This window comes from Aquarana catesbeiana, linkage group LG01 (assembly GCF_042186555.1).
Source record: "Aquarana catesbeiana isolate 2022-GZ linkage group LG01, ASM4218655v1, whole genome shotgun sequence".
In the NCBI taxonomy this organism is placed as follows: domain Eukaryota; kingdom Metazoa; phylum Chordata; class Amphibia; order Anura; family Ranidae; genus Aquarana; species Aquarana catesbeiana.
Window position 1 is genome coordinate 115,417,592 of NC_133324.1, and position 144,179 is coordinate 115,561,770.

The 144,179-nt window shown below is 43.9% G+C and overlaps 1 protein-coding gene and 1 long non-coding RNA gene across 4 annotated transcripts; one reads left to right on the forward strand and one right to left on the reverse strand.

The window, feature by feature from the left end:
- Positions 1-35,159: 35,159 nt before the first annotated feature.
- On the reverse strand, positions 35,160-94,529 carry ELOVL7 (ELOVL fatty acid elongase 7). Of its 3 annotated transcripts, XM_073623151.1 has the most exons (9): positions 94,407-94,510; positions 64,933-65,214; positions 62,368-62,444; positions 57,733-57,923; positions 50,753-50,833; positions 40,563-40,619; positions 38,775-38,880; positions 38,166-38,302; positions 35,160-35,871 (listed from the first exon to the last, which is right to left on the reverse strand). In XM_073623151.1, exons 2-9 carry the CDS (start codon positions 65,025-65,027, stop codon positions 35,644-35,646), a joined length of 972 nt encoding a protein of 323 aa, XP_073479252.1. In that variant the 5' UTR covers positions 65,028-65,214; positions 94,407-94,510; the 3' UTR covers positions 35,160-35,643. The 3 variants fall into 3 exon arrangements, with proteins under 3 accessions (XP_073479252.1, XP_073479257.1, XP_073479265.1); XM_073623156.1 differs by lacking the exon at positions 64,933-65,214 and having other exon boundaries at positions 94,407-94,529; XM_073623164.1 differs by lacking the exon at positions 64,933-65,214 and having other exon boundaries at positions 94,303-94,438.
- A 45,339-nt stretch (positions 94,530-139,868) lies between these two features.
- On the forward strand, positions 139,869-141,239 carry LOC141108471 (uncharacterized). The gene is made up of 3 exons (XR_012236105.1): positions 139,869-140,039; positions 140,611-140,749; positions 140,834-141,239. It is a non-coding gene; the product is annotated as an uncharacterized lncRNA (long non-coding RNA).
- The last annotated feature ends 2,940 nt before the right edge of the window (positions 141,240-144,179 follow it).

Genomic DNA, 144,179 nt, shown 5'->3' on the forward strand with positions numbered 1-144,179 from the left:
TCAAGCCAGTGTTCCCAGACTTTGAGGAATTTTTGTTGTGAGTCAGTGAGGAGAAAGTTTCTTGTTGACATGCAGCACATTCATACATGTTTTAGGCACTTGCAAGACCACATAGGTTTCTTCAAACTATTGCCAACCTCCCGCAAATTTTTCTACTGATAGAACAAGGAAAATTTACTGACAGAGCATATTTTTACTGACAACCTGAAAAAATTGACAGAACTCCTATTAGAAACTAAAACAATCAATATATTAACAGTATAAACACAATCTGTAAGCACAGACAATACAGGTAGTTGGCCTGGTTTACATTTAAAAAGTCAACACAGCATGACAAATTATCAGCCACCCTGCTGGGATACATTTGAAAAACAAGTTCTTTTATGCATTCCAAAGAGAGCAATGGGTATGACCAGATCACGTTTAATAGCGGGAGTGGCCTAAAAGAGGATGATTAAACAGAACCACTTCCTGACCACCTACCTCTAAATGAAAATAGCAGCTGCTTGGGTGAGTACACATTGCCATGGCCTTGATGCTTAGCTTCATAGTGTGGCAATTTTAACTCGACATGTCAAGTTTCACAGGGTGCATCTCCTGTCAAACTTGCCCATTGAGCTCAATGAGCTCAATTTCAGGGGTGCACTGCATACAGAGTGCAGGGTTAAGAGATGCGCTGTATACAGAGTGCAAGGTTCAGGAGTGCGCTATCCCCCGCCTTGACAGTACCCAATTGAGAACTGCAGCTGCAGAAGAGCAGACTAGCTTACTCAGGTGGAGAGTGTAGTGTAGCACATGAGGCCGTGGCCACAGGCTTCACAAGCTATTGCCTCCAGACAAGCACCAGGTTCCAACTACATATCTATGCAGATCCCCCTGCTGGGCAGGGGGGATACCTTGGGCTGGAGGCTCAGGATGGGATAGGCTCAGGATAGCTGGCCTAGAAGGATCCCACCACAGGAGGCAGATAGAGGAGAACCTTAAGGAGAGGCGGCCAGACAGAGAAAACACAAACAGTGAGTAGAGTTCAGCACTGAGTAGGGACACCACAAGGGGAGAGTCTGTCAGTTGTAACAGTGCTCTCTAAAGACAGCAGTGGGCTTAGTCTTCATCCTTGCCCTGGGAATCTCCATGAAAGTGTGCCAGTCAGGCAGGATTGGGGCAGAAAGTCAGTCGGGAGAGCAGGGAGGAAGATCAGCCAGGCGGGGCTGGTGGCAGCCAGGTGGGCTAGCATTTTCTGCAATCAAGTGGAACTGGAATCAGTGACCACAGAGAAGCACAAGGGGGAATGTCATGCTGTTTGCTCACTGCACTATTTTGTCAACTGGGAGTTCCTGCCTGCAATGGCCTTTACTGAGCTAATACAAAACTGTTAGTCTCCCTAAGAGTGAGCAGCAGGTGCCATGCTGAGACAACCAAGTTTGTGCAAGAGGAAGGAAAAGTGGACTTCTTTTAAAAAGGGAGCAATTGTTCCTTTGTGCATAGTTCTGGACATTTTTCAAGTTGGCTATCCCATGAATTCCCTACCCCATTTATAATGGAAATTTGTATGTTCTATATATAATTGTATTCTATTTTGTATGTATCGCACACTGCCCTCACTGTGCCCACGGCACTAATAATGTTTTCAGTACATGTTTGCATTCTTTCGAGTCCTGATTAGAATTAGCCTGCCTATGTAACGCCCCTTGTTACCATAAGTGTACAATTGTAATATTAATGTGATACCTACGTAATCATGTGTATAAAAACCTTCAATTGCGTCAAGAACCAGAACAGTTATTTGGAAAGATGCTGAGCGTATCTTTTGTGTCTGTTCCCTACTGCAGTAGTTATTATTAATTTGGAACCACTAATCAATATGAGGATAGGAGTTGCTTATCTATAAAATGTCCAGCTCACATCCAAGTTATCAACCCCTAATAAAACACCCAAACAAGCCAAGGACTATTTTCTGTGTTGGAAAGCATGAAGGAAATGCTGTGTGCCTGGATGTGTAGCAGTGGGTAATCCTAACTCAGCAGCTCCTACGTGGGGTGTGCTATACAGAGAGACAGCAGGCAAAACACAGTTGAGATCACTCCGTAGCTGCTCCTTTCTATCATCTGCTCCTTTCTATTTAAAAAATAATCCCAACTGGCTCCAATGGCTGCCTGGATAAGTGGCTGCTGGTGCTGCATCAAGCTGTAAATGGGATTCTTTCTTGCACTTGCCAAGCCAACACTAACCTGTCTGGGGGAAAAGACACATTTTTACTGACATAAAATTTCTCTAAGGACATTTACTGACAGTGTAAAAATCACCGATTTTTACAGACTGTCAGTAAATTTACTGATGGCTGGGAACCTTGATAGGGAGGTGTAGAAATGCTATTCTAGGGTTTTTCTGGATTGTGACATGGAGCAAAATTTGGATGAGACTAAAAACTTTGTAACAAAAGGATATCAATTTTGAGAAGATCACCATGTGTGGAACACAAGCTTCCCAATGTTTTTGATGGATGTTTCAAATAAATGTGTTACAGCACGTCATGGAAAAAAGTTCAGGTATGTTTTTTTTTTTCATTTGTCAAAGTGTGTTGAGCGGCCCATAGAAGTCAATGGGAGCACATGAAAATATACACTATATACAGTATATGTCTTTATGTACTATAATCACAGACCCTTCCCTGGCAACAGGCCAGGTTGCTCTTGACCTAGTTACATTTGGAAAATTACAGGCTTTTCTCTCACCTCCATAGATGCTGAGCACATATTTCATAAAAGCGTACAATGAAAATGTGCATAAGCGCATGAAAGTTTCCTAGTCTTCAGAACGTCTTTATAAATACACAGGAAACCAAAGAGGATTAATTTATAATTGAGTGGTTTTTAGGTTGCTTGGCCTAGCTACATTTGGAAAAGGGCAAGCTCTTTTCAAACCTTGCTAGATGATGAGCATATAATTAGTGAAAAGCACATGAAAATACATGACAATGTGTGTTAAAAGTGTTAGCTGAGAACTGAAATCATGCACTGGAAGCTTCTTGTTTGCAGCAATAGCTTTGCTTTTATGGAGGATTACAGAACATGTCTTACAGCATGAGAAACCTGAAACAGGGTAGGAGCCGAGGGGCGGAGCCAAGCAGAGCAGACATGCCCGCCTGAAGCTCTGCTCTCTGAGAGAACGATAAAGCCGAATAACGGCAATTTGTGTTCACAGTCCACTGATATCAACTTAAAGGCATATACTGTCACACAGGCTGCTCCATATGATTCTGAAGTACACTGTGAGTATTTGGAAGATTCACCTCAGAACAAAATTACCTCACCAGTTACACTGAAACAAATAGAAAAAATGCTTCAAAAACATTGAAAAGCACCGCTGACCATATTACTACTAACCTTACTAAGGAAATAAGAGAGCTGGGTCTGCGCTTATCCACACTTGAAACCAGTGTAGATGACTTAGAAATTAACAATGTAGAATGCTATAATGAAATTGACAACCTTAAAGAGGAAAATGCAACATTACAGACAAGATGCTCTAATTTGCGTATTAGAGGTATTCTTGAAACTGTAATTGACTTACAAGCTACAATGATAGCACTTTTTCAGGAACTACAACCAGCCATCCCTATAGACCATCTGGAAATGGACAGGGTTCATAGAGCCCTAACACCTAAAAAATCTGATGGTCAGCCCTGCGATATCATTGCAAAGTTTCATTTCTAGAGAACAAAAGAACAAACTACTATCTGCAGCAAGGAATAAAGAAACTCTTAACTTCCAAGGACATGACTACCAGCTTTTTGCAGACTTGTCCCAACTTACAATAAATAAAATAAGGGCCTTAAAACCCTTACTACAAGTATTACAACGCAATCAAATTACATATATCACATATCATATTAAAGGGTATTAAAGAACCGTAAGGGCGATATCTGATTCTAACAGGATATTTGCATGATACTGCCATAACATATTATGCCCCCAACAAAAGTCCTACTTCTTTCCTCTCTCACCTTTTACAGGTATTCAAATTAAATAAAATAGGAACGTTACTTTTATGTGGAGATTCCAATCTAACTCTCTTTCCCTTTCTATACAAATCACCTATATCTCAATCAAATGTCCCTAATAGTCCTTAATAATAATCCTTTTCACAACTTATTACAAAACATAATTTAGTAGACTCCTGGCGTGAACTGAATCCAACTAAAATACAATTTACCCGTTATTCACATCCCCATCGCTCATTCTCACGAATAGACCACATATTCCTAACTACAGGTATGGTGCCTGAAATCCTAACATCCAAAATTTTACCAATCCCATGGTCGGATCATAGTGCAATACTTACCACTATAGCCTCTACCATTCCAAAAGCACATGATCCGACTTGGCTTTTTAGAGATTACCTACTTAAAAACCCAACACATAAACTTAATATTGAACTTGCACTGAAAGAATACATTGTAGACAACTATACCCCTGATATATCCTTGCTCACTCTGTGGGAAGCTCACAAACCAGTGTTACATGGAATATACAGAATCAGCAGATAAAACTATCAATTGATCATGCCACAATTTTTACATGAAAGCTAATAAACCACAAATTCTATTAGCCCGCATTCTCAAATATCACAACTCTCCCATTAAACCTATTCGCCTCAAAATATCTAAAGATATATACTCCAATAACCGAAGGAAAATACTTCAAAATTTTAAAACACATTTAAACACTTTATAGTCTTCTTACACTGAGCTGGATACATCCAAAGCAGATGAGTTATTTTCCTACATTTCCCTCCCCCCATTATCCACAACACAGAGCTACTAGAGAAACCTGTATTGGTTGAAGAGGTGTCCAGTGCTATCAAAACACCTTATGGTTAATACTCAAAAATCTACAGCACTGAACATGTCGTTAACCACTGCAGAAGAATTAATTGTACAAGCATCATTACCCTTTAAATGGGCTACACATAGCATTCATTATCTGGGTATCCAGCTCACTGCCAGCCACTTGGATTTATTTTCCGCCAACTATCCTTCTTTACTAAAATTAACTACAAACTTGCTTTTAAAATGGTCATCTATACCGATTTCATGGGTTGGGAAAATAAATATAATAAAGATGGCTATACTTCCTAAATTCCTGTACCTTTTCAGAGTTCTTCCAGTACACATCACGGTCTATTTCCTTAGAATAATACAACAAAAATTTATAAAATCTACTTGGGGGAAACTCAAACCACGAATATGTGGAGAAAACGTATTCCTTCCCAAAATCCATGTACTAGGGTTTCCAAACATTTCATTATATTATAAAGCCACTCAACTAGCACAATTCATAAAATATCACTCCAAAACTGAGATTCCCCTGTGGGTTACCATCGAAGCAATAGATTGTGACCCTCTCTCCATACACAATATTTTATGGTTACGTCCCATAGATCGTAAAACTTTAAAAAACCCAATCACTAAACATTCTCTAGCTATCTGGGATAGACTCAAAATCTTTCATGGTCTGCAATCCAAACATAATCCACTTCTATCTTTTCTCAAAAAAACAGCTTTCTATCCAGCATGGACTTATCCCAGATATTTTTGGGCTTGGTCCAAAGCAGGTATAACATGTTTACATCACATGAAATAAATACCTAAATACAACAATCCGTCCCTTCCCAGACTTATGCAAGGCTCCCCCAATCAGAAATATTTTGTTACCTTCAAATTAAGAACTTTTGTATTCCTTTCCTAAGCATTGACGACTCTGTAGATGATTTTACTAAGTTTGAAAATATATGCATGAAAGACTCTCCTGCCAGAGGTCTCATATCAACAATATACACCACATTGCTTCTTAAATCAGATGTTAAATTACCATCTTATGTGGTGAAATGGGAAAAAGATCTTGATCGAACTATAGATAAAACAGAATGGTCTGCAATCTGGTCCAATATCAAATCTTTTTCTCCTAATGTAATAGATATTGAAACCACCTATAAGGTACTCTCATGCTGGTATTTGGTTCCTGCTACAAAAGCTAAATTCACACCTGATTACTCAGTTCTCTGCTTTTGCAGCTGTTCAGAACAAGGAACATATATATACACATGTGGTGGAATTGTTCTATTATAAAAAGATTCTGGAAAAAGGTTTTTTTACCCGCTTCATAAATGTTTGAAACAACAGTAATACCAGATCGAGAAATTGCCCTTTTAAATATAAAACCTGATTACATGACTCGTAAACAATTCAAGCTATTCATACAACTTATGACGGCCGCAAAACACACAATAACTAAAGCATGGAAAACTCCCTTACTAAACACAACATATTATTATTATTATTATTATTATTATTATTATTATTATTATACAGGATTTATATAGCACCAACAGCTTACATAGCACTTTACAACTTGAGGGTAGACAGTACAAATACAATACACTTTAATACAGTAGGAACCAGAGGACCCTGCTCCTTAGAGCTTACAATCTAAGCACATAGCAGAAACCAAGCACAGAATGAATAGGTCGTTGTATGCAAAAATGGAAGCCCTAGATAAAGAAAATCTTAAAGGATATGAAGGTCTATGGAAACCATGGATCACACACTGTTTACCTATAAACTTTGACCACCAGGTACTCCCGTCATGGTAACTAACATTTTTATAAGCAACAATGATAAAACTATAAGAATAGATTATGCCTTCAGAACACCCCATGCCCTCTGCCCCCCCCCCCCATTCCTTACCCTTATTTTCTTTCTTTCTTTTTTCTTCTCTTCCTTATTTCTCTCTTATTATCATTTCATAAGGTACCTAACAGCAACAGGTCAACAGGTGATATGGAATATATTTAAAATATCACACTCAGTAGTTTGATGCCTATACTTTATTCAAATATTTAACACACATAAGAACTCAGACACAAATAGACCTAATTGTCTTTCATTAACTGATAATGATCCTCTAAATATTAATGTAAGCTAATATTGAAACAGTCTCAAAATTCTGTATCATTTTGATAAATAGAGAACTTATCTAACATTAATTTTACAATCTGTGTGTTATATTAATACAATGCCATAACCTGCTTCTTTATTTTACATGTAACTACCTAAATACCTTTAATGGATACATTATACTTGTTACCATATGTTGATCTTTCAATAAAAACCTTTGAATGAGAGAAACATGAAACAGGAACTAACCACAAACAAGTGCACTGAACTTAGATAGACGATACATCCCGTTATATCATAGAATATAAGAACTATACACTATAATACCACAGTGCCACCTGCTGCACAGATAGGTAAAATGCATACAGTATATAGTTCACAGTACTTTACATTACAAGCTGTTGTCCTTCCAACACCCCTTCTCAACAGCATGTGCTTTGTCAAATTATATTCAGCTTCTTCTGGAAATAACTATGACTTTCCTTTAACAAATGCTCGGTGAGTGCATCAGCATTTATCTCCTCTAATGGGCAGTATTGAATGTCACTAACACCTTGCTCTTGATTCTCCCTTAATAGGTAACACTTGGCGTTGATGTGTTTGGTCCTAGGAGTGACCCTTTCTGATTGCATAAGCTTTATACTTCCCTGGTTGTCTTCAAAAATGGGAATTGGTTTTGACATGTTTATCCCAATGTCCACAAAAAGCTGATGAATCCATATCGCTTCTTGACATGCATGTGCTGCTGCAATGTACTCTGCTTCAGTTGAAGATAGAGCGACAGTTGCTTGTTTTTGAGTAGACCAACTTATGGTTCCTTCCCCATATTGGAAGATGAATCCACTTGTGGATTTGTGGTCTGTGCAGTCCCCTGCCCAATCAGCATCCACATATCCGACCAGTTTTGGATTGGATTTTGCTGGTAACAGTAAATGCATCTGAATTGTTCCTTTGAGGTACTGCATCACCCTTTATTGTGTTCCAGTCACGCTGACAGGGAGCTGAGACTTTCCTGCATAGTATATCCACTGCTGCGGCTATGTCTGGTCTTGTCACAATGGCAACATATAGCAGCTTACTGATTGCTCTGCGATACACGTCATTGTTGGGTAGCAAGTTTTCTGTTTCATTGCTCTTTTGTTAACCTGGCTTCCTTTGCATCTTGCATATGCAATTGTTCCAGGATTTCTGAGATTTTCTGAGATTGGTTGAGAAGATAACTTCCAACTTCTTCTCTCTCTGTTTGGATTCCCAGATAGTAGCTAATGTTCCCTAGCTTTCTGATTTCAAAATTTACTTTCAGCTTGTGAACTATCTGATTGTAATCCCCTTCTTGGTCAAAACAAGTTATAATGTCATCACCATAGATAAGGATGTATATCCATCTGTCTTCTTAAATCTTGGTGTATAGACAGGGGTCTGCTTTACTTCTTGAGAAGTCATCTCTGGTAAGTACTTTGTTCACTTTCTCAATCCACATCCTTGCAGATTGCTTAAAGCAGAGTTCCACCCGTTTTTCAGTCTATTAAAAGTCAGCAGCTACAAAAAGTATAGCTGCTGACTTTTAATAAACAGACGCTTACCTGTCCCAAGGTCCAGCGATGCGGGCGCCCGGAGCCTCGCTTCTCTCCCCCTCCTCTCTACCGCGCCGTCATAGCGACTGTGGGCACCTGGCCGTGACAGCTTACGGCTTCATGTCTGGGCACGCACTGTGCATGCGCGAGTCGCGCTGCGCTCTGCTATTAGTGACGTGTCCCAAAAGGTTGCTGGTAGGAAGGGGCCGCCTAGGGCTAGAGGTTGAATCGCCTAGGTGGCCAAAAAGAGGAAGAAGGAAGTTGGACAGGTAGTCCCACTAAAAAGAAGGTATCCACTCCCCCCCCAAAAAAAATGACATGCCAAATGTGGCATGTAAGGGGGTGAGGAGTGCTTAAAGCGGAAGTTCAACTTTTGGGTGGAACTCTGCTTTAAGACCGTAAATGCTCTTCTGAAGTTTAAACACAAGGTTATTTCCTTGCTCCAACCCTGGTGGTTGCTCCATGTAGAGATCTTCCTTAATGTCTCCATATAAGAAAGCAGTTTCAACGTCTAGGTGTTTGACATGCGTGCCCTTCCATGCTGCGACGCTAAGAAGCGCTCTGATGGTGGAGTGTTTTACGACAGGAGCGAATGTTTCATCGGAATCTTCACAGAATTTCTGGGAGTAACCCCTGGCAACTCGTCTGGCTTTGTATTTGTGGATATTCCCTTCTGCGTCTGACTTTACGTTGAAAGTCCACTTACTTCCTACAGTTTTATGTTAGCTTTAGTATGACAGCTTGCAGGGTGGTATCCCCTTTGTAGTCCAATTGGATCTTTTGACTTCAAGCAGTTCAGCAGGATCTGGTGGGGAACTTGGTTTTGGCATTGTGAGTTCCACCTCTTGTTCTGACTCGTGCATAGGTTTACTTTGGTTGACCTTTTCTTCTGGTTTGCTAGACATATTCTCTTCATAGCTTTCAGGGATTGGGATTTCTCAAATAGAAATGCATCGAAATGTGCTTCAACTGAGACATTAGGATGGTGCCTGGGGATGGGCTTTAAAGTAACATTAAACCTTTGTTTTTTTTATTAAAATGCTCTGTGCAATGGTTCCAGACACCTCCTCTTCAGCAAGTGCCCCCATAAAAAGCCCCTATCCATGGGGGCACCCATATGGGCTCACTCCCAAGCCGCCCTGTCTGCATCTATTGACATAGACCGGGCAACTTAGCCCACCCCCACGCTCTCTCCTCACAGCATTTGAATGACAGACATTGGCTCCTGCTGCTATCAATCTGCCCCACTTTGAATGACAAATGCGTGGGCATGCAATGCTGTACTCAAACAAAATTTTTATAATTGTTTGGCGACAGAGATTTATTTTGGTGGTATTTATTCACCACTGGATTTTTTTTTTTTGCTAAAAAAAAACAAAAAAATGTTTTCCTAGCTTCTGTTATAAAATGCTATAAATAAGTAATTTTTTTTCCTTCCCTGATGTGCACTGAGAAAGCTGCACTGATGGACACTGATAGGCTGCACTGATGGACACTGATATGCAGCACTGATAAGCTGCACTGATGAGACGCCACTGATGGCCACTTATGAGAGGGCACTGATGGGCACTGATGAGGTGGCACTGATGAGGAGGCAGCATATATATATACTCTGCAGCATCCAGTCAGTGTAGTCTAGAGATCTACATTCTACAGTGCATTCCCTGGGGTACTATTTCTAATCTACTTCAGGCAGTGTATTTGATATATATATATATAGACAGACAGTCTATATATATATATATATATATATATATATATATATATACACACTCTGCAGCATCCAGTGTAACGTATATCTACAGTGCATTCCGTGGTGTACTGTTTCTACTACTTTTCTGGAAGTGTACACAGCACACAATACAGTGCAACTGTAGTTCAATTGCTACTATTTTTCTGGCGGTGTACACAACACACAAAACAGTGCAACCGTAGTGCAGTTGCTACTACTTTTCTGGTGGTGTACACAGCACACAATACAGTGCAACTGTAGTGCAGTTGCTACTACTTTTCTGGTGGTGTACACAGCACACAAAACAGTGCAACCGTAGTGCAGTTGCTCCTACTTTTCAGGTGTTTCAGGTGGTGTACACAGCACACAACACAGTGCAACTGTAGTGCAGTTGCTACTACTTTTCTGGTGGTGTACACAGCACACAAAATAGTGCAACCTTAGTGCAGTTGCTCCTACTTTTCTGGTGGTGTACACAGCACACAATATAGTGCAACCGTAGTGCAGTTGCTACTACTTTTCTGGTGGTGTACACAGCACACGAAACAGTGCAATCGTAGTGCAGTTGCTACTACTTTTCTGGTGGTGTACACAGCACACAAAACAGTGCAACCGTAGTGCAGTTGCTCCTACTTTTCTGGTGGTGTACACAGCACACAAAACAGTGCAACTGTAGTGCAGTTGCTACTACTTTTCTGGTGATGTACACAGCATACAAAATAGTGCAACCGTAGTGCAGCTGCTACTACTTTTCTGGTGGTGTACACAGCACACAATATAGTGCAATCGTAGTGCAGTTGCTCCTACTTTTCTGGTGGTGTACACATTACTTAATACACTGCAGCCGTAGTGCAGTTGCTCCTACTTTTCTGGTGGTGTACACAGCACACAAAACAGTGCAACCGTAGTGCAGTTGCTCCTACTTTTCTGGTGGTGTACACAGCACACAAAACAGTGCAACCGTAGTGCAGTTGCTACTACTTTTCTGGTGGTGTACACAGCATACAAAACAGTGCAACCATAGTGCAGTTGCTACTACTTTTCTGGTGGTGTAAACAGCACACAAAACAGTGCAACCATAGTGCAGTTGCTCCTACTTTTCTGGTGGTGTACACATTACTTAATACACTGCAGCCATAGTGCAGTTGCTCCTACTTTTCTGGTGGTGTACACAGCACACAAAACAATGCAACCGTAGTGCAGTTGCTCCTACTTTTCTGGTGGTGTACACAGCACACAATACAGTGCAATGGTAGTGCAGTTGCTACTACTTTTCTGGTGGTGTACACAGCACACAATACAGTGCAACCGTAGTGCAGTTGCTATTAATTTTCTGGTGGTGTACACAGCACACAATACAGTGCAGTGTGGTGTTGTCAAGCAAAATATACATCATGTCCGGAAGGCCACCAAGGAGAGGCAGACGCTCACGGGACACTAAAAGAGGGCAAGCAGGCTCTGTGTCTACAGTCAACAGTGCTGGTCGCGGACATGGTGCATCCTCTGCAGGTGGCCGTGGGGCATGCTTGTCCTTCTTTCCTGCTGCTGGCCATGTTATTGAGACAGAACATGCAGAAGAGTTGGTGGAGTGGATAACAAAGCTGTCCTCATCCTCCTCATCCTCTGTCACCCTGGCTTAGAGTAGTTTGCCTTCCAATGCAGCTGCCAAAGTGGCCTATTCCACCGGCTCCTTGTACACAGTCACTCCTTCCGTAGCCCCACCATCATGCAAGGAGGAGTCCCCTGAACTGCAGTGATTAGAAGACTCTGATGTTGGTTCCCAGGTTAAGGAAGGGAGTAACATGAGCCTAGAGAGAGGGGGTGCCCAAGAAGGACTAGAAACTGGCAGTCATGTTCCCCCAGCCACAGCATACTGCCAAGTTTGCTCCAGTGACGAGGAGGGAGGGGATGAAGAGGTCACTGACTCTACTTGGGTGCCTGATAGAAGAGAGGAGGAGGCACAAATCCAACGAGGCAGGATGTCCTCTAGGGGGCAGCTTAAGGGCAGCTATCCTACTGCATCACACCGCAGAGCTCCGCAGGTGCAGGGCGCTGCTGACTCCCTGCTGATTTTGAAAAGTTCCTTGGTGTGGGCCTTTTTTGACACGTGTGCAGTACATCGCACCATTGCTGTTTGCAACCTATGTCTGAAAGCGTGGCCATAACAGCAGCTGCTTGGGCACCACATGCTTGACCAGATATGTGACGACCTCCCATGCAGTCCGATGGCAACAGCACTTGAATGACCCACATCAAAGAAAAAGGTGGACTTCTCCTTGCTCCTCATCTGGGATCTCCAACCCCAATATACCTCCAGTCCTCTCAAAAACTGCACTGAGAAGGTGAATGAAGGTATAGCAATATGTGTCCCAAGTACTTGCAGCCAATCTGCTATCAGTACACCTCCATCTGATTTTAGCAGGCAAATTTCCCTACCCCAGTTGCTAAACTGTAAAAAGAAATTCGGTCTCAGTCATTCACATGCTCAGCGTCTGAATGCTAGCTTGGCCAAATTGCTAGCACTGCAGTTGCTGCCTTTTCAGCTGGTAGACTCTGCCCCCTTCTGTGAATTTGTGGAATGTGATGTACCTCAGTGGCAGGTTCCAAAACACCATTTCTTTTCATGGAAGGCCATTCCGACTGTCTACCGGCATGTGGAAGGCAATGTTTTGGCCTCTTAGGACAGGGCGGTCAGCAGTAAGGTGCATATTACCGCTGACTCATGGTCCAGCAGGCATGGGCAGGGACGTTACCTTTCCTTCACAGTCCACTGGGTAACTCTGCTGGTAGCTGGGAAGGATGCAGGACAGGGTTCAGTATTGTTGGAGCTTGTTCAAAATGCTAGTGGTCATTCTGCCACAACTCTCTCCTCCACTCCCTCCTCTTCTTCTTCCTCTATGGCCTCTTCTTCTGATTTCTCCTCTGAACCAGCGGTGCTCCGTAAGCGGTCAAGGGCCTACGCAAGCACTCAGGCAAAAAGATGCCATGCGGTGCTTGAGTTGGTCTGCTTAGGGGACAGGAGCCACGCTGAGGCAGAGATTCTGTCAGCTTTGCAGGGGCAGGCACAGAGGTGGTTGACGCCACACCAGCTTCAGCCAGGAATGGTTTTATGCGACAATGGCACCAACCTTCTCTCCGCCCTCCGACAGGGACAACTGACCCATGTCCCATGTTTGGCACGCGTCCTGCATTTGGCGGTGCAGCTGTTCTTGAGCAGATACCTAGGCTTACAGGATCTCCTAAGGTTTTAATGAGCAGTTTTAAATTACTTTTTTTCCTTTAGAAATGTCATTTTGCTGTGGTATTGTTCTAAACACGGGAAAACTGCGCCACTTTACAGGCATACTATAGACAGCCCCCAGGCACGATATTTAGAGGAATATTCTTAAAATCACTGCTCTCAAAAAAATGGCCGTTTTTAAAACTTTTTTTTGCATTGATACATGTCCCCTGGGGCAGGACCCGGGTCCCCAAACACTTTTTAGGGCAAAAACTTGCATACAAGCCTTTAAAATGAGCACTTTTGATTTTTCATATTCGTGTCCCATAGATTTTAACGATGTTCGCATATTTGAACAAACTTTTTGGCATGTTCTGATGTTCTGGTGCGAACCGAACCGGGGGGGGGGGGGGGGTTCGGCTAATTACTGCTAGGCACTGATTGGCCCGGATTATCTGTCCAGCTCTCCTCTGTGAGGACATGTCGCTGATCGGCTCTCCTCTCCTCACATGCTGTTAGTGTGAAGAGAGGAATGCCAATAACCGGAATTTCCTTGTTTTGATTGGACACAGCTGATTACATGGGTAAAGGGCCTTGTCACGGGCTCTTTATCGTGATCAGTGATGTGCCCTGTCCTAGCATTAGAGGAGAGAGTAAGACGATGTCGTCCCAGAACAAAAGAGCCACCTTGCGCCTATTATTTTACAATACGGCAAGCAGAAGGTGGTTACATTTATTGACTCCATTATAGTTTTCCAAAATGAAGAAATATTGCTGAAATCTCCTAGATTTTCAGGGAAATAAAGAAAATTGATTCTGCTCATCCCTAGTGTAGCCCTGGTCTGAAGCACACTCTGGACTACAGTTGCATAGACCAGGCTATCACTGACATTGTTACACATGCTGCAGCCCTATACACACAATCAGTGCTGCAGCTGTACTCCCTCTCCTTGCCTGTGTTTCGTCAGATTAGGCGACCCATCAGAATTGGTAACGTTCCGTCGCCGCCATCCTGCTACACTCTGCACTCCTCCACAGTAACGATACACCAAGAAGGGGGCAAGAGAACATCTTGTTATACCCACCGGAGTTTTGCATTTCACAGTTTTTTTTAACAGGAAATTGAGCATATATGGTGAAATATGGGATTTTGAAATCCATCGGACTGTTTACATGTTGAATTATAAAAGCAGCAGTGTTCTGTCACATTAGCAAACCTGTGAGATCAGCAGGTTTGCCCGGCTTTTAAAATTCAACATCTAAACAGTCCGTCCAATTTCTAAATACTGCATTTTACCTTATAAGCTCCATTTACTGTTAAAAATAAATGTGAAATGCAAGACTCTGGTGGGTGTAACAAGATGTCCGCTTGTCGGTGTATCGCTACTGTGGAGGAGTGCGGGGTGTAGCAAGATGGCAGTGACGTAACGCCTAATCTGATGAAACACCTGCCAGTGAGGAGAGAAGAGAAGAGTGAGAAACAATACACTGAACATTTACAGGGTTGTATGCAGCCACAGAGAGAGCCAGGGAAAAGCCTCCTGGGAGGAGCAAGGAATTATGGGGAACATAGTCCCCCAAAAGACAAAGCCTGTGCTGCAGTTTTGCTCTTGAAGTACAGATCCCAGTATTACCAGAGCTCTGCAGAGGAGGAAAAGAAAGGACTGCTCTATTGGGCTCAAAGCAGTCATTGGGAGGATATAGTGAGGCCCGGAAAGGAGGGGAGGTGGAGCTGTACAAAAGGTGGAGGCGGGGACTTCCGGGAACAGTTGGTGAGGGAGACAGAAGGAGTTTTCCCACCCACCCTCCCTTTTATTTTGTCTTTGAAGTGGTGGGGGACTCATACTTGGTATGGGCCCCTCTGGGGTATTCCAGTGGAATGGTGTCTGCTTGAATACGGTATTGGTTGCACTGCGGAAAAAGGGGTTGTCTCCGAGCTGATGATACAGCTGGAGGCCTGGTATGGTAAAAGGTCGTGGTGGAAAAGTGTAGTGGTGGAAAATGTTAAGTTTGGGGTGCTGTCAAAGACCAACAGGCGGTGTGTTTAAAAGTTGTCGTTACAAAGGTTATTTGGAAATAATTAAATAATTAAATATTTTGGTTAATAAAAAGGCTGATATGGCCATTTATACTCCAAACTCTTGTCTGGTCTTATCATTGGATGGTGGTATGGGAGTGTGGGGAGTTTGTGGGGTTTTAAGGGTGGTAAGAAAAGTTGGAGATATCTTGATTACTATCTTGACTACACTGGTCATGTGGAATACACGTTGTGTATTGCTGCTTGGTACACTGCTTAGGCTCTTACATACAGGTTTGTGGGACTCCACTCATACAGGTTTGTGGGACTCCACCCTGACTTATGTTTAAACCAGTGAGTTTGTAATTTGGTCAGGGCTATTAAGAGTTCAGGGCAGCACCACTCTCTGATGCCCCCCCCCCCCGGATCTAGAAAGTTGGGAACATTCTGTAAACTGGAGTGCAGAGGTTAGGAGGGTTGTTCTGCACATTTGGGGGCCCTTAGCCAATCCCCAGGAGATGGGCCTGGCAGGGGCCTAAGTTAGCACTTAAATAGGAATGGGTCATGCTGGGAGGAGAGTCAGGTGAAAGATGGAGATGCAGTACTGAGGAGGGTGTCTGTGGCCCTTGAGGCAAACCCCTAGTCTGGGGGGGGGGGGTTCTCTACCTCTGGCCAGAGCTCAGGTGCTGGCCTGAGAGGATCCTGACAACAGACAAAGCGTGGAAGGAGTCTTCCCTGAGAGGCAGCGGGAGCAAGAAGGACAGTGTCAGTTCTACAACATGGTGCAGGGACCTACAAGAGGAGAGACTGCCATATGTAGCTGGTCTCCCTGGAAGATAGGGGTGTGCTTAAATCTTCCCTTCCTTGCCCTGGGAGATCTCTAGAAAGTCCCTTGAGTAGACTGGTGAAGAAGCAGCCAGGTGGGCTGGTGAAGAGGTGGCCAGGTGGGATAGCATTCCCTGCAATGGTAGAGCTGGGACCAGTATCTATAGGAGAGTTGGAGGTGCTCCAGGATGCAGTTCACAACACATTGTCCTATTTTCTAAAGGGACCGAGAATTCCTAACCTGTAAGGGGCTGTTGCTGATCTAACAGAGACTGTTAGTTACTAAAAAGAAATCAGTTGGAATTTTACAGAGGAATCAATTAGAGCTGTATATAGGGAGGATGCTGTCCCTGGCTTTGTTACTGTCAAGTTGGGCATCCCATAATTCCGATCGCCATCCAAGTTATTAACCCCCTAAAAAAAACCCACAAAGCTCAAGAACTTGTCAATCTGTTCAGGTGAAAGCTGAAGCTGTTGTGTGCCTGTCTGTGTCATTTGCAACCCCTACGGAGCAGGTGCTACATATGGATTGTCTTGGAGTGCTCACCAGTGTTGCCAATCAGTGCCCATCAGTGCCTCATCATCAGTGTCACCTATCAGTGCCACCTACCAGTGTCACTCATCAGTGCCACCTCTCAGTGCTGCCTATCAGAGCCCATCAGTGCCACCTATCAGTGCAGCCTCACCAGTGCCTCCTCATTAGTGCCCACCAGAGCTGCCTATCAGTGCCCAGCCAGTGCCACCTCATCAGCGCCCATCAGTGCAGCTTCTTTATTGCCACCTATCAGTGCCCATCAGGGCAGCCTATCGGTGCCCATCAGTGCAGCCTCATCAGTGGAGGAGAAAAATGACCCGTTTGCAAAATTTCATAACAAACTATGAAAAATGTTTTTTTTTTAAAGTTTTCGGTCTTTTTTAGTTTAAAAAAAAAAATAATAAAAAAACCCAGTGGTGATTAAATACCACCAAAAGTAAGCTCTACTTGTGTGAACAAAATGATAAAAATGTAATTTGGGTACAGTGTTGCATGACAGCGCAATTGTCATTCAAAGTGCGACAGCACTGAAAGCTGAAAATTGGCCTGGGCAGGAAGGGGTACAGTAAGCAAGTGGTTAAATGTTTGAAAAAGTATTTTAAAATAAATAAAGCGGGCTAGTTTAAACCGTATATGTCTTAATGGTAAGATTTTGCTCTTTATTTCTTATGGAAATTGTGGTTTTGATACAAATAAAATGCACTTAATAATTTGGAATTGGTACAGGGATTTGGACCCCCTTAGTTTTGCACACATTCCTTCCTCAATCCCTTAATAAAGTTGTAGTAAAGGATCTGTGGAAATACCACCAAGGTCATTGTGGTTAATGCAGTAAGAATTAGACCTGGAAACCTTTTCCCATCCAGGTCATAGCAGTAAAGATTAATCTAGGCAGCAATCACATTGCCATATTGAGGTCAGAAAGGTTATCTCGTTCTGATTCCTCCAAGACACAACAGTTACCTCTGCCAAGCAAAGACTATTTCTGTTCTGCTGAGTAAATACATTTAGAAAGTTTAACTTTTGTGGCGTGCTATACATTTAATAAGATGAAATTCACTTATTTCCAGATATCGGCATGGGTTACACTAAACCAGAGAAGAAAAGATTTGATTTGAATTTCTGTGCATGGCTTCATGCACATGGTCATAATAAAATCTTCACTGGACCCTTCTGCCAGGAGCTGGCAGGAAAATCAAGCATTAAAAAAGGCTTCCAAGAATCAGTTACCACAATTACCGTATTTATCGGCGTATAACATGCACCGGCGTATAACACGCACCTCAATTTAGGAGGGAATTTTAAGGAAAAAAAACTTTTAGGAGGGAAGTTGAAGGGAAAAAAACTTACATTTAAATGCCCATCATTGCAGCCTTCTCAGTGCAGCCATGTCAGTGCAGCCTTGCCAGTGCAGCCTTGTCAGTGCAGCCTTGTCAGTGCAGCCTTGCTAGTGCAGCCATGTCAGTGCAGCCATGTCAGTGCAGCCATGTCAGTGCAGCCATGTCAGTGCAGCCATGTCAGTGCAGCCTTGTCAGTGCAGCCTTGTCAGTGCAGCCTTGCTAGTGCAGCCATGTCAGTGCAGCCTTCCCCAGTGTCCACTCCAGCCTTGCCCCAGTGCAGTCTTGCTGAAGCCTCTGAGCTTCAAAATCGCCGACCGCGATTTGAAAATGGCGCCGCCGGCGCCGAAATACACAGAGCCGGTCCTCGGCTCTTCTCGGCGGCTCTCGTTTACTTTCGGTTCCACTCGGACGGTGAGCGGAGCTATCCGAAACTAGCCGAGTATACTCGGCTAGGTTCGGGCGGCGCTCGAGTGAAACTGAAAGCCGCCGAGAAGAGCCGAGGACCGGCACTGTGTATTTCGGCGCCGGCGGCGCCATTTTCAAATCGCGGTCAGCGATTTTTTCGTTCTGGATCGCAGGGGATCGGCGTATAACACGCACCCGCGATTTTCCCCTGATTTTAAGGGGAAAAAAGTGCGTGTTATACGCCGATAAATACGGTATCTTCTTTATCTAAAATGGTTACTAGGAAAATGTTAGGACTTATTCAGAGTGAGGCCTAGCCATGTGCTAATGGTAACAGGAAGCTAAAATTGGACAGTAAGAGGAAAGCAAGTGATCTCAAGTAGTGTGCTGGAGGAGATATGAAGTAGCAGAGACCGTCAATTTGGATTCAACTACCTTTAATCTACTAAGAAAGATTTATAATTTGGGCATCCTATGTCCCTTTTCCCCATCCAAGTTTAATCCCCTAATAAAAACAACAAAAACAAGCAAGAGACTTCATTGTCTGGAGAAAGTGTGCTAGAAATGGAAGTCTGACCAAGCAGGGTTATGTGTGGATGTTGAAACACACAGCGACCCCACGGGGGCACCACTACAGATGGTACATGTGCAGGAGCATTAGCTGCAGAGGAATGAGCATTAGCTGCATCAGAATGAATGTTAGCTGTATTCATTTCCTGACAAGCATGTTAAGTCAATGAATGATTTTATTTTTTGCCACAAGTTTTTGGAAAATGGCCAAAAAAAGAAAAAAAAAGATTTGTTTACACAAAGTTGTCACTTTAAAGCGGAGTTCCACCCATTTTTTCGTTTATTCAGGGGGCGAGGAGTGCTTAAAGTGGAAGTTCCACTTTTGGGTGGAACTCCGTTTTAAATAGATTTTCACACATGCCATTTGTATATGTGAAATGACACCACAAAACATACATCCACAAAAGATCTGGAGTTGGTTCTCAAAGATGTTTGGAACAACCTACCTGCCGAGTTCCTTCAAAATCTGTGTGCGAGTGTATCTAGAAGAATAAAAGAATTGATTCTGGTTTGAAAGCAAATGGTGGTCGTACCAAATACTGATTTGGATTTCTCTTTTGTTTATTTACTTTACATTTTATTAATTGATAAAGAAATAAACTATTAAAATATAACTAAATATAACTAAAGGTAAACATTTTTTTTAGTTTTGGATAGAGTGGAGAGGAATTAGAACGCCTGTCAGTTTTTATTGCTGTCTGTGCTCCTGTTAGGGAGATTAATTCTCTCTATTTGTCTTGTATATCATTATCATTGAAAGTGGAAGAAAATCCCAATTTTTGGACTGTCCCCAGAAAAGTAATAGAGGGGAACCTTCCAACGGGGACAATAGTTCTGGTGACCTATGCGCCCCAAGGAATTCTCTTAAAGCGGAGTTCCAATGACATATAGCATTTTTTTTTTAAACCCATCTATTATCATCACATTATTGTAATGGTGCACTCACTATTCTTAATAATTGCATCCTTATAGTTATAATTTTATTTTAAAACTAACCTTATATTTATTTTTGTTGTGCGGTCCCGTCTTGCTTGTTGGCAGGCGAAGCCCTCAAGGATAATCTTCCGGAATACGGTGCTGCTGAATAACCAGCATGCACCGCCTGATCTCGCGCATGCACATGCACATTCGGCACACCTCGCAGCGCAGGAAACTTCTCTGGTTGTTTTGCTGATCTTGCGATGATGAGCGGCGGCGATCCCCACTGACTCCTGGGAATAATGACACAAATCTCCCGGGAGACAGCGCGCCGCCGGATATTACGTACATATCCACAGGTAGGAGAAGGCGGAAGAGAAAAGAAAAACCTTTAAAACCTGGTAAGATTACAAAAAAAAGTGCCCATTGCAGAAACTATGGACAATATCAAACATAATGAGAAGAAGACTAAAAAGTGGGTGGAACTTCGCTTTAATTTGCAGGGATTTCCTTTCTCTTTATGTCTGGCTATGGGACAGGAATTGTAGGAAAATCTCCACTATTAGACACAGATGGCGGAAAAAAATCTGACAGGGGTTAAAACCCTCCCTTGCTCTATCCAACATGGGAAAACAATTTTGCCTTTAGTTTTACTTTAACACTTCAATTTCTGAAAGCAATCTTAATTTACAGCATTTTTTATGCACAGTACTGTATATGTGTTTAAATGTGTAAAATTCCAGTTCTATATCCCCCTGCACTTTTTGCATCTATTTATAGTCATATACATGCAGTTACATGGGTACGTAGATGCAGATTTTTCAATTTTTGGTTACAGATTGGAATGCACCTATGTTTTTGTCCTTATTGAAAACAATACACCTGCATTTGAAATACATTTTTTTACAGGCATGTGCATGTACCCTTAAAGTGTTTTTAAACTCATACAAACATGTATTATATTGCAGATTAGTAGTTCTTGGTGTGGTCGCTGCATTTGAGTTCTTTTTTTCAAGCTTCTTTTCCTTTATTTTTACCTGGTAATCCTGCAAATGACACAATTGAGGGAACCATGGTTGCTTACCTCCCAACTTTTTGATATGGGAATGAGGGACACCTATCAGCAAAAGTATGCAGGCATAGGACACACCCCCCTTGCCACGCCCCCTTAAAGGAGAATTGTACAAAAAAAACAAGATTGGTTAAACCCACAAGTGCTTTTTTTAGCACTACTATTCCTTTATATTGGCTTTTGGAATTTACAAATGCAGCAATTTAGAAATCAGATGAAAGGTTTAGCGCTGGAAAACATTTTTTGATAGAGAAAAAGTGCATTTTATATACATCTATATAGATCAGACCAAAATGAGGGACAAATGAGGAGGAATGAGGGACAGAGGGACATTGTTCCAAATCAGGGACAGTTGGGAGCTATGTGGTTGTCACCCCCGGCTGCTCTCTTATATGGAATACAAATATGTCCGTATCTCCTAATCTCTATTACATGGGTTATTGGTAATCAATCAATGACAATAGGTCAATGTCAGTTTTTGCACCAATTTATTTTAACCATATTCAATAAAGTTGATTTTTTAAGTCCATGGTGTTCCTTTATAAGGTTTCTTGGTGATCTCTAATGCCCATTTTTTTCATGTTCATGCATGACCTTAAGGAAGCACACCTGTCAGTTTAGCTGGGGGCCTCAGCATAGGAATACGGTTCTGATTTTGAACTACCCTGTGCACTATTATTGGTCTGCCTGGGTCTCTTTTTATACATGTGTTTGAGTTTACTTGTTCTCCCTGTGCTTGGATGGGTTTCTTCTGGATACTCCAATGTACTTCCACACTCCAAAGACATGATGGTAGGTAGATTGGCTCCTGTCTAAATGTGCCCTATCATGTGTATGTGCTCATGACTAATAGGATCTATAGACTGTAAGCTCTTTGAGGGCAGGGACTGATGTGAGTCCACACTGTATAACTGTCACCACTATATACACCCACTGGCCACTTTATTCGGTACACCTTGCTAGTACTGGGTTGGACCCCTTTTGCCTTCAGAACTGCCTTAATTCTTCATGGCATAGAATCAAAAAGGTGTTGGAAACATCCCTCAGAGATTCTTGTCCATAGTGACATGATAGCAGCACACAATTGCTGCAGATTTGTCGGCTGCACATCCATGATGCGAATCTCCCATTCCACCACATCCCAAAGGTGCTCTATTGGATGAGATCTGGTGACTGTGGAGGTCATTGGAGTACAGTGACCTCATTGTTGTATTCAAGAAACCAGTGGTGAGATTTGAGCTTTATGACATGGTGCATTATCCTACTGGAAGGAGCCATCAGAAGATGGATACACTGTAGTCATAAAGGGATGGACATGGTCAGCAACAATACTCAGGTAGGCCGTGGCATTTAAACAATGTTCAATTGGTACTAAGGGGCCCAAAGTGTGCCAAGAAAATATTCCCCACACCATTACACCACCAGCCTGAACCATTGATACAAGGTAGGATGGATCCATGCTTTCATGTTGTTTACGCCAAATTCTGACCCTACCATCTGAATGTCACAGCTGAAATCGGGGCCCATCAGACCAGGCAATGTTTTTCTGGTCTTCTTTTGTCCAATTTTGGTGAGCCTGTGCAAATTGTAGCCTCAGTTTCCTGTTCTTAGCTGACACGAGTGGCACCCAGTGTGACCTTCTGCTGCTGTAGCCCATCTGCTTCAAGGTTCGATGTGTTGTGCATTCAGAGATGGTATTCTGCATACCTTGGTTGTAATGAGTGGTTATTTGAGTTATTGTTGCCTTTCTATCATCTTGAACCAGTCTGCCCATTCTCCTCTGACCTCTGATATCAACAAGACATTGTCATCCACACAACTGCCGCTCACTGGGTATTTTCTCTTTTTCGGACCATTCTCTGTAAACCCTAGAGATGGTTGTGTGTGAAAATCCCAGTAGATCAGCAGTTTTTGAAATAATCAGAACAGCCCGTCTGTCACCAACCACCATGCCACGTTCAAAGTCACTTAAATCCCCTTTCTTTCCCGTTCTGATGCTCGGTTTGAAGTTCAGCAAGTTGTCTTCACTACGTCTAGATGCCTAAATGCATTGAGTTGCTGCCATGTGATTGGCTGATTAGCAATTTGTGTTACCAAGCAATTCAACAGGTGTACCTAATAAAGTGACCGGTGAGTGTAAATAATAATAACAATCCACGTCTGTAAGGAAATCATTATATAATTTCACGTTCCATTGCTGTTCCAGTAATGCCCCGTACACACGGTCGGACTTTGTTCAGACATTCCGACAACAAAATCCTAGGATTTTTTCCGACGGATGTTGGCTCAAACTTGTCTTGCATACACACGGTCACACAAAGTTGTCGGAAAATCCGATCGTTCTGAACGCGGTGACGTAAAACATGTACGTCGGGACTATAAACGGGGCAGTGGCCAATAGCTTTCATCTCTTTATTTATTCTGAGCATGCGTGGCACTTTGTCCGTCGGATTTGTGTACACACGATCGGAATTTCCGACAACGGATTTTGTTGTCGGAAAATTTTATCTCCTGCTCTCCAACTTTGTGTGTCGGAAAATCCGATGGAAAATGTCCGATGGAGCCTACACACGGTCGGAATTTCCGACAACACGCTCCGATCAGACATTTTCCATCGAAAAATCCGACCGTGTGTACGGGGCATAACAGATGAACATAGAACATATAGATGGTGGTAGGGGGCCAGACAAGTGTCTCTGAAGGCTGCACAAAAGGCTACTTTCACACTGAGGCGCTTTACAGGCGCTACAGCGCTAAAAGTAGTGCCTGTATAGTGCCTGTAAAGCGCCTCTCCTGTGTCTCGGGTTTTCACACTGGAGCGGTGCGCTTGCAAGATGGTACAAAAAGTCCTGCAAGCCGCATCTTTGCAGCGCTGTAGGAGTCGTGTAATCGTCACTCCTAAAGCGCCCCTCTCCATTTAAAACTGCGCTGCAGCGGCGCTATGCCGGCGGTTTTAACCCTTTTCGGCCACTACCACTAGCGGGGGTTAAAACTGCCCCGCTAAAACGACGGTAAAGCGGCGCTAAATATAGCGCCGCTTTACCGCTGGCGCCCATGACGCCCCGGTCTGAAAGTAGTCTTAAGGGGAGATAATAGACACCTGGAAAACGCATCTGCACTTGTGAACAGCATATGGCACAAGATGAGGTGACTAGCACATACACCACACATTCACTTCTACAGTCTACATTTATTTGTAAAGTGTTTGATTAAGAAGTCTGAAAGAGAGGCCCACACCTAAAATGAATTGTAGTCACCAATGTTATAGCAGAAAAAGTAGCTGCAATGATCAACAGAGGCCACAAGATGTCGCACTAAGACAGCAGACTGAGAAGATTCCACCAGCTCATTATGAAAGCAACATTTTTGTAGAGACAAATCTTGAGGCTTGCTGGTTGCTGACCTTTCCAACTGAAAATGCCTTTGTGCTGATCTTCTGGTATTAATAATTTAAAACAGTAATACATCCAAAAGCAAACATTTAATATATTGCAGTTTACCAATTCTTAGATGTGATGGCTGTGTTGGTTTTCTTTTAGGCTTTCTTTCTTCTATTTTCATCGAGTCTGTTTTTCAAAAGTCGCAGCTCTTCAGCAGAATGTATCAGTTTACATGGATGGGACAAACCACTTAACAATGGCAGAGGTGATTAAAATAATCAGCTTTTATTTATTTATTCAAAATCTCAAAAGGAAAAAAACTGTTTGCTATAACTGATTATAAAGTTGGAGCTGGAGTTTGGCTTCAATTTCTTAAGGTATCTAAATCGGCTAATAAAATTATGATGAAGTATGATACTGGCCAGATGACCAGATAAAAAGAAAGGTGAAAAAAGCAGAAGAAAAGGAAACCATTGCAGCCACCACATCTAATGATTGGTAAGCTGCAATATAATACATTTTTGGTTTTAGGTTTAATAACGCTTTGTCACTGACCTGGAACTAGTGAGCAATCCTGGAACCTCAGACATTCATTCAATAAGTAGAGCTAGGTAACTAGGCCAGACGTGTGCTCAAGTGGAAGGCCTGGTCCCCCTTGTGCCTAGAACAGATAATACCATGTCGGTGGTCGCAGGGTACTGCCCAGTTTTATTTGGCTGGAGGTCTACCATTACAACTACCAATACCAATACTTTTGTTAGCTACTGTTTTTGGACCACAGGAGTATACAACTAATGCCCGCTATCAGCTGAAGAGTGAAAGTTGCTACATGGCCAATCCAATATTGCCGGGATCCACCCTGGCTGCCTAGTTGACAGCTGGCTTTCTGTGTGCGGCTAAGACCCAAAGCCAAGGGCTGCCGCTGTTGATCCCTTTTTTATAGAATGCATAGAGCAGATGTAGCATTAAAAGAGAAGTAAGGCCAAAGCTTTTTAACCCTACATCTACTGTGGGTCATGGGAGTGCACTCAGTTCTGCAATCCTGTGACCCGTTTTCAGAGCTGCTGTCTGCTGATGTCACTCAGCCCGTCCAGACTCTGTAGGGTTCCTGCCTTTAACCACTTGTCTACCTTCTTCCTTGCCCAGGCCAATTTTCAGCTTTCAGTGCTGTCGCATTTTGAATAACAATTGCACAGTTATACAACACTGTACCCAAACAAAATTTTTATCATTTTTTTTCACACAAATAGAGCTTTCTTTTGGTGGTATTTAATCACCACTGGGGTTTTTATTTTTTGCTAAATACGCAAATAAAGATAGATTTTGAAAAACAAACAAAACTTTTTTCATAGTTTGTTAAAAAATTTGCAAACAGGTAATTTCTCTCCTTCGTTGATGTGCGCTGATGAGGCTGCACTGATGGGCACTGAAAGGGTGCACTGATGAGGCAGCACTAATGGGCATTGATAGGCTGCGCCGATGGGCACTGATGAGGCGGCACTGATGAGGCAGCATTGATGGGCACTGATGAGGCTGGATTGATATGCAGCACTGATGGGCACTGGTAGGCGCAACTGATAGGTGACACTGATGGGCACTGATTGGCAGCACCGGTGGGACTGCACTGATAATCAGTGCCCTGATTATCAGTGTACATGTCCCTTTTTAGAGAAGCCATTTATCGGCTCTCTTCTCCTCACGCTGTCAGCATAAGGAAAGGAGTGCTAATAACCGGCTTCTGTTTACATCCGTAATCAGCTGTGATTGGACACAGCTGGTCACATGGTAAAGAGCCGCTGATTGGCTCTTTACCTCAATTTGTGATCAGCAGTGTCCTCTGGCCACAGTGATCACAGAGCACGCCGCCTGCGCCCTGCAGTGGGCGCAATCACGCGGGAGGCCATCATATGGTTGCCTCCCAGAAGTAGACTGCATTCAGCTATAGCACGGTCAGCAAATTGGTTAATGTTGGGATCCACCCAGAAAGTCTTGTTGTGTACTGGGTCTCTGTGTGGAGGCAGCCTCCCTGGCAGAGGTGAGATTTAGCCACAAACAGCTTAGGCTGGAACACAAGGGGGTCACAGTCAGTCACAATTGCGAATTGCCAATTGCGAATCGCGAAAAATCAATGATTTAAAAAAAAAAAATCAATAAAATCTGATTTTTTTTCTTTAAATCAGATATTTAAAAATTAAATCATATTTTTTTAAATTTAAATCAAATTTATTTAAATAAAATGCTTTTGAGTACAAATCTATTGAAAGATAGTTTTCTATTTAAGATTCGTTTATTCAGCATGAAATGGAGCTTTGTTACAGTATGTAGCATGAGTCTGTATATTCTGCAATATTCACATTTTTTATAAACTCATTCAATGAAGGAGGTATATGGCAGTATACAGGTGATGGATGGGGTATACAGGGGGTGTATGGAGTGAAACATGTGATGGATGCAGGGGCGGATCCAGGGGGGGGGGCAACAGGGCAATTGCCCCCCCCCCCCCCCCCGAAATAGTAGCACTGACATGTCTTGATACCAGTGCCAATGCCGCTGCCTCTACCCGAGTCTCTCTTACTGCAGCCAATCAGCGGCGCCGAGAGAGAGACTCGCACTGACATGGCAGGATACCAGGAGGAGGAGGAGGTGGGTGGAGCCTCTTCCCTGCACTCGTTGCTAACGCCAGGGCCGCCTGGCGTCTAGCAACGAGTGACGTCAGCGAGTCACGTCGGACTCGGACTTGAGTTTGAAAGCCGACATGACTGTGACAGGTCAGACGGAGCTGTTGGCTAAACAGTCGTGTAAGTGCAAGTGCAGGTACGGCGCTCGTACAGTCACACTGAGCGGGGGGCTGGACGGGAAGCTGCTGGGTGGCTCGGCAGGGGGGTGGAGGACTGGCCAATCAGTGGGTGGCGGAGCAGAGAGATGACATGCATTCTGGCAGTTCTGCCCTCACTCACTGTGCAGGCAGCAGAGAGATTACATCATCTCTCTGCTGCCTGACTCAGACTGGGATGCAGGAATTGACAATCCCAATTCCCCACCTTAGCAGGAAAGTAACTATCTGCAACTTGTGGCAGGTGATGTGGCAAGTGGACAATCCGCAATGTGTGGCAAGTGAACAATCCGCAATGTGTGACAGGTGACGAGGCAAGTGACAATCCACAACTTGTGGCAGGTGACGTGGCAAGTGGACAATCTGCAACTTGTGGCAAGTGAACAATCCGCATTGTGTGACAGGTGATGTGGCAAGTGACAATCCACAACTTGTGGCAGGTGACGTGGCAAGTGGACAATCAGCAATGTGTGGCAGGTGATAGTGGACAATTTGCAACACGTGGCAAGTGACAATCCGCAGCTTGTGGCAGGTGACGTGGCAAGTGGACAATCCGCAACTTGTGGCAGGTGACGTGGCAAGTAAACAATCCGCAATGTGTGACAGGTGACATGGCAAGTGACAATCCACAACTTGTGGCAGGTGACGTGGCAAGTGGAGAATCAGCAATGTGTGGCAGGTGATAGTGGACAAATTGCAACGTGTGGCAGGTGACGTGGCAAGTGATAATCTGCATCTGGTGGCAGGCGATGTGGCAAGTGACACACTCGGGGCTCCCACTGATTCTGCATTATGGTGAGTTGAACTATTTCATTTTCTATAACAATGTAATAATAGAAATAATGTGTTTCAAACATCCTGACACTATAATAACCATGGTGCCGTGATGATTGAAGCTCCAACATCAGCCATTTCCCTGATAAATTGCCCCCAAAAAAAGTATTTTCTGACAGTGCCCCTCCCGACACTAGACTCTGGATCCGCCCAGGGTGTGTATGGAAGTATACAGGTGATGGATGAGGTATACAGGGGGTGTATGGAGGTATACGGGTGATGGATGGGGTATACAGGGGGTGTATGGAGTTATACAGGTGATGGATGGGGTATACAGGGGGTGTATGGAGGTATACAGATGGTGTATGGAGGTATACAGGTGATGGATGGGGTATACAGGGGGTGTATGGAGGTATACAGGCGATGAATGGGGTATACGGGTGTATACAGGTGATGGATGGGGTATACAGGGGGTATGTGGAGGTATACAGGTAATAAATGGGGTATATAGGGGGGTATGGAGGTATACAGGTGATGGATGGGGTATACAGGAGGTGTATGGAGGTATACAGGTGATGGATGGGGTATATAGGGGGGGTATGGAGGTATATAGGTGATGGATGGGGTATATAGGGGGGGTATGGAGGTATATAGGTGATGGATGGGGTATACAGGAGGTGTATGGAGGTATACAGGTGATGGATGGGGTATACAGGGGGTGTATGGAGGTATACAGGTGATGGATGGGGTATATAGGTGGTGTATGGAGGTATACAGGTGATGGATAGGGTATACAGGGGGTGTATGGAGGTATACAGGTAATGGATGGGGTATACAGGGTGTGTGTGGAGGTATACAGGTGATGGATGGTGTATACAGGGGGTGTATGGAGGTATACAGGTGATGGATGGGGTATACAGGGGGTATGTGGTGGTATACAGGTGATGGATGGGGTATACAGGGGGTGTATGGAGGTATACAGGTGGTGTATGGAGGTATACAGGTGATGGATGGTGTATACAGGGGGTATACAGGTGATGGATGGGGTATACAGGGGGTGTATGGGGGTATACAGGTGATGGATGGGGTATACAGGGGATGTATGGAGGTATACAGGTGATGGATGGGCTATACAGGTGGTGTATGGAGGTATACAGGTGATGGATGGGGTATACAGGGGGTATACAGGTGATGGATGGGGTATACAGGGGGTGTATGGGGGTATACAGGTGATGGATGGGGTATACAGGGGGTGTATGGGGGTATACAGGTGATGGATGGGGTATACAGGGGGTGTATGGAGGTATACAGGTGATGGATGGGCTATACAGGTGGTGTATGGAGGTATACAGGTGATGGATGGGGTATACAGGGGGTGTATGGGGGTATACAGGTGATGGATGGGGTATACAGGTGGTGTATGGAGGTATACAGGTGATGGATGGGGTATACAGGGGGTATGTGGTGGTATACAGGTGATGGATGGGGTATACAGGGGGTGTATGGGGGTATACAGGTGATGGATGGGCTATACAGGTGGTGTATGGAGGTATACAGGTGATGGATGGGGTATACAGGGGGTATGTGGTGGTATACAGGTGATGGATGGGCTATACAGGTGGTGTATGGGGGTATACAGGTGATGGATGGGGTATACAGGGGGTGTATAGAGGTATACAGGTGATGGATGGGGTATACAGGGGGTGTATGGGGGTATACAGGTGATGGATGGGGTATACAGGGGGTGTATGGAGGTATACAGGTGATGGATGGGGTATACAGGGGGTGTATGGAGGTATACAGGTGATGGATGGGGTATACAGGGGGTGTATGGAGGTATAAAGTTGATGAAAAGGGGTAAACGGGTTATATGGAGGTGTACAAGTTATAAATGGGGGTAATAAGGAAATGGATGGGAGTATAGAAGGGGTGTATGGAGGTATACAGGTGATGAATAGGGGTATTGGGGGGGCATTAGGATTTGTTTCAGTCATGAAGTAGTTAATAATATGTATTTAAAATGAAATTGATTGATTTCATTAATGATTAATGTAATTTTCATTATAATATATTTAATAATAATAAAATCATGAAATTATAGAATACATTATTGATTGCAGCGGTCCCCACCCCTTAATATTGACCTAGCTGATGTTTTGTAAGTTGTTCCAGCTATGACTTGTGTGCTCAGAGGAACAGTCTATTTCTAATTTGCATATCTGCGCACGGCATTCTGGGTAGTGACTTGTGGACTCTCAGGGTTGTTCTGAGCTGACTTTTTGGAGATTTACAGGGTAGAGAGAGATATATACTCACCGGCCACTTGGTAACACAAATTGCTAATCAGCCAATCACATGGCAGCAACTCATTGCATTTAGCTATCTAAACGCAGTGAAGACGACTTGCTGAAATTCAAACTGTGCATCAGAATGAGGAAGAAAGGGGATTTTAGTGACTTTGAACATGGCGTGGTTGTTGGTGCCAGATAGGATGGTCTGAGTATTTAAAAAACTGCTGATCTAGTGGGATTTTCACATACAATCATCTCTAGGGTTTACAGGGAATGGTCTGAAAAAGAGGAAATATTCAGTGAGCGGCAGTTGTGTGGATGAAATGTATTGTTGATATCAGAGGTCAGAGGAGAATTGGCAGACTGGTTTGAGATGATAGAAAGGCAACAGTAACTCAAATAACCACTGGTTATAACCAATGTATGCAGAATTCTATCTCTGAACGCACAACATATCAAACCTTGAGGAAGATGGGCTACAGCAGCAGAAGACCACACCCGGTGCCACTTCTGTCAGATAACAGGAAAATGAGGCTACAAGTCGCACAAGATACAAGACTGTCTGGTCTGATGAGTCTTGATTTCAGCTCTGACAGTCAGATAGTAGGGTCAGAATTTGGCGTAAACAACATGAAAGCATGGATCCATCCTACCTTGTATCAATGGTAAAGGGTTGTGGGGGTGTAATAGTGTGGGGGGTATTTTCTTGGCACACTTTGGGCCTCTTAGTACCAATTGAGCATCGTTTAAACACCACGGCCTACCTGAGTATTGTTGCTTACCATGTCCATCCCTTTATGACTACAGTGTACACATCTTCTGATGGCTACATCCAGCAGGATAATGCACCATGTCACAAAGCTCAAATCATCTCACCACTGATTTCTGAACATGACAATGAGAGGAGATTTGCATCATGGATGTGCAGCCGACAAATCTGCAGCCACTGTGTGATGCAATCATGTCACTATGGACCAAAATCTCTGAGGAATGTTTCCAACACCTTGTTAAATTTATGCCACAAAGAATTAAGGCAGCTCTGAAGGCAAAAAGGTCCAACCCGGGACTAGAAAGGTGTACCTAATAAAGTGACTTGAGAACAGAGGTGATATATTTCTGGTGAGTGCGGTGTGCTTCTATTGGGGAAGAGAGGAAGAGCGCTATTCTCCTGGGTGTCACTTTCCTTCATGTTGATATCTTTTAGCACTCAGCACTTTTATTAAAACGGAGTTCTACCCAAAAGTGGAATTTCCGCTTATTCGTCTCCCCCCTCCGGCTCCACATTTGGCACCTTTTTCAGCAGGGAGGGGGGACTTGTTTTTGACAGTTTCCCTTCCCCACTTCCAGGAGACCAGACCATCTCTCAGAAGTTCGCCCCCCCCTCCTCCTTCCTCCGTCGCTGGGCCAATTAGAAAGTGCAGTGCGCTTCACACATGCGCAGTAGGGAACCGGCTGTGAGGCAGAAAGGCTTCACTACCGGGTTCCCTTACCGGCAATAGCGGCAGCTGATCCAAAGATCAGCTGGAGTGCTGACATTGCGGGCTCCCTGGACAGGTAAGTGTCCATATATTAAAAAGTCAACAGCTGCAGTATTTGTAGCTGCTGACTTTTATTTTTTCATGCGGGGGGCTGGAGCTCCTCTTTAAGGACTGAATTATGGACTTTTTTGCACAACTGTTTTTTGATATTATTTTTATGTTTTATTTGCACTAAGCACTTTAATTAGGATTGGATTCCAGAGATTTTGGGCACAATTGTATATCTTTATTAGATATTTCTGAAAGCGCTTTTTTCATTTCTTTACATCTTTGGCTTAATTAACCACTTGCTGTCAAATCATGTACCTGGTTTGTTATTTGACTTCAAGTGGTTGTACCGGGGTGATGCCTGCAGCTGCTAAAAATATATATATATACCGGCGTATAACACGCACTTTTTTCCCCTTAAAATCAGGGGAAAAAATCGCGGGTGCGTGTTATACGCCAATCCCCTGCTGACTGAGCAGAGCGATCGCCAACCGCGATTTGAAAATGGCACCACCGGCGCCGAAATACACAGAGCCGGTCCTCGGCTCTTCTCAGCCACTTTTGGCTTCACTCGAGTGCCGCCCGAACCTAGCCGAGTGTACTCGGCTAGGTTTGGATAGCTCCACTCACAGTCACTCCCATCCCGGGCGGGACTACGCGTGGAGCTGAAAGGGAACGAGAGCTGCCGAGATGAGCCGAGGACCGGCTCTGTGTATTTCAGCGCCATTTTCAAATCGTGGTCGACGATTTTGAAGCACAGGATCGCAGGGGAGCGGCGCCATTTTCAAACTGTGAGCTGCAAGGCTGCACTGGGGCAAGGCTGCACTGGGATAAGGCTGCAATGGACACTGGGGAAGGCTGCACTGACATGGCTGCACTGGGGCAGGGCTGCACTGATGGGCATTTAAATGTAAGTTTTTTTCGCTTAAACTTCCCTCCTAAGTTTTTTTTCCTTAAAATTCCCTCCTAAACTTGGGGTGCATGTTATACGCCGATAAATATGGTATATCTATCTATCTATTTTTGGGAGTTCCAAGTAGTTCTAGAATAAAAAAAAACAAAACAGATTTTTACTTGTAAACAACAGAGGTTAGAAAAAGGCTGGATCCTTAAAGAGGAACTGCAGTCTGCTCACATAATTTGTAATAAAAACATCTATGCCATTCTGAAGCTTCCCTCCAACCACTTTGCATATTATTTTATATATACTGTGATTCTGTATTTGCCAAATATGCTGCAGAAATCTCCCTCCACTGAGTCTGGCTGCAATCATTTTAACTGTGGACAGCTGAAGCTGCTGCCTGTTCACCTCCTGGATTTACACAGACACGCAGAGGCACACCTCTAGCCCTACAGCTCTCATTGGCCCTCTTATGACTCATCCCCCATCCGTTCCTGGCAAACTCTCATGAGAGTGGGAGAGAGCTGTGCATGATGTCATAAGCCTAGGCTTTTTACCAGACAAGAAACAGGAAGTGGGCTGTATAAGGTATTTACTGGCAGAATTATTTTTTTTTACTATCCAAAGGGCAGTAAGATTTAATAGATGTAAAGTTGAAAAAAAAATGGCTGAAGCTCCACTTTAAGTTGTTAAGCCAGAAAACGTGCAGTTCTACTATACTTATGGTTTTGGTTTATTCATTGTTCACGTGTTTGGCACACGTTTTTTATATACTGTTAAAGTGGAGTTCCACCCACTTTTTACAACTCTTCAGCATCCCTCACTAAACTGTGCACTGTAAACAAATTGGATATTTTTAATTTTTTTTTCTCAGCACTTACTGTATATCTGCTGTATTCATTTTTCACTTCCTCCTCCCTGGCCGCGGCCCATCGCATCATTTCCTGTTTGCAAAGCCTTCTGGGAGGGGCGGAAACTTCCTCTGCAACTGCCGTTGCTATGTAAACCTGACCTGAAACCTATTACACTGCTTGTGCTGCACTGAGCATGTGCGAGATCTGCAAGGATGAGATCCAGGAAGAAATACAGTCTGGCTTCAGATGCCCAGACTTAAGATGGCCACGGCCTGCTGTAAGTTTATAAAATAACAAACTACTGCTATAAACTAACAAACCAGACCTTAGTTTACAGACTAACTTTACTAGAATACATTAAGCTTGTCTATTATAGGGGTATTTTTATTTAAAAAGTATAATTTCGGCCGGAACACCACTTTAAGTAACATTTATTTTTGCGTGGATAAAGATCTACAACTTAAAAGTGATACTAAAGTCTCATTTTTGTTTAGTTAAAAATAAGAAACATGTTATACTTACCTGCACTGTGCAGTTGGTTTTGCACAGAGCAGTCCAGATCCTCCTCTTCTCTGGTTCCTCTTCGGTGCTTCTGGCCCCTCCCTCCTGTTGAGTGTCCCCACAGTCACAGTAAGCAGTTTGTTATGGGGGGACCCGAGCCGAGCCACAGCTCTGTGTGTCCATTCAGACACAGAGCTGTGACCCGGCCCCCACCCCCTCTCTCTCTTCATTGGCTGACTGACTGATTGACAGCAGCGGGAGCCAATGGCGCCATGCTGCTGTCTCAGCCCATGGGGGGGGGGGCAGTCCTGGGCAGTCGGGAAACTCCTGCAACATTGGATGCAGCTCAGGTAAGTATTAGGGTGGCTGAGGGGAGCTGCTGCACACAGAAGGCTTTTTATCTTAATGCATTCCTTACTTCCAATCAGCTCTCAGAGCTCTCCTCACTGAGCTCTGTGTTATTTCAGCTCTCCACCTCCTGTTTTCTGAAAACTCAGACAAGCTTCATAAATGCTGTACTTTGAACAGATGTAGTAAAGAAAAGACTGCAGATAAACAGGTAACATTGATGTAGGAGGATTTGTTTACTCTCTGTGGGGTTGATTTACTAAAACTGGAGAGTGCAAAATCTGGTGAAACTCTGCATAGAAACCAATCAGCGTACAGGATTTATTGTCAAAGCTTTATTGAACAAGCTGAAGTTAGAAGCTGATTGGCTACCATGCACAGCTGCACCACATTCCTAGTGCACCCGGTTTAGTAAATCTCCCCCTATGTATCACCTGAGGCTAATCACTTCAACAGGTATAGGTCAAGGTTTACAATAACTATTTTTTTTTTTATTTCTGTTAGGTAATGACAGTGTCTCTATATTGGAATGTTAAGTTGCAAAAATAAAAATATAGTATAGAAAGAAAAAAAAAAAAAAAAGATACATTTTTATGTTTTATCTTTTATTGTTTGTACAAAATTTGAGATGTGGTATTAGATTGCAGCACTGGACACTGTTATAACAACCTATGTCATGTCTCAGGACTGGGACCATCATTAATGGTCAATTGCAATCATTCCTTCACTCAGACTGATGATGATAATGATGATGAGGAGGATCACACATGTGGTTCAAAAGGATTTTCCAAGTAAAAAAATACTTATCATACACATCCATGCTAACAGGCTTACAGTTTCCTGAGTGATCAGCGATAAATCTATGTACATCTGTAGTAAAGAAGAAAAAAAACAAAACTGTACACCTTTTTTGTCAAATAATCCCAAATAAATTACAGTAAAAATACAGAGCTTTTTTTCACGATGGGGTGAAAAGTGCAAATGTGGTCCATTGACTGCTAATGGATGCTTGATTGTCAAGTAAATCCTAAGATACCATTATGTGGTACAGCTAGAAATTGTGTTCTTAGCATCAATGATGTTTGTCCTTCACGTGCCCGTTTTGGTATGCGTTGCCGTTCTGACAAGCTTTCGGTAGCCGCTGTCCTTTGACGTAGGCGTGGAACCAGAAATTGAGAAACAGGACCATAAAGATGACTCCATACGAACAGATGACGTAAAGGAAGACCGGGAACTGGTACTGGCAATCCTTCATGAAGAAGAACTGGCAAATGTGCAAAGTGACCATCACAAACTGGGTCTGGAAGAAAAGCAGATATTGTTGTCACAGTTTGACTAAAATGGGGAAAAAAATCTGCAGTTTTTACCTAAAATATAGCAGGTCACAACATCAACGATGTCCATGTTCTACCAAATATGTTATAGCAGGTCACAACATCAACGATGTCCATGTTCTACCAAATATGTTATAGCAGGTCACAACATCAACGATGTCCATGTTCTACCAAATATGTTATAGCAGGTCACAACATCAACGATGTCCATGTTCTACCAAATATGTTATAGCAGGTCACAACATCAACTATGTCCATGTTCTACCAAATATGTTTAGCTGAAGGTGTAGGTGATGTTCAGTGAAAGCAGACCTTCATCCTGAAGGTCATGTCATGCTGCCTTGCCTCCTATCCACTTCCTGGACATATATTTTTATTTTATTTTTTTTATTTTTTAACTAAGCCACTTATTTGTGCTGCAAAGCAGCATTTCAGTGTTTCTAACCTAGGCAAAAATTATGTTTTTTACTCCATTCCCTCTGCTTGTATGGAGATGTGTTGTAGGGCTTCCTGTCCCGAGAGAGCCCTGTGACACAGCTGTGCATACAATGGTTTCCCTGACCATCTACGCACATGTAGGGTTTCTTGCACATGCACAAAAACAACTATCAAAGGGCTCTGTCAGGACCCGCAGTTCAGCAGAACTGCTAAGAGGCAGGCTGAAGTTCTGCTTTAAATCATCCCAATGCTGCATTGTATTAAAGGCTAACTCCACATTTAACCACTTGCCAACTGCAATACGTATATATACACATTTTACTTTGCAAGTGGTTTACCGTAGTTATGGTTGTAGCTATCAGCCACAATACAGATAACTTTTTTTCAGCTGGCAACTGAAAGCTCTCACGAATGCGGTCCAAGCGGCTCATTAGCCACCGGATCACTTTCCGAAGCGGCGGGAGGGGGCGTCCCCACCCTCCCGCCGATGTTTCTCATGCTTACCGTTTTCACCCGAAGAAATGTTCTGAACGGCTGGTCACAGGGGCAATGAGAGACTAGATAGTCTCTGAATGCCTCAATGGCCTTGGAGGACTGGAGCAACGTCATGATGTCATGTCAGATCTAGGGCGGGAGTAAACCATTTTTTAATTTTTTTTTTTTTTTTTTTTTAAAGCAAACTTTTTTTTGATCTTTTACTTTTAAAAAAGGTAAAAGGAGAGATTTGGGGTCTTTATGTGAGTGTGCGGGTGGGGCATCCACTTAGGCAAGTATAACTCTAATATATAAAAAAAAAAAAAAAAAAAACATTCTTCTCTTTTAATATAGCACACCCAGCAGGTGCAGTAAATAGTCCGTTTGGGCCACACGAGGCAGTGAAAATGAATACATCTAGTATTGGATGTTGTAAAGCAATAAAACATGGGTCATTTTGCATATTTACTGACATATAAAGCTCAACTACTACTAAGTGCTATGTCATAATACAGAAATTACTACTTAGTGACAATGTAGTAAATAAAATGAATTAAATATGTTGATGAAATTATTAAAGGGTGTGAAAAAGTAACCCAGGGATCATTGTAGATGGGGGTCTACTATGTGCTGGAAAGTGTGTGGTAGTTTATTCGATAAAGCAGGGATATGCAATTAGTGGACCTCCAGCTGTTGCAAAACTACAAGTCCCATTATGCCTCTGCCTCTGGGTGTCATGCTTGTGGCTGTCAGAGTCTTGCTATGCCTCATGGGACTTGTAGTTCTGCAACAGCTGGGGGCCCACTAATTGCATATCCCTGAAATAAAGAATCCATGCTGGCTGAAAATGTGAAAGCCAGGAAAGAAAGTTTTGTTCTCCAGTTACAAGTTATGTTGGACTGTACTACTGACAACTGAAAGCTGGGTCGTGTCTGGGTCTTGCATCCTTCTTTTTTATTTTTTTTAAATAAATTATTTAGAAACAAAAAAAATAGAAGTACAATTCAACTTCAAAAAGGAACATGATTAGCTAGTACACAGGTATTGAGGAGTTGAGTCCTGAGAAGGAAACAATATCGTATCAAGGTACAAAAATATCGGTATTTTTTTCACCACAATTTTTTCACCATTATATAACAAAATGTTATGACTACGTAGCAAATTTAGGATGTTGGGTAGAGGAGACTGGTAGGGAAGAAAAGTTCCCTTGAGTTCTTGCACAAGTTGGAGGGCTGCCTTCTACTACGATCGATCTCTCTTCTCCCGAAAAGCTACATTTATTGTACCATGTCAGGAATGCTGACTAGGCAGTTGCTGCAGCTAGAATATTTTTAAAGGTTCTACATACCAGTTGTATGGAAGTCATGTACTTTTTCCACCACAAGTACTTCTGGTAGGCTGGACCCAGCGCTGACATCCCATAATAAGTGTACATGATCACATGTACAACAGAGTTCACCAATGCATGGAATGTACCCAAACCACCTGAACCAGAAAAGACACAAAAATGGTTACATGCTGGAAACCTGCTCCGGGTCATTTCACCATTGAGACTGACACATTCCTCGACTGTATTTTATAACACAAGAGCTATGATGGTTGACAAGAGTCAGCATTGGAAACAAAGTAATGTTTGGCTGTTTTAGGCAGCACAGTGTAAGGGGTTATTTACTAAAATTGCATGGTGCAAAATCTGATGCAACTCTGCATAGTAACCAATCAGCATCCAGATTTAATTGCCAAAGCTTAACTGAACAAGCTGTAGTTAGAAGGTGATTTGGCCACCGTGCACAGCTGCGCCCGATTCTGTGTGCTCCAGTTTTAGTAGATTTTCCTGTTTGTGTCAACTTGGCTATTATGTATATATTTTTGCTCTTTTGATTAATAATGCTTTTTTCGTTTTTTGGCCATGTTATTTCTCATGTAGAAATGAACACATCTAAACTGAAGAAAATACCTGCAGCAAACTTGACTCCAAACCACCAGGTCCATGGCATAACGGAATGATGGTACACGTGGAGGAATGTAATCTGACTGTTCTTTTTACGCAATACAAAGAAGATCTAGGAAATAAGAGAAAACAAATTACAGTTATTATAAATTTGAATAAGGACGTTTTTGGAATCATTGAAAAGGCTAGACTTGCAGCTGTAATTGCAGTGAAAGGTGGTTCTACAAAGTACTGACTCAGGGGGGGCTGAATACAAAATGCACGCCACACTTTTCACATATTTATTTGTAAAAAATGTTGGTCTATCGCATAAAATCCCAATCAGATACATTTACATTTTTAGTTGTAACATGACAAAATGTGGAAAATTTCAAGGGGTATGAATACTTTTTCAAGGCACTGTATGTATGTTGGGTAGGCATGATCTGATCAATCAGCCAATCACATGGCAGCAACTCAATGCATTTAGGCATCTAGATGTGGTAAAGATGACATGCTGAAGTTCAAACCGACCATCAGAATGGGGAATAAAGGGAATTTAACCACTTGCCAACCGCCACACGAACATTTAAGTCGACAGAATGGCACGGGCAGGCAAATGGGCATACAGGTACATCCCTTTAAAGTGGTCGCGCGCGACCCTGCCGCAAGCTCCGTGACTGTGATCTCGGGTCCCGCAGACTCTATGTCCGTGGGGATACCCGCGAACGTCTCACGGAGAGGAAGAACGGGTAAATGCTGATGTAAACAAGCATTTCCCCATTCTTCCTAGTCACAGGACACTGATCACCGCTCCCTGTGATCGGGAGCAGTGATCAGTGTCGTGACACACGTAGCCCCTCCCCCCCACAGTTGTGATTGGACGCCTGATAGAGAGGATGGAAGAAAACATCGAGGAGCATGCAGGACACCACCTCTGACCTGCTGCGAGACAGGTAAGTGCTGGACGATGCACACTTTTGATGGGGCACATTAGCTGCTATTGATGGGCACACTGGCATTTGATAGGCACACTGGCAGCATTTGATGGGGCACAGTAGTGGCAATTGATGGGCACACTGGCAGCATTTGAAGGGGCACAGTAGCGGCAATTGATGGGCACGGCGGCTGCGCTTGATGGGCACGGCGGCTGCGCTTGATGGGCACAGAGGTGGCCATTAATGGGCACAGTAGCTGCATTTGATGGCACAGTGGCTGCAATTGATGTTTTTTATTTTTTTTTTAAGTTTGTTTGCGCCCCCCCAAAAAAAATTTTGAGCACCAGCCGCTACTGGGGTCTGGAGGACATTAGTTATGAGGAAAGGTTGCCAGCACTGAACTTATTCTCTCTGGAGAGGAGACACTTGTGAGGGGTTTCAATGTACAAATACCATACTGGTGACCCTGCAATAGGGATAAATAGGGATAAAACTTTTCCGTGTAAGGGAATTTAATAAGACACGCAGCCATTCACTAAAATTGAAAGAAAAGCGGTTTAACCTTAAACTGCATAGAGGGTTCTTTACTGTAAGAGAGGTAAGGATGTGGAATTCCCTACCACAGGCGGTGGTTTCAGCGGGGGGCATCGATAATTTCAAAAAACTATTAGCTAAGCACCTGAACGACCACAACATACAGGGATATACAATGTAATACTGACTTATAATCACACATATAGGTTGGACTTGAGTCTTTTTTTTAACCTCACCTACCATTTAACTATGACACAGAGCCATGCAGCGGAGGGCCGTGATCACTGAGCAAGTGTAATGCAACATTTTATATTTGATTCAAGTATTACATTGCTATACTTACTGTATCAAGTAATTCAATAAACTTTGAAAAATAGTAAAGCCAGCATGTCCACGCCATCTAAAAAGCACAAGAAGGAAACAAATTAAAATGTAATTTATATTCTATTTAAAGAACATCTTTTTTAAACAATTCTATAACGGAGTCTGCAACCAAGACAATGCATCCAAGATTTTATGCTGAGGAAGATATATTCAAAAGTCTTCTGCTGACACAGCTGGACTGCAGTTAGCGACAGAATCCTCTCCCAAACATAACAATCCATGGAGGGAATTCAATAATACTCCTGCACCACATTTCTGGAGTTCATCTCTTGTTATTTGATAGCACCAAATTCACAAGGCATATGTGACACTTTTAGTTTTGACGACGACTTACAGACCCATTTCAAGTAATTCTAAAATAAGCCACATTGTGGCACAACAAATGTGCCAAATTCAAAATAAAATACAAAAGTAGTGCAAATAAGGACCAACTCCCTTTTGGCATACAGAGAGAGAGATCCTGGCGCAGACAGATTCTAAAAGCGGTGAAGCATGTGCAAAATTCAAGTACAAGTTCTAGACAGGCATCAAAGTTCGGCGCACCCTGCACCGCTTCTAGAATACATGCAAGACACGTTTCCAAAAGCTGTCTGCACCAGTCTTTATGAATTCTAGGGCATGTGTCTAACATAGCAACAAGCATGCAAGGCCATCTTCCAGAGCCTGTACATTTATTTATTAAATTACCCTTATTTAGCAGACGTCTAGTCACAGAGCTCCCGCAGTGATCCTGATTTGATCCGGTTACCGGCACTCTATTAACCCCGTTTTCGGCTTGATCGAACGGGGAGAATCCCCTGCACATTCCGCACCCACTCCGGTGTACCAAGAGGGCATGATGACCCGTGGACAGAGAGGAGAAAGTTCCAGGATGGATCCTCAACATGGCGCCGCTCCGCCGTCCACACAGAAACGTGACAAGCTGAAGGAGGGACAGCACAAGCAGCTGAAAAGCTCTAAGGATGGCTCCGCTGACCACCCTAAGGACATGAGGTACTATGCTCAAAAACTGTCTGAAAAACCAGGCCTAGATGCAGCACAGTCACTAAATGAATGCCCTGATTTTAATGACACTGTGGAGGAAGAATGTATGGAAGCACAGGGAGCAGGGGCCAGGCTGACACAGGGAGAGGACAGTGAGGCTATGCCTGATGAGCCTGAAGAACATGAGGAGGAGGAGGGGGGTGCACAGCCCACACTGGCAGACATCTTAAAAGCAGTTAATAAATGTACAGCCTCTGTAAACAATCTACAAGTACGATTTGGTGGCCTCAAGGAGGAGGTTAGTCTCATCAGACAAGATATCCAGAAAATTCGAGAGCGTACCACTGCAACAGAAAGCAGAATCAGTGAGCTTGAAGATAAACTACCTGCACTGCTTAGAGACTCCCAATCCACCACACGTCTAGCAAGAGCTACGGATATCCGCGCTGAGGATTTTGAAAATCGCCTCAGGCGCAATAACGTGCGCATAGTCGGCTTACCGGAGAAGGTGGAGGGCCGTGACCCCACGCAATTCATAGAACAATGGATGGCTGAAATATTCGGTAAGGAGGCTTTTACTCACTTATATGCTGTGGAAAGAGCTCACAGAATACCTGCCAGACCTCTCCCGCCAGGAAACCCCCCCCCCGCCCAATACTGGCCCGTCTCCTGAATTATAGAGACAGGGAAATTATCCTGAAACTAGCCAGAGAAAAGAGGAATGTCCAGTACAATGGCACGCGGATTTCATTCTACCCAGATTTCTCAGCTGCAGTCCAGAAGAACCGCGCGCGGTTCTCGGAAATTAAAAAACGCCTGCAGAGAGTACAAGCCTCTTATGCAATGCTTTACCCTGCAAAACTCAGGGTTACATTGAGAGGCAGGGCACATTTCTTTGAACACCCAGCGGAAGCTGCGGACTGGCTAGACGCTAATGAAAATGAGCTGCGCCAGGATAGGAGACCAGAAGCGGAGATAGATTGATATCCCTAACAAAGGCCCAGGGATTTATCTTTTTCTTTTCCCCTCGGAGGAAGGTTGTGCCGGAAACAAACATTGATTCATTCTCTACAAAAAAGCGAGTTCGACGACAAGATGGATCATGGCAATGTACTTCATAGCAAGTACCAGAAAATACGTCATTGCTGTTTGGAGGGACCGGTTGTCCCACACAGGTTTGGTATATCAGTTGACACACCGGTGTCGTGGATTACAAAAAATAGTTGCCTTTCAACACGACAAGTGCATATTGATGGATAATTTATATCAGAAGAGGCACTTTTGTTCGATTTATGCACCGTTGTGCGTTTCACGTTACTTCTACACACAAGTTTATTCCAGAGCTATCGAGGTATTACGGTCCCTGGATAGAGCCGTAACTTTCTTCTTCTTGCATTGGCAGTCTCGTCACTTCTTGGCCCCTACGGGGTGCTGCGTGATGGTTCTCCCCCCCCCCATGGATGAGAGTCAGGGGGGCACTATATTGTTTTACCCTGTTATTTTCCAACTAGACACCCAAAAATGACGACAGTAACTGTCCTTTCCTGGAATATTAGGGGCCTGCAAGACCCCCTAAAGCGAACGATGGTATCATCCTTATTGAGGAAACGTCTCCCGGCAATATGTGCTTTACAAGAGACCCACCTCACTGCTGATTCACTGTCATGCATTAATTTCAGATGGGTGGGTAGGGCATACCACGCCACTCACACCTCATATTCTCGGGGTGTGAGTGTACTGGTGCCTGGCTCCATAGATTTTGTGGAGTTAGATTCTGAATTGGATGATGAGGGGAGATATGTATTTTTATGTTGTACATTGTTTTCCTTTAAATGTATACTGGCATTTGTATATGTGCCCCCGCCGTACAATAATCTGGTGTTGAGGTCCCTGGTCACGTTCCAAATGAAGTACCCGGAGACGCCAATGTATGTCTTTGGAGACTTCAACAACTATATAGACGCAATACTAGATAAGCACCCGCCTGTGATGGGGGGTAGGGGGGTACACCGTACAGCTCTTAGGAAATTCATTGAGGAGGTGGAATGGAGGGACCCATGGAGAGCTAAAAACCCGGGAGTAAAACAGTTTTCCTGTTTCTCAAAAAGCTATGCTTCACTATCAAGGATAGATTTATGCCTATGCTCTAGTGCAGCTGAACGACACATCTCTGAGGTGACTTATGCTCTTAGGAGTGTGTCGGATCACTCCCCATTGATAGTAACTTTAGAGGTGCGCCCCCCTTCCACGATGGCAAAAACCCCATGGAAAATGAACGCTTTTTGGCTGAGTCTCTTCCCTTCCCATGAGCAAATAGAATCTCATATAATAGAATTTTGGCGCCTACATGAGGCTGACGAACAGTGGCCTGTAAACTGGGAAGCCTTTAAGGCGGTCCTGAGAGGCCTATTTATAAATGAAATTCAAGCTGTTAAGAGAAAGACACATGCTCAGAGGGAGGGAATTGAAAACATGGCAAAGGAACTCGAGAGCAAATTTATTACAGATCCAACCCAAAGTAACAAAGAGGCGTGGCTCTCTGCGCAAGATGCGTTGTATAGAATCACGACATCTACAGCAGAGAGGAAGAGATTTTTTCATAAAGCAGCATTTTACCAGGAGGGAGAGCACACTGGACGCCTATTAGCAACCATTGCCCATGCCCATCAAACTTCCCCCTCAATCGGGGCCCTAAGTACACAACTTGGAGGGCTAACCAATGCCCCGGACCAAATCTTAGCTGAATTGGTGGGATTCTATTCCTCCCTCTATGAGTCCAAACAAACATATACCTTGGACTCATTAACCGAATATCTAGACAATATTCAGCTCCCCAGCTTACAAGTGGCAGCTAGGGGGGAACTTGACTCCCCTTTGACTGTCGAGGAACTGCAGTTGGCGACCAGTCTGTTCCCCAGTTCCAAGGCCCCGGGTGACGATGGACTACCCATCGAAGTATACAAACAATATGGCGAGCTTATACTTCCACGTCTATTGAAGGTATTTGAAGCAGCGAAACAGAGTGGTAACCTTCCTCAATCAATGACTAGAGCAAATATAGTTTTGATACTAAAACCCAATAAAGACCCTCTTGACCCGGGGTCATACCGCCCTATATCTCTTTTACAAACTGATGTAAAGATATTAGCCAAAGCATTAGCAATCCGTATGAATAAAGTCATATCCAGTATAATTCACTCGGATCAATCCGGATTCATGCCCCAAAAGTCGACTGCGATAAACCTCCGTAGACTTTTCCTCAATATCCAATCCCAGGCAGACAATAGGGGAGATAGAGCGCTGCTGTCACTGGACGCCCACAAGGCGTTTGATAGCGTCGAGTGGGACTATCTATGGGCAGTGATGCGAAAATTTGGAATTGGGGAGGGCTTTATCAAATGGGTGCAACTACTCTATTTGTCTCCTATAGCGGCCATTAGGGAGGGGGGAAGGATTTCTTCACCCTTTAAACTATACAGGGGTACGAGGCAGGGGTGCCCCCCGTCTCCGCTCCTGTTTGCTATGGCTATTGAGCCCTTAGCGGCTACGATACGCGCTAATCCCTTGATACAGGGTTTTAGATACGGAGACATTCAGGAGAAGGTAATTATGTATGCAGATGACACCATGCTGCTGCTGGGTGATACATCTAACTCACTGACAGAGGCAATGAGAGTAATTAGACAATTCGGGAAATACTCAGGCTTAGTTATTAACTGGACCAAGTCCTCTCTGCTGCTTCTGGACCGCGACCCGCCAACAACCCAACAAAATATGCAAGACATACCAGTCTCGACATCCTTCAAATATTTAGGTATACAGATTACAGCCCGTATTTTGGACTATGTGAATCTTAATCTAACCCAATTGATCAATAGATGTCGTGACCGGGTCAAAGTGTGGAGTAAATTAAAGCTGTCCCTGGTAGGCAGAATAAACTTAATAAAGATGATCCTTATGCCACAATTACTATATGTGCTCCACAATTCTCCAATGGTTATTACTCTGAAAAAGTTTAGAATCATCAACTCCCTCTTCCGTTCATTTATATGGCTTTCTAGGCCTCCTAGAATAAAACTAGAGCAGTTACAACGTCCCAAAGACAATGGAGGTTTAGCATTGCCTAACCCCTGGGTGTATTATTTGGCCTCCCAGCTACAGCACATTGCTAGAGCCATAGGTCCCGGGAAGGACCTGGAGATGAACCTGAGAGACCCTTCGGCCCACATACTTCGGTTCACTTCCAGGAGAGAGGTAGTGGATGGATTAGAGGCCTTACAATATAACAAATCTAATAAGCTTTACCCAACTTATGCACTTATGCAAAAAATTTGGAACAAGGTCAGGATGCTGCAGGGGGTGGAGGGCTTCACCAGGTATAGCCCCATCTGGGAAAATAATCACTATTCCGAAATAGCTAAAATAACCTATGGATCTAAATGGTAACAGTACGGGGTGTCCCATATAGTCCACATACTTAGAGACGGTAAATTGAGACCCTTCTCGGAGCTCAGGGAGGCCTTTCAATTACCGGCCTCTATGCTCTTCTATTACAGACAACTTAAACATGCAATGGATGCACAAAGGGGCCCCGATATTTGGAACCTGCAACCCACTCCTATTTTCAACCACCTATTTGCCATAACTACTTATAGAGGATTTATATCTGACTGCTATACTATGCTTCTGAACCTTTTCCTAGGGGACGCGCCTCTGAGGATCATGTCCCACTGGGAACAGGATGTTGGCTCCTTTGGGGAGGAACAGTGGGAGGAAGCCTTACTGGCAGTCTCCACGTGTTCATTAAACGCTGCTCAAAAGCTCTCACAGCTCTATATTATTTCCAGAGTGCACTACACACCGGCTAGATTGGCCCGTATGGGTTTGGGCACTGATCCCACCTGCACCAGATGCTCCAGAGACCATGGAGATCTCATACACCTCCTGTGGAGATGCCCAAAATTACACCTCTATTGGAACGAGGTTATTAATACCATTAATAGAGTTTTCCAAATAGTGATACCTTTGGATCCCAAACCATGTGTGCTGGGGATTGTGGATGATCTACTGACTGAGGATATCCTTAGACAGGCCATCAGAAGAGCTCTGTTTCAGGCTCGCCTGCTTATCCTCAGGCACTGGAAATCCGCGAGTCCCCCCACGGTACAAGAATGGATTACACAAATGGGGGCCACAATCCGTATGGAAAAAATTATATACCAGCATAGGGGAGTGACACAAAAATATGAGAAACTATGGGCTCCATGGTTGGACACTCCAGGTCTAGCGCCAATAGATTTGATATATGATCGCTTATTCTAAAAGTGGCCTTTATTAACTTCAATTCTCATGAGATATATGTTGTGCACTGTATAATTAGCCAGTATGCTAAGAGGTGATAAGCAAAATGTCCACTGAAGAAGTGTGGATAGCCCACAGAGAGATTTATCTGATGAGAGGTCATGTCTCTTCTTTTCCCCTCTCAATTTTCTTTTCATCCGATGTAATGGAATATGTACCTCCTTTTTCTGTACCTTTATTTTGTTCTTTATCCTAATACATATGTATGATGTGACTTCTGCCATGTAAATTGTTTAATGAGCTCTGGAACTGTATACGCCTATTCAATTTAATAAAACCTTTTGTTTGAGAAAAAAAAAATTACCCTTATTTATATAGCATCAACAATTTATACAGAACTTTAATGTACATATTGTTCAAATAGCTTACAGTCTACGATCCTTATCTCACATGCATATATAGACCATATACTATGGACAATTTAGAAAGGAGCCAATTAACCTTCCAGCATGCCTTTGGAGTGTAGGAGAAAACCAGAGTACCTGGAAGAAACCCACACAAGCAGAGGGAAACATATTACAAGCACACAGGTTTAAACAACCATTCAAAGCCTAATTGAAGACCAGTCCAATAAGTTCTTAAAAAAGGCCATAAAAACTATTCGTAGTCTGTAAACAGGGAGCCAGTGGAGTTGAGAACACCTAGGGCGAAAGCTCTTTTCAGGAGTAAAGCCGACTCCGTGAAGCTAGTGCATAAAGGAAACAGAAAACAGAACATGGGATCAGAGCATGGGATTTATTGGACACTCACGTGGAGGATATGTGTAAAAGGTCAAAAAAGGCCCCCGGTGGAGATTGTATTCAGCACCCCAGGTCCAGGTGTACGGAGACCACAGTGCGATAGGGGAAAAGCCAGCAGGGTCCATGTCGTTCAAGGGTGTAGGAAGATGGAAAGCAGCTTGGAGCGCAATGCCGAGGATGACGTGTGACGTCACCGGGAGGAGGGGAACACAACGCGTTTCAGAGTGAGGCTCGCACTGAGCCTTTCTCAAGTGCACCGGGAGCCTTTTATTTAAATCCTTCATATGAGTGTCCACTTGTCTGTTCTGATCCCATATTCTATTAAAATATTACCACTTAGAGGCACCTTTATGTTTCCTTCATACACAAGCAGAGGGAGAACATGCAAGTGGTGTCGTGCTTGGGATTCAAAGTAAAGACCCCAGTGTTGCAAGGCAGAAGTGCTAACCACTAAGCCACTGTAAAGAACATAACATACTCTAGGAAGGTGTATCTGAGCTTTATGTTGTTACATCCATACAAAAAAAAAAAAAAAAAAAAAAAAAACGCACTGCATGCTTCTACAGAAGTTTCAAGGTTTGGCACACATGAGCTTCATTTACTGCCCATGTGCGTACCCACATCCTTTGGTGCTTCAAATTTTATCAAGTAGGAGTCAGAAGTGCAAAGGTAAACCCTTTGTTGTCAATTGTGGCATGTCTCTTATACCAGCCCAGTTAGGGAGAAATATCAGAGACTTCAGAAGCCAATAATTTGAATTAGACGTCCTCCCTTGTACATGAACCCCTTCAGATACAAATAGATAAAAAATAATCACCACCTTCTCACCATGGACAGGAAGACAAATATCAGCAATGGGGATATAACCTGAAAAGGTTCTAATGCTCACTCTATCCAAACCTAAAACAAACTTGTGGGAAAAAAAAAAAGGCTTTGGCTGGATTTAGGTTTTACCATGCAATCAAACGTAAGTGTTAATCGAACGCTGATTTGGGGGGAGAAAAAACCCGGCAAAGTGCTCCTGAACCAATATGAACAACCCAATAATGTCTATTCTAGCTTTTAAAGAGAAGTTGGCGAATTAAACAAAACAAAAAAACAACCATATTCACCTAGTCTCTGTCTCATACTGCGTCTGATACTGCAGCTGTCACTGTCACCTTTAAAACTGAGAACTGAGCGATCAAACACATCCGATTGCTCGGTTCTTGGTCACCAGCTCTCTGCTCTGTCCATCCAGTGCCGGGCTGACTCAGTCTCCCAGCAGTACGCTGGGTGGATCCCGACATTAAAGTGGGGATCTCTCCATGACCTGGGCCAGCGGTACAATGAATCATATTGGGGGGGCAAATCCCCATGCTTAAGTGTCCTAATAGCTAGCCTACAGATGCAGATGCATTGGTGTTTTGTGTCTAAGATTTTTTTTTTTTTTTTTTCAAAGTTACATTTTTTAGGAAAAGCTCTTGGAGTCTACAGTCTGTTTCAAAGGTCAAAGCAGTACAGATACAAAGGTTTTGCTAAATGAATCTGCAAATTCAACAATCTCTGGGGAAACATTTGCAAATAAATGTATCAACTGTGGGTTTTTTGTGTCAGATATCTGTATGTAAAGAATTTCTGCTGGCTGTGGAATGTAGCATTTGAATTTTAAATAGGATCTTGATAGAGTTGTGCTTTGTTGTTATAGCTCTATACAAGTCCATGTATTACAGAATAATGTAAAACATGCAGGATACTTTTCTGCATTTGGCCTGGTTCTAAACCAGAAACCCATGTACAGGAACTCAAAGTGGAAATAAATGGAAAAAAAAAATTGAAAAAACGGGCTTTTGTTGTAATGGCTCTTCTACAATAAAAGTACACTTTCCTGCTTATTTGTAATCCCCTGTGAAATTTACAATTTGCGCATGTGCAGCTCAGTTTAAATTCTAGCACGGTGCCAGTGTGCCGGGACAAATGCAGTCCTTTCCCGGCCAATCAAAACTGTACACTGAAACCCGGAAGAACCAGAGAAGAAGAGGACACCCCAAGCTGGGGACACCGAAGGTGTCAGATCACTGGAAATAAGGCAAGGATGTGTGCCTTTAGATATGCTTTAAAGTGGATGTAAACCCTCTCCTATACCCAGTGAAGTGAACAGCCTCAGATGATACACAGAGATAAAACAAATCTCCCTACATACGTTTTCCATGTATATCTGCTGCCTTCAGCTTGTTACATTATTTACAAAGTAAACATTGAGTTAGAAATATTTCTTCCCATTTCAGCAGTGGGAGGAGAGTCTGGGTATACACTGTCTGAGAGCTGATTGGAGGAAAGGCACACACCCCTCCCTCTACATAGGCAGAGGAACCAAGAAACTTGTAGAGCTGTACTGTGAATAGGCAAACTCTCTGCTTATCTCTAAGTTACCTTCCGCAACACAAAATTTCCAGTTCCTTTTATCTCCTCTGTCAGAATGTATCATGCTGATAAGAGAGGTTAGGTGCAGCAGAAAGACACAGAACTTGGAGAGAGATAGCTAAACACTACAGATATATGTGCCCAGATCAGATTTCCTGAATGGGGTTTAAAATCACGTTAAGCCTCATTAACCATAATGGATAAGTTAACATGTGTTGCATTTTAGATATGTTGTGCTGCTGCTTCAGCATGAGCAGCAAGATGCAGGTCCATACATCCAAAAAGCCACATGCATTATTTTTGTCCAACGCAACGCAAACCATCAATATAAAACAGGTCCCATTGTAAACATTAGATTTCTCTTGTCCGTGCATCTTATTAATTAGGAAACAAGTAATACAGTACACGTTTATCCAACACTAAACATAATAGTGTGGCTTGTATGATACAAGAAATGAAGGCAATTTACAGAGTATTTGTACATTAGAAAATTCTTCTTCGCTATCAGTGAGTTACGCAGAGTGATGATCAAGATCAGACTGTGCAAGCTTTCTTAGTCCTATCTGCCAACTCAATTGGGTTACAAAGTTATTTCCTTTACCGTCACCATTTACACATTTCACTGCTCACAGGAGCCAGTTATCATAAATCATTGACTTACACGAACGGCCTGCGGTGACCTGGAGTAGTCCACAATGTCACATTGGAAGGAATAACCCGTAGCCCAGCCTGCCATGAGGAACTGCAAAGAAAAAAAAAAAAAAGCATATCTTACAACAAAGTCTTATCAATCTAAAATAAGGTTATAACACTCATTCAATACTAAAATAAAATTGTGGAAAAAAAAAAAAAAAGCTTTGGCTGGCTTTAATCGTTAACATGCACTCAAACACAAGTGTTAATCATACAGGTTAACTGAATGTCTGGCACAGATACAGGAAACAAGTTTTGGAAAGGTCAGATGTTTTTAACCACTTGCCGACCGGCTCACGCCGATATACAGTATCTCACAAAAGTGAGTACACCCCTCACATTGTTGTAAATATTTTATTCTATCTTTTCATGTGACAACACTGAAGAAATGACACTTTCCTACAATGTAAAGTAGTGAGTGTACAGCTTGTATAACAGTGTAAATTTGCTGTCCCTTCAAAAATAACTTAACACACAGCCATTCATGTCTAAACCGCTGGCAATAAAAGTGAGTACACCCCTAAGTGAAAATGTCCAAATTGAGCCCAAAGTGTCAATATTTTGTGTGTCCACCATTATTTTCCAGCACTGCCTTAAACCTCTTGGGCACGGAGTTCACCAGAGCTTCACAGGTTGTCACTGGAGTCCTCTTCTACTCCTCCATGATGACATCACAGATCTGCTGGATGTTACCTTGCGCTCCTCCACCTTCCATTTGAGGATGCCCCACAGATGCTCAATAGGGTTTAGGTCTGGAGACATGATTGGCCAGTCCATCACATTTACCCTCAGCTTCTTTAGCAAAGCAGTGGTCATGACAGGGATCTACTGCCCCCCAGTGATTGGGAACAGTGACCTCTGTTATGTTTCAGTAAGCCCATCCCCCCCTACAGTTAGAACACGCTGAGGGAACACACTTAACCCCTTGATCGCCCCCTAGTGTTAAGCCCTTCCCTGCCAGTGTCATTTATACTTTAATCAGTGCATTTTTATAGCACTGATCAATGTAATAGAGTCACTGGTCCCCAAAAAGTGTAATTTGGGGTCAGATTTGTCTGCCGCAATGTCGCAGTCCCGCAAAAAAAAAAAATTGCAGATCGCCGCCATTACCAGTAAAAGCAATAAAAAAAGAAATAAAAGTCCCTAAATCGATCCCGAAGTTTGTAGACGCGGTACCTTTTGGGCAAACCAATCAATATACGCCTTTTGCTATTTTTTTTTTACCAAAAATATGTAGAAGAGTAAATATCGGCCTAAACTGATGAATTTTTTTTTTTATTGTTTTTTTTTGGGATATGTATTATAGCAGAAAGTAAAAAAAAAAAAAAAAAAGAAAATGTTTTTCATAATTGTCGCTTTTTTTGTTTAAAGCGCAAAAAATAAAAAAACACAAAAGGTGATCAAATACCATCAAAAGAAAGCTCTATTTGTGGGGAAAAAAAGGACGTCAATGTTGTTTGGGTACAACGTTGCATGACTGCACAATTGTCAGTTAAAGCGACACAGCGCCGTATTGCAAAAAATGCTTTGGTCATCAGGGGCTGAAGTGGTTAAAGATACTGTAATTAGGACTACTAACCATAAAAGAAAAAGTTGATAGAGCTTTTGATTAACATTTACCACTACTGTGTGCATGCAGAGAAACCCATAATTGTAAACTGAAATATATTATATTTACTCAAAACATATTTAAACTGGATTTAAAGTGGTTGTAAACCCTTACATATACCCAGTGAAGTGACTGGCCTCAGGTGAAACACAGAGATGAAACAAATCCTTCTCCATAAGTTGTACCTGTTTATCCGCAGTCCTCTGTTCTCCATAGTCGTTCAAAGTGCACAGTTTACACAGCATTTCTTCAGAAGGCAGGGATCTGATGTCACCCACTGCACAGCATAGAGCCGAGTGTAAACTGAGACCTGAGTTGAGAGAATGGACACACTCCCCTCTATACAGTCACATAGCGAAACATGCACAGCTGGGGGTGTAAATCACACTATGTGCTATAGATTGAGATGAATAGACACTATAGAAGGATATGCTTACTTCATTTTTCATTTCAGAGGTTTACAAACACTTTAAACCCCAAAACAAAATTTGTTACATACTGCAGCTTACCAGTCCCTAGACATGGTGGCTGCATTAGCTTTCTTTTTAAGGCTCAGAAGGCAGATGTTTGGAATCAAGCTTCCAAGACAACCAAGGCTGCCACCATAGATGCAGTAGGGCAAAAAAAAAAAAGCGTAGACATGAATACAAAAAAAAAAAAAAAAAAAAAAAAAAAATGTAAGGCTCTTTACAGGATTACCAGATGAATAAGGATAAGAAAAAATAAAGAAAAACGAATGCAGCCACTAAATCCAAGGACTGTAAGCCAGGGGGGATCTGTCATCTGATCTCCGCTGAGCAGGCAGGTGGCTGTTCCGTGTCCCCTCCGCTTATGCAGTCGGGACATAGACACAGCCCACTCTCCTCTATAGGGGGTCAGACGTAAACAGAGCCCTCAGACTTTGTGAAGGTTGTCTCAGACAGCTGTTAAAATACCTGGGCAGTAGCTGTATCTGATTGCTGGAAAAATTTCCAGCAAATTCCTTTTTTGTCAAAAAAAGCAGGCAGACATGACCACCCAGTGAGCGAAGTTCGGTCTGTTCCTGAAGAACCATTCAAAATTCGCACAGCGAATGGCTGGTGTTAGAGGCCGGTGGGAGGAACCACAGCACCCAGCAAAAGACACGATATCTGATACACCCAGGAATGTTAGAAACCAGCAGCTCCTTGAGCTCTTTAAGCCCAGGTTCACACCTATGCGAATTAGATGTGCGTTTCCGCACATCTAATTCACATAGCAGGAGAATGTGACTGGCTCCCTATGGAGCCGGTTCACATATCTCCGGGGCGGCTGCGGTGCGCACTGCACAAAAACGCTGTGCGTCTTTGGCTGCGTTTCAGGGCCGAATTCAGGCATAGAATCGGCCCTGATTCGTCCCTGAAACGGTGAACAGGGACGCACAGCGCTCCTGTGCGGTCCGCAGCGAATTATGGTGTGAACCCGGACTAAAAGAGAACTTAAGGGGTTTGAAAAAAAATAAACCTACACATCTCAGTATGATGCTAAAGCTGTCCAACATCAGCTCTAAGCCTGATGACTGCTAAGTTCTTGGTCTGTTTGGAGCGGAGAGCAGTGACTGTCAGTCATCGCTCTTCACTCTGCTCCTGCGGCGCTTACTGGAGACCCAGTCTGGGGAGGGGTTGGGCACATCTGTCAATTAGGTAGCCGGGTGGATCTCAACAATATTATTGGGATCTGTCCAGCTCCCTGAGTGGCTCTGCCATGTCAGCCGATAGTGACCAATAGCCCGCTTTTGGCTGATTCTGGGCCACAGGAGAGCAAAGTGCACTCCTGTGACCCACAAGAGAAGTATGGCCAAAAAAGCTTTGGCCATACTTTTCATTTAAGTGATCGAAGATGTAACCCATTATGCAACAGAAAGCAACTTTTTATTTTATTTTATTTTTTTACAGTGTGCTTTTCATTTTATTTTTATTTCTCTATTTCTTTAGAAAGTCAATCCCCGGAAGCAAAGTGCAACTACATCAGAAAGTGGTTCAGAGAATACCTTTTTTTTTGCAATAGAGATAATAACAGGTACCTGATGGTATCTGCTCTTGGGCAGGGATTTTACTTTCAAAGGGTTTAAAATAGCTGACAGGTAAACTCTTAAAACTGGCAAAAGACTGCAGCTGTTTAATCTATATATATGCAGCCCCCTCAAAGTCTGCAAATGACTCTTTTCTACTTGGTAGAAAAAGATTTCTATAAAAAAGAAAAAAAAACAATTGATTTAGGTTTAGTGGCTACTCATAGATTCATACTGCCATTTTTGGGCTGAGGCATGAATTCAAGGTGAATTCTTAGTAGGTCTCTCCATGTCAGGGAGCATGGAGAAGGAAACAGTGGGAAAAATAATAATTTGATCCCCTGCAGATTTTGTACGTTTGCTCACTTACAAAGAAATGAAGGGTCTATAATTTTTATCATAGGGGTATATTAAATTATAGAGACAGAATATCAACCAAAAATCCAGAAAAAACACGATACAAATGTTTTTTTAATTGAGTTGCAGTTCAGTGAGTAAAATGATTGGATCCCCAAGCAAAACATGACTTAGTACTTGGTGAAGAAACCCTTGTTGGCAAGCACAGAGGTAAGACATTTCTTGTAGTTGGTTACCAGGTTTGCACACATCTCATCTTTGGTCCACACTTCTTCACAAATCTTTTCTAAATCCTTAAAGGTTTCTTGGCTGTCTCTTGGCAACTCGAAGCTTCAGCTCCCTCCATAAATTTTCTATAGGATTAAGGTCTGGAGACTGGCTAGGCCACTCCATGACCTTAATGTGCTTCTTCTTGAGCCACTCCTTTGTTGCTTTAGCGGTATGTTTTGGGTCATTGTCATGCTGGAAGACCCATCCAAGACCCATCCTCAGTGTTCTGGCTGAGGGAAGAAGGTTCTCATCCAAGATTTTACAATACATGGCCTCGTCCATTGGCCCCTCAATGGCAAAGTCAGCCTGCACCTTTAGCAGAGAACTTGCCCCAAAGCATAATGTTTCCACCTCCGTGCTTGACTGTAGGGATGGTGTTCTTAGGGTCATAGTCACCATTTTTCTTCCTCCAGACACGGCGTGTCGGGTTAATACCAAAGAGCTCAATTTTGGTCCCATCTGACCACAGCACTTTCTCCAAATCCTCCTGTGAATGATTTAGATGTTCATTGGCAAACTTCAGGCAGGCCTGTACATGTGCCTTCTTGAGGAGGGGGACCTTGTGGGCACTGCAGGATTTCAATCCATGGTGGCGTATTGTGTTACCAATGGTTTGTTTGGCGACTGTGGTCCCAGCTGGTTATTTTGCATTTTACGAATAATCGCTTTAACAGTTGTCTCCTTCTCACCAAGCTTCTTACTGATTGCCTTGTAGCCCATTCCAGCCTTGTGCGGGTCTATAATATTGTCCCTGATGTTCTTTGACAGCTCTTTGGTCTTGCCCATGATATTGAGGTTTGAATGGAAGAAAGATTCTGTGGACAGGTATCTTTTATACACATAACGAGTTATCGTTAGGAGCACCTTCTTAAGAATTGATAGGACTAATCTGTGTACCACATAAGCACATACCATAGCCAGTCTGTGGGAGCCAGAATTATTGTTGGTTGGTAGGGGATCAAATACTTATGTAGCGCCCTGGGGTTTAGTCAGGGAGCTCCTTGCCAAATTCCTTGTCAGGAGTAGCTACTGTAGTTAATTACTAGTAGGGATCCATTGACTTCTCCCTAAGTATGGCCTGGTTATACTTTCCTCTTCTATCACCAGGTGGCCGGACACTTGGAGGTATTAGATTGAGAAGAAAGACAACTCAAGGTCAGGTTATGGGTATATGGGGTATCTCAGCCAATAGGCAGGGATTGCGTTAAATCCCTTGGCCTGCTGGGAGAGCCTATATAATCAGGTGGGGTCAGGTGATCCATGTTCTTGTGTGCCACCCAGACCATTGTATGGGTGGTTGTGTGTCATCTTCCCCCGGGCTGCTATGCCAGAGATTGGCCCTATCCCAGGGGCATCAGGCTGCCAGTGCAGCGCAGGGTTGGGACTGCGGCTTGCAGTCCAACCAAAAGTGATGGTTCCGACCTGTCTTGGTCGGAGGTAGAAGGGAAGCTGTTGCCACTAAGGGACCAAATGTCTTTACCAGGGACCACAGTAAGTAACTGAAGCAAGTAATGGAGCAGTATTCTCACCGAATGGGCACGGTGGAGAATCGGGAAACTTCAGGCGGTGATCAAGTCAGGGACCCAACCAGCGGAGGTGGCGCTTGCAGAGCAGCCTTGTGTGCCAAGCTAGGGACTGACCTGGTCAGCAGGGGTGAAGCTTGCAGGCATCCGAAGTGCCAAGCTAGGGACCCAGCAGGGAAGCTTGGGTGACGCTTGAGGGAGATACCACCGCAAAAGCCTTGAGGAGCTCACGGGAGTCAGAGTCAGTGAATCAGAGGGTCCAGTGAGAGATTAGGAGCGCAAGGGGCTGAAGAACTACAAGGAGAAGTTGTAGTGCAGCTGAGAGAACTGTTACTTTGAGTTAGGAACTGTTTAAGTACTGTTGCCATAGGAGACAGCAATCCTGCACGTGCAGAAGTGGCACCTTGCTGGGGCCTTTTCCTGTACGGCTGTCCTCCTGTTGAAGTCTCGGAGTCTGCTATTTGAAATTGCAACTACTTAAGGGTGTCCTGGCCCTAACCCTCTTTCCCTTGCAAAATAAAAAAAAGGACTGTCAAAGAAATAGAACCTCTTTTATATCCAAGAAGTGTCTGGCGCCCAACGACTTTTACCATTTTTGCACCCACTATGCATAACAACCCACCACATATTGAAGGATGTCAGCTATCTTTGGCCTTGAAGGTTACCATTAGACTGGAAGAGGTCAGAGATTCTGTTACACTCATTTTACTCACGAACTGCAACTCAGTTTATAACATTTGTATCTTTTCTGGATTTTTGGCTGATATTCTGTCTGTCATATCATTTAAAAAAAAACCTATGATAACAATTATAGTTCCTTCATTTCTTTGTACATTAAGTGGACAAACTTAAAAAATATGCAGGAGATCAAATAATTAATTTTCCCCCACCGTTCTAAGAACACAGATGCATACAAGCATTGTACACCTACATCAGGTCCTAGTCAGTATCACAAAGAAACAATCAGAAAATCATGTTTGAAATAGAGCAATGATCCCAATTAAGACTGGCAGACTGATAAGTGCAGATTGCTGAGAGAGGAAATGATAGCATGTACAAGAGTAAAAGGTGTACTTGCTTATCTTAGCCTAAACTTCTTACACCCACCCATTAATTATTTACTAAGGGTCATGTCTTGAATATACTTAGTGTGAACTTACTTCATAGCACATGTACAAGGAGAAAATAACCATGGATAAGTTATACACAGCCATTATCCTATTCAAATCAAAAGGTTTTCTGTTCTCCATCAGCCGGGGACCCAACGACGAGACAAAATAAATATATGCCAAAATAATGATTGTCTGGGGTATTGGAGAGGACATAAGTGGCCAGTCCTCCACACGTGGATCTAGAAAGATTAAAACAAACAAAAAAACACTATCATTTTAGGTTACACTCACAATAAATTATAGTACAAAAAACAATAAAACAGAATATGATTAATTCACTCATTTACATTTATTTAATTCATGGTTAGAACCTGGATCACCTGCTGGAGGTACTGTGGTTCCCTGAGCTGAAGGATGCAGTTCCAGTGGCCGCCAGTAGCTCGGAAGGTATAAACTGTAACCCATCCCTCAACTTGCATTTTTGCTTCAGTGTTTTGCCTGTTAACCAGATACCCTTTTGCTGATTCTTCCTGATCCCGATTCCTGCCATGATCCTGTACCGTGCTATCTCTTATCTGCTCCCATTGGTCCTGATCCCAGTCCTAGTGCCCAACTTGACGGTTCTTTGCACCTCCAGTTTTACCCAGTTGTTCTGTGCTTCCTTTTTGATTGTATATAGTATATTGTATTATAGGTTTGCTAGTTAGGTTTCCTGTCACTGAGTTACTATTCCCTTTTTTCCCCCCACATTTGTCATGTATCTTGTTTGCTTGTTGGATGTCTAAAGTGGGACCAGTATTTGGTTGCACTTACATGGGAACGCGGCTGTCTACTTTAGAACTATTGTAATGCATGTTATTTCAGCTCAGAATGTATGTTAATAGGGATAGGTGCACTGCCCCTTTACCTGTGCACAGGTAAAGGGAAAAATTTAAACTGGCCAATCAGGTGTGGTGGAAAACTCAGCAAATCTCCAAGTCACATGAACTCAGCCCACGAGACTTCACAATAGAAATTACACCTTTCAGTGGACTGACCCTTTATGTTTTTAAGATATGGAAAAATTTACAAAAAAACATTTAAATGGCCAGAAAGGGTTAAGGGCGCTGCTCAGAGCAACAATTCCTTTAATCCTGACCTAGATGACCTCCTTCCTTCTTCAGCCACCATGCTGTGTAGGGGCTTAGAATTTCATCTCGTGCGCCCACTGCACTGTCACAAGTACAATAATGTATTGTGTTCACTGACTAACAGGCCATGATCAACATAGCAAGGGCATATACTTCCCCAAACTCTGTAATCAGCTTTTCTTCTTTCTTTGCTCTAAACTACTTCCACTGTAATGTCAAGCAATCTTTTCCTGACAGCTGACATGTTATAACTGCTCATAGTGACCAAAATCATTCTCTGTTGTAAAAAATAAAATTTATAAATGGAGGTGGAGAGTAGGAATTTAGATGTGGACCAGCATTAATACAAAAGGCCACACTTTTCAACGCAGAGCAGTAGCAGTGAAAGCCTACATACGGAAAATTAAAGTGGTTGTGGCTTTTAAAAGTGTGGCCATTTGTATTAAATGGCTTTTTTTACCTTCATGCATTCCCAAGAGTCCAATGGCCAGGGCAAAAATTATCAATTGGAAGCACTGCAAAATTTGTTCATCAATATGATTACTTTTTGCTCGATAAGATTATATGCAAAAAGAGATGCGATTGATACCTTAAGATCATAAAATTATAATTGTATCTTAAATTATTGATAGAAATCCAGGTCCCCATGTGTAGAATTTCATTTTAATCGATCAATCACTTATCAAAGAGTGTATGACCACGATTACTGTTCAGCTCTACAGGCCTGTTCAGGCTATCTCTGGTTGGAGACTCGGCTTCAAGGAGGAGGGGAAAATGTTGAAAAAGTTGGTAAAGTGTACGTCTAGGTTTACATTTTTCCTTAGAAAAAAGGTTAGAACCTCTTTTACTGTTGTCCAGGGCTCTGTTAAAAGGATTTCCCCAGTTTCTGTCCTAGTAACAATGGTTTTGCCAGATAGGAAGTAACAGGGACCTAAACAGCAATAAGAAGCTGAGAGGGATCTAGCCTTCCCCTATTCTACTAAAAAAATATTTGTATATTTGTGTCCAAGTGGTTGGCGATTTACCATCATTTCCTATCTGTCACCAGCACAGGACATGAGGGGAAATCTCTCCAAGAGCACTGGCTAGCAGAAAGTGCCCAATGGTCTATCAAAAAATTAAGAACATTTTGGCTACTGGATAAAAGAAGGCCCCAAATGATAAAAACATTTTGGCTGGACATACACTTTAAGAAAGCTAAAAGGGAAGGTAGGCAGTGGCAGCAGGAGTTATCAATGGCCCCATGTAACTTCTCAGGCTAGTTTCAGGCCACACCATTGTGTCTCCTGTTCTTAGCCCACTGTTGCTGCCCTTGAAAGTGCTTTCCTTCACATAGCTGACAAACCTTCTCACATTCTTTCACTTTTATGACTGGTTGTTTCAGCCGACAGATAAACGAAACAGCCAACAAGCCAACGGTGACCAAAGAGTAAGGAGGAATTCTGAAAACAGTACCAGAAAAATTGTCATCAAGGAGGCAATTAGCACCTCTGAGGAGACATTAGATGGGGCCTAGAGACATCTCTCACTTTTTTAGAAGGTCCATTATACTTTATTAAGCCTATATGTAGGCTAGGAAGCAAGAAATACAATAAGAGGCAGTACAACCACCTTCATGACATTGATGTTGACTTTGTTGCTGGACTTCAGCCAGCACTGTATATAAACGTTATAAATCACTAATCCACTTAGTTATTCATATATCAGAGTCAGCTAATGGGAAAGTTGCTTTGTGAACACATTTAACTGCCTGGCAGGACTTCATTCTAAATCCAGTCTCCTGTATTAGCAACAAGGTGTGAACTTATTAAATAGAAGATATAGAACTTTCTTTCTTTTTGATTAAGACAGAACTCCAGCCAATAATAAATGAGATATAAATGAGCAGCCCATTAAAAGAAAAACCACCAGCTTCTGCAATAATCCCCTTCAATCCAAAGATTTTCCCTGCGGTACCTTCTTTTATGTCCTCAATCTGATGGTCAAAATATACTCACCCTACTTTCTCTGAGTCCAGGTCATCTTGGACCCTCCCAGTCTGTAACTGGACAGTGCAAGGAGAAGCAGCAAAGTCAGGAGCTCATCTCTATGTCACTCCGCATTCTCTTCTAATCGGAATGATTCTAGTCATGACATGTTTTTTAGCACATTATAGAAGTGATGTGCCGTACAGGATCTTCTTGCAGGATCTTGTGTTTTTGGCCACATAGATTTTAGGCTCCATTTACACTTGTGTGACCTGAAATTCACACGACTTAGATGTGTCTTGAAGCAATGCCTGTGTAATCTTGAGGTAATTGTCCTCAAGTCGCATCAAAGTTGGACCAAAATAGTGCAGGGACCACTTTAAAGTCACACAGATATGAAAGATACTCATTGGAAATCATGGGGTACTGCTTGTCTTGCGACTTTGCAGTCCCAAGTCGCACAAGTGTGAATGAGGCCTTATTATATATATTTATTCAGACAATCCTATTGAAGTCCATTGGACCAAAAATGACAAAATGCCTGAGAAGAAGCTCCTGTACGTTTTCAAGCAACAGGCAGCTGAGCACTCAGGTGTTAACAGGCTCCATTTAAAAAAACTGGATTTGAGAGTTTTGTAGCTTTGACCTGTAAAAAGCCCAAGCATAGATGTGGCCTTTGTGACTACAGAGCTGCAACAATCTTTTATGTATGCCTAAAGTTCAGCTTCAAAGTGGAATATAAAGCTATACCCAACTAATCTTAAAAATGCTCCCCTCCTAACACCTATGCCGACTAACCTTTTTCAGAAAGATGTATATATTTGCCTAATTTCAGGCCGCTCCTGCCCAGTCATGTGATCTCCCCTGCGTCAGCCAGCACTGGCTGCAGGGGAGGGGAGAGAGCTTTCAACAACAGCTGACAATGCCATGAAGAGGCGACATCACCCATAGGCTCTTATGGTCCATCAGTTGTCGGATGAAAAAACTTCAGCCCTTATGCAAGCAGTGGGCTATTGGAAGACCGAATACAAATATGAAAATGCCTTGATGGGTGGATGTCAGTTTGGAGGAGTGGGCCTTGCTTGGCAGGATACCCAAGGTAACATCCATATGTGGTGCTAAGTCTTCATGAAAGAACTGAAACCCAGTGAACGAATAGGACATACTGAGAACTGGGGTTGCTAAAAGAAAAGAGCCAAGAAATTAGGTGGGCTCTATCCAAACTTCTAAGGCATCTGTGATTTTCTAACAGTGTGCAGGGAACTCTGTGTAAGTAAATCCAATACATGAGAGGAACCTGTACAACTGTGCAAGACAGAAAATGAGTCTGGAGTTCAACTTTAAACCAACCAGTGTCTACTACTTCATTAGGATTCTTAGAAAATTATACTCATCTGATATATTTCTTGTCAGAAGGCTTGTAAAAAAAAAAAAAGAAAAATAGCACAATCAGCGGATAAGCGAGGTTGTACTGACCATAAAAAATTAGCAAATTTTAATAATAAAAAGGAAAGTGTACAATGGCTGTAGATATGGAATGGTTGATGTCACAAGGACAAATCAAAATCAATATGGAGGTCACTTACCGGCATCTTTAATCCACTCATCGTAAAGAAGTACTGCTCTGGAAGTTAGGTCATTAAAAGCCATGTTCAACTGGGTTCTGTTAGATAAACAAATCATATATTCTGACATTAATGGGATTGTAGAGAATTGGCAGATTAAATTTATATCTGAATAAAGTTCTGCAATTTCCAGACTAAAGTACAACTAAAGGCTCCTGTATGACAGTATAAACATGTGCCAATCCACTTACTATGTGATGCACAAGCCTAAAGGCCCCTTTCACACTACCGCAACTTCAAAGTCGCGCAATTTTACCAACATTTCACACTCGCAAATTCAGGGAATGCCTGTGTAAACTTGAAGTCTATGGACCTAAACTCACATTAACAACTTCAATACAGGGCACTTATACACCTTCCTGCCCAGACCAATTTTCAGCTTTCAGTGCTGTCGCAGTTTGAATGATAATTGCGCGGTCATACAACACTGTACACAAACTAAATTTTTATCATTTTGTTTCCACAAATAGAGCTTTCTTTTGGTGGTATTTGATCACCTCTGCGGTTTTTATATTTTGCCAATTAAATAAAAAAAGACCGAAAATTTTGAAAAAAATAAAAGTTTTGCTTTTGTTCGTTTAAAAAATTTGTAAATAAGTAAGTTCTCTCTTTCACTGATAGGCACTGATAAGGCGGCACTGATAAGGTAGCACCGATGAGGTGGCACCAATGAGCGGGCACTGACGATGGGCACTGGTAGGCGGCACTGATATGCAGCACTGCTGGGCATTGATAGGCGGCACTGATGGGCACTCATGGGTGGCACTGGTGGGCACTGATAGGCTGCAAAGATGGGTTATGGGTGGCACTGATACGTGGCACTGATATGAGGCACTGATAGGCATCCCTGGTGGTACTGGCAGCGGTAGGCATTGTGATTGGGCACTGATTGGCAGCTGCCTGGGCACAGATTAGTATTTCCCTGGGGGTCTAGGGGGCATACCTGGTGGTCCAGTGTGGATGGCCATCCTGGTGGTCCTGGGCAGCTTCCCTGGTGGTCCTGGGTGGGATCCGAGGGGGGGCTGTGCTGATAAACAATCAGCACAGACCCCCCCTGTCAGGAGTGTCAGACTGCAACAACGATCACCACGATGCGCACCCCCCGGGGGCGCGGAGCGGCTTAATATTCTGAGGACGTAATATGACGCCCAGTCAGGATATGGAAACCACTTTGCAGCTGCCATTTTTCTATATGACGGGCGGCAAGTGGTTAAAGTCGGACCAAAGTAGCAGAGAGACTACTTTGAAGTCGGTGCAACTTGAAGTCACACAGATATGAATGGTACTCATTGGAAATCATGGGGTACGACTTGTCATGTGACTTTGCAGTCCCAAGTTGCAGGACAAGTCGCGAAAGGGGCCTTAAAAATATATTTCTTGGCCTTCCATGACTTGAGCCAAGTCCTCATCATTTGTGTCTCATGTGCTTCCCCTTCCAGACACTGCAGCTCACAGTCGGGGAAACCAATCTGTACATCGCCAACAGGCTTAATATTATATGTAGGAGAAGTGAGGTGTCCTAAAATGAGTGGTCCCACCAAGATCTGTAAGAACTTAGCTGGTCTACCCATTTATTATTTAATATAGAAAAATAAAGAACTGCTGGACTACTGCTGAGACTTACCAACATAGTAGAAAATCTTTGCACGCAATAAATGCTAACGGTGCTCACGAACAATTCAAAGACGACCTTTACATGATCCAATTGTATGAAGAAAGGCTTAAAGCTGAAGTTGAGCTAGAAAACCTGGTTTTCTCTATAACTCTAGTTCCATTACTTACCTCTAATGAAGTATGTCCCATGATGTGCAGGCTGCTGGATTCTCTTCACTGCATTGCTGCCCAGTCCTCTTCCTGCTGCTGAACTTCCGGTGCTGTGGGGGGTGGGGGTTAACAGCTTCAGGTCCCCAGGCTCAGGTCCTCTTCCTCCTGCCCTCTCCAGGCCAAAAAAAAAAAAAGGTATTTTCGCTGATTACACTGTCTGTATCATGGATGATTGGGGGAGAGTCTGATCAGTCACAGGAATCTCTCCATCATTCACAAATCATGTTAAAGGCAGTGTGAGCAATGAAATAACTTTTCTCATTGGAGGGGAGGACAGAGGAGGGGCACGTGCCTATCAGATCATTTTTATACTAGCAATGGTGGCGATCTGCAAGTTATAGCAGGACAATCGGGCACTGACACTCTGCAGGAACTAGAGCTGCACGATTAATTGTTAAGAAAAGAAATTGCGATTCTACTCTCCTCCGGATCTTAAAACAGCATTTCCCGATTCTATGTAACAAGTGCAGAAAGTTCTCTGCTCACTTCTGACAAAAAAAAAAAAAAATATAAAATCCAGACAGCCTGCCAAGTTTATCTCAACATCACCATAACTAGAAACAAAGTAACATTTCATTCTTAGATCAAAGGAATAAACTTCTGTCTGTAAAGGAGTTTAACCACTTAAAGCGGGGGTCCACCTATCATTTTTTTTTTTTGGAGTTCATTCAAAAACTTTTCTTCTCATGATTATCTACTCACATGTTCTGTGTAATAAGTCCGCCTGTGTCCGATTTCGTTGTAAAGAATAACTTATAAAATTCACTGAAGGCGGTTTCCATCTTCATTGTGGGCATCTGAAGTCAACAAGCATGTATTTCCTGGATGCGGTGAATGCTGTGCTCCCAGCATTCACCGAGATGTTGTGATGATGCTGTTGCACAATGCATGCTGGGAAGCCTGAGACTAGCTCCCAGGGGACTGTGGGAGGTCTGGGAGAAGCTAGAAACATGCCTACTCCCATGGGAGGAAAACCAGGAAGTGCTAAGAAGATTAGAAAAAAAAAAAAAAAAGGTAATTACGGCGATTTAAATTTTTTTACACAGCATGTCAGCATCTAGGCAAGGAAGAGAATGCATAGAGATAATGTTCAAAATTTGGGTGGAACCCCCGCTTTAAAGACTAAAACCTTTTTCTGACTCTTGCTGCTTACAAGTTAAAATCATTATTTTTTGCTAGAAAATTACTTAGAAACCCCAAACATTCAACTTATTTTTTAGCAGAGAATAAAATGGCGGTTGTTGCAATATTTTATGTCACACTGTATTTGCGCAGCAGTCTTTAAAATGCAATTTTTTGGGAAAAAATATACTTTAATGAGTTAAAAAAGACTAAACAGTAAAGTCAGCCCAATTTATTTGTATAATGTGAAAGATGATGTTACGCCGAGAGAATATGCTAAGCAAAAAAAAAGTGCGATTCTCATTTTTGCCAGAATCGTGCAGCTCTAGTGGGAACCAGTGACACTAATACAGTGATGAGTGCTAAAAATATGCAGACGCTGGCTGGGAAGGGGTTAACTGTGTGCCTAGCCTGTGTTTGTGTTTTTCCATGTGTGCTGCTTTCACTAGGGGAAGAGATGGACTTTAGTACCTAGTTTACATAGGCAGAGCTCCGTTCTGAGTATCAGCCTGACAATCGGCGGGTGCCGGCGGACATCGAGTACTGGGCACTCACAGATCTGCTTCTGCTGTGAATAATTACAGCAGAAGCGGCCTGCCGGCGGTGCACACGTGTCCCCCTGCAGGCAAAGGTGCAGGATTACATATATATATATGGGCAGACTGACAACTCATGGGGCCCCCGGGCAATAGAAGATTATGGTGCCCCCAGGCTTACAGGTGGCCGCCATTCCAGGAGTAACAAACAAAACATATAGAGTACAGCAGTCAGGATGAGTGCCACGCTCACATCAGAGTCCTTCCTTACATCAAAGTCCCAACATTCTCCCTATACATCACAGTCCGTAGAGTCCCACCCTATGGCAGAGCCCCCCAGTGTGCCATCCTATGGCAGAGCCCCCCCAGTGTGTCACCTTCTATTAGTGTCCCCTTACACACACACCTTTGCACCTTAGTGCTTGGTGTGGCAGGCAGCTGGCAGGAAAAGGCCTTTAAATTTAAAAAAAAAATAATCCACTTGTTGCGGGCTCTGAACTGCGCAAGCGAGTCGTAGAGCCAGTGGAATAGTGAACTGCTGTGGTTGGCCTCAGATCTGGCAGTGGGGCGTGTGAATAAAAGCCATGCTTGATGTGTGCCATGATATCATTGCACAGGTGTGTGCCCAGACCTGCCCTGCTGCCTGATCCGAGGCTGAGCTCAGCAGTTCACCTTTCAGCTGCCTCCGAATGACAGCAAGTGGATTTTCACGGGCATAGGATTGTTAGATCGACTTCTGTTTAGCGGCAATAGGCACACATGGATCATACAGTATACATATGCACACACAGTATACATACTGTATATACACACACACACAAAATACACATAATATATATAGGCAGGGCAGCTATAGCCTCAGGATTTTCACAGCAAAATGATGGTCGATGGGGCCCTCGGGCAGTGCCCGAGTGGTCAGTCCGCCCCTGTATTATAATTATAACACATACATATACACACAGCATCTCACAAAAGTGAGTACACCCCTCACATTTTTGTAAATATTTTATTTTATTTTTTCATGTGACAACACTGAAGACATTACACTTTGCTACAATGTAAAGTAGTGAGTGTACAGCTTGTATAACAGTGTAAATTTGCTGTCCCCTCATTATTTTCCAGCACTGCCTTAACCCTATTGGGCATGGAGTTCACAGGTTGCCACTGGAGTCCTCTTCCACTCCTCCATGACGACATCACAGAGCAGGTGGATGTTACAGACCTTACACCCCTCCACCTTCCATGTGAGGATGCCTCACAGATGCTCATTCTTGTGGATCATCTTTAGAAGAGGTTTCTTTCTAGGATGACAGCCATGCAGACCAATTTGATGCAGTGTGCGGCGTATGGTCTGAGCACTGACAGGCTGACCCCCCCACCCCCTCAACCTCTGAAGCAATGCTGGCAGCACTCATACGTCTATTTTCCAAAGACAACCTCTGGATATGATGTTGAGCACGTGCACTCAGCCTCTTTGGTCGACCATGGTGAGGCCTGTTCTGAGTGGAACCTGTCTTGTTAAACCATTGTATGGTCTTGGCCACCATGCTGCAGCTCAGTTCTTCTTATAGCCTAGGCCATCTTTACGTAGAGCAACAATAATTCCTTTTCAGATCGTCAGAGAGTTCTTAGCCATGAGGTGCCATGTTGAACTTCCAGTGGCCAGTATGAGAGAGAGATAAAACCAAATTTAATACACCTACTCCCCATTCACACCTGAGACCTTGTAACACTAACAATCACATGACATCAGGGAGGAAAAATGGCTAATTTGGCCCAATTTGGACATTTTCACTTAGGGGTGAACTCACTTTTGTTGCCAGCCGTTTAGACATTAATGGCTGTGTGTTGAGTTATTTTGAGGGGACAGAAAATTTATACAGTTATACAAGCTGTACACTCACTACTTTACCCTGTGGCAAAGTGTCATTTCTTCAGTGTTGTCACATGAAATGATAGAATAAAATATTTACAAAAATGTACTCACTTTTGTGAGATACTGTGTATGTGTATATATATGTGACACATACATTATATTGTCAAAAGTATTGGGACGCCTGACTTTACACGCACATGAACTTTAATGCCGTCTTAGTCTGTGGGGTTCAATATTGAGTTGGCCCACCCTTTGCAGCTATAACCACTTCAACTCTTCCAGGAAGGCTGTCCACAAGGTTTAGAAGTGTCGATGGGAAAGTTTGACCATTCTTCCAGAAGCGCATTTGTGAGGTCAGGCACTGATGTTGGACGAGAAGGCCTAGCTCGCAGTCTCTGCTCTAACTCATCCCGAAGGTCAGGACTCTGTGCAGGCCAGTCAAGTTCCTCCACCCCAAACTTGTTCAGCCATGTCTTTATGGACCTTGCTTTGTGCACTGGTCCAAATTATTTGGTGGAGGGGGGGGGGGGGGGGATTATGGTGTGGGGTTGTTTTTCAGGGGTTGGGCATGGCCTCTTAGTTCCAGTGAAGGGAACTCTTAAGGCGTCAGCATACCAAGACATTTTTGGAAATTTCATGCTCCAAACTTTGTGGGAACAGTTTGGGGATGGCCCCTTCTTTTTCCAACTTGACAGTGCACATAGAAAGGTAAAGACATGGACTTAGCAGGGGTGGTGGAAAATTAACTGCAAGTGCAACAATTCACATAATAGTAACTAAAACATATAAAATGAATTGTAACTATCTAAAAAAATGTAAATTCCAAAGTGCTATAATGATGTGAACCTCCCAACTAAAAAGTTGTTGCACTTCAAGTTAATCCGTTTTGCAATTATCTGTAGAGGGGTTTCCACCATCCCTGCCAAGTTTAATTTGACACTTTTTTATTTACACTTTTTTATTTTACCTCCAGTAGTTTATTGTAAATAGTAGTGTGGCGATTACCTATTATACTAAAGATTAGCATGTGGCATTAACAAACATCAACAGATTTCAGTTGTGCCCCACCTGATCGCCGCCGCCCCGCATGGGCAATATCCCTGGCTGCTGAGTTCATCTCCCCATCCCTGCACTGATAGGCAGCACAGAATTTTAGCACTGATCGGCAGCACTGATTGGCAAAAATTGTTTGGCACCAATAGGCAGCAATGGTTGGCATAGATAGGGGAGAGGGGGAGTTTCACATTCTGCAGATAGTAAGACTTGCAAGAGCTGCTCAGTGTGTAAAACTATCAGATGTAATGTAACTGCTTGCAGGGAGAAAAGTGAGCTGTCATAACTCAGCCGCGATGTCGGGGAAGGGGCGGGACAGAGCAGCTATCAACACCAGCCAGTGATTGGGCTGCTTAAGAAATGGGGCGGAGCCACAAATGTAGCAGCCTGCTCAGACCTCATCCCATTGGCTGCTGTTTGATAGTTGTTTGGTCCCGCCCACCGCCGACATCACCACTGAGTTTAGACAGCTGGTCTTTCTCTCTGCAAGCAGTTACATTACATGTCAGTTTCACAAATTGAGTGGCTCTGGCAAGCTGCACGATCTGCTGCCTTTGAAACTGTTTCACAGGCAGCGCGGGCTACACACTGCTTGGTTGCAACATTTCGGGGCAGATCTCAGGAGACACCTCGGGGTGATTAGGGTGTACCAGGCACATCCGGTACACGCCTATGAATGGGACAACTATCCTCTCCCAAAACCCAAGAAACTGTCTTAGTTCCCAGACATTTACACAGTGTTGTTAAAAGAAGATGTGATGCAAAGATAGCTCTGTCCCTACTTTGAGGCATGTTGCTATCAATTTCAAAATTACCTTATTTTTTTTCTTAAAAATGGTACATTTTCTCAGTTTAAACTTTTGATACATTTTGTATTGTGAATAAAATACGGGTTTAAGATATCTGCAAATCGCTGCGTTCTGTTTTTAAATGTAGGTTTTACACAGCATCCCAACTTTTTAGAAATTGGGGTTGTATAAAGGATTTGTGACCTGTTTGATTGTTTCACCCAAACCCACTAGGTCAGGCACGTGTGCAGAATCCACAGACATGAGATCTTTGCCCGATCTAGCCAAAACTAGAATGTCAACTCATAGTTAGCTTAACAGGCACAACAACTTATATCTATTATTTCGTGCTTACCTGAAAGAAAGAAAAAAAAAAAAAAAACAAACAAACAAGAAGAACTAAGATCCCGCATGAAACTTCATACTGACATGCCTGAAATACACTCAACATTCTTTTGATTTTTTTTCTACCCACAGCAAGATAGTTTACATTCCACATTTCCTCCTGAGCCTACTTCTGCTCGCTTACTGTACACAAGACACTTGTTACAAGTTTTATAAATGTATGTATTTTGTGTGTATCCACTGTGGATTAGTATACAAAGTTTCCAAATCAGGTGTTTTGAAGGCAAATCTGTCATCTGCTTCCAAGAGAAAAGATAAACCTTTGCAGTAGTCTTTAAAGTGGAAGTAACACTCCAATACATTACTTTTACCTATAGGCAAGTCTATAATAAGGCTTACCTATAGGGGCAAGGTAAATATCTCCTAAATGTGCACAGTTCAGGAGATATTTACTATACATGCAGCCAGTGACATCACTGGCGCACGCGCTCTGAAGGAACGGCCCGGGTGGTTGTTCCTTCAGAGCCCTGTGCCATAAACTACGGCTCCCAGAATCCATGAACCCGGAAGGAAGATGGCAGCTCAGTGCAGGAAGGGGTTCGTTTTAAGCCAAGTTTTATGCGATGATACTAGCACATTATGCCTTTACCTTGTAGGCAGGGCTGCTGTTAGAAATCACGGGGCCCAATTGATTGATCACTGTGTTCATTCAGGAAAGGAAGGAGCCAGTAAATTACATATTTACCGGCCCCTTCCCCTGCTCTCCATCCTGAAACATCCCCCTGTGTACCCAAAACAGCTGCCGACGGGAGAGGAGGGAAGCCGGCAGCGCTGTGGGGGGGGGGGCACACTGGGGGGGGGGGGCCTGATCACCAGATGGAAAAAGCGCATGTGCTAGGACTAATCCCCCTGCAGTGCAGCTGGAGGGAGGGAGAGAAGGAGAAGCTGGCAGCACTGCAGGAGGAGAAGGCAGAAGAGGATCAGTGCCTGTAATAAGACAGTACAGCCAGCCGTCCTTCTCAGTTGGTGCCCGGGGCCCCCGAATTTTGAACTGATGGGGCCTGGGCACTATTAGCGGCCTTGCTCGCAGGGTACAAATTATTTTATATATTTTTTAAATAGTCCAGCGGTTTAATACCACTTTAATAGGGCTTTATTGACAAGAACAGAAACATTTGATTCAGCACCAGTGATTAAATCCTGACATTAAATTGTTACTAAACCCAGGACCCTGGATTCACTATACTGTATCTGGTCTCCCACAGGGGCTTTAGGGTCCTTTTCATTCAGAGATGAAAACCCAGAACACAGATCTTTTTGCACCCAAGCCCTGGTCTGTGGACAGAGCCTTAGAGTCATCAGGTACCATATTGGGTCATTAACCCTGTGTGGTACACTGAGGAGGCTGGAGTGCAGCCAGAGCTGATTGCAGCTTACAGAAACGCTGCAGGGGACAGCGGTAAGCGTGGAGCAAGGAACTAGGGAAGTATTTATAGCTTAAAGGCTAATAAATGCACTTATACAGTAATTGCAGGAAGAAAATGTGCATTTATTTATTTTACACAGGGCCTGCAAAGCATTGCACCAGCGAGCAGTGGATTGGCGGTCCAATGCCAGGCTCCTGCAGACTCTTTCTCCAGCTCCGGGTCCTTCCCTAGGTATGGGCTTTCAGTTGGAGACCCGGAGGAAGCATTCATTGACGAGTCCAAGTGCCTCTCTGTGGCAGATGGGGCTTGTAGTTGATTCATTAGACATCTCTGTGAAGAAATGACACATTGGGGTTTATTTACTAAAGCTGGAGAGTGCAAAATCATTTTATTGCCAAAGCTTAAAGGAGTTGTAAAGGTAGAAGATTTTTTAAATCTTAACCACTTCAGCCCCGGAAGATTTGGCTGCTCAATGACCAGGCCATTTTTTGTGATACAGCACTGTGTCGCTTTAGCTGACAATTGCGCAGTCGTGCGACGCTGTTTCCCACAAATGGAGCTTTCTTTTGGTGGGATTTGATCACCTCTGCAGTTTTTGTGCTATAAAACAAAAGAAAAGCGACAATTTTTGAAAAAAAGCAAAAAAACAAAAACACAATATCTTTTACTTTAATAAATATCCCAAATTAAAGAGATATCGGGCGGCACAGTGGTGTGGTGGTAGCACTCTCGCCTAGCAGTAAGAAGGGTCGCTGGTTCGAATCCCAGCCACGACACTACCTGCCTGGAGTTTGCATGTTCTCCCTGTGCCTGCGTGGGTTTCCTCCGGGTACTCCGGTTTCCTCCCACACTCCAAAGACATGCTGGTAGGTTAATTGGATCCTGTCTAAATTGTCCCTAGTATGTATGAATGTGAGTTAGGGACCTTAGATTGTAAGCTCCTTGAGGGTAGGGACTGATGTGAATGTACAATGTATATGTAAAGCGCTGCGTAAATTGACGGCGCTATATAAGTACCTGAAATAAATAAATAAATAAATATCTCAGTGTCTGAATGGACACTAATTGAGACTTTACAATCCTTTTATTGAACAAGTTGAAGTTAGAAGCGGACTGGCTTCTATACAGAAGTATGCCTGATTTTGCACTCTCCAGCTTTAGTAAATAAACCCCATTCTGCCATGGGAGGAAGGGCATTTTGGAGGTGGGGGTAACCCGAACCCTTAGGCCCCATTTCTCCATTCTGCTGTCATGCATTTTTTCCTTTTATGTTCTTTAACCTCCCTGGCGGTTTCCCCGAGTGTGGCTTTTAGTACCATTAGCGGTAACTATGAGCCACACTCTGGATTGCATTGCAAGATCCTGGTGCAGTATACTTACCTTGCCCCCAGGATCCTGCGATGTCGTCCCCCCCCCCCCCCCCCACTGTGTCTGCGGTTCTGTCCTCTGCCTCTGTGTGCTGGGCTCCGTTCCCTGCGAGCGGCGCGACGCACGGGGCTGAGCCTGGCGGCAAATTCAAAATTCATAATACATACAGTACACTGCAATCTTACAGATTACATTACTGTATGAAATTATTTCACATCCCTTTTGTCCCCAGTGCTTTGCCCAATGCCCTGCATGCAGTTGTATATTATAAATACTGTTCTTTCTGCCTGGAAACTTGAGATTGTCCATAGCAACCAAAAAGTGTCCCTTTATGTCAAAAGTGGTTTTAGACCAGCTAGAAAACAGCGATAGTAAACTAGAACACTTGCACAATTGAGCGATAGTGAATCGTGGGGAAATTCATTTTATTATCATTATATTATTTTTTATAATTATTTATAGTTATTTATTATATTATAATTTATGATTTTGTGTTTCAAACTTTATCATACCCGGGATGTCTACTAGACTTTTCTTTGGACAGATTTAAGTGCGTTATTGCTAAGAATTACAGGCCTACAATATAAAACACCAAATTTCTATGCAAAACAATAGCACTGCTTTGAGATGCAAAAATCTGACATAATCATACTGCCAGGGAGGCTACTGAGCATTTTTAGTGTGTTTTACATGCATTTAACAGGTCTTTTTTCCATGTGCTTTACAATTGTTTTCATATGCTTTATATGCATTTTTCATGCCATACTCTTCCATAGAGTTCATTGGGCGAGAAAATGCAGGTAAATGCATAGAATATCAGACATGCCTAATTTTTTTTTTTTACAAGGCAGCATGCAGATGTGAACAGTATCAATGGAATCAATGTATTTGACATGTTTTTGTGCACTGCAGTGCAAATACAAGCGCCCAGGAGTGAACCAGGCCTTAATCCTCTGCCCCTACACTAATCAAACACTTGACCCTTGCAGTGCAAAGGGACTCTAATGCATAGGCAGATTTTTTTTCCCCTGAAGTTGGTCTTTAAATTCAACATATTTGTGTCTTTTCAGCACCAAGAAACCTTCCTCTGTCGGATACACACAGTCCTTAGTTAAGTTGTAGAACAATGAAGATTTATGTGGCTCCATTGGTGCAGGCAGTATACCAGTACTAGTCAGTACCAGGGCCCTCAGTTTCCTTCATTATTCATGCACCCTTCCACAAGATCTTTATTGTATATTTTAACTTTGTTGAGCAGATAATGACATGACAAAATGGATAAAGGGATCAAAGAGGACAGCATTCTAGAACAGACATCTAAAAACCATCAATTATCTACTTGCAGAACTGGTATGCCTCAACATTTCACAAGGATTCACTAAGCCCCCATGCTTAGACTATGCAGCTCAATGGACATGAGCCCTAAAAGAGACATAAAAATAAGTGCCCTATCTTTTAATCCTTAGACTGGCTATACCTAAACCAACTCAGTACGGATGTGGGGAATATTGACATGGGAACTGTATAAGAACATACTTGTGGTCCTACCTACAACTGCAAGGACTTTCACAGGTGCTACATGTGGGGGGGTTGGTGGTACCAGCGTCACCATATTATTCTTTTTGAATTCAGATTCATCTAAACTATACAGGTTCCATGGTTATAGTCAGTCAGTGCTTATATTCATGCCAGCAGTAATGTGTGCGAGTAGATCAAAGCAAAGAAATAATTAGTGACCTGGAGTGGCATATGATAAGGGCATGTGGCCTGGTATGGTTCAGGAGGGGGGGGGGGGGGGGGGGGCGGGCTCGCTCATCCCTTCCCCTTTTCTGACCTGATGGGCTTCATGCTCAGATAAGGGTCTGGTGTGGATTTTAGGGGGGGGACCCCACGCCATTCTTTTTAAGTTTGGGTCTGGTATGGATATTGAGGAGAACCCACATGCCGAAGGGCCTGGTATGGATGGGGGGTGGGTCCCACGCTGTTTTTTTTCTCCTAATTTTTCAGTGCTGACCATTCCTTTTTTTTTCTACATTTAGCTGTCAGCTGACGACTCATCAGTTTAAAAGGAACATGGCAGCCTCCCTCTCCTTAACAACCATGTTGTTTACTGGTTGTTAAGGATACAAGCAGGAGCCCGCTCCTTAACAAGCAGATATTTTCAAGTGTTTGTTAAGGACGCCAGCTACCGCTGGCCATAAATTACCGCAGGATTTAACTTCTAAAATACTGCATGACTTCATAAGATAGAGCATGCGGTAGTTTAGTAGCATTTTTTAGTGGAAAAAAAAAAAAAATTGAAAAAATGCTGTGCATTATCTGACCGCATACTCGGAGGTGCCAAGATACCAGCTTGTGAATGAAGCCCAATGTCTCATGAAAGGGAATCCCCCAACCTCTATACTTTCCCAGCACTTTCTTGCATCTCCTTGCACTACCTTTCTCTTGCAGTTATAGAGGAACATGTGACCTGCTCTACTTTGTCGGTGTCTGGGCCTAGATGACAATCAGTAGGCCGACATGAGTGACAGCACTACTCCCCAAGGTCACCAAAACAGCTGATCACTATGCTCTCTCTTAACAGGTTTTCTTTAAAGCAGAACTAAACCCTATTGGTTTCAGCCAAGGAAGCTGCCATCTTGGGGCCTGTTTGATCTTCATCTGCCATGAGGCTGTACATGTGATCAGTTATGACACCAGCCATTTGATTGTTTGACAATTTGGTTGAGAACACAACTAATGTGACCGTTACATTTCTGGCACATATCGGGAATATAACTTTTTTTAAACTGTTAAAGCAATATTAAAGCCTTGTTTTTTTTTTTTTAAAGTACAGTGTATTCAGAAAGTATTCACAGCGCTTCACTTTTTCCACATTTTGTTATGTTACTGCCTTATTCCAAAATGGATTAAATTCATTATTTCCCTCAACAGTCTACAAACAACACCCCATAATGACAATGTGAAAGAAGTTAGTTTGAAGTCTTTGCAAATTTATTAAAAATAAAAAACTAAAATAAATCCCATTTATATATGTAGCGCTGACAACTTCTGTTTCTAGTCATATATGTAGTCATACAGTACATAAGTTGTGTTAGTGCCATCTTGTGGACAATTTGAAAAGTACAATACGTTTACGTTTCATGATTAAGTGAAGTGACATGGAAGTGATTTATTGTTTACTTCGGAACTTTAGCTCTGACCCACCAACAATGCTCCTGGACAAGGTGAGAACTGAACTGCATTGTGGGAGGATATAAAAGGGTAAGGAGCGGCCATCTTACCTCTCTTGTGCCTGGGACGCGTGGCCTGCTAGCAGAACCCTGTGGGTGTGTGTGTCCTACAGGGTTGCGGCCTACTTTGCGAGGGAGCGGAGCAGCTGCAAGGATCCTGCCATCACATCATAGCGTGCTGGAGCAGCAAAAGTGATCGTTCCGGAGACCCGTGGGGAGATAACCGAGGACTCCTGGTCATTTGTGAACGGAACAGTGTGACAGTGTGGTGGTGCCTCCATACGGACTGAGAACTGCTGAAACGGAGACATCCATCTGCCCGGATCCTGTGTGGTGAGAGGGTTAACACCCAGAAGTTTGTTTAACTACTACATACACAGAACTGTTAAAGAGTGTTACTGGGACTGATAGTCCCACGGAACAGGTTAAGTTGGAGAACTTTACATCTGAATAGACTCCAGTATTCAAGAACGAATGCTAGATGTTTGTGTTCTTCATATAAGAACACTTAGTCAATCTGCTGGATTACAGTTGCTTTAGTGTGTTATATTACACTGCGCAACACCCAGGAGGAACCCCTTGCGGATTACAATTATAAAAGCTAGCGAAGACTGAAGAAGTCCGGACTACCTTTTCATTGCAGGGCCCTGCATTTAGTTACAAAGGATAGTGACTTTAAGGTCTAGAGCAGGGGGAGCTCCCGGGTATATTTATATATAATTAGATATATTTGTGTCTGTTACTGATTGTCACAACCATTTCTTATACACTACGTTGGTGTGATAGTATAGTCATTGTAATAATTCTTTATATAAATATATTATTTACCCAAAGAAAGAAGTTATTTTTGGTTGTTACTGAAGTTCGTGTGCAGTGTTGTCATTTCTCCTGCAGGTGGAGCTACCAGCACCCAGGTAGAGGTAACTATACCTATAAGTGTATATTGTGGGTTAAAGTTGACACTCATATTATTACAACACTGCACTACATTTGTGTCAAGGGGATTGAACAATTTAAGAAGGGTGAAGAGCATAGAGGACAGGCCCGCTTTAAACCAGCAGCTCCACCGAGAGTTATTGCTACATATAAGTATTCACAGCCTTTGCTCAATACTTTGTTGAAGCACCTTTGACACTAATTACAGACTCAAGTCTTTTTGAGTATGATGCTACAAGCTTGGCACACCTATTTTTGGGCAGTTTCTCACATTTTTAGTTGGACCTCTCAAGCTCCATCAGGTTGGATGGGGAGCGTCGGTGCACAGCCATTTTCAGATCTCTCCAGAGATGTTTAATCGGGTTCAAGTCTGGGCTCTGGCTGGACTACTCCATTACATTCACAGAGTTGTCCCGTAGCCACTCCTTTGTTATCTTGGTGCTTAGGGTCGTTGCCCTGTTGGAAGATGAACCTTCTCCCCAGTCTGTGGTTCAGAGCGCTCTGGAGCAGGTTTTCATCAAGGATGTCTCTGTACATTGCTGCATTCATCTTTCCCTTAATCCTGACTATGACATTTCCCGGCGCTGAAAGACATCCCCACAGCATGATGCTGCCACAACCATGCTTTACTGTAGGGATGGCATTGGCCAGGTGACGAGTGGTGCCCGGTTTCCTCCAGACATGAAGCTTGCCATTCAGGCCAGAATTCAAGCTTTGTTTCCTCAGACCAGAAAATTTAGTTTCTCATGATCCAAGAGTCCTTCAGGTGCCTTTTAGCAAACTTCAGACAGGCTGTCATGTGCCTTTAACTGAGGAGTGGCTTCTGTCTGGAAACTCTACTATGCAGGCCTGATTGGTGGAGTGCTGCAGAGATGGTTGTTCTTCTGGAAGGTTCCCCTCTTCACAGAGAAACACTAGAGCTCTGTCAGAGTGACCATCAGGTTCTTGGACATCTCCCTGACTAAGGCCCTTCTCACCAGACTCTTCAGTTTGGCCTGGCGGCCAAACTTCTTCCAATGCTGCAGAATTTTTTCAGTACCATTCCCCAGATCTGTGACTCAAAACAATCTTGTCTCAGAGGTCTACAGACAATTCCTTGGACTTCATGGCTTGGTTTGTGCCCTGACATGCACTGTTAACCGTGGGGACTTATATAGACAGGTGTGCACCTTTCCAAATCATGTGAACTGAATTTATCACAGGTGGACTCCAATCCAGTTGTAGAGACACTTCAAGAATGATCAGTGGAAACAGGATGCACCTGAGCTCAATTTCGAGTGTCATGGCAAAGGCTTATGTACATGTAGGGCTTTTTTTCAGCTGGAACGCCGGGGAACGCAGTTCCGGCACCTCCAGCACTAAATGTAATAGCATGGGGTGTGGGGTGTGCTGGAGGGTCTATTGATGTTGGCTGCTTTTGTGTGAGGGTCTAGTGTTGCTAATGGGGAATCTATTGTTGCTGGGGGGTCTTATGTTGCTGGGGGGGATCTACTGTTGAGAGAGAGGTCTATTTTTACTGGCTGCTGGAGGATCTATTGATGCTGGCTGCTGGGAGATCTGTTTTTGCTGCTGGGGGGTCCAATGTTGCTTGGGTGGATATTTTGTTACTGGGTGTGATATTTTGTTTTGGGTATTTAACTGTTGCTGCAGGGAATCTATTGTTGTTGGGATGGAGTTCATTGTTGCTGGGGGAGTCTATTGTTGCTGGCTGCAGGGGATCTATTTTACTGCTTTTCTTTTTATTATCAACATGTTCCATACAAATGATTTAGCACCACAAAAAGATACTTGGTTCTGTATTCTCTAAACGGGGCAGTACTGGTAGGTGGGTAGGGAGTGGAATCAGGGGACGGTGGTTAGGGGGGCAGAGACAAGGGGTGACTCAGAGGGGGGGGAGTTCCTGCACCTATTCTCTGAGAAAAAAAGCCTTGTGTACATGCGATTTTTATTTTTAATAAATTTGCAAAGTTTTCAAACAAACTTCTTTCACAATGTCATTATGGGGTATGTTTTGTAGAATTTTAAGAAAAATAATGAATGTAATCCTTTTTTGGAATAAGGCTGTAACATAACAAAACGTGGAAAAAAATGAAGCGCTGTGAATACGTTGCAGAAGCACATGTTATACTTACCTGCTCTGTGTAATGGTTTTGCACACAGCAGCCCGGATCATCCTCTTCTCGGGTCATGCATGAAGGTTAAAAAACAAAAAAAACAAAAAACACAACTGGTGCCTTTACAACCACTTTAAAATTGATGGGATTAGATCCGTACATAGGTGCCTGTTCATAGAAAAATAGCTGTTCTGGGCAAAGGCAACCAAAGTACACATTGTTTCTGAATTTAGAAAATAAAGAACATTTGACTGGTTGCTATAGGCAGCCTCTTTTTACCATATTTTTTTTTAAAGTCCAAAGAAATGCATTTGATACTCTATACTAGGGTTGTCCCGATACCGATACTAGTATCGGTATCGGCACCGATACCGAGCATTTGCCCAAGTACTTGTACTCGGGCAAATGCTCCCGATGCTTCCCGATACCTGGAAGTCAGCTGTGATCGGTGCGTGGGGGAGTTACAAGATTCTCCCCCAGCGGCTTTCAGCAGCTTTAGTGACATACAGCGGTGATCGCTCACCGCTGTATGTCACTGCATCCTCCTCCATGCCCCCTCCGTTCCTCTGTCCCCCTCCGCTGTCCCCCTCCGTTCCTCTGTCCCCCTCTCCTTTCCTGTCTCTCTCCGCTGTCCCCCTCCGTTCCTCTCTCCTTCCCTGTGTCTCTCCGCTGTCCCCTCCGTTCCTCTCTCCTTCCCTGTGTCTCTCCGCTGTCCCCTCCGTTCCTCTCTCCTTCCCTGTGTCTCTCCGCTGTCCCCTCCGTTCCTCTCTCCTTCCCTGTGTCTCTCCGCTGTCCCCTCCGTTCCTCTCTCCTTCCCTGTGTCTCTCCGCTGTCCCCTCCGTTCCTCTCTCCTTCCCTGTGTCTCTCCGCTGTCCCCTCCGTTCCTCTCTCCTTCCCTGTGTCTCTCCGCTGTCCCCTCCGTTCCTCTCTCCTTCCCTGTGTCTCTCCGCTGTCCCCTCCGTTCCTCTCTCCTTCCCTGTGTCTCTCCGCTGTCCCCTCCGTTCCTCTCTCCTTCCCTGTGTCTCTCCGCTGTCCCCTCCGTTCCTCTCTCCTTCCCTGTGTCTCTCCGCTGTCCCCTCCGTTCCTCTCTCCTTCCCTGTGTCTCTCCGCTGTCCCCTCCGTTCCTCTCTCCTTCCCTGTGTCTCTCCGCTGTCCCCTCCGTTCCTCTCTCCTTCCCTGTGTCTCTCCGCTGTCCCCTCCGTTCCTCTCTCCTTCCCTGTGTCTCTCCGCTGTCCCCTCCGTTCCTCTCTCCTTCCCTGTGTCTCTCCGCTGTCCCCTCCGTTCCTCTCTCCTTCCCTGTGTCTCTCCGCTGTCCCCTCCGTTCCTCTCTCCTTCCCTGTGTCTCTCCGCTGTCCCCTCCGTTCCTCTCTCCTTCCCTGTGTCTCTCCGCTGTCCCCTCCGTTCCTCTCTCCTTCCCTGTGTCTCTCCGCTGTCCCCTCCGTTCCTCTCTCCTTCCCTGTGTCTCTCCGCTGTCCCCTCCGTTCCTCTCTCCTTCCCTGTGTCTCTCCGCTGTCCCCTCCGTTCCTCTCTCCTTCCCTGTGTCTCTCCGCTGTCCCCTCCGTTCCTCTCTCCTTCCCTGTGTCTCTCCGCTGTCCCCTCCGTTCCTCTCTCCTTCCCTGTGTCTCTCCGCTGTCCCCTCCGTTCCTCTTTCCTTCCCTGTGTCTCTCCGCTGTCCCCTCCGTTCCTATTTCCTTCCCTGTGTCTCTCCGCTGTCCCCTCCGTTCCTATTTCCTTCCCTGTGTCTCTCCGCTGTCCCCTCCGTTCCCCTCTCCTTCTCTGTCCCCTCCGTTCTGCTGTCTCTCTCCGCTGTGTGAATGGACAGAGTCAGCTGACTCTGTCCATTCACATAACTGAAACATTGTAATCTCCTGTGATTAAGATGTGTCAGTTTATGAATGGAGAGGAGCCGCTGTCTTCTCTCCATTCATTCTCAGTGCAGCTGAGGCTGCAGAGAAAGGGACTGGGGAATCTCTATCCTCGGTCTCTTTCTTTGTCTCAAGGGGGAGATATCAGAGGTCTGTTAAGACCCCTGATATCTCACCAAAGCCCCCCCAACAGGGATTGATTAAAAAAAAAAAAAAAACACACATATAAAGAATAAAAAAAATATTATTGTAAAAAATAAAAATTGTAAAAAAAAAAAACAAAAAAAAACCACACACACATACACCGTTCACCCCCCCCCCCCCAAAAAAAAAAAAGAAAACACTGTTAAAAAAAAAAACACTGTCACGTGACATTAAAAAAAAAAGTATCGGTATCGGCGAGTACTTGAAAAATAGTATCGGTACTTGTACTCGGTCCTAAAAAAGTGGTATCGGGACAACCCTACTCTATACATACCTATAAATCAGATTTACATCAACCATACAGAATAAGGGTTTTTGGGACCTTGTGTGTCTCGTTAATGAGATTAACAGCAGTTAGTGCAATAACTGCAGTCAGTTGCCTGGGGAGTCGGTTATTATCTCCTCCATGAAATAATCCTGTTTATTATTAAGCCAAACCAGTGTGTGCTGTACTTTATGTTCAGACAACTTCTCCAAACATTGCTAACGCTGTCCCAGAACACAATAGGAATGTAATATGGGAAGGTTGTGCTGGAGAAACTTGTGGCATCACAAGGAGACCAGTTCACATTGCTTCACATGTGTAGAGAAACCCGTCTGACCAGTTCAGCAGGATCTACTACTTTCTGGCAACCATTTAACCTCATTAAGCAAACAACCATTCTACTATCACAAGGTGTAGTGTAAATGTGCACAGCTCCCAACTGTCCCTGATTTCGAGGGACTGCCCTCATTTGGAACAAAGTCCCTCATTTTGGTCTGATCCACCATATTATAGTTGTATATAAATACACTATTTATCTTTCAAAAAGTGTTTCCAAGTGCTAAACCTTTCATCATCCAATTTCTAAATTGCTGCATTTGTACATTTCAAAAGCCAGTATAAAAGGAATAGTAGTGGTAAAAAAAAAAAAAAAAAAAAAAAAAGAAAACTCTGTGGATTTAACTACCAATTTTTTTGTATAATTCTCCTTTAAGGGCGTGTGGCAGGGGGTGTATCCTATGCCTTTATACTTTTAGGTGTCCCTCGCTCCCATCTCAAAAAGTTGGGAGGTTTACACTTTGTGTGCCCACATTTTAAGTATTTATTATTCTTGGGGCGGTAATTGCAGGTATTTTTTCGCACCCAGGAGAGACAGCTTCAGCGTATAGCTACCAATAGTAATCAATGGATGTATGCCAGCTATAGGAGAGTATATGCTGCAGCTGTCTCTCCGGAGAGAGGAAATACACTCGCAATTTACGTTGGATGCCTCATATCGCCTCAAGGCTTTAGCTGCTTCATTTAGATTTACAAAATTATTTGTTTTATTGCACTTTGCCTTGTGCTGATGCTACATTTTTCTCCAATTTATAATAGTTTGAAATATCAAAATTTTGATTCTGAAAAAGTCAAATTGAATATAAATAAATAAAATTAAAAAAAAAAAAAAAAAAAAAAAAAAAAATCACCTCAAAGCAAGGGACATTCTCCCTTGGGGGTCAATTTATAACAGGGACTGCACAGCACCACTGCTGTCTGGTATTCAGCACTAGGATACACTCACCACAAGCTACATTTTATGGCCCATTCCTAAAAAATGCAGGTCACATTGTGGAGCTGACACTCCATGGCGTTCTCTCTGCTTAAAGTGGAATTAAAGGCAACATTTAAAAACGTACGAAAAGGCAGGCTATTTATCACAGAAGAGACATGCAATGTTTCTTCGGCAATAAAATAAACCTGTCTGACTGCGGTCTTCTGGGTCATGCATGCGTGGCTCAGTTTACATTGCTTTCACGCTGCCATTGTGCCAGAGGCCATAACTCCTACGCATGCGCTCTAGCTAATCAAGACGGCTGAAGTCTGGCACCCGAAAAGGGGCTGGGGAGAAGATGCTGGTGAGGAACCCCTTGTGGACTTCGGAGTGTTGGAGAAGAGGAAAGTATGGTGCCTTTAGTTCCACATTAATGCGCCAGGGAGAGCTCCACGATTGGTCACAGGACAAATAAAAAATTTAAATCTTCTCAGCAGGAAAACAGACTGCAAAAAAAAAAAAAAAAAAAAAAAAAAAAAAAAAAAAACAACAACAACAAAAAAAAGACACAACTTGATATTGTGACTGATGGTATTCAAGTAATCTGTGGCGCCCACCCTGCACTGCACTTAGGAAAATAAGTGCCTCAAAAACTATGTGTGAAAAAATGTTGTATCAAAATATGTACAAAAGTGTTAACATTTCCAAAGCTGCCACTTTAAATGTATGAATGATGTATTGTAAAAATTAATATAAGCGGCGCTAGTAATGGTGATCAGTGGCCCTGTGTTTGACCAGTGAATAATGAGTGATATCAAAAGCACAAATAATATATATCAAATACTGCAATGAGATTATATATATATATATATATATATATATATATATATATATAATCACCCTGTATCACAAAAAGTATAAATACAGAAACAATGAATAGAAATTAGTGAATAAAGTCCATCAAATAGAAGAGACACCGTGACTGATGTGCAGATTTCTAGAAAATGTCCACCAAAATCAAACGTGCCAGTGATTCCTCTCCCTTCAGATTCAAAACTCACCGGATAAATATGCCTCACACTCTTGTGTTTTGGCAAATAAGCGTGATAAACCTCACAATCGGGTTTAAACGAAAGCTCCAAATTCCATCCGTATGTATACCATTTCACTCCACATGCAAATAAAAAATGCACTAATAGTGTAGTAACGTAAAACCAGATTTAATAATCACTGTGTAAAACTTCAAACATTGCACTCACATAAAATCTCTTTAAACCGAGCAAAAAAAAAAAAAATCACAGCAACAACATCTCCTCCTGTGTAAACGCCCAACACCAAATGCAATGATGGTCACGGCGGACCCGAGGTGTGCGGTAGGGGCTCTCACCACCACTCACTGATCTGCGCTGCCTCAGGCTTGGAATCCCCGCTCTCACTCTCAATCTCGCTCCAGCGCGTCCTCCGTCACACGCTGCTACAGATGGAAGCCGTACAGCCACGCCCCGACATGTTTCGTCATACCTGACTTATTCATAAGTCAACTTGATATTGCTCCCAGACCTCACAATTTCATTCAAAACTAAAGAAAAAAAATGGCTTTAGAGCTACTTTAACTTATGGCCAGGCTGAGTATCAGGTTGCTCTAACCTTGCCAGCATTCTTCTGCCCCCAGAGCAGAGGTACAAAATCTCACAGGTATGGGGGAACAAGTGACACAAATCTCTACCTCAAACAATTCGACTCTCAAGGGCAGCATAGTGGCTAAGTGGTTAGCATTTCTACCTAGCAGCACTAGGGTTGTTGGTTCAAATCCCAACCATGGCACTACCTGCTTGGATTATGATTAAGCACCAGTGAGAGCGGTGTGAAACACATTAGCAGTCTGCATTTTATCCTGTTTTTGTATGGACTGAATCTTCAATAAAGGAATTTTCTTGGAGTGCGGCTATTCGAATCCTAATTTGCTCATATGCATCATACATACTAAGCCAGCACCCTTTGACAGGGAAGGCAATATTCAGGTACAGACGCCTAGAGTGGGTTTTCTTCTTCTTACTACCTGCTTGGAGTTTGCATGTTCTCCCTGTGTGGGTTTTCTCCAGGTACTCCAATTTCTCCCACACTCCAAAGACATGCTGGTAGGTTAATTGGCTCTTGTCTTAATTGTCCCTAGTGTGTGTATGTGAGTTAGTGACCTTAGATTGTAAGCTCCTTGAGGGCAGGGACTGATGTAAATGTATACTATATGTATTAAGGGCTACATATTAAGTGCTGCATAAAGTGCTATATAAGTACCCAAAATAAATAAATAAAAATGAAATGCCTGAGGGACTTTCATAAATTCACATAGGAAGTCTAAGAGTGTGCTGATGCTTCGTAGGTTATGGGGAGACACTACAGAGGTAAAAGCAAGCACCTCAGGATTCCCTCTACACAGCCTTCTGGTCTTGGACATGGTGGGAAGGGTTAAAACTTCTGTTAGATTTTTCCTGCGGCCAATGTCACCACAGAAGTAAAAACCTCCAGAAAATGAGGGGATGGTCCCCATCGGAAGATATCCCCTCTACTGTTTCTGTGACAAAGATAACATTTTGGAATTCTCACTTTTTCTTCTGATGACAATGGGACACAGGACTAGCAGTCAAGGTAGAACTTCCCAGAAAGAGACAAAAACAATAATAACACTCTTATAGAGCTTATAGAGGTTCTAGCTTTTCCACATACTATCTGCAACTAGAAAAAACATTTTTTGTTTGGAGTTCTATTTTAAAGTGAATCTGTCCTGCAAATTATGCACAAAGGCAATGTTCTGAGTGCTCCACCACCCTGTCCCTTTCACAACAGTCATAGTGAATGGACACCAACTCCGTGCTAGTTTTTTTATCCATTTTGAAGTAATTGTGATGTCTGAACAACATGTTAACATGGTGAGTGGACATAAGCTCTTTACTGCAAAGCCAACACTCTGGGCCCATTCACACTTTAGAGTGCTACGTTGCAATTAGGCAGCCCATTCGTTTTTAAAGGGTTGCCAATGTACCTCAACACATTCCTTCCAATTAAAACCAATAATGGGTGACTATTCCTCCCCCGATACCAAATGTGGTGATGTTTACTCCCACTGATGCCAGGAAAATTTTCCACTGCCGCTGGCCACAGTTCGGCCCAGTTTTGAAGGACAAGAAACTGGCTCTTTATTTAGAAAGTTTGGAGACCCCTGCTCTACGGCAACATGTGCATTGTGATGTAGTCTAGTCCATTAACGTTTTAGGGTGTTGAGTTGTTGTTGACGAATGGCACCTACTTACAGTATGCACATTGTAGTAATGTGCAGTAGATAATGTTATTTTACTGCGTGTAAAACAAAGCATGGGTATGAATGAGCCCTCAAGGTTGATGGGCAGAAGTATTCATACACAAACTGGTTAAAGGATGTCCTATGTCTTAATTCAGGTGGTTTCTGCTATGGTTGGCAACACAGAGAAGGGCAGGTATATATTGTAGAGTGGGCTGCTCGCAGGGTACAATGGACCATGAAGGAGCAGATGAGGAGGAGGGGACGATCTTGTTCAATCTGTACTGAGTACAGAGGCAGCAGGCTGGAAGACTTCGGGGGTGATTTTAATAAGGTCTCTCAACTCCAGCTCCCAAATATCCCTCAACAATTCTCTAATTTCGCAAAGGTGGTTTAATCGACCTCCCTACCTGGCAAGATATTTGGGCAAAAACAAACCAAATGATTAAGGATTTCACCGATTTAACCACACAATGAAATCTTATTGGTTACAGTAGGATGCTGCACTTCGCCCTTGCTCTTTGCCCAGCCTCACTGAACACACCTGTAATCTTCCACATTTCACAACAGGAAATGAAAGTCACACATCTGATTTCTTCTGCCACATCAAGTAATCCTATATCCTTCATGTAAGCTCAGTCACTAGATGCTTATGTAACTGGTATCACATGCCACACATTTCTACTATTCTTTACAAAACCTCTACTAGTGATCTCACCTACAAAATTTGACCTTTGATAACACTTGACGTCATGTATTTCAGTCATGCTACTTATCTGCGCCACCAACAATATTAAGAACTATGCATGAAAACTCCCTATAAAAACCAGAACTGCTAAATTTGTGTGATGACCTGACACCGCATGCGTCTTTACATCTGACAGTGAATTATTGCCTGGTCACTTCATCACTTAGCAACCAAAAGAGTAGCAATTTAAGTTCTGTGTTTAGTAACTGGGCCACCACCCTAAATGTAAGCACTGGGGACACACCAAGAAAAGAATTACACTTTCTATTAGGGGATTTACAATGGACGACAAGAAAAAAAAAACGAGATCCCATCCGTCAAAGTCTAAGGGTTTCTAGGCAGGGTAAAACTTGTGCCTCGGGTTGCACTTTCTAGACAAAGGACAGAACATCTTGTCAGGTGTCTGTGTAACAGTTTCCTGTTGCCAAAGACACCAAGGAAACAGCATAGAGAGGAACATCAGAACCTTCATCCCTTTGCTCTCTCCTTCTGTCAATGCAAGTGGAAATGCCTGGAGTCATATGATACATGTGTATTTTGGGTGTAACATGAGGCAAGAGACCAACCAAACACCACCCCCCCTTTCTGGGCCAGTATGGGGGGGGGGGGGGGGGTTCTTCCTCCCCACAGATCCATGAATGAAGGAACTACAAGTCCCATCTGCCACTGCAGCACATGAAACTGTAGTTCTCAACGGAACCGAAGTGCAGTGATCACCACGCTCATTGTCCATTGACGCTACCTTCAACCCTCTAACTGAAATTCCATACTTCAGTAAAGATGAAGAGCTGGAGGAAAAGTCTGCAGGAGCCTGGCGTTATATATACGATCATCTGATCAAGGTTTCAATGCTCTGCAGGCTGATTTGCAAAAAAATATTAAAATGCACTTTTTTCCTGCAAATATTATGCATTTTTTTAAAGGGTGGACTTTGCCTTTAAAACACAGTGATAATTACATAAAAACCTCAAAACCCATTCCCTGCTCCTTTACTCATCATCTCCGTTCCCATTCACCATACCATTTATTGCTGTTGCCCTTATGGAAATCCTAGTACTTCCGGTTATGGGGCCCATGTACACATCTCAATGCCATCCCATAATACACTGCCCAGTGCCAGAACAGCCAACTGCTAGGACTGAGTGTAGCCATTTTAAAAGGTTGGTGCCCATTTAGAAGCAGAGAAATATTTGCCCATAATAAGTTGGCTATACAGCCAAGTCTGGATAGCAAGAAATGTTTGCTTCAATAGCAAGAAATGTTTGCTTGCCGACCGGCTCACGCCGATATACGTCGGCAGAAGGCACGTACAGGCAGATTAACATACCTGTACGTTGCCCTTTAAGAAGCGGTTTGCGTGCGCACCCGCCGCGATCTCCCTGAGTGTGATCGCGGGTCCTGCAGACTCGATATCCGTGGGGATACCCGCGATCGTCTCATGGAGAGGAAGAACGGGAATATGCAAGCATTTCCCTGCTTTGCCTAGTGACAGGACACTGATCACAGCTCCATGTCATCAGGAGCGGTGATCAGTGTTGTTTCACACACAGCCCCTCCCCCCCACAGTTAGAATAACTCCCTAGGACACACTTAACCCCTACGTTAAAGCGACGCAGTGCCGAATCACAAAAAGTGCTCTGGTCTTTGGGCAGCCAAATGGTCCAGGGCTTAAGTGATTAAGCAGATAGTTTAGGAGATCACAATGGATGACCAAATCTGTTGAAGGCTAGATCACTGATAAAGCCTTGGGTGTCCTTAAAGGATAAGTTCACCTTTTGGAAAAAAAAAAATAATAAAAAAACGCACATATTTTTGCAGGACAAAAAAAAAAAAGGGGTGGGGGGTATTTATTTATTTTTTTTCCCCTAAGGAATCTGGACAGCATTGCACCCCTGATCAGTGGACTAGCCTCCTGCAGCTTTCAGCCCGTATGGACTCTTTACAAGCTGTGGTGCTAGTGAACGAAATATGAAGTTGCCAGCCACAATGTCTGACAGTAGTTGTAGTTCTTGCATTCACATGAAACTGTAAATGAATGACGCAGCCAAGTGGGTGGAGCCCCACACAGCGGTGTTGTTTTCAAATAGTGACTGCGGGCGTGGGGAGAAGATTCCCCACTTGCTGTCTCGAGGGTGGGGGGAGAGGCTGCAGTTGCTGGAGCATGTTACATGTTCTATCCTAAATATAGGTTGAGTATGCAACATGTTTAAAAGGGTGAACTTATCCCTTAAAGCGGAAATAAACCCATCGATTTACCACTTTCAAAAAAGCAGTTACATTTCCGGCATGTGCCGGGAATGCTGTCACATTGGTTGAGCTCTCAACCAAACTGTCAAACCATCCAATGGCTGGTATCATAACTGATCACATGTGCAGCATCATGGCAATTGAAGATTAAAGAGGACAAGATGGCAGCTTCCTTAGCTGAAAATGATAGGAAGGTTTAGTTCCACTTAAAGCTGGCCATAAATTAATCAAAATCTGGTCGGTTCAGCAAGGACTGGCCAATTTTCAATCCATCTATGGCCATTCCCATTCTAGAGGAGCTGACCTAATGATTGTCTCCTCTCGAATGGGACAGCTAGTAAATTTTCATTTGATCAGTGCATGTAGGCTGCAGTGCTGATCAGTGAATTCTGACAGCAGAGAAGCCCCCACTGTCAGAATACAATAACTCAGCAAGGAGGATTTCCACACCCACCTTGCCATATTATGTAAATACAAGAGGCATATGTATTCTCACTTTGTCTTTGGTATAGATGGTGCGTTTCTTTTAGACCTGTGCAGTAATCCAAACAAAAAAAAAAGTCTCTGTGGAGGAAATTCCTGTATTAAGACCAGTCACTGCTACTCTATCTCCTTGTGTAGGGTGAATGGTCTTATATCCACCCATTCCTGTAGGGTTCTGCAGGCAGCCTGTAGTGGGTGGAGCCTGGAGGAACCCTCCCACAGCTCTGCTCTCTGAATAGGCTATGTACAGCATAGTGATAATGTCACTGCTACTTTTCCAAGGTAACAATTGGGTTTGCAAAGTCTTTTGGTGCATGCAACGTTGATTTTTATCCTTTGTGGCCATTAATGGAATATATTTATATGAAGGTATTTGTGCACTGGGCTCACCTAAAGGCTGGCTTCATATCTATGTGCTTACAGAAAATTATATAATAATATATTTTCACACGCTATCACCAGCGAAGTACAGACTCATCATATGACTGGTGTGGCAATGATCAGGAATACTGACTGGTGACAGCAAGAAAGAGTTCTCTTTTTATAAGCAATCCTTTTTATGAATGGCATCCATTACCATTATGTATTACTGGGCTAGGTGTGCTGGCCAACAGCTAATCACATAGTACAGTGCACTGTGATTGGCTGTCTGTAACACGTGATCACCGTGACCAATCACAGAGCTAAAACACACTAGTGTACAACTGGTATGTGATGGGTGTGATTGATCACAGCAATCAGATGATACTGGGACAAGTCCGGTACAACCATCTGTCATCAGTGTACCAGTATGTGACCAGAGGATGGCAGATTGCCCGGGATGCGCACAACTGGAAGGACCTAATATGATATCCTCGGGGAAACCGAGTTCCCGCCTAGCCTATTGTAACATGATAGTTAAAGTAGAACTGAATGCAAAACTTTTTTCTCTTATTTTGGATAGAGTAAGGGGGGTTAAAATCCTGCAGGGGAGATTTCCCTTCACTTCCTGTTCCATAGCCAAAACAGGAAATGAGAGGAAATCTCTCAAAAATGAGGGTATCCCTGGTTGTCACCAGAATTAGTATCTCTATTTAAAGATTTTCCCTCCATTACTGTTTTGGTGACCACTCAAAATGTGCGATTTTCTTTCACTCTCAGTGAGAATGGTAAACAGATAAAGTAGAGATGGCGAATCTCCCCAGCGAGGACACAGACAGCAATAGAAAGCAGACAGGCGTACGAATCCCTCTCCACTCTATCCAAAACCAAAAAAAAAGTTTTGCCTATATAAATATTATTTGTTATAGTCAGGAGGTAAATCAATAAACAGCAATTGTTTATCAGGCAGACTGTCCCTATACACCATCTTTTTTCAAAGAGAAGTATGAGAATTGATTTTTTTAAGAATCATACTTACCTAGGTGGATGCAGCATTAATCCAATGCTGCATTTGTCCCTCACCAGCTCTGAGGCTGAGAACCGAGCAATCAAACACCACTGATTGCTCAGTTCTCACAGCTCTCTGCTCCTCCCTGTGCTAACTCGAGTGCTGGGCTGTGGAGGGGGCGGCCAGCTCAGGAATCGCAGCGAGTGCCGGTTCAGGCATCTGGGGGGGGATCCCAACCATATGGTTGCGATCTTTCCTGAACCCGGACTGGCTCTGTGGACGTCTGCCGACAGCAGGTTTCAGTCCGCTGTCTGCTGAAAACAGGTCACGGGAGTGCGGAACGGAATGCACTCCTGTGATCCATAGGAGAAGTACAGCCAAACGAGCTTTGGCTGTACTTCTCCTTTCAGCTCATTCGGTTTCATTTAATGCACAGATCTAGATTTTAACCAAAGCAGAAACATAAAAAAAAAAAAAAGAAGAAGATGAAAGTACAAGCTTATTCAAATAATACCCAACTTAATTTAAAATTCAAACTTGCTGTTAGGAAAATAACATGAAACTTTTGCCTTCATTACCACACTCCTGAGGATAATGCAAACCGAGATAGCAAAAGAAAGATACGGCATTATCAAAAATACATAATCTGCTATTGCTGGCTTCCTCGTGGAATTGAGATATATATATATATATATATATATATATATATACACACACACACACACACACACACATACATACACACATACATGGATCATCCATAAACAATGTGACCACTGACAGGTAAAGTGAATAACATTGATTATCTTGTGACAGTGGTACCTGCAAGTGAGTGGGATAGATTAGGCAGCAAGTGAACATGTTGTTCCTGAAGTTGATGTTGAAAGCAGAAGAAAAAAAAAAAAGGGGGGGGGCAGGCATAAGGATTTGAGTGACTTTGACTAGGGCCAAATTGCAATGGCTAGAACACCAAGTCAGAGAAACTCCAAAAACTGCAGCACTTGTGGGATGTTCCCACCCTGCAGTAGTCAGGACCTACCAAAGTGATCCAAGCAGGAAAACTGGGATCAGGTCAAGAGCAGTCAATGGTCACTGATGGAGGTGAAGAGGGAAGGCTGGCATATATAGTCTGATCCAATAGAAAACCAATTGTAACGCAAATTGCTAGAAAAGTTAGAGAAGCTCCAGGCTCTCCCCCCCCAAAAAAAATATTAAAAGTCAGCAGCTACAAATAGCTGCTGACAGTTAATTAAGAACTACAAGCTGTCAGCCACAAAGGATGATAGTACTTGTAGGCATTCATTCATAGAACTGAAATAAACTGAATGAATGATGCGCCCATGTGGGTGTAGACCTGTACAGCCTTGCTCTTTTTAAATTGTGACAGCGGGTGTGGGGACAAGATCCTTGACTCACTGTCACGGGGGGGGGGGATTGGGGGGAGAGCTGCAGGAGCTGGAACATGTTCAACCTTATAAACACGTGGAACATGTAACACCCAGCCTTTAAATTATTTATCTTTTAGCTACCTATATAGTCATATGTAGGCTGCAAAGTTCTGGCCTTGCGTTTTAAAGCGGTCTTAGGCATTATGCACACAGGGCGTTTGGCCATCTCTCCTGGATGCCTTTGCTCCTGGCAGCAGAGTTATGGCAGAAAAAAAAAAAAACACTTGGCACTTGTAAATGCATGTACATGTGTCTAGAGGCATTTTGGCGTGTCAAGCTCTTGGGGGTAATTCATTTCATTGGCCAGAATATTTTATTGAAATTAATTAATGCTCAAGCATTTGATGCGTGAGCATTTTTTCTGCCAAGCTGCTGCTGCTGCTCCTGAGGACAGATGTGCATTTTCTGGGAGGCAGTTAGCAATGAGAGCCCTCATTTCAGCCCCTGTCTGTTCTATACAATGGATTTCCCATGTACTGTCTAGAATGAAGTGGGAGTTGGTGGAAATGCTGAGTACAATACACTGGAAGATGACGAGTGTGAATGCCAATCCCATGCATTCCAATGTCACGACTTAGAGCAGGAAATGGAGTACACCTGCAGACTGACAGAGGGTGTGATCACCACCTCTACATTGTACAGACACCTTTCTGGTCGGAATGCTTTGATAAATGATAGATATGGGGACAGGATTATACAAAACTGGATAAGATACAAAGAAGTACATTCACGGATTTATGAACATAAAAGCCAGATGAACAGCGACAAGCAGCAGATTGCGCTATCTCATGGCAATGAGACTTCTAGAGTTGTCAAATTAGAGAAAGAGAATTTCTACCTGATAAGATCCCAACACATTACTTATGTATGGAGACCACACATTGCTTCTGTATACAGATCCCACATGTAGGTTTCCATTCATCCTGCATTTTCTATTAGAGAACTAACTGCATGTTTTTATTCTGATGAAACCGATGAGTGTACCGCATTTAAAACTAGCAAACTCTTACCTGTACAATCTGTGCCTAGTATCCTTTAACATGGCCATGGTACACTTCCCTTTAAGGTTGCCATACATGTTACAATCTGATTGTACAATCATAGTTGGCCATAGTTAAATGGAGGGTTGTTGTGGTACAGAGAGGTTGACAACCTTATTGCTGGTCTCGTACATGTATATCAAGCTGTACTTTCTACAAAACGATCGCTTTGATATTTTTAATGTATATAGCCATTATCGTTCATTACTCAATCAAACCTGTTGTGAAGTTGCATCCTGTTCAAGCCAATCACATATTACATACAGTAACCAATCAATTCCAAAATGATTGCTTTCGGTATTTGAATTTCCTATAAACTTTTACATTTACGGCCCATTCGCAGTCTGCATTCAGGGCTGATCATTCGCTGCATGAGCGATCACATTGATTAGATGTGGGAGCCCACAGCCTCCCATTGCTTTTAATGGGGTTGCCTCCCGCAGCTAATTGGGGAACCCAAAACTTCAGCCACATGTATTCAAAGACCAACTTTCTCCAAACCCGTACTGGAGCCCATTCACACTAATGGAAGGCGTACACAGCAATCTTATGGCACCTGCTACATCTACAAAGACAGTTTACACATCATGCCAAATCCCAGGTGTAACTGGGGAAGATCCGGGATCAATCACCAAAATCCAAGCCAGATCAGAGATCACATATAATACAGGATCACTAAATACAAGACAAAAATCAGAGATCACTTATAATATAGGATCATTAAATCAAGGTAAGGTCAGATCAGAGATCACTTATAATATAGGATCATTACATCAAAGTCAGATGATCACTTATAATATAGGATCATTAAATCAAAGTCAGATCAGAGATCACTTATAATATAGGATCAATAAATCAAAGTCAGATGAGAGATCACTTATAATATAGGATCATTAAATCAAGGTAAGGTCAGATCAGAGATCACTTATAATATAGGATCATTAAATCAAAGTCAGATCAGAGATCACTTATAATATAGGATCATTAAATTAAAGTCAGATCAGAGATCACTTATAATATAGGATCATTAAATTAAAGGCAGATCAGAGATCACCTACAAGAGTTTATTCCAAACATCCAGGATCCCTAATCCAAGTCAGCGATGAGTAGATCCCCTGATCCCTGCCATGGACCCCCCACTGAGTCTATGGACTGTTCTCACCTGGAGGACTCCCAGCAGTAGCAGCTGTCCCCGGCCGTGCACTCAGCACAAGAGAGGAGATGATGTGGGAATAGATGGAGGAGAGTCTCTGAGCTCCTCCCTCCTTACACTCAGTGCTGGGAGTGGCAGCCCATCAATGGGAAGGAGATGTCATGAGTCTGCCTGTAAAATCATCATCTGCTATTACCTCTGACTCAACAAGCTGCTTCTATTCACAGGATTCTCCTGAATTTGGGTTGTTTAAACCAAAGAGTAATGATGTGGAGGTATAGGGGGGCTCATTCAGGTGGGCGAAGGAAGATCTGCTATTCTTCCCAGTGGGGAAAATCCCTCCAGATAGATTTGTACCGTGTAAAAATCATGAGCCGCCACCACATCGCATGTAACCCTCATCCCAGCAGTTACATGTCATCAGGGGCTTACTAGAATGACCCCCAAAGAAACTTTATTCTGGTCGCATACAGCATGCCCTTTAATTTTTGCCAAGGCAGTGAAGCAAAGCATTGCATCCGCAGCATGTTTAAAGCCCCGATCAGCTGCATTTTTGTGTGCAGGTGGCCAATAGGGGGGGGGGACAGCGGTCAAACCTCCTGCTTTTACTGCCCATGCATATTGGGAGCAGACTGAAGCACGTACACCAATCAGCCATAACACGAAGCTCACTGACAGGTAAAGTGAATACCATTGATTATCTTGTTACAATGGCACCTGAAAGTGAGTGGGATATATTAGGCAGTTAGTGAACATGCTGTCCCTGAAGTTGATGTGTTGAAAGCAGAAAAATGGGCAAGCTTAACCTCTTCCCGCTGGCCACACACATGTATAGTTGCATAGTTGGTAAGGTTGAATAAAGACACAATTTCATCCTGTGTAATTGGTGTATATGTGTTCATGTCAAAATTCATTTCACATATCCCTGTATGTTGTATTCACTAAGATGCACATCCAAGGGTCTTTTAAAACTATCAATACTTCCTACTGACATGCGGCCTCTCAGATTGTTTAACCACTTCCTGCCCGCCATAGAGCAGAACGAGGGCCGGAAAGTGGTTGTATTATCCTGACTGGGCGTCATATGACAGCCGGCAGGATAAGCCGCGGGGATGCGTAGCAGGGCAATCAGTGGTGTGGTATATCACTTTGACACACCGCATCTCTGATCCTGGTAAAGAGCCTCTGACATAGGCTCTTTACCATGTGATCAGCTGTGTCCAATCACAGCTGATCACATGGTAACCAGGAAGAGCCATTTATCGGCTTTTCCTCTACTTGCACTGACAGGCATGAGTAGAGGAGAGCCGATCGGCTGCTCTCCTGACAGGGGGGTCTGCACTGATAATCAGCGCATTGATTATCAGTGCAGACCCATCGAGGATGCCCATTGGAGACCACCAGGTGAGCCCACCAGGAATGCCAATCAGTGCCCATTAGGATGGCACTCTGTGGCCATCAGTGATGCATGTCAGTGCCTCCTGATCAGTGCTGCCTAAAAGTGCCACCTATGAGTGCCCATCAGTGCTGCATATAAGTGCCTCATCATCAGTGCCACCTCATCAGTGCCAATTTGTACTGCCTCATCAGTGCTCGTCAGTGCAGCCTCATCAGTGCTCGTCAGTGCAGCCTCATCAGTGCCCATCACTGAAGGAGTAAAGTTACTTATTTACAAAGTTTTGTAAGAGCCCTTTCACACTGGGGCGGTTTGCAGGCGTTTAGCAAACAGAAAACAACGACTCCTGCGCACAGGTGGATCACCATAGAGAGATGCGTCAACACAGGCTTTGCTGCCCTCAAGGATGGGGAATCCTAGTGCAAACCGAAATAAAAGAAAAACAAGGGCGCACCAACCTTGTGTATTAACTCTTTTAAAAAAAAATTATTAAAATAATTAAAAGAAACAACTCACAAGCAATGGGTGGAGGAGGCACAACACGAAGTGTACCGACAGCCAACATGCGACTTTAGGATAAGCGATGCCTTCAAAAGGTCGTGGAGAAATGCATAACATCACAATAAGCTAACGCGTTTCGAAGGGAAAGTCCCTTCTTCATCAGAGCTATGCGATGCGGTTTGCAGGCGATATTGTGCTAATAATAGCGCCTGCAAACCGACCTGAAAGTGCCGCTACTTTCATTCCAGTGTGAAAGCCCAGAGGGCTTTCACACTGGAGTGATGCGCTGGCAGGACGGTAAAAAAAGTCCTGCCAGCAACATCTTCAGAGCGGTGTGTATACCGCTCCTTTACCGCTCCTGCCCATTGAAATCAATGGGACGGCGCGGCTATACCGCCGGCAAAGCGCCTCTGCAGAGGCGCTTTGCGGTTGTATTTAACGCTTTCTCGGCCGCTAGCGGGGGGTAAAACCGCTAGCAGCCGCATACTGACGGTAAAACGCTGCTAATAATAGTGGCGTTTTACCGCCGACGCCGCCCAAGTGTGAAAGGGCTCTAACAGAAACAAAGAAAAACTTTTTTGTTCTAAATTTTCGGTTTTTTTTTATTTGGAGCGCAAAAAATAAAAACCCCAGAGGTGATCAAATACCACCAAAAGAAAGCTCTATTTGTGGGGAAAAAATTATAAAAATTGTGTTTGGGTACAGCGTTGCATGACCGCACAACTGTCATTGAAAATGCGACAGCTCTAAAAGCTGAAAATTGGACTGGGCAGGAAGGAGGTGAAAGTGCCCTGTATTGAAGTGGTTAATACTAATACCACACATATATGCAGCCCTCTGTAAACACAAAACTGCGCTAAGAGTCGGGGAGCGACCTGAAAACTTCTGATGCATACTTTTGATCAGGAACTTTCCGATCATGTGACCACTGTGACAGCCAATCATAGCAGTCACATGACCCAAATGCCCATCTCCTGGCAGCTAGAAGTTCTTAAAGGGCCAGGAGGTGTTGGTGGGAAGGGATTAAGGATTTGAGTGACTTTGAGAAGGGCCAAGTTGCAATTAAGATCCCTGTCAGGTTAAGTGAATAAGATTGATTATCTTGTTACAATGGCATCTGAAAGTCAGTGAGATATATTAAACAGCAAGTAAATATGTTGTCTGTGAAGTTGATGTGTTGAAAGCAGAAAAATGGGCATTGCTGTTTGTTGTGTATGAGGCTGTGCAGCCACAGAACGGTCAGGGTGCCCATGCTGACCCGTGTCCACAGCCAAAAGCGCCTACCATGGCCACATGGCATTAGAATTGGACCACAGAGCAATGGAAGGAGGTGGCCTGGTGTGAAGAAAACATTTTTAATTTACATCATGTGGATGACTGTGTACATGTTCGTCACTTGGGGAAGAAATGGCATCAGGATGCAGTATGAGAAGAAGGCAAGCTGGCGGAGGCAGAGTGATGCTTCGGGCAATGTTCTGCTGGGAAACCTTGGGTCCTGCTGTTCATGTGGATGTTATTTAGACATGCACAACCTATCTTGTTGCCGACCAAGTACACCCCTTCATGGAAACGGTATTCCCCAATGGATGTGACCTCTTTCACAAGGATAATGCATCCTGCCACACTGCAAAAATGGTTCAAGAATGGTTTGAGGAATACAACGAGTTTGAGGCGTTGACTTGGCCTTATAATTCTCCAGATCTCAATCCATTGAGCACCTGTGGGATGTTCTGGAAAACCAAATCTGATCCATGAAGGCCCCACCTCGTAATTTACAGGGCTTAAAGGATCGGCTGCTGATGGCTTGGTGCCAGATACCACAGCAGACCTTCAAAGGTCTAGTGGAGTCCACACCTCGATGGGTCAGGGCTGTTTTGGCAACAAAAGAGGAACCTACTTAGTATTAGGTGGGTCTCATAATGTTATGGCTGATCAATGTATAAACTCTATGTACATAGTAACATTAGTGGGCACTGAACATTGCACTCCAGTATTGTAATACGGGGCGGGGGGGGGGGGGGTGTTAACTAATTAGTGACCGTGTCATTATCATATAAGGGTTCATGAACATGGACTAAAATAGGCATTTTTTTTATGCCTAACGTAAATCTCCCACCACTTTCCCACACAGCGAAGCTGCATATGCCATCTGCAGCCTGCCACACAAATCTATAGCTGTTTGCAGCCGTACTCATGTGAACACCAATACTTCCCACAAATGCAGGTCCCTGTTTTTTTAGTACTCGAACGTTTTGCATTCAGGAAATATGTCTGAAACGCATTTGCGGGTAAGTGCCGATGTAAAGAAGCATCTGCATTTACAAGATTACAGCTGCGTATAGCCATCCATTTGTATGGCAGGCTGTACATGACATTTGTGTTGGGAAATTAACGCTAGCCATAAAGAAAGTGAGACCTGGAGGAGAAAATAGACAGAGGGGCTGCATGACTAAATGAGGAACAGGGTCAAGGAACGGTCAGCTAGGTCAGTGTGTTTGGTGGGGGTGTAGCCCTTATCTGATTGAAGGCAGAGGTTGAAGGGGCAGGGTCAGATGAGAGGGTCTTTGCGGGGAGGTAGTTCTTTCACATTCCAAGGAGTCAGGAGAAGTGGACACTTCCCACCTGCCCGCCCTTGTGTTGGGGGTTACAGCAGTGGATAAGTAGTGGTGGTGTTGTTTGTGTCTCAAGTTTTGACCAAGTTTATACAAAAATAAAATAAAAAATGATATATATATATATATATATATATATATATATATATATATATATATATATAATAATTATAATTTTTATTTTATTTTGTAATAAACTCGGTCAAAACTTGAAACACAAACAACACCACCACTACCTATCCACTGCTTTAACCCCCAACACAAGGGCGGGCGGGTGGGAAGTGTCCACTTCTCCTGACTCATGTGAAAGAACTACCTCCCCGCAAAGAGCTAGTAATAATAATCGACTAAATTGTGTATGTTGCTCATTTTGTCTTTGGGGGTCTTTGGGGGGTCAGTAATTACATGGTTACAAAAGTGTGGGGCCCATCTAAGGTATGGCGCTTCCACTTGGTTAGCAGTGGTTCTCCCAGAAGCGAGGTCCCCTGTGGGGAGGGGAATATGGAAGTATGTGTGATGCTGTAACATCTTCGAGCCGGTTGGGGTGCGGCCGAGGACATGGACGATTCCAGTTAAAGTTATGCCTTAAGGACACCCAAAGACCACTTGTTGTTGGGCTATACATTGTTGAATTTGCACTTATTGGAATGTTTTAATGTTATATGTTTTTATTTTATTCTTAGGCTAATAAAATTTGCAGCTGTGGCCGTATAAAGCCCATGTCACTCAGTCCGTGTCTTTATTCTATATTTGTAAGGACCTAGGTTGACAAATCCTTTAGTCATGCCTGTTTTACACTCTGTGCATGAACACCACTCAGTGTTTTCTACACCATCTGCATGCACTCTTCACAGTGGAAGATCACTGATAAAAGTGCAGACAGTAGAGATGTGAATGTAGCATAATGTGAGACTAGTCTACACAAGTAACAATGTTTAGAAAGGAGTAGAACTTTGTATACTATTACTAGGTGATGTGAGGGGTATCCTTGGTGAGTCAGATTTCCCTCAAGCTACATTGTATGCAGTGAGTTGTCTGCTCTGATCGCTGAGAATATTGCATTGTTATGTTGTTGGAGGAGGTGGAGTGTAGTGACTAAGTGACTCATCATCGGTGAGCAGGGATTTTGCATTGGAAAAGCTCAGATGAAGATGTGTGCAAAACTGCCTGGAGTACTGTGCCACCAGACAAGAGCCAGATTAGCTAAGGTCTACTTTACACTTGCAGTTGGGGAGGGGTAAAAATAACCGAGGGTTGTAGAATACCACAGCTGTGATGCTTTGCTCCGTGACTACAGCAAAAATGATACGCCCCCTGTTCTGTGGCCACTACTACCACCAAACCTAGCGGAGCTCCAGCCCCCACCCTCCAAAAATAAAAAGTCAGCAGCTACAAATACTGTAGCTGCTGACTTTTAATATTAGGACCCTTACCTGTCCAGGGATACTACAATGTCAGCACCCCAGCTGATTTTTCAATTGGCTCTCGGGGTGTTGTCACCGCCAGTTCCCTACCGTGCGAAGCACACTGTGCTTTCTGAATGGTCCAGCAGCGGTGGAAGGAGGAGGGGGGCCAGACCTGTCAAAAACAGGTACACACTCCCCCCCCCCAAAAGGTGCTTATTGTGGCAGTGGAGGGGGGGAGTAAGCAAACAAGCGGAGCTTCCCCTTTTGGGTGGAGTTTCGCTTTAAAGTAAATGGGAAGTGCAGCATGGTTGTGCAGGCTTACAAGGTTAAAACAGGTAGTAAGAAGGTGACATGTCAGGGGTCCAAAATAAGAGGAAAGTCTCTTGCCCCTTTCACACATGCGGACTGTTCATTAAGTGTTCTTGCATAGCAAGACCACTTACTGTTATCTCACATATATATTATTATTATTATTATAGCCAAATTTACCACCCTAACTCCTCCCACAGCTTTTACACTACATAGACAAGTAATATACCGAAACGTGCGGATTGTTCCCGATTGGTGTGCTATTACTTTGTGGAACGTTTCACCAAATGGTTCACAAAATATCGTTGTTTTTGCGGCAAAATTGGTCCCATAGGAATGAATGGGGAGATGTTCAAAACTAGAGTAGGAGGTGACAAAAGCTGACAACCCCATGATCATACCACCCTAACTCCTCCCACAGCTTTTAAACTACATAGACAAGTAATATACCGAAACGTGCAGATTGTTCCTGATTGTTGTGCTATTTCTTTGTGGAATGTTTCGCCGAATGGTTCACAAAATATCGTAGTTTTTGCGGAAAATTGGTACCATAGGAATGAATGGCGAAATGTTCAATGTCATTTAATTGGTGTGCTATTACCTTGTGGAACTTTGTGAAAAGCTGAAAAATACCAGTGTGAATCCGGCCTCAATGTCATTTAATTGGTGTGCTGTTACTTTGTGTAACGTTTCGCCAAATGGTTTACTAAATATCGTTGTTTTTGCGGCAAAATTGGTCCCATAGGAATGAATGGCGAAATGTTCAAAACTAGAGTGGGAGGTGACAAAAGCTGACATTATGACCCCCCCATGATCAGCCAAAACATTATGACCACCCCATGAAAGAAAAAAAAATTTTTTTTTAAATCATTTTTGAAAAAAAAAATTTTTTTTTGAAAAAAAAAATAATTTTTGAAAAAAAAATCATTAAAAAAAAAAAAAAAATCCTTTTTTGAAAAAAAAATCCTTTTTGGAAAAAAAAAATCCTTTTTGGAAAAAAAAATCATTTTTGAAAAAACAAAATCATTAAAAAAAAAATCATTTTTGAAAAAAAAAATCTTTTGAAAAAAATGTTCAGCTCTTTCAGCTAATGATGGGACTTCAACTGTTTTACTACTATTTATACTTTTTAAAATATTAAGCTTCTTAACACTTTTCACAGTTACTCAAGCCACTCCACCCAGTTACTCCGCCCACTCCAGTTGTAGAGGCAAGAACACTTTTCACAATTTCCCCAGAAAGCTTTTCTAGTTTCATCAGCTCAGTCACGTCAAAACAGGTGAAGTATTTATCAGTTTTTCATTAGGTTTTCATCAGTGCTCAACAGTTTTCTGTCCATTTTTCATGCGTGCTCATCAGTTCTTCATCTGTTTTTTTTTTTTTTTTTACATCCACTACCAATGCAAAAATGGATGAAAAACTGACCATTTGTCAGTTTACATCCATTTTTCATCCGATCCGTTTTTTTAACGGAGGAAAAATTGAGCTTTGATCAGTTTCAAACAAGGAATGATGACGGATGTAAACTGATGTAAATGGATCATCCAATTACATCTGTTTTTCCATAGAGAGATTTCCCTATATTTCTATCTGATGATTACTGTAAAATATTACATTTCTCATTACACAGAAGAGCTAATAGAGAGGGGGGCTCTCTATGATATAGGTAGTGGTGAAAACCTGATTACTTTTTACCATGTCAGTAAAGATGGCCCGAGGCAATGTTCCTTGGATGACTGTACACTGTAACTTCCCAGTCCTGAACCTGTTCATGACATTACGAGGAGAGATGTGGCCCTGGGACACCTCCTCAGGTGATTACATTCACTAAGCATGTGACTCTTAATACATCTTGTGAGGCGACTCAGCCAGCTTATCTAGTTCAGATAGAAAGCTGATAACATTATTACAGCTACTGGAATGGCTACATTAGGGCCAATAAAGCAGCTTCATGCATACAGTCATTCATTTTCTTTTTTTCGATGGATACCATGAAGACACCTGCATACCTCCCAACTTTTTTAAAATTGGAACGAGGGACACCTATTAGCAAAAGTATGTAGGCATAGGACACACACCCTGCCATGGCCCCTTCACCACTTTCCTACTGGACATTTTCACCCCTTCATGCCCAGGCCAATTTTCAGCTTTCAGAGCTGTCATATTTTGAATGACAATTGTGCGGTCATGCAACACTGTACCCATATGCAATTTTTATCATGTTTTTTCACACAACTAGAGCTTTCTTTTGGTGGTATTTAATCACCACTGGGTTTTTTTATTTTTTGCTAAACAAATGAAAAAAGACCGAAAATGTTATTTAATAAAACATTTTTCATAGTTTGATATAAAATTTTGCAAACAGGTAATTTTTCTCCTTCACCGATGTGCGCTGATGCGGTGGCACTGATGAGGTGGCACTGGTAGGTGACTCTGATGAGGCGGCACTGATAGGTGGCATTGATGGGCGCTGGTAGGTGCACTGATGGGCACTGGTAGGCGGCACTGAGAAGGAGCACTGATAGGTGACACTGATGGGCACTGATTGGCAACACTGGCAGCACTAGTGGACACTGTTGGTACTGCACTGATAATCAGGACACTGATTATCATTGCGTTCATCCCTTTAACACAAGCCGGTTAGCGGCTCTCTTCTTCTCTCCTCACGCAGTTAGCATGAGGAGAGAAAAGCCAATAACCAGCTTGTGTGATCAGCTGTTATTGGACATAGCTGATCTAGTGGTAAAAGGCCGCTGTGATTGGCCCTTTACCCCGGACTGTGATCAGCCCTGAAGGACCCAGCGATCACAGAGCACACTGCAGGGGGTGCGCGGGCAGCGCGATCATGGGAGGATGTCCATGTACACCCTCGTGGCAAAGTAAGCCTGCGCTATAGACGTCTTTCTTCTATAGTGAGGGCAGAAACTGGCTAAAGGAGAATTATACAAAATTAAAAATTAGCTAACGATTAAAAGTGATTTTTGTTTTTTACCACCATTTCTTTATACTGCCTTTTGAAATTTACAAATGCAGCAATTTAGAAATTGGATAAAAGGTTTAGCACTGGGAAACACTTTTTGAATGAAAAATTAAACAGTGCATTTTATATGCAATTATATAGATCAGACCAAAATGAGGGACAAATGAGGACAATAGAATTACATAGGGACTTTGTTCCAAATCAGGGACAGTTGGGAGCTATGCACTTTCTGTATTGGTCCTTGATATGACATAAGTGCCCTCAATAAGAACAAAATCATTAGACAATTTACATCATAAATACATGTAGCACCCTGATGTTTAGGCAGGCTTGCTAGCAGTGTTGCCAACCATCAGTATTTTTACTGGCATCCAGTAAAAAACAGGCAATTTTCTCCTTCCAGTAAATGCAAGTAAAAGTAAAAGGTTGCCAGTAAAAAATATGGCTGTGATGCTCGGCTTGGTCCAGAGCCAGCTGAGACCATCCAAGTGCCTACTACAGTGTGATGGGGTGGCTCTGGCGGGGGCGATACCTGAGCATGTGATATGATGTTATGGTGCAATGGAGTCAAGCAGGGCGGCCTGAGCCTCGTTTGCGAGTCTGCGGTATGGGAGCAAGGTGGGCTGGGACCAGGACTGTCATTACTGTTTAGACTGGAGTGGACTAGAGGAACCACTTGGTTTGGAGAGAGACTGTCACTGTGACTCAGGAGGTGATGTGTTGTGTCAGTGAGGTCTCATCATCATCTGTGCTGCTGTACACTGCTGTCGGTGCGTCCTGTCCCTGAGCTACTTACTTACTATATTGAAAATAAGATAAGAAATATGTTTTTTACCTTATTATCTACCTTAAATCAAATTGCTAATTGCATATTGTATTTGTAGCCTAAATATTGTAATTTGCACTTAAAACTGTAATTTTGTAACTTTTGGAAATGCCAGTAAAAACGTGGCTGTGCCAGTAAATTTTGGTTGATGTGTCAGTAAATTTCATCTGGTAGGTTGGCAACACTGCTTGCTAGTAAATTTACCTGCCAAGTATAGTTGCCTTGGCCAATTGATAGGAGATCCATTGATTCCACCCTCATTCTGGAATTGCTGCACTTCTCTCTTCTGTCACTAGATGACTAGAGGTTCTGTGCCACCTGGACGGCTGTCGGGGTGGACGTGTGTTGTACTGCCCTGGGCTGCTAGGCCAGAGCCTGAGGCCTATCCCAGGGACATCTGGCTGCTAGGCTGTCTGAGAGCCAAACCAAAAGCAAGAGAGCAGCACAGGGTTGGGATTGCAGCTTGCAGGCCAACCAAAAGTAACGGTTCTGCCAGCCAGAGAACCTGTCGTGGTCGGAGGTAGAGGAGAAGCTGTTAAGGGACCATCCACCTTATCACCAGGGACCACCGTGAGTAGCTAAAGCAAGTACCAGAACAGTAGTCTCACAAACCGGGGACAGTGCAGAATTGGGAAACTTCAGCAGGTGTTAAGCCAGGGACCCAGCCAGCGGAGGCGACGCTTGCAGAGCAGTCTTGTGTGCCAAGCCAGGGACTGAGCAGGCCAGTGGGTGATGCTTGAAGAGTATCTGTGAGTGCCAAGCTAGGGACCCAGAAGGGACGCAGGGGTGAAGCTTGAGGAAGATACTCAGTGAGAAGATTGGAAGAGCTCAGGAGATCCAATGCCAGTGGATCAATGGGTCTAATTCCCATCATGCCTAGTCATGTCTGTGAATGTCAGAGTTTTACAGTGCCTCATGGGATATGTAGTTCCACAACAGCTGGAGGGCCATAGTTTGAGGATCCTTGGTCTAGGTGGTAGACTGGGAGCACAGTTGAGTGAAGATTCTAAAAAAGGAGATTGTGGAGGAAATGAAAGAGTTCATTGCAACCTTTGTTAGAAACTGTTCAAGATTGTTGTCATAGGAGATAGTGTGTCTACACATGCAGATACAGTGACCGGCTGGGCGCCTTTTCCTGCATGGCTGTCTACCTATAGAAGTCTCGGAGTCTGCTAATTAACATTGCAACTACTAAAGGGTGTGTTGGCCCTAACCCTCTCTCCCACCTTTCTGTTTAAGAGAAAATAAATCTCCCATTAATCTACCTATATTGCAACCACCATGCAACCCACTCTACACAGAAGGATGTCAGCTGTCCCTAACTCTGGAGGTCACCATTAGGCCTGGAGAGGCTCAGGACTTGGCTACATACATAGTAATATATCAATCGATAGGCTTTATGAATTTGACATACTGGAAGGCCTTTTTGAAAGATGTTTATTTAACCGGTTCAATACAGGGCATTTTCACCCCCTTCCTTCCCAGGCCAATTTTTAATTTTCAGCGCTGTCGCACTTTAAACGACAATTGCGCGGTCGTGCGACATTGTACCCAAAAAAAATTGACATCCTTTTTTCCCCACAAATAGAGCTTTCTTTTGGTGGTATTTGATCACCTCTGCGGTTTTTATTTTTTGCGCTATAAACAAAAGAAGAGCGACAATTTTGAAAAAAATTATTATTATTTTCTACTTTTTGCTATAATAAATATCCCAATTTAAAAAAAAAAAAAAAAATTTTTCCCTCAGTTTCGGCTGATACGTATTCTTCTACATATTTTTGGTGAAAAAAAATCGCAATAAGCGTATATTGATTGGTTTGCGCAAAAGTTATAGTGTCTACAAAATACGGGATAGATTTATGGCATTTTTAAAAAAAAAATATTTATTTATTTTTTTTTACTAGTAATAGCGGCGATCGCGATTTTTTTTCGTGATTGCGACATTATGGCGGACACATCGGACACTTTTGACACATTTTTGGGACCATTTATACAGCGATCAATGCTATAAAATTGCATTGATTACTGTGTAAATGTGACAGGCAGTGAAGGGGTAAACCACTAGGGGGACACAAGGGGTTAAATATGTTTCCTAGGGAATGATTCTAACTGTAGGGGGCGGGGACGTACAAGGGGAGGAGACCGATCAGTGTTCCGCTGTACTGGGAACACAGATCGCTCTCCTCACAACTGACAGGACGTGGATCTGTGTGTTTACACACACAGATCCACGGTCCGGCCCGGTTAACGGGCAATCGCGGGTGCCCGGCGGACATCGCAGCCGCCGGGCACACGCACCGGGTCCCGTGCAACGCGGCGCGCGCACACCCCCTAGGCGGCCGGGAAGCCCAGGCCGTCATATGACGTCCACCCAGGATGGGAGATCCCATCTGTGGATGTCATTTGACAATAGCCGGGTAGGGAAGTGGTTAAAGTGGTTGTAAAGGCACAAGGTTTTTGATCTTAATGCACTCTATGCATTAAGATCAAAAACCTTCAGTGTGCAGCAGCCCCCCCATCAGCCCCCCTAATACCTACCTGAGCCCCCTCTCGATCCAGCGATGTGCAGGAGTGCCTCGGCCATCTCCCTCCTGATTGGCTGAGACACAGCAGTGGCACCATTGGATCCCGCTGCTATCAATTAAAGTCAGTTAGCCAATGAGGAGAGAGAGGGTGCATGGCTCCATGTCTGAATGGACACACACAGCTAAAGCTTGACTCTGGTGCCCCCATAGCAAGCTGCTTGCTGTGGGGGGCACTCAACAGGAGGGAGGGACCAGGAGCACTGACGGGGGACCTGAGAAGAGGAGGATCTGGGCTGCTCTGTGCAAAACCATTGCACAGTGCAGGTAAGTGTAGCACCCTCTACCAATAGGTAGGTGCTACTAATAATTTTTTACTAGGGACAGTCAGCACAGGTAAATTTAGGCAGGCCTATGCTGCAAGCTAGGCCTGTCTGTTTTGATCTGGGGGGCTGGGAGTGGTCAGAGTAGCAGTGGGTGTGACCACCTGTGCTCTAGTTCTGGGGGCGCCTCCCCTGCTTCCAGAGAGAAGATTCTGGAAGAGGGGCTGGGCCTGGAACTGGAGTGGCAGGCAGCTCATGTGGGAGCCCTGACCAATCCCTAATTGGTATTGGTAGGGGGTGGGCCTCCTATATAAGCTGAGGTGATGTGCCACTGGGGGGGGGAGTTGTCGGCTGAGTGAAGTGAGGAATGGAATACTAGGCAGCAGCAGGAGTATACGTGGTGAACCACAAAGAGAGATATTATTCTCAAAAGGGAGTTGCCAACATCCCAATAGTCATTGTATGAGGACCCTAAAGAGGGACACAAGTACCCCCCGGTATAGCGGGACTTGAAGGGCGAACAAAATGTGTTGGTATATCATAAAATATAATTTATTGGAAATATTTTAAAAAAGCATGTATAAAAGCATGACAACAGATAATACAGCACTTTTAGTGCATAGCAAAAAAAATACATTTTTATCAGTGCAGAGGACAGACTCTGTGAATATCCCATCACCAGCCACCCCCTGCGAGCGCCTGCACCTCCCCCCACCCCCACCCCCTTGGTCCCTGGAAAAATTGTCTGACTGTAAATAGTAGAGATTAGCTATGTGATATCTGGATCAAACATTAAAAATATTTAGAGAAAAATGTATTGGCTACGGCTACGCCATGGCGGTCCTTCAACTCCTCAAAAGAGGCAAAAATATTATTCTGAAAAATGTGATATATGGATAACCCCCAAAAGACCCCACCAGAAGGAATCAGGGTGGTCCCAGAGCTCAGGGAAATTACGGTAATGCCACAATGGAGCCTTGGGTGACACCCCAGAGGCAGCAGGGGATAGCATCTTCCCGCCCCCATGTCGTACTGGAAGGCATTTACCATGGGGCCATTTGTGCTAAGGACCTACCAAATTAATGTTCCCTCCAATGGCAGTCATATATATAACAATCTGATGGAATGATTCTTCACAGAAACGCACAATATGATTGGATCTATAAATGTTCAAATACTGTGTCATTGATCAATTTTGAGCAAAACCCATTGATTTCATCAAAACTATTCTGATTGGTCTGGATAGATAATGCAATCGTAGGAAAGTAGATCAATCAATATGTTGTTAAGTTTTGGACACATCAAATGATTTGTTTGATCTTTCAATCATATTTTTCTCCTGGAGATTAAAACGTTCAATACAACAATCGTATATAAAATTGTTCTGTGTATGACCACCAGTATGTTTTGACATTAAAAGAAACATCTGTGGTGTGGGAGATTTCCTACGGACTGATTGGGCGACATGAGTAAGTGAAACTGGACAACTTTTTTTTTTAAGATCACATAAATCTGCAGATTTGGATCACCTAATATTAACCTTTTGCCTAATGGGCAGTTTTACCCCCTTTCTGCCCAGGCCAATTTTCATCTTTCAGCACTTTGAATGACAATTGCGTGTTCATGCAGCACTGTACCCATATGACATTTTTATAATTTTTTTTCACACAAATAGAGCTTTCATTTGGTGGTATTTAACCACCACTGTTTTTTTATTTTTTGCTAAACAAACAAAAAAAGACCGAAAATTTTGAGAAAAAAAGTTTTTCTTAGTTTCTGTTATAACATTTTGGAAACAGATCATTTTTCAACTTTGCTGATGAGGCTGCACTGATGGGCACTGATAGGCTGCACTGATGGGAAATGATGAGGCGGCACTGATGAGATGGCACTGGTGGGCACTAATGAGGCTGCACTGATAGGTGACACTGAAGGGCACTAATAGGCAGCACTGAAGGGCACAGATAGGCGGCACTGATTGGCATCACTGAAGGGCACTGATAGGCAGCACTGATTGGCACTGTTGGGGCTGCACTGATGATCAGGACACTGATTATCAGTGCCCTGATCATCAGTGCAGATGTCCCCTGTCACACTAGTTGGTTACCTGCTCTCTCCTCTCCTCAAGCTGTGACAGCATGAGGAAAGGAATGCCAATAACCGGCAAGTGTGTTTACATCGTGATCAGCTGTGATTGGATACAGCTGATCAAGAGCCATTGTGATTGGCTTTTTACCCTGATCTGTGATCAGCTGTGTCCGGAAGAAACAGCAATCGTATAGCGCACTTGCAGGCAGGCGTGACCATGGGAGGACGTCATATGACTCCCTCCCGCAACTGGCCGGCCACGCTGTAGCCGTCATTTTGCTATAGCACAGTCGGCAAGTGGTTAAAGAATATGTTACCCCAACATTTCATATTCCTATATGTGTGTGTTTTAACATGTACTTGCATTAAAAAGTATCATGCTCTATTTGTATTGCTTCTCTTATTTGAAATACCTGGTGATCCTACCAGTTCCCCTGATTTCCTATTTCAAACTGACCACATTAGACATGAGAACACATTCATCCCAGTGTAGTCAGTTTTCTGGCTGTGCTGAGGTCACAGCCTGCCTGCCTCCAATGATCAGACTTGTGCTGACATGCCCACCCGGCACAACCATTCACTGGGAAGGTTTAAGTATACTGCTGTTTCTCCACCTCTAGCTCTCTAAACCCCATATGCATCTGAGAACAGAGGTTATGTGATCACTTAAAAAAAAAAAAAGAAAAGAAAGAAGTATTTAAGTTTTATAATTGTTTTATACTGTATATACAGTATATGGTCACCCTTAGCTAGCCATTGCGATCTAAATGTGAATTCCCTATCCAATTCCCTTTAGAGCTACAGTGCAGTGGTGGTACTGGGTTGCTTTGCTTTCAATGAGTCCTAGGGTTTGCCTTGTGATGGCCCCTCAGTGTGGTTTATATTCCCTGGGCAATTTCCCCTTCATTTCCTGCCCTAATTCCTGCCGAAGTCAGTAACCCTAGGTAGGTACACCAATTGGATTTTAGAAACTGCAGGAAAGTCTCTGGGACCAGTCTGTTGATGTGCCGGGTTAACACAATCTGCAAGTGCAATGACTTTATTATTAAAATTCATGTTCTGAGCTGTCTACAGTATGTTCTTGTTTGAGCTTGCTGTATTGGGATGGGCGATAGCTTGAGTTGATGCAGAGATGGCTTTGTACCCGCTTCTCTTTCTGCAATGACAGGAGTTACATCATTTGACAGGGACACCATTAAAAGAGAATCATCACGAGCTTGTCTTATAAAAAAAAAAAAAACAGACTGCTAAGCACACAGGTTAAACACAGAGGCAACACTCTGTTGTCTTAATACTGGAGAATATTTGCAAGACAAACTAAAAGAAAGGCACAGCAGAACAAACAATACTGTATTACATTGCTATGTCAACCACTAATTATTATCTCACCAAGCTTCAGTCTCACAACACAGGCCAATGGTAACACAGCATTAACAATTGACACACATACTGAAATAGATAAAAACAGACCAGTATATTAGGACTCTCCCAAATAGTTTTTTTCTTGAACAAAGCTTAATTAGTCATTGAATAAGTGAGTACGCCATTAATTGTTCAGCTTTGGTCTATGTTAGTTAAAAGGGTTGATACAGGCTGAATACATAATTTAATTTTTTTGATTGGCACAGGTTGTTGGTGTAATACCAGGAGTGAATATGAAATATTTAGGAGTCTTCAAACTAGTCTTTTGTTTAATGACACCTATTCCCAAGACTGAAGAAGCTCTCTGATACCCCAGGAGCTGTCTGCTTCTACAGACTGGAGTGTCCATTTTAAACAGAGCACTACTCCTACTGAACACTGTCTTTCTCAAAAACTGCCCATGCATATAGTACGTTTCAGTCTAATTCAACCACTTTAGATCCATTGGCAATTGTAAATCCAATCAAAAGTGTTTGTTGGAAACTAAGCAATCTACCACCCATAACTCAACACTGGACAATAAAATGTCATCCACTTTCTCTAAGTGCCATCAACTCAGGTCTGAGTCCTAGCAACTTGATGAATGAGAGATCTACAGAGAAGTTGATTTGGTGCTAGTCTTGCAAGATCTTCCAGTGTCACCCCCACAGCTGTGGTCAATATGTCCAACCATATAGTAGCTGGTCTCCCTCTTTGCCTGGTCCCTTCATTCTCCCCAAGCATTATTTCCTTCTCCAGTTATCTCTTTCTTCAAAATAGTACAGTCATAATTTCCTCATTTGGGCTTCTAGTGACATAGCCGGTTTGATGCTAATGCCGCGTACACACGAACGGAAATGCCGCCAGCAAAACTCTGATGAGAGCTTGTTGTCGGAAAATGCGACCGTGTGTATGCTCCATCGGTCTTTTGCTGGCATAATTCCAGCCAGCAAAAGATTGAGAGCATGTTCTTTATTTTTCGGTAGGGAAAATTTCCTATCCGAAAATGCGATCATCTGCATGCAATTCGGACGCGCTAAAAACGACGCATGCTCGGAAACAATTTGACGCATGCTCGGAAGCATTGAACTTTATTTTCTTGGCTCGTCGTAGTGTTGTACGTCACTGCGTTCTTGATGGTCGAAAGTTCAGAGAACTTTTGTGTGACCGTGTGTATAAAAGGCAAGCTTTTTTCTGACGGAAATTCCGATCCTGTGTACGCGGCATAAGAGTTGTGTAGTAAACTGGTAAAATGCAACTGGACTGGACATTCTTTTATTCTGGGTAACAGGCCTCAGGTCAGGAATGTATGAGTGGGCAGTCCTCAGGCCAGGAGAAGTGTAACACAATATGGCAGAGATGACTGGTAGGTGACTATGCCATCCAAGAAAAAGTGGGGTGAGTCCGGAGTCAACTGAATAGGCCATCTGAATACACTGATTAGCACTGCAGGCTATAACCTGATGCTGTTGAAGTAGACAAAATCCGACAGGGCGGTTGTACAGAAGTTGGTTGGTAGATTGACTTCTGTACAACCATAGTGCCCATACATGGATAGAAATTCGGCCAGTCCTTGCTGAACTAAGATACCCCATGCATGGCTGCCTTAAGTGGAGGCATTCTTCTCCAAAATCTTTTTTTTTTTTTTTCTCAAGACCTTAAAAATATTTCCCTCTGTAGTAAAAAGGTTGTGAAAGACTGCTCTATATGTTCTAATGGCAAATTATGGAGAGCTTCTGTTTCAATTACAGATTCCTGTGAGACTTAGGGGGCTATGTCAAAAAAATAGATTCTATAAAACTGGAACAGCAACTCATGGTGATAAGATCATTAGAAACCTTTGTTCCTTCCACTTCACTGTCTACAAGTTTTTTACAAAAACATGATGGGTGATGGCAAGTATGCTGACAGAAGAAGACTAGACCTTCCTGACAGTCTTGTTTGACTAGTAAGTGACCAGTCATTTTCTGCCACCCATGATCTACAGAGAGTTGGTCAAACTGTAGCTCGTAACAACGGCTTCAAATGTTGCTATATGGACCGCAGACAAAATACAATACACAGCTAGGTATCTTATCTAAAAAATAAATTGACATTTTAAAGCAAACTTGTATCCTGTGTGTCATTTTGGGATAGCAAACAGAAGACACAAATATCTAAAGAAATCTGAAAACCATGAGTTAGAAAAATCTTTGTTTAAAATGGTATTAAACCCAAAAGCAAACATTTTTACTGATGTTTACTCAGTAACTTGCGACACCAGGGTGCAAGGGGTCAAAAACTGTGTTTAAAGACCTGAGTAATATTGAGTATAGGCGAGAAAGGCCTCTTGCACACGATACTCCTGTTGTGCATAGGCACATTCCAATTAATGGGCTGTATTTTAGCTCAGTAAAAAAAAAAAAAAGCTGTACTGAGCTTTTTCAAGCTGCAGTGTGCAAGAGGCCTTAGGCAAATTCGCACAGATTTGTCCATTGACATTGTTGATGTGAGACCAAGCTTCCGCACACGCGCAGAAACGTGCGCGAAAATTGCGTGAGCGTATATGTGCGATAATGCACGAAAATACATTTTAAAAAAAAGTCTGAAAAAGTAGATGCTCAAAGAGGAGTATCATGTGCAAGAGGCATTAAAGTGTGTAACAGTATAGACGAGTACAATTCTTCTTCATTGCCAGTATTTTAATATACTTATTTATACTCGCATAAACATGCTTATAGATGAGTCAACACTTGTATGCGAGTAAATTACTGCATTTAAATAAAAAAATGACTATTTTTGTTTTACTGCTCTGTACTCTGTAGCGCTGTATTACTGATCTTTACTCAGCTGTGCGCAGTGTCACATAGGCAACAATGCATCTCATTTCAGATCAGTAAAACACTCAGCATTTTTTACTCCCGAGTGCAACAGACTTTATTGTAAAACCTTTAACCCAAAAGGTTTATAAAGTGGAAACTGGAGTTTGGCTTCAATTTGTTATTGTATTTAAATTTAATAGTATATCTAACACTCCCCCCCCCCCCCAGACTTACAATGCTGCTGGCCAAAACCCCTGTATCTTTCATCCAGAGAAGGGGCACTCTAATACAGGAGGTGTGTTACTGGCCAGATCACCAGGTGAAAGCAGATGGAAAATAGCCTAAGAGTGGAAAACTAATACAGCCACCACATCTAATGATTGGTAAGCTGCAATATATCGCATTTTGGGTTTAATACCACGTTAGGTTTACACTTTCAGTTGGGGACAGTAAAGCTAAGGCAAAAGCAGTTGGTTTGGATGAACGCATGCTGCAGCCATTATGCTTTGCGGCACAGCAAAAATGATACCCCCTGTAGCTGGACACCAGAAGGTGTTGATAAAAGAGAGGGTTAGAGACTGCTGACATGATAAAAGAGATGGTCAGAGACTATGGACATGATACAAGAAAAGATCAGAGACTGTAAACATGCTATAGCTTGTTGGAGACCGGGGACATGCTTCAGAAGACAGTCATAGACTGGAGACATATAATATGAGGCTGCTAGAAATCACTGCTATAACAGGACAATAGGGAAACACATATTGGTGTTAGGGTGCCCACGTGTCCCGGATTGCCTGGGACTGTCCTGTAATTGACATCTGTGTCCCCAGTCCCAGGCACCTTCATTCCCATGACAATACAGTGTCCCGGAATGAAACTGACACTGGGAACAGTCAGGAATTCATGGAACAGGGGAGGACTGAGCCGCCGTAGCGCTGGCTCCAGCTCCACCTCCACCTGACTCTAATCCTGGCCACTGGTTGCTAGAGCCGACTGGCGTCTTGCAACCAGTGATGTTACAGCCGCGACTCCCTCCCTGCCCAGCATTGAAAGCGAAGGAGGATTTCACTTCCTCCTCCTCCGCGACAGTGCTCCTGGGGCCCAACACCGCTGAGCTTTTCCGCCACCCCTTGTCATGCCATGGTCAATTTGGTGTCTGCAGGGGCCCCAAGGGCCTCGCACAAAGTGCCAATGGGCCGCACGCGGCACTGGGGTTGCAAGTTAGGCACCAGGCAGTTAAAGGGTTGAGACAAACTATTTACCATTGATAGGGGTGCTTAGAATGGTCAGGAAAACAAAAAACTGTGATGCCCCGTACACACGGTCGGACATTGATCGGACATTCCGACAACAAAATCCTAGGATTTTTTCCGACGGATGTTGGCTCAAACTTGTTTTGCATACACACGGTCACACAAAGTTGTCGGAAAATCCGATCGTTCTTAACGCGGGACTATAAACGGGGCAGTGGCCAATAGCTTTCATCTCTTTATTTATTCTGAGCATGCGTGGCACTTTGTCCGTCGGATTTGTGTACACACGATCGGAATTTCCGACAACGGATTTTGTTGTCGGAAAATTTTATCTCCTGCTCTCCAACTTTGTGTGTCGGAAAATCCGATGGAAAATGTCCGATGGAGCCCACACACGGTCGGAATTTCCGACAACACGCTCCGATCGGACATTTTCCATCGGAAAATCCGACCGTGTGTACGGGGCATAACTGTTTAAATAATGTTATCTGGAGTTTGGCTTTAATTCATTTAGCCAGCCATAGATGGTTTGAATCTCGGACAGTTCAGCAGGAACCAGCCGAGATTCGATCCATCTATGGGCAGGCTGATTGTACCCAAGTTGATCCATCAATTTTTTTTGGGTGCAACCAACATGTCAGATTTCTAGTATGCGATTATTGCCAGCGGCTTTAGCAACTAGCAAAAATCATTGTGTTCTCTCAGAAGGGATGGCTCCCCACGCCCCCCTTCCCCCCCAACCAGGAGAACGCAACACTGACTGTGTTGATGGGGGAATCCCATGGTTGCAGGAAAGAAAATCAAATAATCTATGGCTTGCCTTTCAATTAATCCGCATAGTGAGGAAGAGCAATAGCATGCAGTGGATGGAGAATACCCTGTAATTGTGAATAGCATTTGCACTGCTGAGAATTGAAAATATGTCCTAGTGCCAGACTACCCTGAGTGATCATCAGGGATTTTTGGCCTCTGGAAAAAACCTTTCCATGGATACCTTATTTCATAAATAGGTCCAACAATTAGCCATTATCTATTTCCAGCTACAGTTCTTTTTCTTATAATCACACTGGCCATTGCCCATTTCCAGCTACACTCCATAATCACAGCAGCCATTCAGAGGAATATAAATCTCATCTGCTGTTTTGGTGCAACACAGAGGTGGAGAACAAAGGCCAGGTGGAACCTTTTATGTAAATAATAGGTAAGGACATTGCATCAATTTCACAAGCTGAAATGTGACACGTGGAAAACACTTCAATTGCTGTTGGTTATAATCGCTCGCTATGTAAATGAATGGAGAGCTTGCTAATTTGCTGAGGGACCGACGGGGCTCTAATCGTAAACCTGGGAAAGTAATTACAAAAATAATGAATTGTACCTTGGCAGCTGAGGTAGAAAGATGCAATTAATAAATAAATACCGTACTTATTGGCTTATAACGTGCACATTCATTTTAAGAGGCAAGTTTCAGGAAAAAAATAAAATTTTTAATAAGGAACTTAGAAGCAAAATAAGGGTCGGTGCCCATTTGCAGCCTCACCAGTGCCATCAATGTAGCAGCCTCACCATTGCCTTCAATTCAGCAGCCTCACCATTACCTTCGATGTAAAAGCCTCACCATTGCCTTCAATGCAGCAGTCTCACCATTACCTTCGATGCAGCAGCCACAACATTGCCATCAGTGCAGCCAGATCAGTCCCCATCTGCAGCCTAGAGGGGACAGGGAGGGAGGCGGGACGTGCGCCAACAGATTACATACAGTGAGAATCTCCCATGATATACAGAACAGTGGTCCAATGGTGGCCCAGGAGACGGGACTTCCTATTACAGAGGCCGCCAAGTAAACAGGAGATTCTCACTGTGTGTAATCTGACGGCACTTGTCCCGCCCCCTCCCTGTCCCCTCCATGGCAGCTAAAATTTAAGTATTGGCATATAACACACACACGCTATTTGCACACGATTTTCAGGGTGAAAAAGTGCGTGTTATACGCCAATAAATACAGTAATCCATCTTTGCAAAGTTCTAAAAATAGCAATCTGTATATTACAACATAAAATGCATAGTCTGTGTAAATGAAGACATGACAGTTTAAAGACTTTATTTTTACTCTTACTTTGTTTGCTGGGTTATCCTCAAAATACATATTTGCACACCCAGAGGTGTCCTGCTGCAATACACCAAACTGCTGCAGCAAATTGAATGTTGCACCACCATCTTCTTTACTTCTGTCATCAGAGGGCTGCTGTCTCTTCTGTGTTCCTGCTCTGTGGCCAATGCACATCATCAGGGGCCAGCCACAAGAACCAGAAAGGGACAATTAGCCCCATAAAGATGCACAGTGGCACATACACTGTAGAGTACCCTGAAGCCTGTTAATATGTGTGACATCATCCAAGAAGCTGCTGACAACTGGGACATCATTCTCACCCAGGCAAATTTAGCAAAGCCCTGCAGGAGCTGCCGGCTTGGAATGGTCCCATTACCCCAGTGCACACACAGCCAGGCACACAGAGTTTCTTCTCTCTCACCGACTCAAATATACATCTGGGTAACTCTTGTATTTTTATTGTTGGGTATATCGTGGATAGGTATGGGGGAGGCAAGGGAATGGGATACCCCAAAAGAACTGAAATAACTGATGACTCTTTTCTTCTCACTATTCTGGCAGAGAGCTTCCACATAGTTACTACTTGCTAGGAGAAATGCTTAGGACTTGCTTCTTTGTAGAACTGCATACAGTTTTTAGGGCACAGGACTTAGGTCAATACTCACAAGGCCTCAGGATCATCAGCTGCCACTCCCTGATATCCACTGGGCCCTTTTTAATCAGGGAGGCACAGACTTGCGATACCACCAACCACTGAACCCTCCTCCATCCAGCCTTCACCTGGTGTCCTCCAGAGTGCTTCTCCAGACCACAAAGAAAAACTCCATACTTTAGGGAATAGCCCCCCAGGCTAAGCTATGGCTGGGTCCTTGATGATCTCCAAGCAGGTCATAGCAGACTCAGGCAGGGGACTCCTCTAGTATGGCTAACCCAGGATCCAAACCCCCTGCTCCAGACTCTCCAGCCACCTTCTGGACACACCCCTCCAAGGATTGGCTGAGTTTCCACAAGCCCTGGTTCGCACCAGTGCAATTTGTCATGCGATTTGACAGTTCAAAATTGCATGACAAGTCACACCCCACCCACAATGAAGGAGCACATCAAAATCGCACTGAAGTAGCATGATTTCAAAGCCTCACTGGTATGAACCAGGGCCGTCTTTAACGCAGGGCAAAAGGGGGAATTGGCCAGGGCCCTGTCATTGCTGTGAGGCCCAAAGCAGCTGCCTCATACTTGCCAACTATCCCAGTTTAAATTCCCTCATCCCATGAGGTTGTAGTCCCGTGCTGTGTCCTGATATCTCAGTGTGAAGTTCTGTTACTAATGCCGCCCAGCTCTGTCCTATTGTTGTGTGCAGATGACTCACCTGCAGACCTTGTGTTTACATGTAAATAGTGGCATTGATATGTAAACAGTGGCGGGATTTATATGTAAATAGCGGCGGAACGGCAGCATTCATATGTAAATAGCGGCAGTATTCATGTGTATATCTGCCCCCCTGAGGTCGTATCCACCATCACCTATACTGAATGCTGCCCACTGGGGAGATAAAGGGGCATGCTTGAAAGTCATGCCTACAACTGTGGTCATTAAGCCTATCATCAGCCTGTTCTGCAAATGTAAGCAAATTAGTGGGGGGGTGGGGGGTAGTGTGGGGTGTGCAGAGGTAGACAGAGAAGGAAGCACTGCTGTTTATCTGCTAAAGGGAAGTACGTTTCTGTGGTGTCAGGAAAGCGATTTTGCATGCATTCCCGACACACACAAATGTGAACGCAGGCTAAATGACTCAGTTATATTGGTGGTCAGTGTAAATCTTCTCATTACATTGGTGCTTGGTGTAGAATGCTTTCATTCACACTAGTGGCCAGTGTGAATGTCACCCTTACATTGGTGGTCTGTGTAAATCCCTCCTTACATTGGTGATTACTGTGAATGCTTCTATTACATTAGTGGTCAGTGTAAACCCCTATTACATTAATGGTCAGTGTAAACCCATATTATATTGATGGCCAGTGTTGAAACTCCTCTTTATATTGGTAGTCCATAAAAAAAAATCAGCATTGCCATTGATCACACCCTCCCCTCCCCCCAGCACTGCCACCGATCCCAGGAGTCTTAGGATCCCTGGGAGTTTTCTGTCTATTAATGGGTCCGCTCACCTCCGCAGTCCATGGTGTGCAGGCAGTGAGGAGATGATGTTCTGTAACCTCTAGCAACTAATCAGTAAGCAGTAATGATGTGCAGTAACCTCTAGCAACCAGTGAGCAGTGTTGATGTACAGTAATCTCTAGCAACCAATCAACAAGCAGAAATCATGTGCTGTAACCTCACTAATCAGTGAGCTGTAATGTATGCTGTAACCTCTAGCAACCACTCAGTGAGCAGTAATGATACAGTGTAACCTCTGGCAACTAATCGCAATCGCTGCCTGTTCTGATTCAGTAAACGGATTTTGAGTCTAGCTGCTATTTATTGTATGTCTCAGAGTAGGTGGAGAGCAAAACTGCATGGGGGGGGGCCCTAAGAAAATTTTTGCCCAGGGTCCAATCAATATTAAAGACGGCCCTGCTATGAACCAAGGATAAATATTCAAGCTGCTCCCCCATTCTTCCTCTCACTGTAAATCTAGAATGCAGGGGGAAGCAATCAGACCAGGGGCTTGTGTAACACTGAGCAGACCAGAACAATTAACCCCTCCTCCACTGATTACAGAGGGGCCGAACTAAATTTACCCAGCAACCTACACCAACTATGAGTGTGCTACACAAGGATTGTTGAAGTGTAAGGAGGTAACAAGAAAAAAGTTGTTAAACAAAATAAAAAAATAAATGTTAATTTGTAGGAGAAAATGGGTGTAGGAGTGCAATGATGGAAAGTGGGCAGGGAGGGTGAAGGTCCATGTCAGGGAGATCGTGCAACAAGTGCTAATTCCCGTGTTCAAAATCATCATGGGCATGTGCAGGGTCGTGAGCCAAGAAGCCTAACTAGACAGGCAACGACAAGAATGTGTGCTTGTAAGCAGGTTGAAATACCCAGATAGGTGCTGTCCTGGCAGGTCTGTCTAGCCTCAGTGCTGGACTGTCTTCAGCTCTAATTCCATCTGCTTACCTTGTTCCTGACCCAGCTATGTCTGATACTTCTCTTGGATCACCCCTGCCCGTTGTGTCTGCTTGGTCTTCTGACCACGATTCTGCCTTCTGATTTGGTGCCTCACCGCCAGCACATTACCATCTCCTGCCTGTTCCTGACCTTGAACTTGATCGTGACCCTGCATCTGTCAGCCTGGCTGCTGCTGAGCATAGCTTGTGATCAGACTCCATACTACCACTGGAAGGACTGTGTTTCCAGGCCCACGTTCACTACTCCAGCTTCCCCGCACCAGTGCCCTTCTGCTGAACTAACAGTCCCTGTCTTCTCTACCAGGGGTGCTTGGACAGGAATTGTACAAGAGGCCAACTCTGTCATCTCATGCTACACAGTCAGGTATGTGACAGTCCGCTTTAAGTGTTCAAGATATTTTTATATTTTTTAAAGCACAGATCCAGGAAATCAAAAAATTCCTCTTTACAGCGAGACTGCACCCTCACTGCAAGAGTTAGGTGCTGGTTTGGGTCTAGGGGAGAGTTATGCCTGGTACACATGGTCGGATTTTCTGATGGAAAATGTTTGATGGGAGCCTTTTGTCGGAAATTGCGACCGTGTGTAGGCTCCATCGGACATTTTCCATCGGAATTTCCGTCGCATGCTCGGAATCAAGCAGAAGAGCCGCACAGACTATTGATCTTCATTTTTCTCGGCTCGTCGTATGTGTTGTAAGTCACCGCCTTCTTGACTTTCGGAATTTCCGACCAACTTAGTGTGATCCATCATCCGTTGGAAAAAAAACATGGATTTTGTTGTCGGAATGTCCAATCGTGTGTACGAGGCATACAAGCATTTTACTTACCTAATTTTTTGTCACCCTCACCCATACTCTGGCAGTGAACTGTCCCTCAGCATCATCATGCCCAATGCAGGGTCATGGACCCTGCACTGATTTTGATGATGTCAGGACTTTGACCAGTGGAGCATTGGGGGGACGCTGCAGGGACCAGTCTAGCATCATAAGGAAGCCGGTAAGTAACTTTTCTTTTCCATGCCCCCTAGACCTATACAAGCAGTTAACCTCTGCAGTGTGGGTGCAGCTCCACTGCAAGGAGGAATTTTCAAATTTCCTGGAGTTGGGCTTTTAAGCTTATTAAAGGAAATAATTACACCCTAAACACATTTCTGTAGTTTGGCTTGAGGAGGAGGAGTTTTTTCCCTTTGACAAGTCGCACCATCTGCCTATGTCCTTGGAATAGTTAGGATCACCCTCTATGTTGGAATTTTTGGAGAATTAACGAAGACCCCTTACACACTGGGGCTAAAAATTGAGCTGGACTGAGTGCTGCTCAGCCTTGCACAGGACGTTTTGTGTTTTCTGAATAAGTGCAAGGCTTGTTTTGAGGTGGAGAGGTGGGCTGATGACGTCACAACCTCCACCTCAGAAAATACAAGGTTTTTTGTGAGTGGATGGATAGCTCTCAGCTTGGTTTGATTATGTTTCGGCAGAAGATGGAAAGTCCCCATACTGCAGGAAGAATACAGCTTTGTATACTGCATATAGCTAATACTACATACTGTTTATACAGCGCTCATAGCAGGTGCATCTATTCGTGAAGGAAATAGTTTGGACCAGCTTGGCCCAAACAAACTATTTTAAAGTGACAGTAGACTGAAGGCTGGCCTTAAGAAAAGTGTATACAGTGAGGCATGCTGCCAGACATTTGGGTTTACATACAGAGGCATAAGGGGATTTTAGGGAGTTCCGTCAAATCCATCACTGGCAGACTGGCACCCTAAAAAAGACATGAACATGTCCTCTTCTGGAAGTGTCGAATTAATCTGAGCTAGCCCAGCTCCTCTGTCTCTCCTTTCACCTACCTACATAACCATCTAAAGAGAAGTATAGGAATTTTTTTTTTAGAATAATACTTGCCTAGGTATTGTTTCCCTGCCAGTGTTGTGTGTCGAGAAGTGCTCGCTATCAAGAAGTGCCCGGGAAGAGTGGCGCATGTTGTGACGGCGAGACAGCGCCTGCGCACAATAGCCGACAGAAGAATTTTTTCTGTCAGATTCTGCCCTGTGCTCCCGCGGCGAGTTAATGTCGGCGAGGGGCGGATTTCTACATGTTGTGGGCGGATTTATAAATGATGGGCAGTGCTGCAAAACAAAACTTTTTATGCTATTCTTTCTGGACGCTTGCGGGGCGTGTTTAGCTAACTTATGGGCGGGTTTGCAGGGCGTATTTAGCATAAAAAGTTTTGTTTTGCAGCACTGGTCATCTTTAAAAAATGCTGCCCCCAACTGCCCATCATTTATAAATCTGCCCACAACATGTAGAAATCCGCCCCTTGTCCACATGAACTCGACACGGGAGCACGGGGCACAATCTGACAGAAAAAATTCTTCTATCGGCTATTGTGTGCAGGTGCTGTCTCACCGTCATGACGGCTGATCGTAAAATCAGCTGTTGTACTGTTCCGTACGGTGCATGTATGGCGTATGCGCCATTCGTCTCGGGCACTTCTCGATAGTGGCCACTTCTCGACAGAACAACGGCTCTAAGGCTGAGAACTAAGCAATCAAACACCGCTGATTGCTCAGATCTCAGAGCTCTGTGAGCAGAGAGCTGGTGACTGTGAGTCAACGCTGCCTGCTCTGAGCCCCCCCCCCCGCTCACTGGAGCACAGGGCTGTGGAGGGGGTGGGAGCCGTCAGCTCAGGCTCTGAGTGGCTCGCTGAGAGGCTGAGCTGAGTGCTGGTCCAGGCACATGTTTGGATCCCGACCAGTGGCGTAACTTTCAGGGCCCGATGCAAGAAACCATGAAGGGCCCCCCTGACCCCCAGACAGGGCGCTTTCCTCCGAGCCCGGTGGCGGAACAACAGGGCCCGGTCGCAAGTGGGTGGCTGCATATAAAGGAACCGATTTCTCCATTTCCCCCTGCTTCTCCTCCTCTCCCTCCTTCAGGCATTCAGGGGCTGCAGGAGGAAAATGGAGAGATCGGTTCCTCTATGCCAGTGTTTCTCAATCTTTCCTCAGTCAGGGAACCCCTAGGTGAATGGGGCTGCACTGCAACCACTCTGCAGCTGTGTGCATTTCATGCAGTGATGATGCATTTAAGGGGTTAAAACAGATGGTCAGGAGGCAACATATTGCCTCTTTACCGACTGTCAAATGCCTCTGAAAAGCGATCTGAGCATGGATCGCTTTTCAGAGGAACGGCATTTATTGCTGGTACTTTGAGCAAGCAAGAAAAAAAATCAGTTCTGATTGTACACATATAGGGGGTCAGGATTAAACGCGCATACATAAAATGTGAATACATACTTCTAAACACAGACACACATACACATATATAAAACACACACACATACATATATAAATTCACACACATATATATAAATGCACACACATATAAACACATGCAAAACACACATAATACACATAACACCCTATACTACCCTAACCTGCCCCTATAATACCATATACTACCCTAGCCTGCCACCATAATACCCTATACTGTCCTGACCTGCCACCATAATACCTTATACAGCCCTAGCCTGCCCCTATAATACCCTATACTGCCCTAGCCTGCCACCATAATACCCTATACTGTCCTGACCTGCCACCATAATACCTTATACAGCCCTAACCTTTGGTCAGCCAAATAATTAAATTCAAAATACTAACTACGTACAAAACCATCCACAATTTAGCCCCCAGCTACATCACTAGCCTAGTCTCTAAATACCAACCTACTCGTTCTCTTCGTTCCTCTCAAGACCTTTTGCTCTCTAGCTCCCTCGTCACCTCCTCCCATGCTTGCCTCAAGGACTTTTCCAAAGCCTCTCCAATCCTATGGAATGCCTTACCCCAATCTGTCCGCTTATCTCCTACTCTATTAGCTTTTAGACGATCCCTGAAAACCCTTCTCTTCAGAGATGCCTATCCTACCCACACCTAACAACTGTATTTTCATTTTCTCCATCAGCTCACCCCCCACAGTTATTGCCTTTTGTTTCCACTTGAACCTCCCCTCTAGATTGTAAGCTCTAATGAGCAGGGCCCTCTGATTCCTCCTGTATTAATTTGTATTGTAAGTGTACTGTCTGCCCTCATGTTGTAAAGCGCTGCGCAAACTGTTGGCGCTATATAAATCCTGTTTAATATTAATAATAATAATAATAATAATAATAATAATAATAATAACCTGCCCCTATAATACCCTATACTGCCTTAACCTGCCCCTGTAATACCCTATACAGTCCTAAACACTGCCCCTATAATACCATATACTGCCCTAACCTGCCCCTATAATACCCTATACTGCCCTAACCTGCCCCTATAATACCCTATACTGCTCTAAACACTGCCCCTATAATACCCTCTACTGCCCTAACCTGCCCCTATAATACCTTATACTGTCCTAACCTGCCCCTATAATACCCTATACTGCCCTAGCCTGCCACCATGATACCCTATACTGTACTGACCTGCCACCATAATACCTTATACAGCCCTAGCCTGCCACCATGATACCCTTTACTGCCCTAACCTGCCCCTATAATGCCCTATACTGCCCTAGCCTGCCACCAAAAATCCCCAATACTGCCCTGACCTGCCACCATAATACCTTACACAGACCTAGTCTGCCACCATAATACCCTATATGGCCCTAACCTGCCACTACAATACTCTAACCTTCTTAAATTCAGCTGCAGTCGCAGCAAATCACACAATGTCGCTCAAAAGATGCTCCTGCTCCTTTTTATGTGACATGCTTCGCGCGCTGTGGTTTTGTCGGGGGGTGGTGTGCCAGAAATAGGATCCGCCCTGGGTGCCAAATGCCCTAGGTACGCCCCTGGACTCAGTTTCAGCCAACAGCGGGCTTAAGTCCGTTGTCAGCTGATGCCAGGTCTGAGTCGGCTGAGTCAGTCCAAATCCTGCATGGATCCCGAAAATAATGTTGGGATCCGCCCAGCTACCTGACTAGGCTCAGCCTCTCAGAGCACCAATGAGAGCCAGGCGCTCCTTCCCCCTCCACAGCCCAGCGCTCCACTGAGCTCTGGAGGGGCAGAGCAGAGAGCCGGTACTTCTCTTTTAAAGCTGGGGGGGGGGGCCTGTATGAAACTACACAAATCCATGGATGCAGTATAATATATGAGATTTTCAGGATCCTCGGAAGTAGGATTTCTAACAGGCATTTTACTAGCATCATTCATACACATAGATGTCCTAAATGTATTTATCTTTTTAAGCACTTGCCGACCAGCTCACGCACAGGCTGGCAGCACTGTATGTGAGCTTGCAAACCAATCAATATGCGCTTATTGCAATTTTTTTTTTACCAAAAATATATAGAAGAATACATCTTGGCCTAAACTGATGAAGAAATGTGTTTTTGTAAAAAAAATTGGGGGATATTTATAATAGCAAAAAGTAAAAAATATAGTTTTTTTCAAAATTGTCGCTATTTTTTTGTTTATAGGGCAAAAAATAAAAACCACAGAGGTAATCAAATACCACCAAAAGAAAGCTCTATTTGTGGGAAAAAAAAGGACGTTAATTTTGTTTTGGTACAGCGTTGCGCGACCGTCAGTTAAAGCGACGCAGTGCCATATCGCACTCATTAAGGGGGCAAATCCTTCCAGGGCTGAAGTGGACAAAGTGGTATTGAACTCGAAATGTAAAAAAAACAACAGAAATTACATTAAAATGACAGAAATGCTTCCCCTTTCTTGTCAGCGATAATGCATGCGCAGCTCAGAGTATATTTACGTCACCCGCTCTGTGCTGTAATGAAGTGACTCCCATGCACACATAATCGCGGTCTGGCCATTCAAGTGGCCAACAGAGTGAACACAAAAGGAATATCAGGGCAAGTTGGAAACACTAGAGCACTGACAGCGCAGTGCTGGAGGGCATCCTTTGATAGGTAAGTCTGTCATAATGTGCTAGTGTTCTGTGCATACTAATGCCCCGTACACACGATTGGACTTTCCGACGTAAAATGTGCGATCGGAGCTTGTTGTCAGAAATTACGACCGTGTGTAGGCTCTAGACAGTTTCCATCAGAATTTCCGTCGCACAAAATTTGAGATCTGATTCTCAAATTTTCCGACAACAAAATCCGTTTGCGCAAATTCCGATCATGTGTACATAATTCTGACGTACAAAGTGCCACGCATGCTCAGAATAAATTATGAGACGGAAGCGCTCGGTCTGGTAAAACTACCGTTCGTAATGGAGCTAGCACATTAGTCACGCTGCAAATTTAAAAATCTTTTAATGCAACGCATTCTCTTCCTCTTTATAATGCTAGAAGAACAAAGTTGTTTTGCTGCTCATATTCACACAGTGTTCTCACAAACTGATTTCTTTATTATTTCTTGTGATTTCATGAATATAATTTTTTTTTATTTTCGTCACATCTCCAGAAGTTTTTTTTTTGTTTATATAGTGATTTTTTTTTGTTGTTTTTTTTTTAATCAAGATATCCTGTTTTAATCTATATTTTTTTGGTGATCTCCCTAATTTTTTGGGTGGATTTTGTGTGTCAAGTTACCACAACACCATTATTATCTGGTATTTTTTTAACCTCAAGGAGGTTGATTGGTGTCCCTTGTTAATTTGACATTGTATTGTTGAATTGTACCTACCTACTCACAAACAAACTGTCCTTTTTGAAGAAAAACACATAGGCAAGTATTTCTGAAAAATAAATATCCCTTTATTAGGGGTCATACCCAAATAAAGAGGAAGGCAACGCTGGATAAACTGGTGAAATTGGCGAAGCCTTTGTACCCCAGGGCACACATCAACTATTTGCCAGCCAAAATTGGTCGCCTGAGGAGTCCTTATAATAGTGATCCCAATCTGGTCCCAGACTACAAGAGATCAGGAACAGCAGCAGATGACATATATGTCCCCAGGCTGTGGTCATACCACAGCCTGCATCTTTTGTCAGACCAGACTGAACCCAGGCCATCACTTTCTTGTCTTCCTTCCACTCTTCCATCCAGGCTTACATCCAGGCTGTGGCTGAGGTGTTGGAGGTGTGGCAGGAGGAGGAGGAGGATGGTCCAACTCACACAGGTGGGTTTTGTTGGTGATTTCGCCCCTCAAACCCTTATTTAGTGTGAGGTACACGATTTCCTCACATAAGAGGCGTTGGCCCCAGGGCCGATCCTAGGCGGGTGCACAGGGTGCAGTTCACCCAGGCACCACAGAGGTGCTCCCCTCCCTCCTCCTCCTCATCTTGGTGTCCACAGGCCGCTCTCTCCGCCGCCGCTGTGTTTCCTGCCTAAGTCCGTCCCCGCCCGCTCCATCCTCCTGTCAGAGGAGATCGGAGCGGCTCTCTCTGTTCGGAGAGAGACCCGCGCAGTGACGTCGTTGGGGGGCGGGGCGGTCCGTGCCGCGCGGCGTACAGTGCCTGTCATTTATTTTTCTCCTCTCCGTCACGATCTTCTCCACCCGGGTGGCGCGGCTGCACGCCCGGGTGGGGTTTGTCCTGGGGGGGGTCTGTGGGGGGACTCGGGGAGTCTGTACTAATAGAGGAGGGGGGTTTGTGGGGGGAGTCTGTACTAATAGAGGAGGGGGGGTTTGTGGGGGGAGTCTGTACTAATAGAGGAGGGGGGGTTGTGGGGGGGAGTCTGTACCAATAGAGGAGGGGAGGTTTGTGGGGGGGAGTCTGTACTAATGGAGGGGGTTAGTTTGTCCTGAAGGGGGTCTGTACTAATGGGGGGGTTAGTTTATCGGGCGGTCTGTACTAATGGAGGGGGGTTTGTCCTGAGGGGGGGTCTGTACTTATGGAGGGGGAGTCTGTACTAATGGAGGGGGGTGGTTTTTTGGGGGGGGTCTACTCTGTACTAATGGAGGGGGGGTGGTTGGTGGAGGGGATCTGTACTAATGGAGGGGGGGTGGTTTGTCCTGAGGGGGGTCTGTACTAATGGGGGGGTGGTTTGTCGGGAGGTCTGTACTAATGGAGCGGGGAGGTTTGTCCTGAGGGGGGGTCTGTACTAATGGTGGGGTGGTTTATGGGGGGTCTGTACTAATGGAGGGGGTGGTGTGTGTGTGGGGGGTTTGTACTAATGGAAGGGGGTAGTTTGTCCTGAGGGGGGGTCTGTACTAATGGGGGGGTGGTTTGTCGGGAGGTCTGTACTAATGGAGGGGTGAGGTTTGTCCTGAGGGGGGTCTGTACTAACGGACGGGGGTCTGTCCTGGGGGGTCTGTCCTGGGGGGTCTGTACTAATGGAGGGGGGGTCTGTACTAATGGAGGGGGGTCTGTCCTGGGGGGTCTGTACTAAAGGAGGGGGGGTCTGTACTAATGGAGGGGGGGTCTGTACTAATGGATGGGGGGGGTCTGTACTAATGGAGAGGGGGTCTGTCCTGGGGGGTCTGTACTAATGGAGGGGGGTCTGTATTAATGGAGGGGGGGTCTGTACTAATGGAGGGGGGGTCTGTACTAATGGAGGGAGGGTCTGTACTAATGGGGGGTCTGTCCTGGGGGGTCTGTACTAATGGAGGGGTGGTTTGTCCTGTGGGGGTCTGTACTAATGGGGGGGTCTGTCCTGGGGGGTCTGTACTAATGGAGGGGTGGTTTGTCCTGTGGGGGTCTGTACTAATGGAGAGGGAGATCTGTCCTTGGGGGTTCTGTACTAATGGAGGGGGGGTTACCTGGGGGGGATCTGTACTGAGTAAGGTCTGTACTGAGGGAGGGGTTTATTCTTAGTGCGGGTTCTGCACTGCCGGAGGGGGGTCTATATGTAGTGGAGGGGGGTCTGTACTGAGGGGCAACTATAGTTGGTGGAAGGGGGGTGACCCCAACCCTAGTGAAGCCAATGCTCTCCTTTCTCCCCTCCCTCTCCTCCTGCGCGCTGCTGTACTAGTGAGCGGTGCTGGCCAGCACAGCTGCCCACTATGTTTCTTCCCCCGCCTTCATATCAACCAGGGAGGAAACAGAATAGAAAAAGGAGCAGAGAAGAGGATTGTGGGACATGTAGTCCCGAGGACTGGCAGCCCCACTGTAACACGGAAACTGCAGCCCACACAGCATGCTCAGCTGAATGGGAAAGAGAGAGAGAGAGAGAGATACAGGAGCCGGTAAAGCTTTCAGGGAAGTACACCCAGGACTCCAGAGGGAGAGGACAGTGCTGAGGGAACACCATCAGAGAGAGAACCCCGCTGCCCTGCGCCACCAGAGGGAAAGCCACACAGCCTAGCGCCATCCCTGGCAGAGAAAGGAATGGAGTCATTGCAGGAATACAGATCTGGGTGCTACCCAGCGGAGTCACCATGGGCAATTCAGAGTGAGCTGACTCCTGATCAGAGGAACCGTTGCTGTATCGCTGGGTCAGGTGAGAGGGCCGATCGGCCATTATGTACTTGTGTCCATAGTCTCTGACCATCTCCTGTAGTATGTCTGCAGTCTCTGACCATCTCCTGTATTATGTCTGCAATCTCTGAGTATCTCCTGTAGTATTTCTGCAGTCTCTGGCTATCTCCTGTACTATGTCTGCAGTCTCTGACCACCGCCTGTAGTATGTCTGCAGTCTTTGACCATCTCCTGTATTATGTCTGCAGTCTCTGACCATCTCCTGTATTATGTCTGCAGTCTCTGACCATCTCCTGTAGTATGTCTGCAGTCTCTGACCACCGCCTGTAGTATATCTGCAGTCTTTGACCATCAACTGTATTATGTCTGCAGTCTCTGACCATCTCTTGTACTATGTCTGAAGTCTCTGACCATCTCCTGTATTATGTCTGCAGTCTCTGACCATCTCCTGTATTATGTCTGCAGTCTCTGACCATCTCCTGTAGTATGTCTGCAGTCTCTGACCACCGCCTGTAGTATATCTGCAGTCTTTGACCATCTCCTGTATTATGTCTGCAGTCTCTGACCATCTCCTGTATTATGTCTGCAATCTCTGATCATCTCCTGTACTATGTCTGCAGTCTCTGACCATCTCCTGTACTATGTGTGCAGTCTCTGACCATTGCCTGTATTATGTCTGCAATCTCTGATCATCTCCTGTACTATGTCTGCAGTCTCTGACCATCTCCTGTATTATGTCTGCAGTCTCTGACAATCTCCTGTACTATGTCTGCAGTCTCTGACCATCTCCTGTACTATGTCTGCAGTCTCTGATCATCTCCTGTATTATGTCTGCAGTCTCTGACCATCTCCTGTACTATGTCTGCAGTCTCTGACCATCTCCTGTATTATGTCTGCAGTCTCTGACCATCTCCTGTATTATGTCTGCAGTCTCTGACCATCTCCTGTACTATGTCTGCAGTCTCTGGCTATCTCCTGTACTATGTCTGCAGTCTCTGACCATCTCCCGTATTATGTCTGCAGTCTCTGACCATCTCCTGTATTATGTCTGCAGTCTCTGACCATCTCCTGTACTATGTCTGCAGTCTCTGACCATCTCCTGTATTATGTCTGCAGTCTCTGATCATCTCCTGTATTATGTCTGCAGTCTCTGACCATCTCCTGTAGTATTTCTGCAGTCTCTGGCTATCTTCTGTACTATGTCTGCAGTCTCTGACCATCGCCTGTAGTATGTCTGCAGTCTCTGACCATCTCCTGTATTATGTCTGCAGTCTCTGACCATCTCCTGTATTATGTCTGCAATCTCTGATCATCTCCTGTACTATGTCTGCAGTCTCTGACCATCTCCTGTATTATGTCTGCAGTCTCTGACCATCTCCTGTACTATGTCTGCAGTCTCTGACCATCTCCTGTACTATGTCTGCAGTCTCTGATCATCTCCTGTATTATGTCTGCAGTCTCTGACCATCTCCTGTTCTATGATTGCAGTCTCTGACCGTCTCTTGTATCATAACTACAGTCTCTGACCATCTCCTGTACAATGTCTGCAGTCTCTGACCATCTCCTGTACTATGTCTGCAGTCTCTGGGCATCTCCTGTACTATGTCTGCAGTCTCTGATCATCTCCTGTACTATGTCTGAAGTCTCTGGGCATCTCCTGTACTATGTCTGCAGTCTCTGACTATCTCCTGTACTATGTCTGCAGTCTCTGACCATCTCCTGTACTATGTCTGCAGTCTCTGACCATCTAATGTACTATGTCTGCAGTCTCTGATCATCTCCTGTTCTATGATTGCAGTCTCTGACTGTCTCTTGTATCATAACTACAATCTCTGACCATCTCTTGTAACATGTCTGCAGTCTCTAATCATCTCCTATACTATGTCTGCAGTCTCTGACCATCTCCTGTACTATGTCTGCAGTCTCTGACCATCTCCTGTACTATGTCTGCAGTCTCTGACCATCTCCTGTACTATGTCTGCAGTCTCTGACCATCTCCTGTACTATGTCTGCAGTCTCTGACCATCTCCTGTACTATGTCTGCAGTCTCTGACCATCTCCTGTACTATGTCTGCGGTCTCTGACCATCTCCTGTACTATGTCTGCAGTCTCTGACCATCTCCTGTACTATGTCTGCAGTCTCTGACCATCTCCTGTACTATGTCTGCGGTCTCTGACCATCTCCTGTACTATGTCTGCAGTCTCTGACCATCTCCTGTTCTATGATTGCAGTCTCTGACCATCTCCTGTTCTATGATTGCAGTCTCTGACCATCTCCTGTTCTATGATTGCAGTCTCTGACTGTCTCTTGTATCATAACTACAGTCTCTGACCATCTCCTGTATCATGTCTGCAGTCTCTGACCATCTCCTGTACTATGTCTGCAGTCTCTGATCATCTCTTGTATTATGTCTGCAGTCTCTGACCATCTCCTGTACAATATCTGCAGTCTCTGACCATCTCCTGTACTATGTCTGCAGTCTCTGATCATCTCTTGTATTATGTCTGCAGTCTCTGATCATCTCCTGTAGTATGTCTGCAGTCTCTGACCATCTCCTGTACTATGTCTGCAGTCTCTGACCATCTCCTGTACTATGTCTGCAGTCTCTGACCATCTCCTGTATTATGTCTGCAGTCTCTGATCATCTCCTGTATTATGTCTGGGGGCTCTTTCTAACAGACTCTCTAACAGAAGCCCTCTTTGTGTGCATCAGAGAGACTCCCCTCCAGGTCTCATTAGTGTACTCTCTTCCTGTATTTTTTTATTGTTAAAAGATCATGGGAGGATCCTAGGGTAACAAAGACTTCTTAAGGGAGCATCTCTGTGTTTGAGTCGTTGCCATAGAAATATTTGTAAAGGGGAGGAGTTGGTAAGATGACCACGCCCATGTGGGGGCGCCAGAAATATTTCTGCACCCAGGCGCCGGTGACCCTAGGATCGGCCCTGGTTGGCCCTTCTCCATTTCCTACAGTTTGCATGCAGCCATGGAGAGAAAGGCCTCTTGAAGAGTGGGGGTGGTTCTGAGGGCCGTAGAAGCCTCCCCAATCAGCCTGAGTGCTGACTCCTCCACGTTTCTCCCCTTCCTGGGCCTTTTTGGTGGAAGGCGGAGGGGAGGGACCTGTGATTCTGTCAGGCTACTGGCCACGGCCACCTCCTGGGTGCCACTAACCCCTGCCTCCTCCTGGCTGCCACATTCCACAGCCTCCTCCTGGCTGCCACATTCCACAGGCTCCTCCTGGCTGCCACATTCCACACCCTCCTCCTGGCTGAGGCTTTCCTGTGTATGAAAAAGGGACATAGTTTGAGTTTTTTGGTCATCAATCACACTCAATTTTCAGCTCATGACTGTTGCAAATTGAATGTTAACAAATAGACTGTCATTCTGACCCCAGCATTTTTCATTCTTGTCACAATCATTTTTGGCCACTACTGTCTATTGATATGTAAAGCACTTTATTAAATCAGCAATTAGTGATCACTAATAACATCTAGTTAACATCATTAATTTTTTTAAAAGAAATCTGTAGAACAATACTATACCTGGCTCAAGCCGGGCTTCTCCACTTCTTCCTGGCTGGAAGGCCCGGGGTGGGCGTCGGAAGCCTCAGCTGAGGTGGAAGGAAGGGTGGAAGGAAGATTGGAGAGTGATTGCCTGACTTCAGTCTGGTCTGACAGAAAATTCAGTCTGTCATAGTACCAGAGCCTGGGGACATAAATGTCATCTGCTGCTGCTCTTGATCTCTGGGAATCCTGGACATTCTTGCGCTCCCTAAGATATGTGCTCCTCAGGCCACCAATTTTTGTTTTTAAATAGGGGATATTTGCCGTGGGCTTCACCAACTCCAGCAGTTTCTCCATCGCTGCCTGACTCTTTATTTTATTATTATATTGTTGATGTTTCACCTGCCACAGACATGGCAGCTCCCTGTACTTGTCTATGAAGATTGGTAGTAAGCTGTGGTCTTTGAACCCATCCATTTTCTCTGCAAGACACAACACATAACAAACCATAATGTAAGGCTAAACTCTCCTAATCTTGACCCGATATAGGCCTCAATCTATAAGTAGTATAGGGCCAGTGATGCACCAAGTTAAAATTGTACCTTGGTTAGAACGATCATCGCTTCCGTTACTTCGTCCTCTGCTCACAGATCGTACGTACGACGCACGCGTGTTATGCTGTATATACACTGCGCATGCGTGAAACTCTGCCCACCCCTGACGTTCTTTCTAGTCTATTCCCTGCCCCTTGTCTTTTGGCGCAGTGGGGAGAGAACATGGCGGAGACACAGCAGGTGCATGCAGACAGCAGCAGCAACGAGGAAAGCCCAGAGCCACGAACGTCCTGATCCCGGAAGAGATTGAAGTCCTCAAATATGTCCTTTGTAGAGATGGTGGAGATGGTGGACATCTTGAAGAGGGCTGACTGTGACGAGAATTATGGACCGTACCTAAACCCAGAGGCGGCTCTCTAATTAGGCAAAGTAGGCGGTGGCCTAAAGCCTCGCAGTCACAGGGGCCTCGCAAAACCCGCCTACTTTGCCGAACGTGAATGAGAGGGTAATGTCCCTGGTCAGCGGGTAAAGCCATACAGGTTCCAGCTGTGTCGGCTGTAACATCCCCCTCACACGAGAACAGATCATGATCTCTACTGCCTCCTAGCCTTCTCATAAAGCCGATACCAGAGCTGGAAGGTGGGGGGGGGGCTGGATTGCAAGCTGCACTACGCTCATTCAGTGCAGGAGAATTGGCCTGAGCTAAGGTTGTGTACACTGTGCACACTGAGTGCCTCCTCTCTATAGCTGCAGCCATACCAGTGCCTATACAGGAGATGGATGATCCTCCCGGGTTTGCCTGGTTGGATGGATGCTTGCACAGTCTGAGCAGCAGGAGAGGTGGGCGGAGAAGGCTAAGAAAGTTCATCACACTGTACACTCTGCAGCACCAATCACTGTGCAGCCCAGCAGTCACCACAGCTCTCCCCAGACCAGCACACAAGATCTTCATTCAATCCATGGGAGCTGCTAGTAAGGTGAGGTGTGTCAGCAATGCCAGATTTGTAAAACGTCCTGGCTGTGTCAGTCTGCAATCAGTGCTTGCAGATTACTGTTAACTGGTTCAATACCGGGCATTTTCACCCCCTTCCTTCCCAGACCAATTTTTCGTTTTCAGCGCTGTCGCACTTTAAACGACAATTGCGCGGTCGTGCGATGTTGTACCCAAACAAAATTGACGTCCTTTTTTCCCCCACAAATAGAGCTTTCTTTTGGTGGTATTTGATCATCTCTGTGGTTTTTATTTTTTGCGCTATAAACAAAAGAAGAGCGACAATTTTGAAAAAAACACAATATTTTTTACTTTTTGCTATAATAAATATCCCAATTTAAAAAAAAAAAAAAATGTTTTCCTCAGTTTTTTTGTAAAAAAAATCGCAATAAGCGTATATTGATTGGTTTGCGCAAAAGTTATAGCGTCTATAAAATACGGGATAGATTTATGGAATTAAAAAAAAAAAAATATTTATTTATTTTTTTTACTAGTAATAGCGGCGATCGCAATTTTTTTTCGTGACTGCGACATTATGGCGGACACATCGGACACTTTTGACACATTTTTGGGACCATTCACATTTATACAGCGATCAATGCTATAAAATTGCATTGATTACTGTGTAAATGTGACAGGCAGTGAAGGGGTTAACCACTAGGGGGCGGGGAGGGGTTAAATGTGTTTCCTAGGGAATGCTTCTAACTGTAGGGGGAGGGAACGCACAAGGGGAGGAGACCGATCAGTGTTCCTCTGTTCTGAGAACACAGATCGCTCTCCTCTGAGCTGACAGGACGTGGATCTCTGTGTTTACACACAGAGATCCACGGTCTGGCCCGGTTAACGGGCAATCGCGGGTGCCCGGCGGACATCGCGGCCGCCGGGCACACGCACCGGGTCCCAAGCAACGCGGCAGCGCGCGCACGCCCCCTAGGCGGCCGGGAACCCGAGGCCGTCATATGACGTCCACCCAGGATGGGAGATCCCATCTGTGGACGTCATATGTCTATAGACGGGTAGGGAAGTGGTTAAATTATCAGTATCCTGCAACTCTGATGAGATCACAGATCAGGAAAACTTCACTACCTCTCAGGCTCAGAAAACTTTACTGGACATTTACTAAAGGCTGTGTGTTTTGCTTGCAAAGGAGGTGAGGGTCTACTAGAATTAAGCCCCAAGCCTGTGATCAGTGACATATGCAGTTATAAATGTAAAAAAAACCTCTCTGCAGTGACTCATTATCAATAATTTTGGGATATCAGTGTGTAGCTGCTAATCTATAACAAGGAATCTGAATTTTAGGTTGACAATAGAACACAAAATTTTGCACCAGAGTTGCCCTCTCCCTCTAAATGCACCGCTCCTTCTTCACAATTACACAGAGCCCCTTAAGCTGGGTGCACACAGAGCAAAAATTGGCCAGTTCACTAGGGACCAGACAAATTTCAGTCTGTGTGTGGCCTTCCCCCTTTCTGTTCCACAGAAATCAATCAGTAGATCAACTTCTGTCGAATGGCCATGCTAGAAAACTGTCTTTCAATCAGCGGCCAAAGCGAAATGGTTGCAGACTGATCAGTGTATTCTGACATTGGGGGGAGTCCCACTGTCAGAATACAATGGCACAGAAGGGGAGGATTCCTCAATCTGTCTCATTTGTGTGGTTGGGGTGAATCCGTTCATTTATCTTTTCTTCCGCACACCAGCTGCACAAAAAAAAAACGAACTAACCGTGCCTACTTTCCTTTAGACTCACACCAAAGAAGCAGGGGCACCTATTCCTTCTAGTGACACAACACACACTGGCATTTTTCCTCACACAGATACATTTTTTCTACATCACTTTTGGCCCAAAGCTTTACTGCAGGATAAAATGCGTACTGCTATTAAACTGTGCATGTCGCTACAAACTGCACCCCAGCCCCTACTCCACCTGGGGAGTGGGGTGCAGTTTAACACCTTTGCCCTGGGCACTGGATGATCTTGTCCCGGCACCACATTACATAGCGGGAGTTGTAGTTCTCCACACCACACACTAGACTTGGCCCACCGGTGCCTGCACTCTGCAGAGACTACATCTACTAGAATGGTGCTCAAAGCGAACGTGTCCGCTTCTCCTGCTTGTATGCAGTCTCTGACCATCTTCTGTAGCATGTCTGCACAGTCTCTGACCATCTCCTGTATCATGTCCGCACAGTCTCTGACCATCTCCTGTATCACGTCCGCACAGTCTCTGACCATCTCCTGTATCATGTCCGCACAGTCTCTGACCATCTCCTGTATCATGTCCGCACAGTCTCTGACCATCTCCTGTATCATGTCCGCACAGTCTCTGACCATCTCCTGTATCACGTCCGCACAGTCTCTGACCATCTCCTGTATCACGTCCCCACAGTCTCTGACCATCTCCTGTATCATGTCCGCAGAGTCTCTGACCATCTCCTGTATCATGTCCACACTGTCTCTGACCGTCTCCTGTATCATGTCCGCAGAGTCTCTGACCATCTCCTGTATCATGTCTGCACATTCTCTAACCATTTCCTGTATCATGTCTGCACAGTCTTTGACCATTTCTTGTATCATGTCCGCAGAGTCTCTGACCATCTCCTGTATCATGTCTGCACAGTCTCTGACCATCTCCTGTATCATGTCTGCACAGTCTTTGACCATCTCCTGTATCATGTCTGCACAGTCTTTAACCATCTCCTGTATCATGTCTGCACAGTCTTTGACCATCTCCTGTATCATGTCTGTACAGTCTCTGACCATCTCCTGTATCATGTCCGCACAGTCTCTGACAATTTCTTGTATCATGTCCGCACAGTCTCTGACCATCTCCTGTATCATGTCCCCACAGTCTCTGACCATCTCCTGTATCATGTCCGCAGAGTCTCTGACCATCTCCTGTATCATGTCCACACAGTCTCTGACCGTCTCCTGTATCATGTCTGCACAGTCTCTGACCATCTCCTATATCATCTGCACATTCTCTAACCATTTCCTGTATCATGTCTGCACAGTCTTTGACCATTTCTTGTATCATGTCCGCAGAGTCTCTGACCATCTCCTGTATCATGTCTGCACAGTCTCTGACCATCTCCTGTATCATGTCTGCACAGTCTTTGACCATCTCCTGTATCATGTCTGCACAGTCTTTGACCATCTCCTGTATCATGTCTGTACAGTCTCTGACCATCTCCTGTATCATGTCCGCACAGTCTCTGACAATTTCTTGTATCATGTCTGCACAGTCTCTGACCATCTCCTGTATCATGTCCGCACAGTCTCTGACCATCTCCTGTATCATGTCCGCACAGTCTCTGACCATCTCCTGTATCATGTCCGCGCAGTCTCTGACCATCTCCTGTATTTTGTCCGCATAGTCTCTGACCATCTCCTGTATCATGTCCGCACAGTCTCTGACCGTCTCCTGTATCATGTCTGCACAGTCTTTGACCATCTCCTGTATCATGTCTGCACAGTCTTTGACCATCTCCTGTATCATGACTGCACAGTCGTTTACCATCTCCTGTATCATGTCTGTACAGTCTCTGACCATCTCCTGTATCATGTCCGCACAGTCTCTGACCATTTCTTGTATCATAACCGCAGAGTCTCTGACCATCTCTTGTATCATGTCTGCAGTCTCTGTGGGGAGGTCTACAGAGGAGTCAAGAGTGGGAGCGCTGCCGGGACAGGGGTCACGTGAGGAGTCACATGTGTGCAAAATGTGGAGAGGATAATATAGGATGAAACCAGAGCCACCAAGCTGGAGCCTAGAGAGTACCATCTGACTGAGCCGTGCAAGGTGCACCTGAGAGGAGGTAAGTGACAGTGCTGCAAGGCCAGTCTGAGGGGGATCACTGATGTAAAGGGGAGTGAATACAGTAAGGTAAAGGGGCACTGATTTAAAAGTTCCCCCTGATATCAGTAACCCCCCCCCTTACCTTAGTGCATTCACTCTGTGGAAGGTGGTCTGTGGTCACCAGAGTCGCCTCCATATCAGAGTTCCTGTTTTAGATGCAAGTTGGAACTCTGCGGACCCTGATGTAAAGGGGAATCCTGTGCATTCTGATATAAGTTGATCTCTGGTCACCAGAGCCCCCTTACATCAGAGTTCCCCCTTACACCAGTCTGCAGCATTCCCTCTTACATCATGATCTGCAGCATTCCCCTTTACATAAAATTTCCCCTTGCAATGTAAGGGGGAATCCTGCAGACTCTGATGTAAGGGGGAACTCTGTGTTGGGTTATATTACCCTGACCTTCATGTAAATGGAGAAATATGTTTTTTGACTTTTGTTATAACCTAAACACATTGTTAGTAGCAGCTGCACAAATTGTATCTATATTATAGATATAGAGATTATAGAGAGTATATATATATATCCTTTTTTTTTGTTTAATGATATTTTGATTAACCACTTGCTTACTGGGCAGTTAAACCCCCCTCCTATCCAGACCAATTTTCAGTTTTCAGCGCTGACCCACTTTGAATGACAATTGTGCGGTCATACAACACTGTACCCAAATGAAATTTTTATCATTTTTTTCCCACAAATAGAGCTTTCTTTTGGTGGTATTTGATCACCTCTGGGATTTTTATTTTTCGTTAAAAAAATGTAAAAAGACCGAATTTTATTTTTTATATTTTGTTATAAAAAATTTTAAACCAGTAATTTTTCTCCTTCATTGATGTATGCTGATGAGGCGGCAGTGATGAGCACCGATGGGTGGCAGTGATGGGCACTGATGGTTGGCAGTGATGGGCACTGATCAGTTACACTGATAGGCAGCACTGCTATGTGGCACTGATTGGCACCACTGGTGGGCATTGATAGGTGGCACTTGTGGGCATTGATAGGTAGCATTTGTGGGCATTGATAGGTGGCACTGTGGGCACTGTTAGGTGGCAATGGAATGTGGCACAAATGAGGCAGATGTGCCTCTTCCTCTTCGGGACTGATGTCCCTTGCAGCTGAGCCAGTGATCGGCTTTTCTTTCTCCTCACGCTGTCAGCGTGTGGAGAAAAAAAAAAAAAGATTACCGATCTTTTGTTTACATCATGTGATCAGCTGTCATTGGCTGAAAGCTAATCACATGGTAAGGGGCCGGGAGCGGCCCCTTACTCGGATCGGTGATCACCCGAGTCTCAGTGACTCTGTGATCACAGTGCGCTCCGCGCGCGCCCAATAGGGCACGTGCACAGGGGAGGACATCATATGACGGCCTCCTGGAAATTCAGGTCCGCGCTGTGGCCATCACTCGGCTATAGCGCAGACGGCAAGAGGTTAAAGAATAATTGGTTAGAGAACATTTTAGAAACTGTGAATTCATAATTTCCTAGGATTTAGGTCTCTTAATATAGTTGATATATACAGTTATTTTTTTATCACTTTAATTATTTTTCCCATTATGGGCATGAATGGGGCCTCATGTCTAAGTTTTGCCTAAGGTCTCACAAAGCCTAGAGCCGCCTCTGCCTAAACCCAAATGTGAGAAAGGCCAAGATCATGACTAAAATTATGAAGAGTCTGCAGAAGAATTTTGGGGTACGACGATCCAAGGATCAACTGAGGAAACGATGGTCAGACCTGAAATTGAGGGAGCACGATCAGTACAGAAGAATCAAGAGAGTGCTTCTAAAAAGTAAGTAGTTGTCGTGTGTTCCTATTATTATTATTATTACTTGCATGCTGCTCCATGTGCTTTTCTTTACTGTTGTACAGTTTAAAATGGCAACTTTCATGGTCATGGGCACATAAATCTGTCGTAGGAAACATTGTTCGTTCGCCCACTAAAATACGTTGTTTTGGGCACATGCAGGTTAACTACATTTGTTCAGGCCTATTTGTATTAAGAGAAGTTTTTTGTCTAAATGGGTTTGTAACTAGAATTAAATGCAAAGTTGATTTAGTGTAAAGGAGAGTACACTCAGCAGCTGTTTACACATCTGGACGCAGGAGCACTAGTGTGGGACACAAGAACACCCTTTTTAGGGAGTCCCATGCAGGTGCTCCAGTGGATACTTGGGGTGTCTCCATGTGTGAAACTTGTCCAAAAAGGGAAGTCTTCCAGCATTGGAAAGGAAATAAAAATGTCTTCAGCTTGGAACTCTGCCAAAACAGACAATTGTACGACACTTCCAAGCAATGTTTTATATTCCTATTTCTGCCCTCCAATATCTGTGTGCTAAGTATATCTTTTTTTATTCACATAGGGGAGAAAAGACTTGGAACAACTGAGGACACCAGGGACCAGGGACCCACCACCTCCGAAAGAAGGGGAAGTCACCAAAAACCAAGCAGAGGATGAGGAGGGAAATGTTTTGGAAGTGGGCGAAATTGTCACCACAACAGGTGAGTGTCTGAGACCACAGCTTCAGGTAAGAGATCTGTTCCTGCATATTTATAATACATGGTGTTTTTTATTTTTTTTTTAAGGTGATGTGGATGTTGTGGAAGAAGAAACTCATTTCACAAGTGAAAATGCCCAGATCCTCATCGGGGAGATAATGGGGTGCAATCGCGATTTAGAAAATATTAAGCAAAACATCAATGTTGTTCAACAAAAAATGAAGAACATCATTGATGTGTTAGGGAGAATCTAAACCACACAAAAAATGTTACACTTTTTTATTGTGTATTTTTGCTTTTAAAAAAATGTTTTAAAGTAGTTTAAAAGCCAAATTTTGAAGATGCACACAGTGTGTCAACATGTGCTAGCTGCCATCAGGGAGATCAATGTACGCGTTTTGTGGGTGCACCCCCAAAACACGTCCATTGGTCCCCCATGATGGGAGCGAGCACATGTTGACATTAGGCATGGGATCGGGAGAGAAATCCCCATTTTGACTCTCAATTTGTGTGTATCTTCACAATTTGGCTTTTACAGGGGTGACATCACCCCATCTGATGAAGGCAATATCAACACAGTTTAGACATAATAATCTCTGATATTGCCTTCACTTAATCAAAGTTGAACTTTGTAAGTTCCTGAGTTGTGTATGTTATGCTTTGAAACATGACTGTTTAACCAAAAATGGCTATTTCTAATTAATGTGACAAAAAATAATGTTATACAACAAAGATGTTGGTTTGTTAAAAAACCCTTTTATAAATGCACATGTGAATGTGCTTTGAGTAAAAAGTTTGATACTGGGTGGCTTCTTCTTTCAATGCTCAAAAGCATTTTTTGGAGTAAGTTGGTGTTTACAGTGACAATGGGGGTTATGTACTAAAGGCAAATCCACTTTACACTACAAGTACACTTTCAGTGCAGTTTTAAGTGCACTTGTAGTGCAAAGTGGATTTTCCTTTAGTAACTACTTTATAATTTCCAACAATCATGCCATTTTCGTGACTCCCAAAAATTACTTCATGTTGCTTACAATTATGAATATTTTTAGCATTAATGCATTGCATACATTAACAACAAAAAAAGGTGTGTGTGTGTGTGTAGCAGACCTACAACATAGTAGTTAGCTGAAGAAAAGATTGTCACCTCATGTATCAAACAAATTATGTTTGCACTATTAAAGAAAATGGCCAAAAAAGCCCATTGGAGAACCTAGGAGACAGCTAAAAGATACACAAGCAGTAAATCAAATGAAATATTATTTCAGATTATAAAAAATATTTATTGAAAAAATGTCTCAGACATTTGCTGGCATATCAATGGCCCCCCTACCCGCAAAGTATTCCAGATATTTTTGTCTCACTTTGCGGGCGCTTTGGGGAGCAAGCCAGGATGGCCAGCTTCAAGTGCCGCCAGGGTTGAAGTATCAGGAAAGCTGGCCTCAGTCCCAACTGAGGCCACATAGTTCGTAGTATTATTTTGAAGAAAATTGTGCAGAATGCAGCAGGCAAGCACAATATGGTTCAATTTATATTCCGCCATGTGGATTGGTGTCAGAAATAGGTGGAACCGACTGGCCGTTATCCCGAAAGCGTTCTCCACCACTCTTCTGGCTCTGGCCAGCCGGTAGTTAAAAACCCTCTGGTCCGGGGTGAGGGTCCTCATGGGAAATGGTCTCATCAGATGTTCACCCAGCCCAAATGCTTCATCAGCAACAAAGACAAATGGCAGTCCTTCCACATTCTCTTCCGAAGGTGGCAATCCCAAGCCACCACTCTGGAGATGCTTGTAGAACTCCGTCTGGGCGATGACTCCGACATCCGGCCATTCTTCTCCACGTCCACATAGAGGAACTCATATGTCGCCTACACCACCGCCAACATCACAATACTATTAAACCCCTTATGCCCCGTACACACGGTCGGACTTTGTTCGGACATTCCGACAACAAAATCCTAGGATTTTTTCTGACAGATGTTGGCTCAAACTTGTCTTGCATACACACGGTCACACAAAGTTGTCGGAAAATCCGATCATTCTGAACGCGGTGATGTAAAACACGTACGTCGGGACTATAAACGGGGCAGTGGCCAATAGCTTTCATCTCTTTATTTTTTCTGAGCATGCGTGGCACTTTGTGCGTCGGATTTGTATACACACGATCGGAAATTCCGACAACGGATTTTGTTGTCGGAAAATTTTATAGCCTGCTCTCAAACTTTGTGTGTCGGAAAATCCGATGGAAAATGTGTGATGGAGCCTACACACGGTCGGAATTTCCGACAACAAGGTCCTATCACATATTTTCCGTCGGAAAATCCGACCGTGTGTACGGGGCATTATAGTTATAATAGTATGACCCCGAGTTGGGGGGTGGGACTATGTGGACGTGTTTCCCATCTATTGCCCCTCCACAATCGGCAAAGTGGGATGCCACAGTCTGCCATTCCTGTGGCATTGAAGGAAACTGTGGAGTCAAACAAGAAAAAAAAAAATAGTAATTTTGAACATAAACATAGCAAGCAGATTAGACACAAACATTCTTGGCCAACATCAGTATAACATTTATGAAGGAGTATTTAAAGACAAAAGTATAAGGTCCAATTATCCGATTCATCCCCCCTCTGATGGCCCATTGTAAAAATTTTAGGGGGGGGAGATGTTTTGGACAGGTAACCGTCTCCACTTCATTGAGAGCTGAATGCATAAATAATGTGTGTTACTTTGGCCAGCCCCTCCTTACTCACACTATTGGCAGCCCACTGGACAGGTAAGAAGTGTCATAATACAAAAATAAAAATACACACTTTGTACAAGTACAAATTGAAGCATATTTTACATTCTGCAATTACCTATCAAGATAATAAGAGAACAAAACTTTAAACAGTACCATTTGAAAGTATTCAGGCAGGCCCTTTCACTACATGCTTTGGGGAATTTATCCATAAATATGAACACAAAAGAGGTAGGTATAGTGTGTATGGGTTTGACAGCAGATAGAGGATTGGTATCGTTTGACTTAGTGGTTGGGGGAAGGGGTTTAAAATGATTTTGGTAACCAAAAAAAAGCCTCTGGCACTCTGCAAGAATTTAAGCACACAGATAACATTTGGACACATTTTAGGGTTTTTTTAGGGTAAAGCACCACTATGGAGATGACAAAATACATTGTTAAGTGACTAGGCTAGGTGTATATGGGCCCAGGATAGCATGCTGGGAGGTTAGTGAAGGCAAATATGCATGAAGGACAAAAAAGGAACTTAAAAAAAAATCAAGCATGCAAGAGGACAAAGGGGACATTCACAGCATATTACAATCATGGTAATTAGGGAATGATGAAAGAAATACAATACAATTAGCAAATATTACATACATAGAATGTGATGTTAAAGGAGAAAACTTATCCTAATATAGTCCTTTTGCAGGACCTGT

What these genes read in the sequence shown, in the direction of transcription:
- ELOVL7 (XM_073623151.1), bottom strand. Translation starts at nt 65,027, where the DNA reads ATGCCCACAATGAAGATGGAAACCGCCTTCAGTGAATTTTATAAGTTA. An exon ending in GGACTTATTACACAGAACAT is followed by an intron (nt 62,445 to 64,932) that starts GTGAGTAGATAA and finishes TTTATCTAACAG; the next exon opens with AACCCAGTTGAACATGGCTT. An exon ending in TTATTGAATTACTTGATACA is followed by an intron (nt 38,881 to 40,562) that starts GTAAGTATAGCA and finishes CTTATTTCCTAG; the next exon opens with ATCTTCTTTGTATTGCGTAA.